The 117,665-nt window shown below is 35.6% G+C and overlaps 18 protein-coding genes, 3 long non-coding RNA genes and 2 other non-coding genes across 25 annotated transcripts; 17 read left to right on the top strand and 6 right to left on the bottom strand.

The window, feature by feature from the left end:
* Positions 1 to 1,449: 1,449 nt before the first annotated feature.
* On the bottom strand, positions 1,450 to 2,853 carry LOC108808469 (uncharacterized). Its single transcript, XR_008935907.1, has 4 exons — positions 2,534 to 2,853; positions 2,290 to 2,416; positions 1,982 to 2,065; positions 1,450 to 1,731 (listed from the first exon to the last, which is right to left on the bottom strand). It is a non-coding gene; the product is annotated as an uncharacterized LOC108808469 (long non-coding RNA).
* A 726-nt stretch (positions 2,854 to 3,579) lies between these two features.
* Positions 3,580 to 6,224, bottom strand: LOC108810299 (BTB/POZ domain-containing protein At3g50840). Its single transcript, XM_018582416.2, has 4 exons — positions 5,751 to 6,224; positions 5,597 to 5,666; positions 4,385 to 5,518; positions 3,580 to 4,230 (listed from the first exon to the last, which is right to left on the bottom strand). The coding sequence occupies exons 1-4, from the start codon at positions 5,786 to 5,788 to the stop codon at positions 3,745 to 3,747; spliced, it is 1,728 nt and encodes a 575-aa protein (XP_018437918.1). The 5' UTR covers positions 5,789 to 6,224; the 3' UTR covers positions 3,580 to 3,744.
* TRNAV-UAC (transfer RNA valine (anticodon UAC)) lies at positions 4,264 to 4,336 on the top strand. Its single transcript has one exon. It is a non-coding gene; the product is annotated as a tRNA-Val (tRNA).
* Positions 6,225 to 6,979: 755 nt separating the features above from the next.
* On the bottom strand, positions 6,980 to 8,298 carry LOC108809110 (protein AE7-like 1). The gene is made up of 5 exons (XM_018581241.2): positions 8,069 to 8,298; positions 7,880 to 7,985; positions 7,645 to 7,744; positions 7,504 to 7,549; positions 6,980 to 7,261 (listed from the first exon to the last, which is right to left on the bottom strand). The coding sequence occupies exons 1-5, from the start codon at positions 8,181 to 8,183 to the stop codon at positions 7,161 to 7,163; spliced, it is 468 nt and encodes a 155-aa protein (XP_018436743.1). The 5' UTR covers positions 8,184 to 8,298; the 3' UTR covers positions 6,980 to 7,160.
* Positions 8,299 to 11,811: 3,513 nt separating this feature from the next.
* Positions 11,812 to 13,615, top strand: LOC108809073 (AP-3 complex subunit sigma). The gene is made up of 7 exons (XM_018581195.2): positions 11,812 to 11,981; positions 12,062 to 12,104; positions 12,168 to 12,229; positions 12,336 to 12,432; positions 13,019 to 13,089; positions 13,184 to 13,275; positions 13,366 to 13,615. The coding sequence occupies exons 1-7, from the start codon at positions 11,913 to 11,915 to the stop codon at positions 13,430 to 13,432; spliced, it is 501 nt and encodes a 166-aa protein (XP_018436697.1). The 5' UTR covers positions 11,812 to 11,912; the 3' UTR covers positions 13,433 to 13,615.
* Positions 13,616 to 29,956: 16,341 nt separating this feature from the next.
* Positions 29,957 to 31,499, top strand: LOC108809899 (GATA transcription factor 18). The gene is made up of 2 exons (XM_018582035.2): positions 29,957 to 30,542; positions 30,964 to 31,499. The coding sequence occupies exons 1-2, from the start codon at positions 30,048 to 30,050 to the stop codon at positions 31,324 to 31,326; spliced, it is 858 nt and encodes a 285-aa protein (XP_018437537.1). The 5' UTR covers positions 29,957 to 30,047; the 3' UTR covers positions 31,327 to 31,499.
* An 8,292-nt stretch (positions 31,500 to 39,791) lies between these two features.
* On the top strand, positions 39,792 to 41,269 carry LOC108806172 (DNA-3-methyladenine glycosylase 1). Its single transcript, XM_018578215.2, has 2 exons — positions 39,792 to 40,711; positions 40,937 to 41,269. Exon 1 carries the CDS (start codon positions 39,872 to 39,874, stop codon positions 40,697 to 40,699), a length of 828 nt encoding a protein of 275 aa, XP_018433717.1. The 5' UTR covers positions 39,792 to 39,871; the 3' UTR covers positions 40,700 to 40,711; positions 40,937 to 41,269.
* A 1,312-nt stretch (positions 41,270 to 42,581) lies between these two features.
* Positions 42,582 to 43,823, top strand: LOC108806173 (zinc-finger homeodomain protein 7). The gene is made up of 2 exons (XM_018578216.2): positions 42,582 to 42,881; positions 42,991 to 43,823. Exon 2 carries the CDS (start codon positions 43,028 to 43,030, stop codon positions 43,697 to 43,699), a length of 672 nt encoding a protein of 223 aa, XP_018433718.1. The 5' UTR covers positions 42,582 to 42,881; positions 42,991 to 43,027; the 3' UTR covers positions 43,700 to 43,823.
* A 114-nt stretch (positions 43,824 to 43,937) lies between these two features.
* TRNAN-GUU (transfer RNA asparagine (anticodon GUU)) lies at positions 43,938 to 44,011 on the top strand. The gene has a single exon. It is a non-coding gene; the product is annotated as a tRNA-Asn (tRNA).
* A 1,098-nt stretch (positions 44,012 to 45,109) lies between these two features.
* LOC108809472 (uncharacterized) lies at positions 45,110 to 45,771 on the top strand. Its single transcript, XM_018581610.2, has one exon. It carries the CDS (start codon positions 45,229 to 45,231, stop codon positions 45,565 to 45,567), a length of 339 nt encoding a protein of 112 aa, XP_018437112.1. The 5' UTR covers positions 45,110 to 45,228; the 3' UTR covers positions 45,568 to 45,771.
* Positions 45,772 to 46,711: 940 nt separating this feature from the next.
* LOC108806069 (uncharacterized) lies at positions 46,712 to 48,756 on the top strand. Its single transcript, XM_018578095.2, has 4 exons — positions 46,712 to 46,949; positions 47,111 to 47,717; positions 47,801 to 48,235; positions 48,302 to 48,756. The coding sequence occupies exons 2-4, from the start codon at positions 47,117 to 47,119 to the stop codon at positions 48,460 to 48,462; spliced, it is 1,197 nt and encodes a 398-aa protein (XP_018433597.1). The 5' UTR covers positions 46,712 to 46,949; positions 47,111 to 47,116; the 3' UTR covers positions 48,463 to 48,756.
* Positions 48,757 to 63,175: 14,419 nt separating this feature from the next.
* Positions 63,176 to 64,385, top strand: LOC108809392 (uncharacterized). Its single transcript, XM_018581537.2, has one exon. The coding sequence runs from the start codon at positions 63,200 to 63,202 to the stop codon at positions 64,067 to 64,069; it is 870 nt and encodes a 289-aa protein (XP_018437039.1). The 5' UTR covers positions 63,176 to 63,199; the 3' UTR covers positions 64,070 to 64,385.
* Positions 64,386 to 68,760: 4,375 nt separating this feature from the next.
* Positions 68,761 to 70,312, top strand: LOC130496276 (uncharacterized). Its single transcript, XR_008935388.1, has 3 exons — positions 68,761 to 69,125; positions 69,333 to 69,448; positions 69,531 to 70,312. It is a non-coding gene; the product is annotated as an uncharacterized LOC130496276 (long non-coding RNA).
* Positions 70,313 to 84,390: 14,078 nt separating this feature from the next.
* On the top strand, positions 84,391 to 86,199 carry LOC108805821 (protein HYPER-SENSITIVITY-RELATED 4). The gene has a single exon (XM_018577778.2). The coding sequence runs from the start codon at positions 84,428 to 84,430 to the stop codon at positions 86,051 to 86,053; it is 1,626 nt and encodes a 541-aa protein (XP_018433280.1). The 5' UTR covers positions 84,391 to 84,427; the 3' UTR covers positions 86,054 to 86,199.
* A 3,818-nt stretch (positions 86,200 to 90,017) lies between these two features.
* LOC108809047 (salicylate/benzoate carboxyl methyltransferase) lies at positions 90,018 to 92,281 on the top strand. The gene is made up of 4 exons (XM_018581171.2): positions 90,018 to 90,171; positions 90,310 to 90,385; positions 90,477 to 91,133; positions 91,892 to 92,281. The coding sequence occupies exons 1-4, from the start codon at positions 90,158 to 90,160 to the stop codon at positions 92,261 to 92,263; spliced, it is 1,119 nt and encodes a 372-aa protein (XP_018436673.1). The 5' UTR covers positions 90,018 to 90,157; the 3' UTR covers positions 92,264 to 92,281.
* An 859-nt stretch (positions 92,282 to 93,140) lies between these two features.
* Positions 93,141 to 101,100, top strand: LOC108812162 (AAA-ATPase At3g50940). Of its 2 annotated transcripts, none has more exons than XM_018584342.2 (3): positions 93,141 to 93,353; positions 99,445 to 100,435; positions 100,573 to 101,100. In XM_018584342.2, exons 2-3 carry the CDS (start codon positions 99,455 to 99,457, stop codon positions 100,954 to 100,956), a joined length of 1,365 nt encoding a protein of 454 aa, XP_018439844.1. In that variant the 5' UTR covers positions 93,141 to 93,353; positions 99,445 to 99,454; the 3' UTR covers positions 100,957 to 101,100. The 2 variants fall into 2 exon arrangements, with proteins under 2 accessions (XP_018439844.1, XP_056845908.1); XM_056989928.1 differs by lacking the exon at positions 93,141 to 93,353 and adding an exon at positions 94,709 to 94,846 and having other exon boundaries at positions 99,339 to 100,435.
* Positions 101,101 to 102,208: 1,108 nt separating this feature from the next.
* Positions 102,209 to 105,254, top strand: LOC108812161 (disease resistance RPP13-like protein 4). 2 transcript variants are annotated; one of them, XM_018584340.2, is made up of 2 exons: positions 102,209 to 102,367; positions 102,514 to 105,254. In XM_018584340.2, the coding sequence occupies exon 2, from the start codon at positions 102,522 to 102,524 to the stop codon at positions 105,108 to 105,110; it is 2,589 nt and encodes an 862-aa protein (XP_018439842.1). In that variant the 5' UTR covers positions 102,209 to 102,367; positions 102,514 to 102,521; the 3' UTR covers positions 105,111 to 105,254. The 2 variants fall into 2 exon arrangements, with proteins under 2 accessions (XP_018439842.1, XP_018439843.1); XM_018584341.2 differs by having other exon boundaries at positions 102,218 to 102,367; positions 102,520 to 105,254.
* Positions 105,157 to 106,742, bottom strand: LOC108812163 (thioredoxin domain-containing protein PLP3A). Its single transcript, XM_018584343.2, has 8 exons — positions 106,566 to 106,742; positions 106,395 to 106,469; positions 106,263 to 106,310; positions 106,042 to 106,184; positions 105,885 to 105,957; positions 105,722 to 105,783; positions 105,533 to 105,630; positions 105,157 to 105,441 (listed from the first exon to the last, which is right to left on the bottom strand). Exons 1-8 carry the CDS (start codon positions 106,647 to 106,649, stop codon positions 105,332 to 105,334), a joined length of 693 nt encoding a protein of 230 aa, XP_018439845.1. The 5' UTR covers positions 106,650 to 106,742; the 3' UTR covers positions 105,157 to 105,331.
* A 260-nt stretch (positions 106,743 to 107,002) lies between these two features.
* On the top strand, positions 107,003 to 108,230 carry LOC108809824 (dehydrin Xero 1). Its single transcript, XM_018581961.2, has 2 exons — positions 107,003 to 107,274; positions 107,841 to 108,230. Exons 1-2 carry the CDS (start codon positions 107,077 to 107,079, stop codon positions 108,045 to 108,047), a joined length of 405 nt encoding a protein of 134 aa, XP_018437463.1. The 5' UTR covers positions 107,003 to 107,076; the 3' UTR covers positions 108,048 to 108,230.
* Positions 108,231 to 110,628: 2,398 nt separating this feature from the next.
* Positions 110,629 to 111,851, top strand: LOC108810760 (peroxidase 36). Its single transcript, XM_018582849.2, has 3 exons — positions 110,629 to 110,922; positions 111,003 to 111,194; positions 111,258 to 111,851. The coding sequence occupies exons 1-3, from the start codon at positions 110,632 to 110,634 to the stop codon at positions 111,303 to 111,305; spliced, it is 531 nt and encodes a 176-aa protein (XP_018438351.2). The 5' UTR covers positions 110,629 to 110,631; the 3' UTR covers positions 111,306 to 111,851.
* On the bottom strand, positions 111,845 to 113,113 carry LOC108809046 (uncharacterized). Its single transcript, XM_018581170.2, has 3 exons — positions 112,775 to 113,113; positions 112,458 to 112,579; positions 111,845 to 112,202 (listed from the first exon to the last, which is right to left on the bottom strand). Exons 1-3 carry the CDS (start codon positions 113,037 to 113,039, stop codon positions 112,035 to 112,037), a joined length of 555 nt encoding a protein of 184 aa, XP_018436672.1. The 5' UTR covers positions 113,040 to 113,113; the 3' UTR covers positions 111,845 to 112,034.
* A 776-nt stretch (positions 113,114 to 113,889) lies between these two features.
* LOC108808466 (uncharacterized) lies at positions 113,890 to 114,744 on the top strand. Its single transcript, XM_018580604.2, has 3 exons — positions 113,890 to 113,931; positions 114,058 to 114,133; positions 114,227 to 114,744. The coding sequence occupies exons 1-3, from the start codon at positions 113,890 to 113,892 to the stop codon at positions 114,565 to 114,567; spliced, it is 459 nt and encodes a 152-aa protein (XP_018436106.1). The 3' UTR covers positions 114,568 to 114,744.
* Positions 114,745 to 116,277: 1,533 nt separating this feature from the next.
* LOC108809223 (uncharacterized) lies at positions 116,278 to 117,411 on the bottom strand. The gene is made up of 3 exons (XR_001942790.2): positions 117,168 to 117,411; positions 116,808 to 116,890; positions 116,278 to 116,615 (listed from the first exon to the last, which is right to left on the bottom strand). It is a non-coding gene; the product is annotated as an uncharacterized LOC108809223 (long non-coding RNA).
* Positions 117,412 to 117,665: the final 254 nt, after the last annotated feature.

Raw genomic sequence — 117,665 nt, 5'->3', positions numbered from 1 at the left:
TCTAGACCCGTTATTTTAGAGGTCAGCGGAAACAAACATGAAAAAAGAAAGTTTGAAACAAAATAAATTAAAAACAATAAGCTGAATTTCAAAAATCTTTAGAAGGAACCAAAATAAACCATTTAGTATATGTTTTTTTTGAGATTTGGTTTCCCTTTCTTTATTTTGTTAATTGGTAAAGAAAATAGATTTACTAATCTAGTTAATGTATGTGGATTCGACTGTTTTGTTTTACTCCATTGACAATAATACGATGCGGACCAATTTTTTTGCCTTTCAGCAACACAATTTTTTTATTATTATATTATCCTGCCTTCACCATTGAAATCAATATTATATATATAAAATGGTGAATAAAAGTGGTATCTTCCACGAGTGGTTTATGCCCTGTTCGTTTGGTTGCCGCCGGTTTCAGCGTCGGCGTCGGCGTCGGTGTCGGCGTCAGCGGCTGCGTCAAACTCGTTTATCTGATGTTCGTTTGGTTGCCGCCGACGCCGATACCAATTGTTGTTCATTTCGAAGACGCAGGAAATTGACGCAGCCGCATGACGCAGACGCATGACGCTGTTTTGGGTTGTTCGTTTGATTGACGCTGCGACTATTTTCATTTATTCATATTTTATTTTAAAAATTTGTAAAATTGTATTTTAAATAAATAAAATGTAGTTTAAATATATTTACATCCATAAGAATATTATATTTAATTGGTAATAAATTTTTGGTCAAATATTAAAATATAAAAATATTTGACATCATAAATCATAAGCTAAATAAAAATAAAAATAATACATCAAAATATTACATTTAATTTTCAAAATTATCATTTCAAACAAATAAAGCAAATATGTTTTACAGATAAAAGAAACATGAAATTAAGTTGGTTGATAAAAAAAATATTACAACAAGTCTTAAAAAAAAATCAAATCATTAACTAAAATATGATTTAATATGGTAAACGACCTCTACCAAATCTATTTGTGATGTTATCACGCAAAACCTCCATTGCTGTATCACCTCTCGGTTCATCACCATCACTATGAGCTTCTTCTACTCCAACATCAACATTTTTCCATTCTAAAAAATCTTGATCATCCCGATGTGAATCACGTATGAAGTTGTGTAACGCCATCGTCGCTGTCACCAACTTAATCCACTTGACCAGACTATACTTTGGATGCTTACGGTCCAAAATCCTCCATTTTACTGATCATTTATAAATATTTATAAATTATTTATAAAAATTTATAAACTCAACTCTACTTCTACGTACTATAATTTTTAAACAATAATCACCAAATTATAAATTTAAATATTAAAATATTTTTAACTAACTGTATTTTGAAAATTAGTATTTACTTTTTTATTACATCTTTCAAACATTAAATTTATCGCTGATGAATAGATAACTATTTGTTGGCAATTTGGCATGCATGTGGAGGGAGACATGAGAGTGTGAAAATATAATCCATCATATAACGTTACAAACGAATAAACCAAATCTCAGGTCCTGTAATAATATAACTTTCAAGTGAAAAAAAAAAAGCAGAATATTTGTAGCAAATATAACATTCAAGGAAGTCGATTCGAAAGTATGGCTCTAGTAGACGTGTTCTTATACACAAATGAACGAAGAGGCCATGTACTCTTTTCAAATTTCTTTAGAACAAAGTTTAAAACTTGTGAAAACAAACTCTTATTCAACACACTTCTTTGCCGCAAGTACTTGTGAGCCTGCAAAAAAAGACAGAGAGAGGGAGACAGACACTGAGTGAGCTTCGGTTTGGTTTAAAGAAAAAGCCATGAACTGTGGAAGATGATAACAAGAGGAAAGAGAAGAGTCATGAAAAGTCTGATACTTTGTACTCAACACAACCGCAAACACAAACACAAGTAGATGTACACAAATGAAACCCACAAAGCTAGAGAAACCTATGTTACAAGGATAAAAAACACAGCACATGTAACTCAAAGAGGAACTTACGAGAGAGTGAAAGACAGACAAAGCTTAGGAGAGCTTGAGACACACAGACAGAGCCAGAGATGCTATGGAGAAGCCTGAGAGAGCCTGAGATAAAGCAAACACACAACACATCTTATTCTCAGTTTCAGAATAAATCACATAACAAAAAAAAAAAGAACTAATGATGCAGTTGCGTTGAAGTTAAACTGATAAGACATAACATAGTTAGATTGGTTGAACAACAATGGCATCACTAAAATTATCTATAGATTCAGACAAAACAGAACGAAAAAAAAGGAGCAAACTTTGAGAATTTGAAGGAAACTTACGAAGCAATCGTCGTCAATAGTGAAGATGTACTTCTTCTTAGACACCATATAACTGAAGCAGCGACAAGCAGAGTCCTTGAAGGAGATGCACGAAGCTTGATGGAGAGAGGGTCGAGATGTAGAGAGCCTGAGACAAAGCAAGCACACAACACATTCATCAACATGATCTGTAATAAAAATCTAAAACACAGAAAAACCCATATACACAGACACATCAACACGCAGAGATGGAAGAGAGTCTCACCTGGGTTTGAGATCGAGAGAGAGAGCTCTGGAGATGGTGTGAGAGACGAGACGAAGCTTGATGGAGAGAGGGTCGAGAGGTGGAGAGCGAGCTTGAGATGCGTTGGAGATGGAGAGCGAGCTTGAGAGAGGTTGGAGATGGAGAGCTCGAGATCGTGCGAGATGGAGAGAGGGTCGAGAGTTTGAGAGAGATGGAGAGCTAGCTTGAGAGAGGTTGGAGATGGAGAGAGCTCCAGATGCGTCTGTAGAGGAGAAGAGAAAGCTCAAAGGAGAAGAGAAGAGAGCGGCGTCGATGGAGAAGAAGAAGCGTCAATAGATTTATGTGATGACAAATTTTTTGTAAATATTAAATTAGGTTAGGGGTAAAATTGTAATTGCAGTAAATAGACGCGGATTTACGTCGCGGACGCCGGATTTTATAGCGTCAGACGCAGGTTTGCTGCGTTCGGCCGCAGACGCAGACGCCGGTACCCGCATCAATGAAACGAACAAACGTCTAAAGAAAACATTGACGCAGCCGCAGCCGCAGGTACGTGCGGCGACCAAACGAACAGCGCTTTAGTCAATTCAATCCGTTGCGATCACTGATGTTGAATGGGTAAAAATAAAATTTAAAGAATAACGAGGAATAATGATTCTTTATCAAAATTAACAAAGAACAAATATGTTCTATAATTCTCTAAGAATTTAGGAACAAAGAGTAATGAAAAGGAAAAACTATACCTTACTAATGGTAAATTGTTTAAGGAATATTAAGGAATGTTGTATTTTTCTTCGTTCTCTTGGTTACCAGTTACACCCTAAAAATAAATATGATGATGTTTTCATATAATTTGCTGCATCTTGATATATTTAAATAAAGAGACTGATTAGTTGCTCTATGCCTTTGCTGAATTGTTCACACAAGACTCTTGCCTGAACTACAATCTCTAGAAGACAGGAATTTTCAACAAGTTGTTACTGCTAAGTCCCAAGTCATCTATATATCTTTGTCTCAAAATAATAGAAAAGGTTATAACCAAAAAAAAAAACAAAGTAAAACCTATAGTCATAATATAGTGATATACCCATTTATACCGAACAAAAATGGTAGTACAATAAGAAAATTTGATATTAGTTAAATACCATAATATAAAGTTTTCAACCTTTTACATAATAAAAACCCCGAAAAAATACAATTCAATAAGTACAAGATATATAGTACTAGTACTACTATGAACGTCGTTGACATCTTCGATCGACCATCTTTGCCTCATGCGAATCACAGACCTGTGTCTTGAATTTGCATCCGAACTTCTTGCTGATGGACCACTTTCTTGGCAGCCTACCATACAAATGTTCCTTATCAATCTTTGCGATCACTTCCTTCAAGTTCACATATTCGCTTTCTAAATGGTATAAACGCGTCCTCATCGCCTCCATATCCAAGCGAAGCACCTGATTCTCCCTCACCACTTTCTCCCATACCCCAAAGTCCACTTTTTCTCCTCCCGCCGTCGTCTCACCACCGTCTTCTTCCGTCACTGCCTTTACTAACGTCCTTAGCTGAAGTTGCTCCAAGAACAAGACTTTTACCACGGCTCGCAGTGGCAGGCGCTCGTTGTGAGCTGCGTGTGTGCAACCTTCTATAGTCAGCTTTTGAAAGTCCATCACACTACATATCTTCTCTCTTTCTGCCTCCAGTATCCTCGGATGCGACTATCAACAATAAAAACAAGAATGTTAGCATCAGGTGCTGTGGTGTAGTGGTTATCACGTTTGCCTTACACGCAAAAGGTCTCCAGTTCGATCCTGGGCAGCACCATTTCTTTTTAAAATTTAAACGGTTTTAGACATGTAATGTAAGCATCACCTTGAGATATATATCGATGGCTCTGTAGAGTCCGTCATCGTATAACCTCGCTTCATCTGGTAGCGAGACCGCGAGATTGTAGAATCTTCCCGGTTCGAGATTAGCGTCCGATGCGATTTCACAAAGAACTCCGTCGATCAGTTTCCCAACCACCGTCAACGACGGAGACGATACGTCGACGTTTTCTAGAAAGTGGCGTATGAGTCTCTCCACAAGGTCAACATCGTACAACGTTTCGTTGAGGTAGGAGTAACTTGGGATGAGCAGATCGTCAAGCGTCGCTTTCTCCAAATGGGAACCGATCTTTATCTCCAGGACCGTGCGGCATTTCTCGGAGGTGTTGAGTATGATGGCCGATCGTAAAAGGCCGAAGAGAGCCCTCGTCGTCGTTGAAGTTACCGAGACAGGAAGATACGCGATGATCGTCTCCAGCAACTCTCTCTGTTTGTTCTCCAACGCTATGGTTGATGATGACCTTGACGTGATTCCCGGGATGTGTTTCTTGGCATAGCCAATCAGAGAGGTCTCTATTATGCTGTCACTCAGTTCTTTGGCTTTCATTGCTTGTACTACACGTTTGAAGATCGGAAAGCTCAGTTCCGACAGATCTTCCGACAAAACCTCCAGTTTAGAACCCTTGTTCTGTTTCTTCGTTGAGTCTCCGTTGTTCATTGGCCAGCTGAACAGCGAAGGATCGGCTGATGAAGAAGAAGAAGCTCTGGAGACGATGGAGTATATGCACGCTTTCGTTATACCGATTGATTCGGCTAAAGAAGAGACTGATTCGCACGCTTTTAGGGCTGTAACTGTTTCTTGTGCGTTACGGAAGACAGAGTGTGAAAGAAAGTTGTCCGTCTTCAAAACAAGATTGTCCGGTGAGTACTCTTCGGTCATTTCTAGTTCCTTGGCGGCGCAGCGAAGTAGAACAGCTGTGGAAGTAGAGAGGTTGACTTTGACGCCGTACCATATCTTTACAACCATCTCGAAAATCTCTGGACCTCCGGGAAAATTCTCAAGTCTTATCGGAGGAGTATAGCCGTTTTCTTCTTCTTCATGGCGTTCGTTCTTCTCGTCACTCTGTTCTTGCTCTATAATGAGCTGGTGAAGTTTTCTGCTTTTGGACATTAGAAGGACCTGAAGGGGGACACAAAAATTCCAGCTTAGTTTGTAATAATACTATGCAATTCAGACAAGAAGTTCTTTTTTTCAGACCTTATTGAGATGATATGTCATATCATGCACTTTTACTTCTATGTTGCTAGATAAGCCTGTGGCACAAAGCCTGCACCCAAAAAAACAAAAGAAGATCAGCATTTTTAAGCTCATAATCTGATTTTTCTAAATCAGTGTCTTGTCTTCTTCTCACCATGCTTGTCCCTTTGAGCTCTGCTTCTCTGTCCCCATTGGAGAAGTTGTTCCTTGCTTTGAAGCAAATCTCTCCTTGGAAGTGGAAGCAACTCAAATTCTATTAAATCTAATAATCTATGGACAGGTTATATTCGGGTTTGGGAAAAGTGGATCAATTTGCGTCTTTCTTAATAAATATAGATATGTCTTTTTAATTTTATACTATAAAGCATTTAATTGTTTAATATTTGGGTGCAGAACAGCCAGAATCTCAAGAAATTGGGCACTGAAAAGAGGCAAAGTCATATTCATTTGTTAATCATAACACACTAATCACTCCCCTGATCCCCTCTCATGGTTGCTTTCAGTAGTTTTCCTTTTCAACTCCTGTTTGTGAATGCAAATGATTCTAAATTTCTAACAAAATATTAGTTAGGATATAATAAATAAATAAAATCTTCAGAAAATCATGATGTAAATGTGGAAGCAAAGATATAGCTGGTCAATATTTATTGTTTTTGTTTGTATATATAATGATGATGATTTCAACTCCTCAATCATGCTTTTGAAAGTTTGTTGGTACACAAAACATTACTACTCAGTATCAAATCAATTCATGCTTAAAAGACAACTCATTTATTCTTACATCTATCAACCCTGTTCTCAGATCTCTCTATGTATGACTTGTTAAGTGAAAACTGAAAACTCATATTTTTATGGATTAAACACTAGCAATTAGGAAATGTTGTGCTCATACGCTATATATAATTAGTTTAGTTCAACTAATTAGTTGATTAAACTAACAAAACATTGTCAGAGAAACAAACGGTCAACTGAATGTTTTACCGCAACCACCAAAGTAGCCTCCATATAAAAGGACAATACAAAAATCTACACGACCAGGACATGATATGTGTGATTAATGCAGACAGGACAAGTACTGACTGATTACGAAGAGTCTCTGTCTTCTCCTTCATTGGCTGTCTTAACCAACTTAACCAAACAGTTCGCTGGCACAATATCAAGATTGGTCCATTCACCACCTCTGGAACTATGGTTTAGATTCATAACTTAGATACAGAATACAAGTAAGCCTAGTGATAGTAGTCATGGAAACTTATCTTAGAGAGGAGATGTTTCATATCTTATAAACACATGTCAATTCTCAAAACTATAGAAAGCCAAGCATAAGGAAAATACATTGGTTTATTGACAGCTTCTCTGATAAAAAAAATTCTACGGTTAGCATGAAGAAAAGGTTTGTAAATTGTAACATTATCAAAGCAGTATACAACATTCAAGCATCGCAAAATGTGTATACTGACATTAGCAATACAAAAATAGAAAAAAAAAGAGCGGTCTCTTAGGCATACAATACAATCCCAAATGTGAAATTTTGTACAAAAGAGTAAAAGTAAAATGCTCTGATTCACATCTCAGTGGAGCAGATACACTCATCCACAAGCTGGCGAAGATTAGGATTCTCCAATGCAGCAACCACTCTTTCTTTATCATTCAGCTGTTTATTCACTGCAACAACAACAGCAAAATGTTCCCAGTGCATTAAAGTTCAGAGCAGAAGACATCAATTCTCACCGAATACAAATGATAAAAGCTGAATATAGTCTTCACCAAGGACAAGAGCCTAGTTTATGACATGGACATATCATATACATACTCTTGCAAGCTATACAGTTGTCAAGGTTTAAAAAGAGAGCACACATGACTTAAAAGTGGCTTAAACCATCTCATATACCTAATAACTTCCTTACCTGAATCTTCATCGGCGTGAGAACCGGGAGACACTCTGATATCAACCTGAACATTAGTAAAAGGAAACAAAAACAATCACACATATATAACAAATGACACCATTGAAAGAACTTGTCTTTTTAGTTAAAAGCATAGTTGACCTTATAATGGAGGGGCAAGCATTCTTTAAGCTTAGCTCTCAAACACAGACCAATTATAGTTGCCATACTACAATGCTGGATCGTCGGTGTAAACGTTATCCTGATTTGATCACATCACCAAAACCCTCAAAATCACACAGAAGAAAGAAAAAAGCCTCACACTTTTGGATCCAAAATTAAAAAAGTTTGAAACTTTCTTTCTCATCAAACAGAGGAATAATAATAATAAACTCACAGGATGCGATTAAGCTTGTCATCGAGAGTGATGGAGTCTTCAGACAGAACACTTAGTTGCTCCAAGGAATAAGGGTGTTCCGGATCTCTTATGTCTCTTACATACTTTGTCTATTTTCGTCAAAGAATCCAAAATAAAGCAAAAATCCAAAAAAAAAAAAACTGATCTAACCAAAGTTAAAAAGGATATCATAGATGTCGAGAGGATCAAGGCCGTCATCATCTCTGTACTGATCTTGTGTACGAGCGAGACGTTCCTTCCTAGCTTGCACTACTGGATTCGCGTTTATCATTCCCAGCGTCATTTCTTCTTTCTTACCTCAACCTTCGTTTACGGAACAAGGCTTTAATTAATTTTGTTTAATTGGTGATCTGTTTTCAATGGTCACGGGATGTAATAAATTTTGTAGTGATTATTAGACTCTTTAACAAATTTTGCAGTGATTAGTACTCTCTCTGTTTCATAATAAGTGTCATTTTGACTTTATTTTTTTTATTCCCTCTGTTTCATAATAAGTGTCATTTTGACCTTATTTTTTTGTTAAACAAAGAGTGTCACTTTATAATTTCAATGTAAATTATTCTAACTTTCAGCTGAAAATTAATTGCAAACTGCATTGATTTTATAAATAAGTTTATTTATCTAAAATACTATTGGTCAAAGAGATATAATTAACTACAATTTATATTTATTTCAACAATTTTCTTAATCTATGTGAAAAATGTCACAACGACACTCTTTAAAAAACGGAGGGAGTAGTACTTTTTTATTGAATGAACTAGATTTATTTAATATTATTTTATATGATCAATATAAATTACATTAAATTTTGTATTTTCTTACTTCCATCTCTTGAGATGAGAGCCATAAGAAACACTCTCTTGTCAGACTCTTCACCTAAAAGCATCAAAACGCAGCGTTTGAGTAGAGGATCATAAAGATGCTCGTGGCAAACGACGTCAGACGCGAGAATTAAGTCAACGTCTCGACGCAAGTCCTCCACGTCACCCAGCTTCTCCCAACCTGAGAGGCGCCACGTAGACTTCCCCGCCGAATCTGATTGCATTTAGAAGTTTCATTAGTAATGACGTCATCAAATGTTATCAAGAAGACCCTCTAAGTAAGAGAGAAGGTTTAGAGGATCGAATGTACATTAGTCTCTTTTTTTTTTTTTGTGCACGTATATTAGTCTATCATCTATACTATTAAAAGGGAAGCAGTGGTGAAAAATCGACTTATGCAAGTTGTTTTGAACCTTTTCATTTTTAAATTCTTTTGGTTTTACCCTGTTTAATATAACAAAACTTGACAAACATATTCCACTACATTATATCATATTATTTTTTAACTAACCTGATCATTTTAATCAAATGTTAACAAAATTAATAACATAAATCACAACTTATTTGTAAACAATACACCATTACAAAACTTGCAACCCTAATATCAATAGTGATATCATCTTATATAAGTATAGATATCAGAAATCTCAGAAACATCCATATCTACTCTTTCTCAGTGTAAGTAATGGGCTTCATATAAGTTTGACAACTGGGCTGAGTTGTGCACAAACCCAAATCAAGATGGCTAGATGACTTTGGTTCACGTACAAGAAAAGGAAAATTGCGTACGTGTACAAGTCGGTGTTACTTGTCAAAGAGGAAAAGGAAATACGAAGACAAGAATCGGCTAAAACCTGAGTATAAAAGAAAGACGTCTACTTTCCTAAGAGATCATCCGAGAGAAACCCTAAACATAAGAACAAAGAGAAGTTAAGAGAGAGATCAAGAGTAGAAGAAACTAAGAGATATTGTTCGAGTCATGTCTCTAAGGGATAAAGTTTCTTTGATCTTCTTATTCTTTGTTAATGTCATGTTTATACGAGAAGAGCGCTTAGAGCGTTTGTGTAAACCCCTTTGATTGATAGTGGAAGTTGTGGGAGACGGTTCCCACCCCAGAGGTACCGCAAGGGAACTGGGTTAAAAATCTTGTGTCGTTAATTATTTAAGCAATCAAACGATCGATAATTCCTAACACTCAGGATAATATCAACGATTGATTAACAGAGACAAACTATTACAATTCACCAAGTCGTTCATGCATCTTGATTGATTATGTCAGGGCAAAACACATGCTCTTTTCCTGAAAAAGGTAACCCCCGTGTATTTTGACGATGTGTCCGGAACGATTTTAATGGTGATTGCGAAGAGATGATATGTCTGAGGTTTTGATGAAGACGAAGATCAAAGTTAGACGTTTTGCACGACGAGTTGATTAAGAAAGTGATTTTTCTAAGAGTGCCTCTCAGTTGACGACCGAGGTTTTGTTTGAGGTTCAATTAGTGTTTCAGGGGGTTTTGTGTTTGTCTTCTTGCAAGTCAAAGGACGTTGAGAGATCAATATTTTCTAGAATCTCTATTTCATTATTAATTAAGGTCATGTGAATTGATACGAGAATCACTTCCATTAAAAGTGATCTCAAAGGTACTTTCAGGTTTACAAGGAGACTAAAGTTTCGTAAAGTTTAGCGTGTGGTAAAACTTTGGACCAGCGATTACGTCGGCAGGTGAATGAACTCTCATCTAAATCTCAGAGTGAAGGACCGTACTTGGAAAACTCTGCAGACTGCAGCTTTTTTCAACAGATCTCTGGTATTTTCGGTTGCAACTTGATTGGCTCCAAGCAAACATTTGGATATACAGGTTTCATACAGGCTGGGATCAAAGGTGTTTGGATATAGAGATATGAGGTTGTCATTCTTGGACCTTCGGTTTATGGCAGTATGTTTTGTCTTAGTTCCTTTTGTTAATCTCTTGTGTAAGATTGTTGAACCAATTTGTTAGTACCTTTGGTGATGAACGAATGTCAATATGTTATAAATTTTCATTAAGACTGTGGTTTTATCAATTTTAGGATGATGAACGTGGAGCTTAAATACTTGTGTGTGGCTAGGAGATGTCTGTATTCAGAACATGGTTAACATAGATGGACCTTTTCATTTTCCCTCTCTCTTATCGATGATCAGTTTCTTTATATATGAGAAGGTTATGGTTGGCTGTACTCTTTTCAAAGATTTGTGTTTTGCCTAATATTTGCAATTTGGGTTCATTTTATTGGTTTTGATTTTCTCAAAACTAGACTATGATACTTTAGTTTTGATTTCAAAAGATTATTCATGTTTTTATGTGAAGCAAAGAATTTATATCAAATAATAGTGATGTAATAATTTAAAAGAAAATCTAAAAGAATATATTATTAGCTCCACTATTTTTGGTATTGATTACAATTTACAAAAAAATATTAATTTAAAAAGCTTATACTATATATTAATATCAATAACATTAAAACAGAAACATGTCATGTTGATTATAGTTGGGTCCAATTTTAAAAAAATTATGATTATTATTTTCTATGCCATTGGACTTAGTTTAAAAAGAAACTGAGTATTTCATAACTGATTCTAACTATATATACGAAGTCTAACCGTGATCCCTTATTATTCATCTAAACATTATGTAAGTTTTATGTTTCGGGATAAATCAGTTACTAAAGTGGATTTTGTATCAAGATTTTTACTTAGCCCAAAAGTATTATTAGGAATTTGTTTTGTGTTAGATTTTGTTATCCGTTTTTTTTTAACATCAAACTTTTTTTCTAAAGAAATATATAGCCCACGAATAACCACAAAATTAAATAGGAAGAATAGGGGGGTATACAATTATTTATTTGCGAATTGTGCGGATAAAATTTTTGACCAAAACAAAATTGGAAATCTAACGGGTTGGCGGATCAACAGAGCGGGTTCGACCCGCAATACATCCTTAACCATGCATATACTGGATCAATTTTAAAATTGCTATTATTTAGTAAAATATAATTTGACTAAGATTTATATAAAATATATAGTTACAAAGAAAATACAAATAATAGACCTAACAGATACAGCAGGTTTAGAGATTAGTTGAATTTATTTATGAGATCGGAATTCCTGGAGAGAGTTCGAGAGTCCGAGGGAGAAAGAGAGATTTGAGAAAATGATAAAGGCAGTGATGATGATAAACACACAGGGCAAGCCACGCCTATCCAAGTTCTACGATTTCATGGTACGATATTATATGCCGCTTTTTGAAAATTTTGATCAATATTGGGATCGATTCTCAGCTTTTGATTTTGGTTTTATCAGACTGTAGAGAAGCAACAAGAGCTTATCCGCGGCGTATTTTCAGGTTTGAAATCGGGTATTGATTCTGATTGTTTTTATATTTTTAATCAACACAATGTTTTGACAGAATTGTGCAGTAGACCTGAGAATGTAAGCAATTTCCTGGAGATTGATTCATTGTTTGGCCCGGTAATAAATAATACCCTCTCTCGACTCTCATTCATGTTATTTCAAATCGTTTTTTTTTTTTTTTTGGCTTAGTGCATTAAAGGCGGCTTAATTGTTGGTTTTGAAGGATTCTCGGCTTGTTTACAAACACTATGCTACTCTCTATTTCGTGCTTGTTTTTGATGCATCAGAGAATGAGCTTGCTATGCTTGATCTCATCCAAGGTGCGTCTTCTTCTTTTTTTTTTTGCTCTGTTTTTGTCAATCACTATTGTTCTTGGATATCTGAAAGAATCATATTGTGTGGTTTTTAATATAACAAAAGTATAGTTTTGAACATCTTGACACATTCTTTGCATTTTGGAAATCATATATTCAGTGTAAGAAAGTACAAGAAAAACGAGACTGCAATCAGCTTTGAGGAAGTAAAATATAGAAAGAGATACAATAAGTAATCAGAGATCTTGTGCAGTGTTCTTAGGTTGTTACACTTAGTGGATATGAATGGTGTGCTCGCTCGCTCGCTCGGTTGGTATGCATATTGCATAGCATGTGGTTAATAGAGATGTGGGTGTTTGGGTCGAGAGTTGTGTCTCTCTTTTAACTAAGTCTCCGTGTAGTCTTTTTCCATTTCGTTTGTACAGAGAATATAAGTCCTATAGAATGACTCTGCGCTTCTCATGAACTGATGTTAAATATATGAATGGTTGCCTGTTCTCCTGCATTTTTTTTTCCTTTTTAAAGCTAGTGAAAAATGTCTTTCAAAGGTGAGAGATGACTTCAGTTTGATTTTTTTTTTTTTCATTTGTAGTTCTTGTTGAAACACTAGACAAATGCTTCAGCAATGTCTGTGAACTCGACATTGTGTTCAACTACAGCAAGGTACTGACATATCACGCAGTAGTGATTTGTGTCATAATATACCTGCAGTTGTGTTATTTGTGTCACCCTCTTTCTTTCCTTCACAATGTTGCAGATGCACACAGTGTTAGATGAAATTGTGTTTGGAGGACAAGTTCTTGAAACTAATTCCACGGAAGTCATGAAGGCTGTTGAAGAAATATCAAAGTAATAGTTCCGTCTTCCTTCTCTTTATCTCTACTAAAATTTTCATTTGTGGTGTGGAGATAAACAGATTCACCTTCGGAGATTATGCAGGTTAGAAGCTGCTTCAAACGCTATTTCACTTGTCCCCAAGTCTGTTTCCGGGTGGCGAGGCCGATAAGCTTCAAAACTTGCCGTGACCGTGACAAAGAACAAGTCATATTCCAAAACATGTTTTTTCATGTCTTGAAATTACTCTCATCACACTTTGTAATTCAGTTTCTCTTTGAAGTGTGTTGCGTTGCTTACACGAAATTGTGTTTCTAGCCCTTTGAGCGTGTAGTGCTTGCTTAATGGACTCAAACATGGGCCTGATAATCGCAATTAGGGGAATTAAACTGCATGCTGGTTTTGAATATGATCTATAAATAAAACGGTTAGAAACGTGTCGACTGGGTAAGAAAAGTAGAAGAGATAGTATAGGGGGCTATGTATAGGAAGTACGACTACGCCGAACGGCGTGCATTGTTAAAAGAGTCAAAACGGAATTCGATGGGAAGTCTGAAGATTCGAAAAATGGTTTGAAGTGCCAATTCATATCAAAATTATCATTCTGCCTTTTGAAAATTTCTTATGATCCATCTCTGCAGTTTTACCAGTGAAAGACTGGTTTTTGACCTTTTTTATATGAACTCATTGGATATATGTATTTGTATCTTATCTATACTATTTAATATTCCTAATGCTTCATAATACAAATTGTTTCTTACGGTTTACAAATAAATTACTTTTACATTTATATGCCACTTTTATACAGTTTTTATAATTAATTGAGTTATAGTAATTAATTTGTATACTAGACAATTTTTTAATATTTGCATTTTTGATTAAAATAATATTATGTAACAGGCATAAGAATTTCGCAAATAAATACAATAGTTTTTATGTAATTCCAAGGTTTACCAAATAATAGGCATGTTCAATTTTGATTTTAGTCTGGTTTCGATTTGTTTTTTCAGTTTTTTTTTTATTTTATAAAAATTAGTTAACATACTAGAATCATATCTAGTTTGGTTTATTTCTATTTGTATACTATCAGTTTTCGATTTAATCGTTTTTCAACCAAACACCATGTCTATAACTATATTTATCTTTTATATAAATTTTAGTTTATATGATTAGAAATCGGATTTGTTAAAACATATATATACAACCTTTCTTAATTTTAAAATATAATATTTTCTGTTTTAACTATTATAATAAAAGTAAGAAAATTTGTAATATCATAATATTATTATATAACTATATTTTAACAAACATATTTACAATTAAAATTTATGTTTTATTTAATTCTATGAAATGATTAAAATAAAATTTTGAACTTAAGATAAAATAAGAATTATAAATCATTTTTAGTTATGAATATCATATTAGTAAATATAATTTATGTATATATTATTAATTTTATCAAAATTTTATATATAAGTATATTAATATTATTTTAATTAATTGGTTTCTTAGGTTTATTCGACTGAATCGATTAATATACCATATGTTTAAAATGTATTTTTCCACCAAAACGCAAAAGTACATTTTCTCACCAGAATCGCCAAAACGATCTTTTCACCAAAAAAAGTTATCTAGTTAAAACCGCAAAACTTATTTTTCCGCCAAAGCCTAAAACACATTATCCCGCAAATACAGAAAACCATATTGTCCGCAAAAACCCCAAAAAGTATATTTTCCTGCCAAACCAAAAATGCATTTTACCGCTAAAAACGTATATCTTATTTTCCCGCCAAAAATGTAAAAATGCATTCTCCCCAAAACCACAAAACATATTTTCTCGTTAAAATCGGAAAAGAAAATATCTTGCCAAAACCGTGAATATGTATTTTTCGCTAAAACTAAAAAACTATATTTTCGTCAAAACCATATTTTAAAATAATTATTTTTAAAATAATTAATAAAAATATTATAGTTAAATAAAAAGGTATGATTAAATCAAAACAAGAGTTATTAGTAATTTGTTTACTAGACTCATCTAAATGAGAATGAAAAAAATATAAATTCATTTACATGATTTATTTAAATAATCTATCTGGATGGATAAATGAATAGTTTCAGTAATATTTGAATGAATCATTTGGATGAATCATGTAAACAAATCGTCTGGATAAAGATCAAAAATGATGAAAAGAACAATCTCAAAATAAAAAAATATATAATAGAAGTGATATATGCTCTAATATATTATGCTAAAATAGTAATCTCAAAATATAGTGTAAAAATAGAGAAAATATATTTATAAGTAGAGGAAAAAATAAATCTTTATTACAGATATAAAATAGAAGAGGATTAAAGCAATTTCACCCATAAATATTAGAGCCCTAAATGTTATTATAGAGATGAAAATATCAATGAGTTGGAGATGCTCGAAGTAGAACTCAGTTTGTTGAATCGAATTCTCGACTTTTTAGCTCTTGTTTTCATCTTGCTTTCACAGGTTACTTTGGATATCCGAAAAAGTTCCACGATTATGTTTTCGACGAATGTCCCAACTAAGATGGAATGACTCTCTTTTTGCTATAGTGTGTCTCCCTCTTTATGCTCTAAAATCTATTTAGGTACAAGCAAGAAAAAAGTTTAAATTCTGTTGTGTTAAAGACGAAAGAATAATAAGTGGAAGATTCAAAGTTGATTTATTTAATTGGGAAACGTTAGGACCAAAAAAATCGTATATATATTTTTAAAAGACGAACTTGTTGGGTAAAGACGATACAACAAATCCAACATACGTTTGTGTCCTAGAAGAATTGGTCAAGCTAGCAAAGATGTACCATGGACCAAAGTGACTACCTTTGATCATATTTATATATACATATCTTATGTTTGTATCATGATTGATACCTCTCCCAATCTTGGGGCATTCCTCTTGTTGGTCCAACAATTTTCTTTTCCCACTTTTGCAATCTTCACTTACATTGGACCATTCCCACATTTGTTTCTCTTACTTTTCTTTTTACCTCTGCCACTTTTATCTCATTTTGATATATGCGGTTGATTCATCCATTACCTATAAACGAATAAATGGTTAAAGAATTATATCCACCATCATCCAATACCCCTATGATTTTTAGATATACTAATAATTTATCAAAGCTTATATATAATATCTGCATAAGATAATATGTGGTATTTCTAACTTGTAAATAAAAGGAAATATATACTACGCCTGTGTTCCAGTCAACCATGCCCCTTGACCAAATAAAAAAGTATAGATGAATTTAGTGCTGTATATACGAAGAATTTTAAACATGAGACCCTTAATATGAAGAACGTAAAACGATACCGACCCAGAGAGAGAGAAGAGAGAGAGAAACTAGATTTCCGGTGTTCGGCCGGCGCGTGAGCGACCGTGCCGACGCCGAAGTCCTTTTTCATTCTTTTGTTTTGTTCCTCGTGGCTCCCTCTTCATATGACTGTCAGCGGAGGCCTTGTTCGAGTTCTGGTTGTGTCTCCATCTCTGTCGGTGGCTCGGGATTGGAGTTACGACGCGTCCGCATGAAGGGGTCCGTGGAGAGGGAGTGGTCAGCTTTGTCGAGTGGTGATTTCTCCGGGTGGTGGAGGCTCCCTAAGATCCACAAACGCCGGCTCAAGCTTCCGGGAAAAAGGTCTCCCTCAGATCTGTCTTTGTCGGCTTCTGTTTGCGGAGTCAGAGGTTTCTATAGATCCGCGCTGCCTCTTAGTAACACGTGTATTTTGGGTGTTTTCTTCGAGTTCTGATTTGTTCTTAGTCCGGTGAATTTTGCGGTGAAGACGAGAATGGTCACTCCGGTAGACGAGAGGTCTCCGACTAGATGACGACTCCGTGGGAAAAGCGTAGGCTTCCTTGGTGATAGACCCAAAATCGGGATCACTCATCCGGTAAGGTTGATATGGACTCAGATCCGGAAGGATTGAGAACTGGTGGGATGAACGGTGACACAACGGGTTGCGGAAGGCCCGATAATACTACCAGACTTCAATTGTTGCCGGATATGACGCACCGGTCAAACAAATGAAGGATCGAAACTTGGAGATAACCTCACCAAGAAACTAGAAATGTTCTAAGCAAAGAACAAAGAGTAAAAACTCAAAAAAAGAACGGAAATTCGTTGATGACATTGCAATGACAAAGGGTTACATTTTATAGTGTTTATAGTCAAAAGAAATAAAGAAAATGATGAAAACAATACATAGGAAATATAAAATTGACCAAGACTAGTCAAAGTTCGGAAAATGAGGGAGACTTGGCGAGATTCATTGACTGTCCAGGTTCATGGATTGTCCAGGTTCTTGCAGTGATGATCAGGTCGTGCACACCATGCTGGGAAGGATATGGACACACGCGGGACGATCCACACATGTCTGAATTCGCGAGAACTGAACATCACCTGATTTGTACATGGCATAACTCCCTCATCTGAACTCTGTTTGATCTGATTCTTCTTCGAGGAGTTCCATAATTGAGTTGGACACATTCTCCAAGTGGTTTCACACGAAGAAACATCATGGTTTAGAAGATATGCTTCAAACAATGAACGTATGTCTGTGTTGCTTCCCGGGTGGTTTGATGGTCGAACCAGCTCGGGAGATCGAACAACTCGCTCAGCTCGTCCGGGTGAGTGTTAGTCCAGCTCAGCTCGTCCATGATAGTGTCAGTCCAGCTCACTTGAGTATTCAGCTCATCCAAGATTGCATAATCTGATGAGAAAACCTCGGCTAGGTCTAACTGGTTGACAAGGTCGCCACCTTGGACCGTGTCCATGAACCAAGTAGGACAGTGCTCGATCTTGGTTCTATCATACTCTCTCTCTTCAAAAGGATTTGTCCTCAAATCCATTTTACCTGTATCAAAAGGAAATGAATCAGACACAAAAGATTTAAAATTCATGAAAAATTATGTGAAGAAAAAGTATGGACAGAAACTTCCTTGGAGGTTTGAGCTCGTTTTTATCAAGTAGTTCCAGTCCCATGTTCCAAGAACACAAGTGTTGTGTCGTCCTCCTCTGCTTGCTTCTGTCTTTGGTTCATGGAGGATCGGTTTTGGCTCAGGTCGTTCCCTTTTTGGGCATGAATCTCCTTTGGAAATCTTGTACTCGCGGATAGATGGGCTGGAGAACCTCCGATTTGAAAAATTCATATCTCCTTCATCCGCAAAGCTTTTCAAGTGATTCCAAGCCTCAGTGATTCCTTCTTGAGGTGGCTTTCCAGGAAAATTGGACGTATGACAAAAGACCTTCTGAAAGTCGAGATACGCTCCTTGTACTAAACCTCTATCGCTAGCATCTTCAAGGTAGCCGGTTTGAACAATGCAGTTCCAATTCTCAGGCTGTTGGATACGATCAATGTTTTCACTCCTCAGAGGTTGAACCTGTCTTTCCTGGATACTCAAAACAAATACTAAAAGACCAGGATCATATGTGCAAGAGAGATACTTGTTCAAATCAAAAAACAAGATGTCTTTTTCAAGAACAAGTAGCACATATCTAAGCCTTTCAAGGTGCTCATCAAAGTAGATATTACAAACCAAAAATTTCTCAAGACATGCAACAATATTAGACATTTTCAGAACGTGCATATCATGCTCAACATCTGAACACACAAGCTTAAGTTCAGATTGAGAAACATTTATCAAAGAATTAAGAGACTTATCAAAGAATGTGTTGTAAACCAAAATATCATCAAGGCTCAAAACAACACATTGATCACGAGATGATCTCAAAAGATGCCAAGTTTTATCAGTTTCAAAACACACAAGATCAGGCTGCAAAACATAATCACAAGAATCAAGATCACAAAAATCATTTTCAGTTCTAAGTGATTCATGTTCCAGCAACTTCTTAACCAAAATTCCGTCCAAGGCACTAGAGGATGCAAATAAATTATTAGTGATCAGTGCATGAATATAAGAACTCAGATCAAAGCCAATGCCTTTGAAAACAAATGAGAAACGGTTTTCTAGCATAGAAATCAGGCAGCTGCAAATCAAGCTCAAGAGTTTCTTCAAAATGATCAAAACATTTGCTATGTGTCAAGAACTGATCAAAGGTCAAGATAATTTCAGAGTTGATGCCTTTATCATTTTGAAAACAGTTATGATCAAGAAGTTCATCAGGTTTAACGATTTTAAAAGAATTAATCATGTTTTCAAAAACAGACTTTGAAACACAAAATTCTTTCATCTTGTCAAGACCAAAACGAGTCACATCATGAAAAATGATCTTGACAAACATTTCAGGCAGAGAATTAAACAAATCAGAGTTCTCACTGTGCTTTTGAAGATCAGGAGACAAAGGGAGAGGAGATGTGCCGGGATCAAAGCATAGATGACTCTCCATAGCTATGGATGTGATGCTTGTTGCTTCCTCATCAAAGACTGGACCAAGTTCGTCTTCCTCATCAAAGATAGGACCTAGATCATCATCCAAAGGTGTCCTAGTGCCAGGAAGTCGTCCATGATGTGGATGGTTGAATGGTTCTTCCTCAAAAACCTGTGGAGACAAAACAAGACTACTCGGAAGCTCCGGTTGCAAAACAGTTAGTTCTACATTGCTTGCTCATTCTCAAACACAAACTCAGGTTCAAGAGAAGGAAGATCATCACATTTATCCTCACAAGTGATCAAGCTTTCAATTAGCTCTTCATCAGATTCATCATAAATGGGTAAAGAATCTGAAAAATCTTTAAGTTTTTCAAAATGGTTTTCAGATTCACCTTAAGTTTTCTCACTGATGAACAAGGATGGCTCAGCTACAGGTGCACGTGTGGATGTGCTCTTCTTGTGGCTCTTGCTGACGTCCTTGAGGGCTTGCATCATTCCCTTCTCAAAGTTGTCACAGATCTCTTGGACATCAAACTGAAAGGATCGCCTCTTTGGATCAGCCACATCTTTGACCTTTTTTTTGCACCATTGGTTTGGCTTTTCCTGCACACTAACAAACTCATCAAAATTGTTCAAAGAATATTTAAATGGAGTTTGAGAGACAGATGGTCGTGGGGAGTTCTTCTTGCTAGTTTGCCTTAGAAGAGCAAACATCTTAACCTGAAAATCTCAACACAAAAGTTAGATAAAAAAATCTCACACTCTCAAGTGTTTGATCCTCACCCACACAAGTGTTTTCTCTCAGATTTATGGTGATCACACAGTTTCTTCTCAAGGTTCTAAGAGAACAGATCAAAGAATCCCAATGGGCAAATCCAAGCAAGATCAAAGGTTTAAGATAGAAAGATAAGAGATTGTGATTTGGGAACCCGCTTTAACCAACTCAAAGGCCGGATTTCTCCTCAGCCAGCAGGCTTTCTCTTCCACCACCAATCCACAAATCAAACTTTGAAACTCCTTTTTTTATACTCTTTTTCCTCTCTTTTTTTAAATCGTAGATCTATTTTTTTTTTTAAATGGTAGATGGTAATGAGTGGCCCGGGTTCAAGAAAGGTAGAAGAAGAAGTGCTTAAAGAAAATGGAAGATGAGAAAAATGGATAGAAATAGAGTTACCGGAAGAGTGGCTTTGATACCACTTGATAGACCCAAAATCGGGATCACTCGTCCGGTAAGGTTGATATGGACTCAGATCCGGAAGAATTGAGAACTGGTGGAATGAACGGTGACACAACGGGTTGCGGAAGGCCCGATGATACTACCAGACTTCAATTGTTGCCGGATGTGACGCACCGGTCCAACAAAGGAAGGATCGAAACTTGGAGATAACCTCACCAAGAAACTAGAAATGTTCTAAGCAAAGAACAAAGAGTAAAAACTCAAAAAAAAAAAGGAAATTCGTTGATGGCATTGCAATGACAAAGGGTTACATTTTATAGTGTTTCTAGTCAAAAGAAATAAAGGAAAATGATGAAAACAATACATAGGAAATATAAAATTGACCAAGACTAGTCAAAGTTCGGAAAATGAGGGAGACTTGGCGAGATTCATTAACTGTCCAGGTTCATGGAGTGTCCAGGTTCTTGCAGTGATGATCAGGTCGTGCACACCATGCTGGGAAGGATAAGGACACACGCGGGACGATCCACACATGTCTAAATTCGCGAGAACTGAACATCACCTGATTTGTACATGGCATAACTCCCTCATCTGAACTCCGTTTGATCTGATTCTTCTTCGAAGAGTTCCATAATTGAGTTAAGCACATTCTCCAAGTGGTTTCACACGAAGAAACATGATGGTTTAGAAGATATGCTTCGAACACTGAACATATGTCTGTGTTGCTTCCCGGGTGGTTTGATGGTCGAACCAGCTCGAAAGATCGAACCAACTCGCTCAGCTCGTCCGGGTGAGTGTTAGTCCAGCTCAGCTCGTCCAAGATAGTGTCAGTCCAGCTCACTTGAGTATTCAGCTCATCCAAGATTGCATAATCTGATGAGAAAACCTCGGCTAGGTCTAACTGGTTGACAAGGTCGCCACCTTGGACCGTGTCCATGAACCAAGTAGGACGGTGCTCGATCTTGGTTCTATCACTTGGACCGCGTGTTGAGGATTTCGAGTGTGAAGGTGTTGATTTCGGGTGGAGGCGTCGGTGAGTTCTGAGCTCCGACGAATGGGTAGTGTGAAAGTATTTGCTCCGGCGGCGGCGAGACGGAAGCGGTCGAGTGGAGGAGATGAAGACGCGTGTCGCGTTTGGTCCAGACCTCACCACGTGGTGAGCCACCTCTTCGACGGGCTTTCTGTGTTGGGCCGTTCGGGTTTCGAGTTGGGTCGCGGGCCTGGTCTAGTTTACCTTTGAGTATGTAGGTCTGTGGGTTTGTAGGCCGGTTCTTGTTGTAATCGGGCTTCAGCCATATTATTGGGTTTGGCCCATCTTATATTTAAATCCACTTTGACGGAAAAAAAAGAGACCCTTAATACGAAATGTGAAGAGACGTTTTGGAGGCGACAGCATGAAGTTACAGGAGACGTAGACAAAAAAATATGGTTTAAACATAGGACAGCTTGAGTTTCAAAAAAATAACATAGGACAGCTGGAATTGCGCTGTTATACTTTTATATAGCTAGCCGTTTAACAGAAAAAAAAATCACGGGGTATTTGGCAAGCGACATCCTCTTTTTTATTGGGTAGAAAAAACGACATGCTAAATTACAATTTTTTTTTTGTAAAAACATAAAGATATTATTATCAGATTTCAACATTTTTGACAGAATACCAAAGATTATGAAAAGCAGATTGAACAAAAACATAAATCCTAAAACAGAAATTTTATTCTAGACTACATAAAGACTCGACACTAAAAACCAAATCACTAACCGAAGGTTTAGCCAAAAAAAAACACGAACCGTTTGCTTCAAAAAAAGGAACCACATTTAATACTAGAAATAAATTTTAATAATTTTGATTTTCCGATGACCTACTGTTTAAGATTGATTCCGCCAAGAACAATTCACGGTGGGTCTCCTAAGCACCCACACACAACCAAACAGCAACGATAGAGCAAAGCACATCCACTTCGACTATACCGAGTATTATTCGGAGAGAAAAACCTCAAAAAAATACCATACACCAAAGACAAACACCAAAAAGTTAGAAAAAACAAACACCACTTCGAAAAGAGGACAAGAGACATCCCTAAATCATGCCCATGTAGCTAAACATCACAGCACGCAACACCACCACAAAAGAGAGTCGTAGTTGACAAGAACGGCAACAAACTTCCTCTCATGCGCCCACCACGGAAAACTCGCAGCAGACTTTCTTAGATCTAAACCTCACTAATCGAAGAGGCCAGTCGAAAACTAGACAGACTTATCTTAAGACACGCGCTACCAAGACCAATGAACAAGCACATGAACTTCGAATCTCCACCGTTTAGTGAATCCCGATGACGATGCTGATCGAGAAAGCTATCTCACCCACACCGAGGAGGGGCAGAGGAGACATATGAAAATAAAACCGCTTTTAAAGGCCAGATCTGACACAAGATCGAAAGCAACATCCATTTTGCCTGACCAAAAACCCCCTCAAGACGTCGATTTCAAAGATTGCTCGGAATTCTGAGCCGAAATTCAAAGGATGTGTACCGTATAAGTGAAAAGTCTAGAGATCCGAGAAAGAAAATACAAAGAAAGGGATCGAAGTGAGGCGAAAAAAAAAAGAAAAACAAAGCAAATAGGAGGGGTGGAAGAAGCGCACCAACCATCCAAACAGCGAATTAGGATTTTCTCCTTTTATCTCTAGTGATGGAAGATAAAATTAAAAGAGAAATTGTAAAAATTATTGTGATTAAACTTTTTACAATTACACTAACCACCCAAACAGCGAATTGCTAAACTACAGTTCTTTGAAAACAACATTTAAATGAGAAATATAACAAAGTACACTAGTTTTGCCATAATATAATAATACCGTCTACAGTTTTCATCCTCCAAAAACTCAAGCATGTTATCAAGCCTTTATATTTTGTACACAACTATATTAATATTTTGTATACAACTATATTGATCTACATGTAGACCATATATCGACCTATAGACAATAGTATTCACATTGCTTTAATGTATATTATGAAAGCAGAAATCATTCTTAGTAAGCAACCCCTATAATGTTTTTCATTTTTTAAAGAACACACACCATACAAACAGAATTTTCAAAGAACAATAAAAGAGAAAGCAGAATCCATCAAAAGGGCAGAGTGTAGAAACATTCCGGTCGTGTTTTGTAACTTTTGAGAACGACTCCTAAACCAACACATACTATATTTGAAAAACTAAGCATTCGTTTTTTTTTTCGTGCTAACTAACTAAGCACTAGTTTTTTCAAAAAAAAAAAAAACTAACTAAGCATTAGTTTTTTATTGCTAACTAACTAAATATTAGTTTTTTTTTTTTTGCTAACTAACTAAGCATTAGTTTAATTTCGAAGCCTAAGTTATCATTTGATTTCTTTACATGCATGCATGCGGAGAACTAAATCTAGCCACTTGTGTCCACGTGGCACTATGATTAACGACAAAGCGGATTTAATTCAACTAATTCACTCATCGTTCACCAAAAATAAGATCTCTCGACTCTCTCCCTCGCTTTATGTTTTTTTGGAACTACCGAAAACGTTTTTGGAACTTTGTGAGTCCTGCCGAATCCACCGAAGCCAACATCATCATCATTTGCATCTGCATTATCATCAAACACCGTGAAGTTTTACTGCTCTCGTAGCGGACTACGAACAGTCTTTCCTTTGTTCTTTGTTTTGCGAAAAGCGGATTAGGGCTTTCGTTTTACTATTTAAAACTGTCTTTTGAAAAAAAATCCTGAATAGGTATATACTGGAGTGTAATTTCAAGTTAAGTCTGAGTAAGGCAATTTTTTAGTTCAAGCATCTTGATATACTTAAAATGGCATTTTAAGATTGTAATTTTGTCTTATTTTCATTGTGGATTAGAGTTAAATAAGTTTATGATTCTCTGAGCTTTCGTTTTTAGTTTTCTTAAAAGCTTGATTGAATTTTAATTTATTAATTAAGACTAACAAGAACAACGATACTTTATAAATATTTAAAATTCTGAAAGTTTTGAAATTATTGCTGAAAATGAATATTGGGAAAAATAAGAATGTAAACAGTTAGTAAATTTTATTTCCTTACCAAGCAAATCCCGGTGTATAGTATATATGGAAATCTGATATCGTGTGCCTTCAGTTTAATTATACGTTGTTTATTTGTGGGCATTAGCGAAATGCTTGGTTTATTCATATCACACTACATAACAAGGCGCCTGTCAAAGCCCGTGAGTTCAAAAACTGGTGGTTGGATGGGAGCGTATTGGTCACGGCTTGTTAAGTCGTGTGAGATATACGTAGCTTTGCATGTAGTGGCGAAACGTAACGCTTTGTGTCTCGGGGTTATCACGGTTTTACGTTTCGAGTTTAACAAAATTACTATAAATATAGATTATGTACAATAATTAGAGTTTTAAAATTGTATATATATTAACGTTCGACAGAGCATCTTTTGGAAAGTGGTGGTCGTAGTCGAACTAAGTTTCAGCAATCTCAAGACGATCTGATTTTTACCTTTTTATTTTAAAACTATTGTTTTCAAATGTTTCTTCTAAATGTTCGAATATGATACTCCCTCTGTTTTTTTAAGATAGATGTTTTAGAAAAATAAATTGTTTCACAAAGATGTATTTTTTATGTTTCCTATACAAAAATTACAAATTTCAATAAAATTGATTGAATTTATTGAAAGACTATTGGTTAAAATGCATTGGAATTTGATAATTTCTAAAAATGATGTATAGTTAATGTGTTTTCTTAATATGTGTGAAAACACCAAAACATACATCTTTAAAAAACAGAGGGAGTAGTAAGTAACTGCGCAACAACAAGATATCTTAGTAATAAATAAGTTCGTCTTTTGATCACAACTGTTAAGCCTTTTTTGTATATTAGGTACTGCGGATCAAAATTCAAATTAATATAGAGAATATATAATATGGAGCGCCTGGTCTGATATATTTCCATTTAAAGTATTCATACATAAACGCTCATCGGATTTGAAATTGTAATGGATAAGTCGAAGCATAGCCTCCTAAATTGGTCAGAATTTGTATGTTTAATCAGACATAGTAATATAGTGTGTGTAATTTGTTCACCTATAAGACTTTCACCATTTCAAGCTGTACGTGTTTTACATCTGATTCTTAAAAAAATATTTATAACATGTTCATTTATTTTTTCGGCACTATACATATTATTCTTTCATATATTCGAGATCAAAGTTTTAAAATTCAAGTACTCCGTACCATATCAGTATATCACTATAGTTTAGCTATAGAGGAAAAATAATTTATCATGTTGTAATACTATTAGGTGTAATGATTTAAGAGGTTGTGGGTCCAATAGCTTTTTCTTTGTTTCTTTTCAATAGTTCAAGATCAAATTTATGGGGAGTATTATTAGTTCTTTGACCTTTCCTTTTTAGAGAATCCTTCTTTGACCCATCAAAGGTTCAAGAACCGAATCTCTCTCTCTCTCGCCAAGAAAAAGTATAAAATATAGAATAAAAAGGAGATATATAGTTCATACAAGTGTATGGATAGGCTAATTGGGCTGTTGCTTTGATGATGCTGGGAAGGTACTTCACTTGAATAGAGGGGATTCTTCCCTTTATCTTTTGGGTTATTCACAATCTAATCTATTAGCTTTTCTTTGCATGCAATATTTTTCTTGTTACTCTAAAAATTCATGATATCTTCCTGGATATTCTCGTGTCATTATGATTCTAGTTTCGTATTCTCTTTGTTAAAATTCCCACGAGGAATTGGATTCTCATAGGGTTTCGATATGTTACCCAACCATATTATGACCATGATTGTTGTTCTAACTTCTAACGAGACCACTAAATATTTTCGCCAGACGTTATATTTTTTTTTTTTTGATAACTTTGGTATCTGGGCAGCCACATTCCCAACTATCCTCCGAAAGGGGTCCAGTGCCCCAACGGAAGGGATGTTAAATTCGTTGTGGCCAAGGCTCGAATCCGGGTGGCGGGCAGTACAGCTGTACCTCCTTTAAGCACTTGGTTATATTTCACTAAGATTATTGAGAATGTTTTATACAGTATGTCATTTTCTTAGTTTATGTCTATGATATAATTTCATAGCATGCTCTATATGCATCTCGCTTTATTTAACAACTCCCGTGTACTTTTTTCTAATTTACTTCAGAATAAAGTAGTAATAAATAAAAAAATAAAATAATTATATAGATTTAGATTAATTTAAAATTTATTCTATTGTAAATTTAAAATTATAATAAGAAACGAAATATTTTATCCTGAATATTTTATCCTAAAATATATAGTAGAAATAGAATGAGTTTAATTAGAATGCAAGTTGGACATTATACCTTCCAATATGGTTTTTTCGGGCAAAAGGACGCTTTGGTTCGAATGGTAAAAAGATTCTGAATGCAAATCCGACATTATACCCTTAAATATGGTGTCGGTTCTAACCATCTACCTTATCCAAAAATCAAATAAAAATAATGTGATTCTCATTATATAGCTAATCCACCCAAATTATATACCTCTCTGATATCTCACAAATGTCAAAACTTAATTTTTTATTTCTTTCAGAATTTAGTTTCTTTTCTTCTTCTTAATTAATGTTAAGCAATTTGCAAGGTTTTTATTTCATTTTGTTTGATTGTTTTTTATCAGGTAAAAATTTAGTTGTTATAATTTTCTCAAGACTAAAAACAATATTTGAAAACATAAAAATATAATTAAATTATATATTTATCTTAACGTACTTTTTTGGGAACACATCTTAACGTACATGTAGGTATATAAAAAAAAAAAAAAATACATCATTCCATCACCACTGCTGCCTGCGTAACCGAAGCGCTTCTCCTACCATATCTAAATGCAAGTGTAACAATTCCATGTATTGAAGAAATGGAAAGTTTTATTCTCAAAAACAAAAAGGGAAGGTTTTAACTAAATTTTTTTACAAAAAAAAAGGTTTTAACTAATTAAAGCATAAACATAAACATACGCATGTTGGCATTGCTGTACCCGATGGTTCTTATGAATCTATGATTGAGCTCTTTGTGGCTTGTTCTTGCTGGTCTCTGAAGCATAGGCTCTATCATCTATGGTCTTACTTGTTATGCTTATCCGTAATGGGAGGATTTTGTTACCTATCAAGTTTTGGTAACGTATGTCAAAAGGACGTAAGGAGATTGTTTGGAGTTTGGTTTAATGGTAGACATATCCGTACTCTATATATGAAGTAATGTCTTTTTTATCTGTTTATAATTGCATTTTTTATTTTATTTTACAGTAAATTATGCCGTCAGGTCGGAATTCGAAATATTAACCACATGAGGTTATTAAGATTTAGTCTTAAGATTTAAAATTTAGTCGAAATATTCTTAAGATTTAGTCTTCGAGGAATTCTATTTCCCTCAGCTTTGGTCTTGGGTTAACCTTCTCCCCACTAATGTTGTGTTCTGAATGTTTCAATATAAATATTTTAAAGGGAAAGAAAAAACATACTTATGTTGAAAAAGACAAAACAAATCCATTAAATAGGGGACGAAGACTAGTTTGATTTAAAAAAAAAAACAAAGGGGGACGAAGACTAGTATTCGTTGACGACAAGAGTAGAGTAGACTCTAGCTATATCTACAAGTTTTGAAGAAATCTAATAACCAAATCTCAGTCATTTTACTTACATCATCATGGATCATCATTAACCACATGAGGCTGAGCAGATATCGAACGTGTGATTGCGATGTGGAAATAAAAGGACGAGGCCACGCGCGAGTTGGGCAGGTGCGCGTGAGATTTAGGGTTTAGGGCAGAAATACGGAAAGAGACAGATTTCTTATACCATTATATGCTGCTAAGAGAACAAATAAAAAATCGAAATTTGATCCTCGTGATCGGAGATTTTTTTGCAGTGATGACTGTACTCTACTTCGTCTCCTCTCTCCCACCTTGTCACGTGGGCTAAATTTGACCATCAACATCACATCACTCTCTCCTTCTTCTACTTCTTCGAGTATTTTGCATGGTTTGGTTTTACTCAACAGATCGATAATTTCAAATCCTTGTTACAATAATGTAGATATAGGAAACATTCGTGTGCGAGTGACATAATCATTACTTTAAAAAGTAATAACCAATTAACAATAGTTTGTATGTATGATGTATGATTGTCCAAAACTTGCATGTTTTTCATCCGATCCCACCATCTCATTTATTAACACTAACTAAAGTTCTACTTACAGTCTTTAACCAAAGTTTAGTCTGAAGATTTTGGAAGCTTGTAAATGAATGATTTCGAATTTTTCTACATAGTTTCGATTTTTCTTTCTTACAAATTTATATATATTTCCCCTGTAATTTTCCCCCATAATTCGAGAACATCGAATACTATAAGTTTACACTGTAATTCTCGTAGTTTGTGAAAGAGAAGTATTAACGTTACTAAGTTAGTTATTTTCAGGGTAAATCATCCAAACCTCATAATACTATAATACCATTAAATACATTTGTTTGTCTACATATTTTTATAATGTGAGTCGTCATGTCATCTCTATACCTTGTGATCCTATTTTGTAACGGCTGATCTATTATAGTCTGTATAGTGATTGTTTATTGGTGGTACATATAAATTGGATATTGATTGATTTATGTTAGTTCGATTAGCTGGTCAAGTCCTGTATAAAAACAGAATTTTATACACTCAGATTAATTAATGATAATAGAGATACTTTATTCATATAATCACCTCCTTAAGGAATATCTTTGTTTGTTATAAGTTATACACTTAAACTGAATATAGAAAAACATGAGCTGATGGTTAACTGGAAATAGGTCTTTTGATTTAATTAAACATAGCCATTAGCCAGATATCCTAAGCATGTGTTGTATAAAAAGAAAAAATATAGACAGTGATTAAATTTCTTTTCCTACTTTGATGTAAACACTTGATGTACTGGTATCATCGTGTTTTGTAATAAAACATTTAAAAGCAAGCGAGCCCCATTTGATTAAATGATAATTTAATATGTACTTCGTAAAAAGCTGCGTCCCCACATATTCTATTGATTTTAAATATTCGTTTTACCAAAAACCTGCATATACACTTCTGATTCTATATATAGGTGTGAGACCCCCTTCTCCATTCTTCACTTCACTCCAACGTGAAAACCTGCTACTACAATCTATCACCACATAATTTCTTTATCTTCTCTTAATCTACATTTAGGGTTTTCAAAGTTAGAGAGAGAGAGATGATGCAGACTCCCTACAATACTTCAATTCAGGGGCAGTATTGTCATTCTTGCGGAATGTTACACCACCACAACCAAAGCTGCTGCTACAACAACTCCAACGCCGCCGGCTCTTACTCAGCGGTCTTTTCCATGCAAAACGGCGGCGTTTTCGAGCCTAACGGCGAGGATTATCACTCCTCCTCCGTCGTTGACTGCACTCTCTCTCTTGGAACTCCTTCCACACGTCTTTGCGAGGAGGATGAGAAACGCAGACGCTCTACTCCCTCTGGTGCGTCTTCCCGCATCTCCAACTTCTGGGACTTGCTTCAAACCAGAAACAACAACTCCAAAGTGACGCCGTCTGTTAACGTCCCTTCTTTCTCCACTGCTAATCCCATCAAACCAACACGCGGTTGCTCTAATGGCGGCGGCTACTCTCTGCTTGCTAGACGCTGTGCCAACTGTGATACCACTTCAACTCCTCTATGGAGAAATGGTCCTAGAGGCCCAAAGGTAACTAACTTCTATTAATATCATTAGAAAATGTGATTTCTTGTGGATAATCAACAAATAAAACAATGATTGCAAAAAACAAAGAATACATTTCATCCTTTTAAAAAAATATTATTTACCTTTTTTTTTCTTCTCTTTTACGGATTTTTACTGTCTCTACTGGTTGAATATTTCACTAATACTGATTTTTATGGTTATATTTGAGGTGATTAAAATTCATTGAATATGTTTTTGAAATATTTAAATGCGACCTTATCATATAAATAAACAACTACCAAAAAAACAAAAAAAAAATTCAAACGAAGTCATTTCATCCTTTTTTAAACGATTCCTTTTTTATCTTTATAGCTTTATTTATTGAAAACAGCATTAAATTGTGATATTGATGGCTAAATGATATGGATGGTTTTGGAATTTACAGTCCCTATGCAACGCATGCGGCATTCGTTTCAAGAAAGAAGAGAGAAGAACCACGGCGGCTTCAGGGAACGCTGTCGCCGGATCTATACCCGTAGCAGTTGATCATTACAGTCATCACAACGCCGGCTACAGCAACTACAGTATTTCCACTGGTAACAACAATAATGGTACTTCGTGGGGTCCTCACACGACGCAGAGGGCCCCTTGCAACTATCCGGCAAACGAGATTAGGTTCATGGATGATTATGGCAGCGCTGGAGCTAACAACTGTGATTCTGATGGTGGTCTCAGCGGCGTTCCGTTTCTTTCGTGGAGGCTAAATGTGGCGGATAGGGCAAGTCTTGTCCATGACTTCACCAGATAGAAAAGGAAAGAGAAATTGACGTTAGATTTAAAAAATTTCCATGTGGTTTTATTATATTATGTCTAATTTAAAAAAATGGAAGAAAGTGTTTGGAAAAAATGGTAGAACCGACGATGTTGATGGTATTGAAAGCGACGGTCTAACTTAAGGTTTATGTTTATCTATAAAGTAAAATTCTAATCAATTTAAAAATCATTTTCTATTTTCATTTTCCAAATTTAAACATCTTCCTTACACTACAAGAAAACACGCTGATTCTGAGAGAAATACCGAGGAAAAATGTGTTCCTCGGAAATTTCTGACCAAAAATCGAAGAAATACCGAGGAAACCAAGAAATGTGGTTTCCTCGAAATTTCCTCACTATTTTTTAGGAAATTTCGAGGAGGACCAACTTCCTCGGTATTTTTACAGGGAATACCGAGGAATCCTCGTTCGTCGGAAAAAATCGACGGATATTTCTAATATTTCGACAACATCTAATAGCCGTTGGGAGAACCGTTAGGAGATTTTAAAAATTCCGAGAAAATTTCGAAGAAATGTCGGTTTCCCTCGGAATTTCCTCGGAATTTCCTCAGGATGCCGGGAGGATTTCATCTATAAATACAGCCACCCCTCTTCCTCTTCATTCACTCTATTTCTTCTTCTTCTCTCCTACTATTACGAATTTGATTCCAAAAAAACATGTCTTCTTCAAATTATTTTCGTTCTTAGATCGATCGACCTCATTTGGATCCGGACACGAGATTGCTTACGGAAGAATACAATCAAGGTATAATCGAGTTCATGAGGGTAGCTCGCCGACAACCGGAAGCAGAAACAGGTAAGTTAAGATGTCCTTGCTCTAATTGTAAAAATAGAAAAGTTATTAAAGAGTGGAATGTTTGGACTCATCTATATTTGAGTGGGTTTACACGAAGTTACAAAATTTGGTATCATCATGGGGAAACTGATTATGAACTTAGTAGTACTAGCGAACCTCAGCCGGCGGTTAGATTAGAAGAACCAATTAGAGCGGATGTAGATTATGGTGTAGGTACTGAGCAGATGATAAATGATCATTTTAGAGGGGAAGATTTACCCAATGCAGAAGCTAGGAGATTTTATGAAATGTTGGATGCTGGAAAGCAACCATTGTACGAAGGTTGCAGAGATGGTCATTCAGCTTTATCATCTGCTATGAGACTGATGGGCATTAAAACAGATTATAACTTGGCTGAAGACTGTGTGGATGCAATAGCTAATTTTGTTAAAGGTATTCTACCTGAGGATAATGTAGCTCCAGGTTCATACTACGAGGTTTAAAAACTCGTAGCTGGGGTTGGTTTATCTTATCAGGTAATAGATATATGCAGCGATAACTGCATGATTTATTGGAGGGCGGATGACCAGCAGACTACATGCAAATTTTGTGGGAAGCCTCGTTATAAAGATACGAGTGGAAGAGTTCTAGTGCCATATAAAAGGATGTGGTATTTGCCTTTGACGAAAAGGTTGCAGAGGTTGTATCTTTCGAAACGCACAGCGCAACAAATGAGATGGCATGCGGAGCACTCAACAGATGGTGAGATTAGACATCCTTCAGATGCAAAAGCGTGGAAACATTTCCAATCAAAGTATCCCGACTTTGTGTATGAGAGAAGAAATGTCTACCTTGGATTATGTACTAATGGTTTCAGCATGTATGGGAAGAGTGGAAGACAATATTCTCTATGGCCAGTCATTGTTACATCATACAACTTACCCCCAAACTTGTGCTTGCGACGAGAGTTTTTGTTTCTCTCCATTCTCGTTCCCGGACCAGAGCATCCTAAGAGATCACTTGATGTGTTTCTTCAGCCACTAATATATGAGTTGCAACAACTATGGGCTGAAGGTGCTGAAACATACGATATTTCGTGTAAAAAAAACTTTCAAATGCGGGCAGTACTAATGTGGACAATAAGTGATTTTCCAGCATATGGTATGTTATCTGGATGGACAACGCATGGAAGGCTATCATGTCCGTATTGTCAAGATAACACTGATGTTTTCCAACTAAAACACGGAAGGAAAACGTGTTGGTTTGACTGTCACAGGAGATTCCTACTACCTGATCATCCATATCGTAGGAGTAGGAATTTGTTTACGAAGAACAAGAGAGTGTTTGACAGTCCACCTGCGGAAATTAGTGGGAAATGTTTGAAGACACAACTAAGAGATTTTGGTGCAGAAAGGACGCCAGACATCGGTGGACATTCGCGTTTTCCGGTAGATGCTGTTGGAAACCTACATAACTGGCACAAAAAGTACATTCTGGGATCTGCCATACTGGGAGGATCATTTGCTAAGGCATAATTTAGATGTCATGCATATTGAGAAGAACTTTTTTGACAATCTCATGAACACGATCCTTAACGTTCAAGGTAAAACAAAGGATAACTTGAAGTCAAGACTGAATTTAGTCGATATATGTGCTCGTTCAGAACTTCATGTTGATGAGAAGGGTAGGGCTCCTTTTCCCATATACCGACTTGATGCAGAAGGAAAAGATGCGTTCTTTGATTGGATTTCAAACGATGTGGAGTTTCCAGACGGTTACGCATCTAATTTGCGTAACTGTATCGACAGAAAGGAAGGAAAGTTTATTGGCTTAAAAAGTCACGATTGTCATGTGTTGATGCAGCGCTTACTTCCGTTTGCTTTCAAGGAACTATTACCATGAAATGTTCATGAAGCAATTGCAGGGATAAGTGCTTTCTTCCGCGATTTATGCGCCAGATCAGTGACTCTTGAAGGTATTGAAAATCTGAAGACTAACATGGCCGTGATTCAGTGCAACCTTGAGAATATATTTTCTCCCTCATTTTTTGATGTTATGGAGAATCTTGTTATTCACCTGGCAAGAGAATTGGAACTTGGTGGTCCTGTGCAGTATAGATGGATGTATCTGTATGAGCTGTATATGTTCCATTTGAAGAAGATGGTGAAAAATCTAAGTAGGGTGAAAGGTTCTATAGTCGCACAGATGATCAATGAAGAAATTTCAAACTTTGCTGAGTACTACTTTCCATCAGAAGTTCAGACCAAAAACAGAAGACCTGCTCGGCATGATGATAGAGGCGAACGGGCAACATACCATGTTACGGTTCCTGACATTTTCACAGATGTTGGACGACTTAGCGGAAAATCAAAGGACCGTCGACTTACTGAGCAGGAGCGCAGTCATTTGCAAACATATTTGCTCACCAACTGCGAAGATGTTCTTCAATATGAGAATTCAACTGGAATGCCGATGATACGTTATTTATCTATTACCACTTCGTCCATAAAGTTATGGACAACTATGGGAAGCAGATCCACACGTGGAAGAAGAAGTGGGATTAAACAAGGTTGGTTTTTATTTATGAAAGAATTTTTTTAATTTATTAAAATATTTTTTTATTTATTTAACAAATTTTTTTTAAAGATTCCAAAGGGGATGAACCCCGACGTCTGGCGGGAGTTGGGTGTGCATTGGAGTAAGAAAGAAGTGAGAGCAACTTCTTCCACCAACTCCACCAACCGCAAGAGCGACCGTAAGAGGAAGGGCATGTACATCCATAACTTGGGTGCTCAATCTTTAGCCAGTCTAGAGGATCGCTTGGTAAGCTTGTCGGTTTTTATTATATTATTTAAGATTCTAATATATTTTTTTGTGCATTTCTTTTAATTACTAATGTTTGTTTAATTTATGTTTTTTTCAAGGCGGAAGAAAATGAGGGGGAGCCGGTTGATCATCTCACCCTAATAAAGACGGCGTATACCAACAAGAAGACCGGCGAGATTGATGATGGTGTTGTGAGGGATGTGGTCACCCTCATCGACAGTCAGATGGAAGATGAAGTGTCTCAGCTTCAAACCGAGGATGACTATTCGACGGGATCGACCGGCTTGCCTCGGGTTCGGATCAACCAAATCGTTGAAGCGGTAAGTTCTTTTTTTAAAGTTCAATTCATTTTTTATATTATTTAAATTTGACACTTTCTTTTTCAATCGGTTCCAAAGAAGAAGGGCCGTTTGTTCGGTTTGGCTCGTCGGTCCAACTCGGTTTCGTCTTCTTCTGCACCACCGTCCTTTGTTGATCAAGAAGTCCTTCTGAGTCAGATGAGGGACAAGGATGCTCGCATATCTGCGTTGGAGTCCATGGTGGCGAGTCAAGAGGCGGGCTGGGAGGCACAGAGGAAGCTTAACGAGCAAATGATGGCGATGATGAGGGGCATGAACCCGAACGCCAACGTGGAGCTCCCGACCATGCCAGACCCGAACGTCCAAAACCCGTAGTTTAATTTCTTTCAAAAACTCGAAATGATTTATTTTGATTTGTATTTGAAATTTAGATAATATGTTTTCAATTTAAATTTTAATTTTATATTTTCAAATTTAAATTTTAAAAATATTTTTTTTTTCAAAAATAATTTTTTGAAAAAAATATAATATTTTCAATATATTCTGTGGAACAGCTGTCCTCGGTATATACCGAGGAAACTGTCTTTCGGAATATTCCGAGGAACTGAGTTCCTCGAAAATTTTCGGAGGGCTCTTTCCTCGGTATAATCCTCGGTATATACCGAGGGAATGGTTCCTCAATATATATCGACGACCACTTCGACGAACGCCTGTCCTCTAAATCTCCTCGGAATTATTGTTCCTCGAAACTCCGTCACAAAATTTCGAGGAAATTTTGAGGGAAAATGAAATTTCGAGGAGTTTTTTTCGAGGGAATACGGTTATTCCGACGATATACCGAGGAAAAAGTCCCTCAATATCAGCGTGTTTTCTTGTAGTGTTATGGGAATTTTCTCTGCCTGTGTGAAGTCTTTGAAATGAATAATATGGTGAATGTGAATATCACACATTTTGGCACTTCGAAATGAATAATATGGTGAATGTGAATATACATTTTGCATGGGTTGATGTAATCATGACTAGTAAGAAAAAAGAGTTTATAGTTCAGAGAAAAACACAGGCCAAAAATAAAGACATAGGATACAACTATTTTAATGTATACTAGATTTTGACCCGCACGCCCGTGCGGGTGTATTTTTTTATAAGATATTTTGTTATTTTTTTTCCATGTCAATATATTAGTTGGACAAAAAATTTGAATCCAAAAAATCAAACCGATCCCGATCCAAAAAGAAGTACCAAACCCGAATCAAAATTGATTAATTATGCAAATTATTCAAAATTTTGGTATTTAAAGAACTGAAACTGATCCGATCCGAATTGAAGTATTTCGGATACACAAATGTATTCGAAATAGATTTATTTACTTATATATATATATTTAGATTTAATGTATTTAAAAACATCCAAAATATATATGGTACTTTTAAGTTGGTTTAAATAATTGATAATATATATAAATAGTCATATGTAAATATCTAAAATCATTTAAGTATACTCAAAATACTAAAAATATTTAAAAATTATGGATTCTCTATTCAAGTATTTAAATCAAACCAATTTATATGTTAAGTTTAGGTATTTTGATATATGTTATTCAAATTTATATGTAATATATTATTTTGTTTATATTTAAAGAATATAATGAATTTTAAAAACAATTTATCCGACCACGGACGAACCACAAAGATCCAAATCGAATCCAAACCAAAATTTAGAAATATCCGAATAAGACTGAAATCTTTGACCCCGGGAACCAGAAATCCAAACAGACCCGAACTGAAAATATTTTCCAATAATGTACGTACTATCATATAAATAATCACAAATATTATATTTTAAAAATTTAGTGTCAAATAAAAAAACATAATTTAAGTTGGTATATGAAATTTGACTTTTATTGTATTTTCTTATACATATTGAAAACATTTTTCAATAATGGTTATTGGAAAATATTTTAGTAAAAGTAAAATTTTGAATATATGTATATGTTGAATCAGTTTTTGATATAAATCAACTTTAAATTATTCTTTTGATTTGAAATATATATATAAAGTTTAATTTTTTTTTATGATTATTCTAGACCAATGATTTTTTAGATAATTAGATTAGCTAATTTTCATATATTTTAAAGTTTACCCAAGTACATTGTTTCTCTTTCTTATAATATAATAAATTTTCAGTTTTTCTTAATAACATAAATTTTTTTTTTCTTAATATATTGCTATATTTGTTTCCAAACAACATTATATTCCTTTTTATACTGCTATCCAAATTTCAAAACAAATGTTTTTTAAAACTGTTATTCATGTTTTCAAACAAACTCAATTTGTACTTTAGTTTTAATAATATAGATAATAAATGTATTTTGTGAATTAATTTGTGTAGTGTCAATTTTAAATCTAGTGACACATTCTGTAAATAACAAATTTGGTTAAGGTTTGTGAATAATATAAATAAAGATTGTAATATGGGCCATATACGTAAAATAAAGGCCAAACAATATAAACTATTACTAACTAAACCTGTGAATTTTTGGGCTGACAAAGTGACAGACGATGAGAATCGGTAGGGAATGCACTAAACGACTGTGTTTTCATTCCAATGGCATAATGATGTAATTTTTGTGGAAAACTTAAGGCTAATTACTATTTGTACTTCAGTTTTAATAGATTAGATAGTTTTGTGGTTGAAATGAGAAGTTTCAGTTCCAGCTGAGTCTCTGAATTTCACAACTGAGACTTAATTATTGTTGTGTGTGTTTTAATTGATTAAAAGTTAAAATAAATAAAAATTTGGAGATTGAAATCTGATCGTCGAATAAGGAGATTAGATTCTGATCGTACCAATGTGGGTTTACTCATGTCTGTGGTACTGTTGTGGGTTCAGTTTGGATCAGAGCATTGTAGTGATTTAATGAACTTATTTTTGTCGTATTATGCTCTATTTTTCTCTCTCCTCCTTTATATTTTGACCGTCGTTTTGTCTTTAATCTATTTACCTCATCTTGACCTTTTGTTCGTGTCAATATGCGCTCAGCAGAATATTATCATTTGTTTTATTATTAGTTTTTACTGAACCGATTCTGCAGCATTGTTTGTACTAATCTACCAGCTTTTTAGTCTACTGTGCACGATCACGCAAAAATCTCATTGTTACAATAATATTTTGATATTTTTATCCAGTAGTTGTCACATAATATACAGCTTTCTTCAATATCTACAATAGAAGTTTGATTTCTTAACCATGTAGTGATATCATACTAGTAAAGACCAATGTGAAATAAGACATACCTTTATCGATGGATTGATTCAACAACTAAGTTAGTATGTTTAGGCAATACCGGTCCTTAGCACATACACAAGAAACATTTGATTGGAGCCCACTTTTATGAGTTCATCATTTTTTTCTTGTCATCCATAAATTTGTTTTCTAAAATAGAATAAATACTATTATAGATACTTAACCAAAACTATAATGACAAACACACGCACGTAATATACTGTTATGCAATAAATAATTAAACAAATATAATATGTACAAATAAACCTTACATTTTAAAACTAATTAGCTTTTTAAAATTGGGTTATATCAAATGCAATATGTTGATAATTTTTAGTTTAGTATTAGACCTCTGATATGTCAGGATGTTGAGTACCTAATTACAAAACCCAAAATCATAACTATAGTGGATGTTCATAGTAACATCAAAATTAGATGATTAATAAGTTATGTGACGATTTATATACTCCCTCTGTTTCATAATAAGTGTCACTTTAAGCTCATTTTCTTGTTACACAAAGAGTGTCACTTTACAATTCCAATGTAAATTATACTAACTTTCAGCTGAAAATTAATTACAAACTGCATTGATTTTATAAATAATTTTATTTATCTAAAATACTATTGGTCAAAAAGGTATAATTAATTACAATTTACATATATTTCAACAACTTTCTTAATCTGTGTGAAAAATGTCACAACGACACTCTTTAAAAAACGGAGGGAGTATGATTTTACCAAAAAAATAAACATCAAATATTATTTAAAATTTTGAAAGTTTAGGTACATCCGCATAAATTGGATATGAACATGTATCGTGAACCGGAGTTTCTAGCTCAGTTAGTAAAATGTTTACAGCTGTGAGTTCTGCTACCTGAGTTTGAAGTCCAGCCACTGGAGAATTAATATTTCGGTATCGCCAGAGATAGAAAACCGACATGTGGCAATATGTGACTAGTCTGAACCACTTCTGTAGGGCCAGGATACCTCTGTATAATTAAAAAAAAAATGTATCGTGATATGTCCGTATTCTAAGTACTTCGTTGATAAAAAATGACGTTTACTATTTTTTTTACCAAAAGAATGATATTTTATTGGTAACCCAGTTTCAACAAAACCGGGCTAAAATGGCCCCACTTAAGATTTATATTGGGCTTAGCGAAAGGATATAAAACTCACAATCACTAGCCTTCACAGACCAAGAAGATCAAATTCATTGTTGGGCCGATTTATATATCTTCAGGCCCAACAATGAATTTGATCTTCTTACTCCTTACAGTCAACTACTAATGTGTTCAACGATCATCACCGCGCCAGTTGATTAATCCTATCGTCGCCATGTCTCTCCGTAAAACCCTAACCGCATTAAACCGACCTTCTTCGCCGCCGGATTCCTCAATCTCCGCCGTCAAAACCGAATCTTTAGAGACCTCTGGTCCTTCCTCTTCAAAGATCACATTTCGACCCCGTAAAATCCGGAAAGTTTCGCCGGCGACGGTCACCGCGTCTCCTCTGTCTTCGAAATCAACGGTCGATGCGGCGCTCCGCCACCTACGAATCTCCGACGAGCTTCTGGGAGCCGTAATCTCCGCTCACAGCACCACTCCCCCGGTGTTCGAATCAACCAGCACGCCGTTCCTCTCCCTGGCGAGATCCATCCTCTACCAGCAGCTCGCCACCAAAGCAGCCAAGTGCATCTACGACCGCTTCGTCTCCCTCTTCCGCGGCGGCGAACCGGCCGTTCTCCCCGAGTCCGTAACCTCGATCTCCGCCGTCGACCTCCGCGAGATCGGCGTCTCCGGGAGAAAAGCGAGCTACCTCCACGACCTAGCCGGAAAATACGAAGCCGGCGTGCTCTCAGACGAGATGATCCTCGGGATGAGCGACGAGGAGTTGGTGGAGCGGTTAACTTCGGTTAAGGGGATTGGAGTGTGGACGGTTCACATGTTCATGATGTTCTCGCTTCACAGGCCTGATGTGTTGCCTGTGGGTGATCTCGGTGTGAGGAAAGGCGTGAGAGATCTTTACGGTTTGAAAAACCTTCCCGGTCCGTTGCAGATGGAGCAGCTTTGTGAGAAGTGGAGGCCTTATAGGTCCGTTGGTTCGTGGTACATGTGGAGGCTCATCGAGTCTAACAAGACTTCTAAGACCAAGTTGTCTAAATAGCAACAAGAACTGGTAATAATACCCCTCTCTGCCATTGATGTGTATGTGTTACATAATCTGAGTATACTATAATTAGAAAGGATAAGAGAAATTAACATTTATTTGAGGTAGGTTTCCTGAATTTGTATTTACCTTATGATTAGTAGCTTTCTTATATTTGAAATAGATTCTCACAGTCTCTTTTTATTTCTACCATGACTGATTGTAATTGATCTTTTGGATCATATCATACTCAAGACCCACTTGTTCTTGATCGGCCCGGACATCTAATCTGATCCTGTGACGTAGAAGTTATTCCACCCCCACCACTTTGTTGTTGTTATCTCTTCCCTTCTCTTCCAAGCTTCATTTGCTGGTAAATCTCGAGTTTGCAAATTAGAGCACGTGAGAAAAGTTTACATTTGTACTTTTAGCCTTTATTCCATTATGTGATGGTTGGTGGGATCACAGTATGTATCAAATCTAGTTTCAATTTGCTTGGGTTCAATGCTGTGGTTCAATGTAACATTGCTGGGCTTGGGCTAATCTACCAGCTGGCCCAATTAAAGTAATCAGAGAGCTTAGATCTGATTGTACAGTGTCATATATGTTCAACAAACTAAAGTTTAAGGATGTCACGCAGAACACTGATCAATTTCTTGAAAGTTTGTATATGGCAGATCTGTTTTCATTGATTTCAGTATATTTGGCATATAAGAAGATCATCATAAAGTGCAACACAGCTGTGGGAAAACAAAGAATCTGAACACAAGACATGAGACATGTGGAGATAAATAAAAGTGCAGGCCTTTGTTTGTGCTTATGTGGAACAGCTTTTCATTCTTTTTCAAACTTCACTCATCACCTCCTCACCATAAAAATAATTTAACAGGTCTTCTCTTTGAATACTGGATTAACTCTGATTAGTTATTGCTAAAGGCTAAAGCTTACCAAATAGATACCTCTACTAAAAACTCTAATTTCATTTGTATGGGGAAGTTGTCAAGTTGAAGCTGTATTAACTACAGCTTCTTTTTAACCAAAAAAAGAAGAAGCTGTATTAAATACAGTTAATCATGCAGACCCCAAGCCAGCGCAGTTGTTGGTCTTACTTTTCTCATATTTATTGGAACAGCTATTTATTGTAACACTAGTTAATTGATGGATTCGAATAGAGATGCTTTGACGCGTGGTAAATAGAGATATTGGATTATACATTATAAAAGTAGTGGACATACAATTAGTGTTATGTTTTTTCACACATTTTATATATGATATGTAAAATTTCTTTTTATATACTTCACCCATTTTATTTTTAAAAAGTGTTGTTTTAGATTTGTGCACACAAGTTAAAAAAATTATTTAATTTTACATATTTTTATATAAAAACATTATTACCGATACATCTATTTATATTTCAACCAATAGAAAAATAAATTAGAGAATAAGATTAATAAATTCTACATTAAAATACTAAAACAATATTTATTTTGCGGTGAATTTTTTTTTCTACAACGACATTTAATATAAAACAAAAGAAGTATAATAATGTAAATTTAAACTAATTAACAAACGCGTTCAATTTGATTTCTAGACTAACATATGGTTCAACTCAATTACAATTATTGAACTTGCTGTTTAGCAAAAAAAAAATTATTGAACTTTCTATATATATATATATTAATTTAAATGAATGGGTAAAAACTAGTTCAACAAGGTTGTAAAAGAAAAACTAGTTCAACAAGCTTATTATCCATCTCTCGTTCTACACCCTAAAGTCTTTACTAGTAGTTGGTCACTAGTTTGACTAACATAGGGTTTTTGCATACACACATTAATTAGTAGCACCAATAAAATCATCACAGAAGAAAATCGAAAAAAAGATAAATGCAATAATGGGAGATGGGCCAAAATTGCAGGTGGTGGGAGATAACAAACACATGACAATGTCTCGAAATTAAGAGGCATCACCACTCACACACTCTCCTCTCTCTAGTAGGTTTTGAGTGTTTTTAAATAAAAATCAATACTTTGTTGGATTTTCATGTGAAATTAAACTTGATGGGTGATAGGAAACAGAAGCTCACACGTCATCACCAGTCACCACCACCATCTATCCCTCGTCTTCAATATCAAACTCAGTTTGCATACTAGACACTACTATCTCTTTGCTGAAGCAATAAGTTCTTTAATCCAAATCCAGGTGAGTCTAAGCTCTAAACTAATCAACTTCTTTTTTTAATTCCTAATTAATAATAACTAAAACACTAACCACATGAGAGATTTTTTGCATGCATGAGTGATGAATATAGGTATTACGAAATTGTGTTCTTTCGAGTCAGATTTACAATGGAGCATGGAAGAAAATGCAATGCAATTACTTCCACAATAAAACCGCTTACCAACCCTGATCCAGAAGCCAAACCCGGTTCAGATCTCTCTTTACCTCCATTCCTGGTCAAGAAAGAAAACCAAAAGCCGAGGACACGTGGTGACCACGAAACCAAGTACAAGGAGTGCCAGAAGAACCACGCGGTCTCAACCGGAGGACACGTGGTGGACGGATGCTGCGAGTTCATGCCTGGAGGAGAGGAGGGCACTCTTAGTGCGCTAAGTTGCGCAGCCTGCAGTTGCCACCGGAGTTTCCACCGGAATGAAGTGTCCAGACACAGAAACAGCACACAAGAAGAGCTGATATCTCCGGCATTTTACCGAAGTGGTAGCTTGTATAAGGCGATGATACAACCACGTGGAGTTTACCAGAAACAGAGAGTTGATGAAAACGGTTTGATGATAATCAGAAAGAAGAAGAGGGTAAGGACGAAGATCAATGAAGAACAAAAGGAGAAGATGAAGGGATTTGCAGAGAGGCTAGGGTGGAGGATCCTGAAGAAAGACGATGAAGAGATCGATAAGTTTTGTAGGTTGGTGAATCTGAGAAGACAGGTTTTCAAAGTGTGGTTGCATAATAACAAGCAAGCAATGAAGAGGAACGGTGACACTTGTGATCTGCAAAAATGAAACTATAAGTCACTTTTGACTATGAATCCGTGACTATTTTAAAGAATTGTAGATGCACAACAGAAGCGTCTATCGTGTTTTGATTTCTTATGTTTTTTTTTTTTTATCAAAGATTTCTTATGTTTATGTGCGTTTTTAATTGTCTGAGTTTGTGACTGCAACGAATTGATACACTTAAATGAAAGGGGATAAATCTTCGCAACTATAAAAGTTTTCAAAGGCATTAAAAATCAAATTAGCTGGAATAGCTCAGTTGGTTAGAGCGTGTGGCTGTTAACCACAAGGTCGGAGGTTCGACCCCTCCTTCTAGCGTTTTATATAAAATTAAAGTAGTTTTACTCTTTTGAAAAACCTGTAGGCTTAATCTTTGTTCATATTGTACTTGTAGAAGTCCAAAATCAGAGACGAAGACCTCCCTCCTCGTACTTCACCAATCTTTTCAAATTCTTGATTTAATAAAGACCTCTTTAGTATTTGGTCAAGAAGTTTATACATGTCTTTTTCTTGATCAGTAATTATTCCTTGTTGGGTTGAAGATGGCGAGGAATAGAGAACCAAAAAGCAACACTTCTTGGCTAAGAGGAACAACAAGAAGAATTGCGTCCATCAAAAATTGTTTGCGTCTAATTTTCAAAATATTTGTTCTGTTGCAACATACTGAACTTGAGTTACATACAGGAACAACAATCTTATTACCGATTCTTCCTAGTTTATGATTATATATTGCTTCTTTCTTCTAGATATTTAGCTTTTGTGTTATATATGTCATCTATTTGTAATGCAACATGCTGTGAGACGCACGACTATCAGTGTTCTGCTCTATCTGAAAGTCAATGGAATTGTGATTTTTTAAAAAGAGCTTGCCCATCCTTTTAAACACGACCATATGACCATGTCTAACTTCAAAAAAGGTTATAAACAAGGAGAATATGATCAGTTCAGTCCACTAGACTTATACTTGACGTGGATTTGGAAACCAATGCTTCGTATATTTCTTTGCACATGGTTTCTGAGAGGTTTCCTTTGATCATGTAAGTTCTGTTAGTTCTTTTTTTTTTTTAGAATTAAAGTTCTGCTAGTTCTTATGATCTTCTTTCCAGTCAAATTTATAAAGTTGCAACGTTTTTTATTCGTTCTAATAATAATAAATTGTTGGAGGAGACAATAAAGCTAGTTTTACACACGAACGTTAGTCTAAACATTAAAGCCATTTTCCATTTCAATTTGTCTAGACGTATAATAGTCAGCATAAAACACATTTGACCGGCGATTATATAGGAGAAAATGTATACACCATGTAATACTAAGTCACTAACACATGCTTTTTATTAAACTATACGCTATTTAATTTTGTTAGTTGGAGATCTACACAAATATAAAAGTCAACAGAACTACTATCTTCCTTTTCATATCACAAAGCAAACCTGACCCACATACTTAAATAAACACAACCATCAAGAGAAAGATTCAAGAACACACCTAACCAAAAAAGAAGAAAAACTCATAACCCTTTTCCCCACCATACAACCATGTTTAGAGCCATGAGCACAAGGAAAGTCCATGGCGGCTACGAAAAGCTCGTGGAAGATGAACCGATGTTGAAGAGGGTCACGAGCGTTCCGGCTAGTGTTTATGGTAATTCAAGAAACCCGATGGAAGAGGTGAAGAAGACACCGACGGTGAAACCAACCGGTGGTTCTGTTCATCCTTTGCTAAGTTTCTTCGACATTCGTTTTCAGAAGAAGAAGAAGAAGAGTAAGAAGAGCTTAGCCACGGCGAAACCGGAGTTTGCGAGGTACATGGAGTATGTGAAGGAAGGGGGTGTTTGGGATCCTAATTCTAACGCACCGGTGATTCATTACAGGTAGAATCACGGAGGGAGAGGAATAAAGACGTGTGTCTTTTTAATATATATATTATATCTATTGAAAAAGAAGAAAAACAGTTATTGATTCTATTCAAAAGATGGATCAAAACTATGAATTTCTCATGTGTTTATGAATTGATATATTAAAAGGGTAAGTGTTTAGTACACTTTCATTGTGTTGCAAGAATAAGATAAATTCAAGATCCATGAGTTTATACAAGTAATTTGGTTTTGAATTTCTTCTTTTTAGAAAAGAAAAAGTAAAGACTTGTTAATGAGAATCGAATCAATTTGTAGTTGCTGATATAGGATAATAGGAGGTCCAGAGTTGTTTGCCTTGAATCAGGTTCTATAGTCTTGATTTCATACCCTTTAGTTTCTGTTATAAAAAATTTAAAATAAAAGGAGGAAAGTTTCAAAAATTATCAGTCAAAAAAAAAGTTTCAAAAATTGAAAATCTCAATGGCAAAAGCATTTGATTTTTTCTTCTGATCAAATAGTAAACTTATAGAAAAGATTATAATAATGATGAGTAAGGGTGGTCAGTCTCATTCGTTCTGAAGACCTTATTAAAAAAAACAATATTTTAAAAACAAAATTGAACACTCTTGTAAACGTGTTCACATGGGTCACGTTTATGAAATTGGATCTAAAATACCAAACTCCAGGTTAGAAGAAAACAAAATCAACTTATATAAAAATTATAAAAAATCGTTTTCAGATCGGGCTTTACAGATTCGTGAAGAGACAAATTGGGCCATAAAGCTAGAACAACCAAAATTTTGGTCTGGGACCTAATGTCGCCACGTCCTCATTCTGACGACGTAATTGATTTTTAATATTTGAGACCCGTTCATATATTACCCACACTTAACAAGATCTCCACACGACATAGGTAGGAACTATTCTGGAAACCCTACAACCGTCGAATTATTTACACAAAATACCCCTTTTTTATCAGGACGACCCTGCTCGTTAGTCATACCCAAGAGGCTAAACACGTCTTTTTAAAATTCTTTCTAGAAGACACGTTTGTCTCAAAAAATTGTTCGACGAGGATTAATTTAGGGATTAGTTTAAAGATTATCACAAAATAACGAATTTGTTCAGAAATTTGGTCGCCAAGCAAAATAAAAAAAAAGAGCGTTTTAAGAAAAAAAAATCAAATATTTGCGGAGAGACAAAGGAAGGCAGAGAGAGAGAGAGAGAGGTATCTGGTTTGCGATAAAAAAGCCTTGGAGAAGAGGTAAAGCTTCTTCCCTCCTTCCTCTGCATCTCTTATATACGATGCCGTATCGTCTCGCTTTCGTCTGACCAGATAGGATCTATCTACCGTTTGAATTAGCTCCTTATTTCCGTGGAGACCTCCTTCGCCTGCGTGAGGTAAATCGTTTGGTTGTTATTACGGTTTGGATAATTCGTTCGTTGTGTAAAGGCTTTGAATCTGAGAGAGGTGTTTGTTCTTCCGAGAGATTCGATTTTGACCTTTTTATTTTTCGAATTGCTTCGTCAGGTTCGTGAATCCTTTTTTGTTTAAATTGCAGAGAGCCATGCCTACTTTCTCAGCAATTGCTTTGGATAGAATGATAGAGCCAGGTGCTGCTTCCACGTCTCATTACTCAAAGCCGCCAGTACCTAACCAACCTCCTCGGATGTCACCTGCTCTCTACGCCACTCCCGACGCAGTTCCACTCCCCAACTCTCCCTCTTCCTCTTCCTCTTCTTTCCCGCCCTCTCCTTACATCATCAACCACAAATCACGCGCCCCCCCTCGTCGCCTTTTGAAATCCTCTTCCGAGGCTAATGTTGCTGATGAAGGTCTTGTTGCTGATGTCACGATCAAGGTTTCACCTCGGAGGAGGAAGTCCACCTCTTTCTCCTTTCCCATCACCGAGGCTACTGAAGAGGATTATTATGGAAGCTTTGATTTTGATTCAAAGCCGGAGTTGGATAATGCTGCCAATGATGATTTAGAATGTGAAAACAATAATACGCCGGAGCCTGTAACTGCCAAGGTAGATAAGGAGAGTGAGTCCGAAGATTTCTACGACCCCGGTGAGTCAGCAAGCTTCACAAGTAACACCGACGCAGGAGAGGACGGTTCAAACAGACTCGCTACTCCTGTTGGAGAGTTTTACGATGCTTGGGACGGTACGTTCATTTCCTTACTTTTAGTATCATGCCTGTGAATAAATACTTTATGATCTTTAACCGTTTTTATTTGGTCTTTTCAGAGCTATCAACCGACAGTGGAATGCAGAGTTCAGTTCACAACAACAACATCGAGACCGAGCTGAGGGAGATAAGGCTTAGTTTAGTGATGGAAATCGAGAAGAGGAAACAAACGGAGGAGGCTCTGGAGGGGATGCAGACTCACTGGGGGAGACTCCGTGAGCAGCTAGCTCAGGTTGGTGTGTTCGTTCCTATTGATCCCACCACCTCCACCAACAACAACGACATGAGCCTATCGGAAGAGCTACGCTGCCAGCTCGAGGTTGCTAGGTTTGTCTCCGACTCTCTAGGCAGAGGTGTGGCCAAGGCTGAGGTAGAGATGGAGATGGAAGCTATGCTCGAAACTAAGAACTTTGAGATCACGCGTTTGTCTGACCGTGTGAACTACTACGAAGCTGTGAACCGAGAGATGTCTCAACGAAACCAAGAAGCCATAGGTAAAAGATCATTTCTGTTTTTCTTTGGTTATATGTATCTGATCACACCAACCTTGTTGATAACAGAGGTGGGACGAAGAGAGAGACAAAAGAGAAAGAAGAGGCAGAGATGGATATGGGGATCAATTGCAGCAACCATTACCCTAGGAAGCGCGGCATTGGCATGGTCTTATATTCCTGCGTCCAGACCATCATCAGAAGCATCACAGCCTCTCAAGGATGATTAAGTAAGCCCTCTCGTCTTCATAAATGGGTGTTTGATATGAGCAAGAGAAATAAGATACAGGACGTTTAGCACACGCTTGTGAATAGAAAATATATACATGTTTGGTTATTTGTTTTAACCGTTCAAGAGGGATGCATAGCTCACGAGTAGCTACAACACATGTTTTTTTTTATTTTTTTTTTTAAATTGCGGTTGCAAACACATTCACTAACATTCAGTGTTAGCTTTCTAGTCTCAAATGCTTGGCTTTGCCTACATTTGAAACTTTCAACAAACGATCTCATGGGTTGATACTTGATAGATATTTTAAGCAATGATATGGAAAGTTAAAAAGGTTATGCTCATCTATCGTCTCTGAACCTGTTAAGTACAACGTAGGCTGCAAAAGCTAGCGTATATGCAGATGCAACCAAAAACACATGTAGTTGGAGTAATAGGACTCGAAGGCTTCAAGAAGCAGCAATTTCCACGTTTTATATAGCAAAAGATACAGAAAACAGGACTCACGAACCAACCAACCACCCCACTTGATTGCTTCTGGGAAGCTTATGAGAAACCCTTAACCGTATCTACACAAAGTGGTACAACATTGTAAAAGCTCACAAAGCATCTGCAGAGGGACTGAGGGAGATAGATCACTGCAATTGGTCATGAAACTGAAACTGATGAAACACTTGCAAAATTTGAACACAATGCGAGAATCATGGCGCTAAGGAACATAGACTTCACTGGTTCCAAGCCATTCCTTACCTGCAGAACAATATTGATCGATTTGTCTAAACAGTTCCACTATAGTGAAAACGACGGATCGCTGGCTTAAGCTTTTTATTTTGGTTTAGGTGCTTACCTGACAAAACAGCGAACATAGATATGAAAGACATGGATTGAGCGTGAGAAGATGGCATCCTGGGGTCAGTTCGCAAGGTTGTAGCAGGCCTTGCTTGGTTAAGTTAAGTAAAAAGTACATGTAAAGAAACACACATACAACACCTAAGGCATATGCGTGCATCAAAAAGACATTTCCGTTTACTAACCAAACGATTAAAGATGGCTTCGCTCCGACCAGGGGAGACCAACTCGTTTCGGAGCTCCGACGAGACGTTGCCAGCAAACTCTTGACTAAAACGGTCATAGATCCTAGCGATAGGAGGACCCACGAGAGATGATCGAACTATGATTCAAACCCCACCGACCACACGGATATGAGCTATTGCTTTCGGCTCATTTGAATGTCCAGGAGAGAGTCTATCTGTTGCCAGCAAACTCTTGACTAAAACGGTCATAGATCCTAGCGACAGGAAGACCCACGAGAGAGATGATCGAACCATGATTCAAACCCCACCGACCACACGGATATGAGTGATAGACCCAAAATCAGGAAGGATGACTTTGGCCGGATGTTGGATATGAACCGAGAAGGCAAGGCACTTCTGGAACTGGGATGGATTGATAGGATCGTCAAGAGGTGCGGAATGACTCTTGATATACCAACGATCTAAGGCTAACCACCAAAGAACGGATGTAGACTGGTCAAGATTCGTCCAAGCGTCCAGGTTCATCCATGATGATCGGGTCCATCGTGTAAGGACAAGGACGCACGCGGGCTGGTCGGGCTGGTTGGTCGGGTGATCTTCATGAACTGATGGTGAAACCTCGGTTTGGTCGAGCTGGTTGACAAGATCGCCATTTTGGTTCGTGTCCATGAACAAAAAGAACGGTGCTCGATTTTGGTTCTATCATACTCTCCCTCTTCAAAAAGATTTGTCCTCAAATCTGGAACATTAAAAGGAAAAGGGGTATAAGCACAAGAATCATAATCAATACATTGCTCACCTTGGGTTTGGTCCGGCTCTTGAATGGACGAAGATTCTTCTTGGTTTGTTTGATGACCATGGTTTTGCTCTCCATCTGACCCTTCATCCGGTTCATGTGGGTACTCATCGAAAATTGGCAATGGATCTGAAAGTCCTTCTTTTTCTTGCTCGGTTTCAACTTCCTTTTCTGGCTCGGTTTCAACGTTCTTCAAGGTCACCAACGGTTTCTGTTTTTGGCACTTGTTAGCATAATGGCCGACCTTATGGCATTTGAAACACCTGGTAGAAAGAGCCTTGCTTGTGGGTTTCACAGCTTTGCTTTTATCAAAAGAATTATCATTAGTTTTCAAATCAGAATTTGAAAGATAAGAAGACTTACATTGCTTTTTTGGTGCTGAAGAAGTGTTGGTGTTTTCCTTCCTTTTGAGTTGTCGGACAGCATGAATCGCCTTATACAACATCTTCTCCAAACTGGCATAAGTCTGAATCTTATTCTGATCAAACACATCAGGGCTGCTTCTCTTGGTTTTGGTGAAGGGACGATCACCACTTCTGACCCACTTCTCATCATCGGACCTGTTTTGTCTCTTCCTTTTCTGTACAAAATCAAACCTATTAGCAGCAAACTGTTTCTTTTCAAAAATCAATTGCTCCTTTTCAAAAACAGTTTTAAAAGGAAAGTAGACATCTTGTTGTGGTTTTGATTTCTTGAGAAGTCCAAACATCCTGAAAACACTTAACAACCAAGTTAGCACATAAAAAATCCTCACACTCTCAAAGTGTTTAGCTCACGATTTTTAGGTGATCACTCAGAGTTCTTTTACTGGTTCAAAGGATGATAGGCAGTCAAAATTTCAGCAATCAAAAACCCAAAACAAACTTTGTGGAAAAAGAAAAGAAATGAAGATGAAGAGATTTTTTTTTTGTGTGGATCCGCCTTAACTGTCCTAAGGCCGGATTTTTCCTCGGCCAGCAGGCTTTCTCTTCCACCACTCCCCCTGGATTTCTCTTCAGAAGTGATTCAAACCAAGACTTTTACTTTTTCGCTTTTTTTATCGATTTTTTTTTCTTTTTTTTTTCTTTTTTTTTTCTTTTTTTTTTATATGGAGATCACAAGGGAGTAAAGGAACAGCCCGGATCCAAAAAGAAATAAGTACAGAAAATGATGAAGAGATGAGAAGGTGAAAAGAAGATAGAAAACAAACCAGCCAAAGTGGCTCTGATACCAAATGATACGCCCAAAATCGGGAGGATGAATGAATGGATCGTCAAGAGGTGCGGAATGACTCTTGATATACCAATGATCTAAGGCTAACCACCAAAGAACGGGTGTAGTGCGTTGGCTAACCACCAAATAACACACAAAGATGATTGGCTGACCACCAAATCAACAAGCCGGTTCAAACCGATGAACTAGCTAAAGAACTCTCTCTCACTCAAAGAAGAAGAACAAAAATAAACAACCAAATTGATCTGATTTTATTCATAGATGAAACTACATATTTATACTACTTGTAGTCAAAGAAAAACATAAAGAAATTGTAGAAAACAATGCATAGAAAAAGACAACATTGACTAGAAAATTATTAATGAGTCAAATTTGTGGAATTTGATGAAGACTGGTCAAGGTTGGTGAAATTGAGGCAGACTGCTCAAAGTGAATCTTCAGACACTGTCCAGGTTCATTCTGGTCGTGCTGGTCCACGGTGGGAATGATCGGGATGCACGCCGGACGATCCACACAGCCCGAATTCGCGAGAACTGAAGATCACCTGATTTGTAAATTGCATAACTTCCACATCTGAACTCCTTTTGATCTGATTCTTCGTCGAGGAGTTCTGTAATTGAGTTGAGCACATTCTCCAAGTGATTTCATGCGTAGAATCCTCGTGGTTTGGAAGATATGAGTCAAACAATGAACATATATCATAACTGCTTCCCATGACCAAACCATGCATGTCTGTTTTGCCCAGTGTGCTATCCAAGGGTGCATCAAAACCAGCTCCTTCTTCAGTGTCACTTAGCTCATCCAGCTCCATAGTAGTGTCACTTATCTCACTCAGCTCATTCAGCTCCAAAGTAGTGTCGCGGTCTGATGGAAAAATCTCGGTTGGATCAAGCTGGTCGACATGATCCCCATGTTGGGCCGTGTCCATGAACCAAAAAGGATGTTGCTTGATTTTGGTTCTATCATACTCTCCCTCTTCAAAAAGATTTGTCCTCAAATCTGAATCATTAAAAGGAAAAGGATTATAAGCAAAAGGATTATAATCAACATAAAGCTCATTATGAATGTGGTCCGACTTTTGAATGGACAAAGATACTTCCTTTTCTGGCTCGGTTTCAACGTTCTTCAAGGTCACCAACGGTTTCTGTTTATGGCACTTGTTAGCATAATGGCCGACCTTATGGCATTTGAAGCACCTGGTAGAAAGAGCCTTGTTTGTGGGTTTCACAGCTTTGCTTTTATCAAAAGAAATATCATTAGTTTTCAAATCAGAATTTGAAAGATAATAAGACTTACATTGCTGTTTTGGTGCTGAAGAAGTGTTGGTGTTTTCCTTCCTTTTGAGTTGTCGGACAGCATGAATCGCCTTATGCAACATCTTCTCCAAACTGGCATAAGTCTGAATCTCATTCTGATCAAACACATCACGGCTGCTTCTCTTGGTTTTGGTGAAGGGACGATCACCACTTCTGACCCACTTCTCAACATCGGACCTGTTATGTCTCTTCCTTTTCTGCACAAAATCAAACCTATTAGCAGCAAACTGTTTCTTATTTCTAAAAATTGATTGCTCTTTTTCCGAAACAGTTTTAAAAGGAAAGAAGATATCATCTTGTAGTGGTTTTGATTTCTTGAGAAGTCCAAACATCCTGAAACACTTAACAAACGTTAGCACAAAAATATCCTCACACTCTCAAAGTGTTTAGCTCACGATTTTTAGGTGATCACTCAGAGTTCTTTCTACTGGTTCAAAGGATGATAGGCAGTCAAAATTCAGCAATCAAAAACCCAAAACAAACTTTGTGGAAAAAGAAAAGAAATGAAGATGAAGAGATTTTTTTTGTTTTGTGTGGATCCGCCTTAACTGTCCTAAGGCTGGGTTTCTCTTCAGCCAGCAGGATTACTCTTCCACCACTCCAAGTGATTCAAGCCAATCTTTTACTTTTTTTCTTTTTTTTTTCTTTTTTTCTTTTTTTTTTTTTTTCTGAATTTTCTTTTTAAATGGCGATCACAAGGGAGTAAAGGAACAGCCCGGATCCGAAAACAAATAAGAAATGATGAAGAGATGAGAAGGTGAAAAGAAGATAGAAAACAAACCAGCCAAAGTGGCTCTGATACCAAATGATAGACCCAAAATCGGGAGGATGGCTTTGGGCGGGTGTTGGATATGAACCGAGAAGGCGAAGGCACTTCTGGAACTGGGATGGAATGAATGGATCGTCAAGAGGTGCGGAATGACTCTTGATATACCAATGATCTAAGGCTAACCACCAAAGAACGGGTGTAGTGCGTTGGCTAACCACCAAATAACACACAAAGATGATTGGCTGACCACCAAATCAACAAGCCGGTTCAAACCGATGAACTAGCTAAAGAACTCTCTCTCACTCAAAGAAGAAGAACAAAAATAAACAACCAAATTGATCTGATTTTATTCATAGATGAAACTACATATTTATACTACTTGTAGTCAAAGAAAAACATAAAGAAATTGTAGAAAACAATGCATAGAAAAAGACAACATTGACTAGAAAATTATTAATGAGTCAAATTTGTGGAATTTGATGAAGACTGGTCAAGGTTGGTGAAATTGAGGCAGACTGCTCAAAGTGAATCTTCAGACACTGTCCAGGTTCATTCTGGTCGTGCTGGTCCACGGTGGGAATGATCGGGATGCACGCCGGACGATCCACACAGCCCGAATTCGCGAGAACTGAAGATCACCTGATTTGTAAATTGCATAACTTCCACATCTGAACTCCTTTTGATCTGATTCTTCGTCGAGGAGTTCTGTAATTGAGTTGAGCACATTCTCCAAGTGATTTCATGCGTAGAATCCTCGTGGTTTGGAAGATATGAGTCAAACAATGAACATATATCATAACTGCTTCCCATGACCAAACCATGCATGTCTGTTTTGCCCAGTGTGCTATCCAAGGGTGCATCAAAACCAGCTCCTTCTTCAGTGTCACTTAGCTCATCCAGCTCCATAGTAGTGTCACTTATCTCACTCAGCTCATTCAGCTCCAAAGTAGTGTCGCGGTCTGATGGAAAAATCTCGGTTGGATCAAGCTGGTCGACATGATCCCCATGTTGGGCCGTGTCCATGAACCAAAAAGGATGTTGCTTGATTTTGGTTCTATCAATGAGCTATTGCTTTCGGCTCATTTGAATGTTCAGGAGAGGGTCTATATGTGGACTGTACCTTCATCCGGGGATTAAGTTTGTGTTATCATTGATCCGGTTTTAATTTTTTTAGTTACCGAAAAAAAGTTAACATTGACGTGACGTTGAACTTGTTTGCTCGAAATAAGGTTAATCCTCTGTCGCTTTTCATTTTTTTTTGTACATCCACTTGGTGGAATAAATGTGTAAACCAATTTTGAAGCAAATAATGGGCTGTTGTTTCCTCACATGAGGCCCATTAGAGACCTAGCATAATCATCTCGGAGAAACGGGAACACATTTTTGCTTTTATTTTTCCGGTGGAAAAGAGAACATGTCATGTTGACATGAAAAGGTGAAAAGGTGAAAAGTTAAAATTCGAATATAAACCTAAATGATGTATCAACGATGATAAAGTCGTTGTACACGTCGTTTTATTCTAAAAAAATATGTAAAAAATTGAGGGTTATATATTACATAACATAACATACTGATAAAACTTTGATATACAAATATGAAAGTAGAATATGCCTAAAGTATTTATATAAGTTATATAACGTATGCACATTTTAGATATACACTATATAATATAGATCGAATATGCCTTGAAGAATTTCCCACGTATGTTTCTTGAAAATGTATTGGATAAAGTAAATATAACGAGTGAGAAAGCGTTGTACACCTCATTTTATTCTGAAGAATATTATAAATGTTTCAGCGTTTTAAGACAATATTGCTTTCTGTGGAATTCTGTACATACATATGCAATATGGTTATCATCAGATGAGCTGAACTTTGGACATATATAATTAGTTATATATCATAACATATTGATAAAAGATTAGATTACAATATGGTGGTAGAATATGCCTTGAGGTATTTACAACATAAGTTATATAACGTATAATACATTTTAGATATACAATATATAAATATACATGGTAGATCGAATATGCCTCCGTTACAAAAAAAAAAAAAAAAAAAAAAGGTAGATCGAATATGCCTCGAAGAATTTTCCACGTATGTTTTTTGAAAATATATAATATAATGACATTAAGGAGACTAGGAGAGTACTCTCTATATTTGACTAATCGTTATCAGATTAAACTAGCTGTTTTACGTATGCTTGATTGCTTTCAGATTAGATTCTTGGCCATTTCTTTTTGGCATTGAAATACTCAGGTTAAATGTGTAAAATGGCTCTTTGTTTTTACTGAAGTAAAATGGTTCTTTGTTTTTACTGAAGTAAAATGGTTCTTCTAGTTAGCTTTAAACTTTGTGACTGTTATGGTGTAAGCGTAAACTATTTAACCTAACTGCTTTTGGACACATATCATTAAGTAGTAGTCATACACATCGATTAATTTATGTTATAAACAAAAACTTGTATTTGATGATAATGTATCTTAAAATGTACGAAATGAAAACTATACCTATATATATTATATGGCGGTAAAGCCTATGACTAGTAGCAAAAATTTGTAGACAGTAGATGATTTGAATGTACCCTTTAGTAATATATATGGCTCATACCACAAGAATGTTTTCTCCTCTTTGTAGTTCCTCTTTGTAGTTCCACTTGCATTTCTTTCTTTTTTGATTTTAGAGTATCATCAGTTGTGTTAATTAATGGTACATATACGACCACAAGTAAATAGTAAATATACCCTGGTCATATCACATTTGAAATCCACAAAATATTTGCATTTATTTCATCCAAGTTTTTCATATAATTCCATAAATTATTGAACCTGTGAAAATGATATATACCTTGAAGTGTGGCTAAAAAGAGTGCAAGTATGGGTGAAAGTGGATACAATGGGCGGAGTGACGATTGCCACACGCCGTGGGATATACAAACTGCGTATCGTTCTTACAAAAGAATTCTTAATTAAGGGAGCAAGATGCGTCCATCAGGCTGTCAAACTCAATCTTCAAAGTACAGTTTTGGCAGAGATTGACCATGACCCGGTTTTTTGAAAATTTATTGAGTTTGGAAATGTGTAGAGATAACATGGTGTCGTTTTATGTCAAATCGTTCTTGAATATCATGTTGATGTTTTCCATCTCTGGGCTATACTCAAATCAATATGGCTATGTCAATATAGCTTGCGTAGTGGTCAAAACAAGTAAACCATGTCAGTGATTCCTGCCCCTTTTTTTTGTTTTAAATAAATATATATGCTTAGTTTTGAAATATGAAGTAATATGCGCATTTACACTTGTTGTGAGTTCTATAGCAACAAAATGGCTCAACTTATTCTCCTACGATTTGTGACATATTAGTAGCAAGTTTTTGCCAGACAGTTCAAACCCATATATAAAATTAGCACACACGCATGCAACCCTAGTCGTGCATGCATGTGTGTGGTTTGTATGAACAAATAAAAACGCATGTAAGTGGAACTTATGGGCAGGAAGTAGGAACTAAAGGAAGATGAACATTAAAGATACAAGTCGATCAGTCTTTATTATCCACTAACTATTTTTCCATGTTTATCAATGTGGCTTCTTCTAACTATAAATTAAAGCGACTCAAAGCATTCTTTGGATCTTTTAGCCGAATAACTTTACATTTGGCCTCACCTAATATATTGGTTCATGCCGACCAACGGAAGTAGTGTGTCTGTTTCTCTTTGTTAATTATTGATACCTGTATGTTTATTTGTAAACATAACATTGTAATTCTAAATGTAAAATGTAACCTAGAGAAGAATTCGGACAATGGCTCTAAGACAAAATCCGTAGATATCTCTACCATACATGAACATGAAGCAATGTACAGTATTTTATACACGTAATTTATGGCAATTTAATTATCTGTAGAAACTTTCTCGGAACCATGTGGCCGTATTAAATGCGATATTAAGTGTAAGCTAATCATAGTCATCTATACAATTAAAACAGAAGGCCCTTTTTTGAAGTAACCTTCTGTTTCAGTAATATTTACAAGATTCTGCCACTAATTTATTTTTAATCTATGATTTTTATTAAATTCTGTATTTTTCTGAATTTCCTTTTATTTAAACATGATGAAGAAGATATGTGAGATTTGGTAGATCTTGACTGAGATTTTTAAGATTTAGTTATGATTTGAAAACAATGGAAAGAGGAGACGCTCTTTTTGCGTTCATATATGAGTTTTTCTCGAACTTTCAAGATTTCATTTTTTTGAGATTTTTAAAGAGTTTCAATTTAGGTTTTTGGATTTGAAGGCCATATGAAAGGAAATTTGGGAGATTTGGCAGCTTTTTTTGGATCCTAATGATAGGGAAATGATCTTTGAAAATAAAGTAGATCCATGGGAGGAGTATACTAGCTAGGGATTCCAGTTTGTTGTGGGGATTATGGTCAGAGCAAGGATCCTAGCATTTTTAGAAGGTACAGGTGTTTCTGCAATTGTAGAGCTTATACTGCACAAATTGCTATCGAGATTATCATGGAATCTGTTTCTCAGTGTTTGGAGAAATTTTGGTTCATAAAGGAAAACACGATATCCAATATAATTTGGTTACATAAATTATCAAAATTTATTTATATGTAACAGGATACGCAGGGAGCGTCTTTCAATCATGGAGATTGCATCGTCAAAGCAAGAGGATTGGGGCTGGGAGCTTCTTTCAATTATAAGAGTCTTATATGAATCGATGAAATTGAGAAACGTTATATGAATCGATATTGAGAAACAATATTGTGGGTCTTTTCGTTTTTGTTCAGTAAGTGAAGGGAATCATCTGATTTTGACATTATTTCATATCTTTTCTGTTTCTTCAAAAACAATTTCAAAATTAGTTCTTCAGTTCTGATTTTGATTATGGGTTCCGGATGCTTTGGTTCCAAGAGTGCATTCTTAGAAGATTTTGAAGTAATGCTTAGCTCTTTCCGATACAGTGTTATTACGTTACAGATTTACAAGATTTACCATCTTCATTCTACAAAGGATATGTCTTGAGTTATTATTTAGTCATCACAAGCAAGACAATAACATAATAACTCTTTAGTAGTTCTTTATGATTCTGGATCCTGTTCCAAAACATTGATGACGTCTTTGTTCTATCTGGCTCACAATGACAAGTCTTTTTTTTTTCTGAAACACTCACATTTTTAGAATTCTGTTCAAAAACCAATGCTTATGCGATGTAGTCTAAACTTATAAACAAAACTTAATTATTTTATGTGATTCGTGAGATATTTTTCAATTAATTGTCAATGTATCAATATGTAAATTATTTAAAATTAATTCCTAATGTATAAAGAATAATGGTATTTAAAAGAATAAAAAACTTAAATAGGTTTATATAACAGTTATGGATATTTTAAATTTAGTGGGCTGAAAAGTAAAATAGCTTCAACATGCATCTATATACAAAAGGATACAAATTTACAGAGACTAAGAGCATTTTTATTGCAGGTCCTAAAGGAGTTTTTAAGGGAAGAAGGACCCACCAAAAGTAAGAAAAGCAGAAAAAAGTTGCCAACAGAGAAACTTGACTATTCTTTGACTATTTTGCGGGTCCTACAACTTGTGGCGGCTCGCAATTGGTGTTTTTTTTATTTTTCTTTCTAAATCCGAAAAATTTTGAAAAAAAAAATTTAAAGAAACCTTATGGATTTCTATGAATAATCATGCTCTAAATGGACAAAATTTTAACGAGTAGAGTCTAAACGGGTCATGACCCGCCCATATTGACATCCCTACTAAATGTCTGCGTAAATGGCAACATATAAAAGAAAGAATTTTACGGGAGTTTTTAGGTGTTCCATCGGTTGTCAAACAGGAGTAACACATTCACCACCAGTTGTTTTCATCGGTTATGTAAATAAAATTGTATATAAAATCATTTACCATTTATGATAAATGTAATAGATATCAATGTTAATATATTATACGAAAAATATTACAAAAGTTCAAATAAAATAATATGCCTAACATTTTAAACCGGTACAAATCTTACACGACTAACAACACTTTTAAAACATTTGCATCATAAAATATTCCGCGCTAACAAACGACAAACAAATATTTGAAACTAGGAAATACATATATAATCTTTGTTGTATTGTGAAACTTAAAAACAACTAAAAGTTTTAAGAATAACAATCAAATTACCAATGTAAAAAAGAAAATCATCCTTATCAATACTATTAAAATAAAATAAGTTTTTATCTACTTGCAAGTAGTCTAGATTGGACCATTTCATTTATTTAACCTCCTATTTATTCTCTTGCAACCAACTTAATTATTATTAGATATATACTATATCTAACCAATTATTTTAATATTTTCAAAACAAGATCTTTAAAATTATATTCTTAAGTATCTTTTACTAAGATTACATCTTAATAATATATTTTAATGTCTTTTATTTAAAATGTAAATACACATTTTTTTAATATTTACTCTTAAATCATAAAAGTCATAATTAATAACTAACTATTGTTAAAAACGATTTTTAATTTATATTTTATTTATATACTAAGAAATAAAATTCTATATTATTTATATATACATAATTAAATTGCTACATCAAGTAATAAATATAAAGTAACTTAATCCATCTATTCACTATTTTCTAAATTATAAAATAAATGCATGAATTTTACAACATATTTCAACTTATTAAAATAAATATTAAAGTATGATATATAAACTAATAAATAATTTCATAAGTTAATATATATATATATATATAAATTTAATTTATTTATCAAGTATAAAGCGGATTGAATAACAATAGTTAATTTGTATAATAATGCTAACCAAAAAATATAATAATAATAATAGAATAATTTTTACCTGTATAAAAGACTACAACAAAATTGCGGGTTTAATAGAACTTTTAAATTGAGTTTAACCAGATTATATATAGAGTCATCGATGTTATCGGTTTAACTGCGGATCCGGACCGGGTTACAGAACACTAAATAAAACACTTCATGTGTAACATTTAAAAGTATGTACGCAATAATAATTGCGGATTTAATAGAATTTTTAAATAGAGTTTAACCAGATTACATATAGAGTCATCGATGTTACCGGTTTAACTGCAGGTCCGGACTGGGTTACAGAACACTGAATATAACACTTCATGTGTAACATTTAAAAGTATGTACGCAATCAAAAAAAAAGTTTTATATCATTAGAAAACAATCCCACCTTTTTAAGGGGTTGATCAAAATTATCAAAATACAAACTTTTAAGATTGATAACAATCTCAGATATTTAATAAAAGCAGAAGATCAATACATAGGATGATGAAAAAAATATTTCCCGTCCTCTGAAAGGACGGGTCAAACTCTAGTATTTGTTTATAATTTGAATAAGCTCTTTCTTATTTTCATGCACACGTGATAATTAGTTTTATCGGATGAGATTATGGCAATTTGCATGTATCAGAGTATACGCCTTAAACAAACAAAAAATACAATTAAACTGCTGTTTATTTAGAATATCCGTTAGAGTCGACTGCTAGACTTGTTTTATTTCTGAGAAAAGGAAAATTGAAACAAGATGCATGCATGTTTCTACTATAATTTGTCACTTCCTTAATATGATCTGGCCTGCTGCACGATAATTAACTGTTCAATGTTCGTAACTTAGATATGAGCTGTGAGCAAACTTTCATCGGTTAGTATATTTTGTTATAGAATGCAAAATAAATTATTACATAAAATTTATTTTAACATAATATATGTACTGAAACGTTGAATTGGTTTAGTGGTTTGACTCTTTAGTTGACGATAAGGTAAGACCCTAGAGATCACATGTTCATTTTACGTTAGGAGAGGTTTATTCTCCGAAATAGAGTTAGATTATATTGTTTGAGATTCGTCCTATAAGGATTACGATACGAGTTTCAGCTCAAGACCTCCTAATCGTTAAAGAAATATTAAAAATAGATGTATCCTAGAAGTGCACTATATATATATATCTAAATACAACAAACAAAAATATAAAAATGTAATCACAGTGCGTTTTTCTGTAGAAAACATACAGTAAATTTTCGAGTCGGAAAAACCCGGATCCGGATGGGTTTGAATATATCCGAAGTAACCAAATTATTTGATTCTACTCGGATATTTTATATTCAAACTACTCAAATTTATCTAAACTAATTTAAAAACCCGAAAATACTCAATTTATATAGTTTGAATTGGTTGTTTTTATCTAAAAATAACCATATATATAATTTTATTTGAGTATTTTTATGCAAAACATCTATTTTATCTATAAATATCTAAAATAACTAATATGTCTGATTTATAATTATTTTAGGTATAAATACTATTAATTAATAGAACTTAAAATAATGTTATACATAGATAGTTAAATATTTGGATATATATGTTCAGATACTCGTTCGGTTTTTGGTACGGGTCGGGTTCGATTTCTCGGATTATTGAAATGGTTTCATTCGGATATTTTGACAGGATCCGACCGAGTCGGATACCCTATTTTTCAGGTCGGTTCGAGTAAATACTTCGGGTATATATATTATGCCCAGCCGTAGTTTTGAGTCAAGCTTGAGAAGAGAAGAAGCGGTTCCGAAACAAGCCTAATGAAATATTAGTGTTAACTCCCCAAAATTTTTAAAAATATTACACAGAAAAAAATCTTCAAATTTTTTTTTTTTTTCAAACTCATCTTTCATTAGGATATTAAGGTGGGCTCAAGGCCCATAAGACCTGTTTTGCCAAAAAATCTGCAGAACTATTTGACGATCTAAGAATAAACTTGAACACAATAGAGTTAAATGAGGTAGATAGAGAGTAAATGTCCCTTAGCGCGTTGAAGATCTCCAGCTTCATCTCTTTCAAAAAATTTGTTAGACCCTCAAATTTACCCGAAAATATTTTTAACTGAAAATTTTAAAATACCGCCTACAACTTGCTAGCTCCGTGTTAGTTATATCTCAACTGTTAGTTAAAATGTTTTGGTATTGATCGAAAATGTAGAAAAAGTAGAACTGGCTTTGAAATCGCAGCGTGTCATTTTAATGAAACGGTGGGATGCACGGGAGATATATAAATAATCAACTTCTTTGTGGTAGTAATATTTACCAAAATGTTGGTGAAGGAAAGAAAAAACAAAGTGTTAATCAGAACGGTAGTTATACGGACTCCATACGGTTCACGTGAAAACCTGATTCCATTCTTACATCACTATTTCATTTTGCCCGGTCCAATTTACTCCTTTTAAAAAAAATTACTCTAACAACAAATGTAACTCGTCCAATTTTTTTTTTTTTATTACTCTGTCAACGTGTTCAAACACACAATATAAAATTTCTTGAATGTAGCATGTGTTTCTTTTTTTTTTCCTGGAGTGATCATACAATTGAATTTATACTAACATTTACTTTATGTTCTTAACAATTAACCAAAAGTTTCAGAATTCCATAGAAACCGTCAACAATGTAGTGTTTAATAATTAAATACCAATTCAAAAGTTTATATCAAAACAATTATTCGAAAGAAAACAAAATAAAAGGGGAAAGAAAGTCTATAAAAAGAGACGCTTGGGGAGATGCATGGGTCCACTTCCTTCCTTCCATTCTTCTTCTTCTTCCAACTACCTTCTCTCAATCTTCAATCTGATCTCGAGAAAAATGGATTCGATCTGTTTCGAGAACGTAAAAGCAGAGAAAGCAAAGGCGCTTCATCGTTTCCACAGCATTGGTCTCCTCTTCCGTGTAACGGAGATCTGCCTCGCTCTTCTCTTCCTCTGTTGGATCTCCTCTTCCCTTCCTTTCGCCGCCGCTCGAATCTCCGGCGACTTCCTCCGCCGTCTCTCTTGCATCGTCTCCTCCCCTCTCTTCATGTTCGTCCTCGGCAACTCCATCATCGTCGCTCTTCTCGCCACCAAATCCACCGTCTTCTCCGGCGCCGGCGGCGTCGACGGCGGCGGCGGCGGAGGAGAGGCCGATATCTACGACCTGTTCATCCGATCTGGAGAGAATCGCGCCACCGTCAGAGATGTCCCGGAAGATACCGCCGCCGTCTACGACGATAAACAGATGATCGACGTTGAAACGGATTCATCAAATTCAACCCCGACGGTGGCGCGTGAAGATCACGTGACGATCGAACCGGAGAAGGAGTCGGTTACTGTTACTGATTTAACTAAGGATCATCCTCCTCCTCCTCCTCCGACGACGACGAAGAATAAGGTCTATCGAAGAAGCAAATCGGAAAAACAGAGAAGACCACAACATACTGTGACGAAACTCCGGCGATCGGAGACAGGGAAGTGCCGTGAAACAGTGGAACCATGCGAAGAAGAAGTGCCGTTTCCGGAGGATACTCTGACAAACGAAGAGTTTCAGAAAACGATCGAAGCATTCATCGCCAAACAGTTGATATTCCGTCGCCGAGAATCTCTCGCCGTCGTTATCCCATAATAACCACATCTAAAACGAGTACATACATAAACTATATATGTATCTATCTTCGAGTTCGAACCGACCATCACAGTTTTGTAAGGAAGAGACATCAAGACAAGGACAAATTTAAACAGCATCGAAGATTGATCGATCTCTGTTTTGTCCTTCCTTTCGTTGTTGGGTCGAATACGTATAGCTTTTAAAAAATGTTCGTTCGAATCAAGTTTGTTTTTAATGATTTTGCGTTTAGAACATGAACAATGTGAACGGGTGCTTCTCTGTTTCCCTTAATTTTCACAATTTTTAAATAATTACAACGAGTATTTTGTCCTTTCTCTATTGGTTCAGCAAGTGTCACTTCCCTGAAGTGGTAATAATACAAACTTGGAGTAGAAACTATGTTTCGTGACATTATGGCCTTACCAAATTGCTTTAGTGCAACCCAAGAAAAGCAAGCGTCGTCTCTTTTTTTTTTTTTGCAATGAAATCTATGAGTGCATATTTTGAAGTTAGTAAGCCTTCGGTTGAGTGCATAATAGTGTTCGTTTCATAGCAGCCACGTAGCGGCCAAAATTTTCAACCTTTTTATCACGGCAATACAAACCACCGGTGAGACAGCACTGACCTATTTTTCAGTCACAACGGCAACTAATAATGAGTAGAAAGGGCGCACTGGAATAATCAGCAACACAAGCGTCTCGTTTTTTGTGACTCCGGCAATCAAATAGCGTCTACTTCAACATTTGATTATGTCATTTTGGTCTCTGTCGTACTATAATTTTTTGCCGCTGCCACTAGGCTCTGTGTTTATGAAGAGAGCTAACAACCACTACTGACTAGTGAAGTACAAGCAATCATTAGCTCTTGATTATCTTCATCTTAAACTTAGTTTTCAATTTTACTCTCAACTATATATATAAAAATCCAGTTTCTAAAAATTCACGAAAATCTATTCACTCGATATATTTTTTTCAATAAAAGAAGTGCTATCGTTCTAAGAACGTCTCAAACTAATTTTTTTATATATTAAAAGAATAATAATATTGCAGAGGTGAATTTTTATCTCTCTATAATCTTTTGATTTTATTTTCAAGATAAAACATAGATAAATATTGTTTCTTCTTCTATATATAAAGAAAAAAAACATTGTCTATATTTCCCCTCAAAAATAGAAGAAACCTTTATATATCCATATTGGACCAAAATATAGAATTGTATTGAAGATGGACTAACCGGTACGCATATATATGTAAGTCATATTTTTCAGCACATATTTATTGAATTTGGATGTACTACAACCTAATGTATAATCTTGTATTAATTAAATAGGAAATGTCGCAGTATGTTTTAGTAAAAAAAAGTGTTGCAGTATGTATATAGGTCTGACACAAACAAATAACCTTGTATCTATTGTTCATATCACGAATCAAAAACAGGGGTGTGGAATCGTAAGATGACATCAAAACAGGAAAGAACTATTCGGTGAAAAAAACACTATAGGATTTGGAGTGGAACTTTTTTTTTTTTGTAACTTAAGTGGAACATATTTCACTCTTATAATTGTTTAATGGGAATGATTGATGGTCTAATAATTCATCACATAGTCTATAAAATTATCCCTAGCTGAAAAATATTTTAATTGCTTAAGCCGCATGCACAGTGTCCGGTGGGTACGGCTTAGCACTGATCATAGTGCAATAATATGAATTGCAAAAGTATATAAAATGCACTTTTATGCAGACACTAACGCAGGATAATTAAAATGAAAAGTGACTCTCTTTTTCACCATGACCCGTAATCTCTGCTGATTAAATTTCAAAAGCATTTTTCCACCTTTTCCCTATATCTTTTGTGTTTTTTTTTTCTTTCAAATTTTACTTATATTTATATAAATACTGATTGCCTTACCAAAGTTTACTGATTGCACTTTAAATTTGTTTTTGTAAGTTTGTAATCTTTATTTGAGATCAGCAACAATGACGATTGTTTCCACCACGAACGGCTATATATAGGCTATTATAGCTATTGTGGTTGTTGGATTCATTCACCATCACTGCACTTTTAAGTTGATTAGCTAATGTTTTGATAAACTTGACAACCTAAAAACTACATACTAGAGTTAGATCTATACTTAGGTTTCTAATTGTAAAAACAGTTCGAATGATTTACATAATACAAATTATAATTAAAACACACATTATATAAATATAATAATTTAAGTATATGTAAAAGGTATATGATGAAAATAAAAGGAAAAATAAGTAGACAATGCTAATATTTATATTGCTAAAGTTGTAAGTAAAATAAATTGAAATGTTGTATTAGTAAAAGCAAGTAATATATTTTAAAATTAAATGTCTTTAACAAAATCATTTATTGGCTAAAAAAAACAGAAGAACAATACCAAATGTATAGCCGGTAAGATTTACATGTAGATTTCTCATTTTTTTTTAAAAAACAAAAGAATATTCAATTGCATGCATATCTTTCGTTAATTGTATATTAAAAACAGAAAATATAAATGGTGATTTTAGTATAGAAAAACTGCATGTCCGCGAGAACTGCACTTTTTCCGCTACACCATTCGAAGCTTATACACACATGGTAATTATAAATAAGGGAGAATTGGAAAAAGAGACACTTTGAACTTTTGTTTGTCTATTTAGGACTTTTCATACTTTTGGCAATTTTTGACATGTTTTGCCCTTCGTTCATGGGAAAATAGTAAATATAACTTTAAAAATGTAAAAAAAATATGAAAAAGATTGGAAACATAGATATGATAATTTATATGTTTAAATTTATTTTTAAAAAATAGGGAATCATATTTTATTTTCTCTTCTAACCAAAATAGAATACACATTCTTTTAGTCTGCTTAATCCAGAAAACAGATACTAAGTTTAATACATAGATATATCTAGGGTATATTATCGTAAGCTAAGGTTTTTTCTACCTTATACCTGAGTTAGAATTAGTTACGTCACAATCTAGCAATATGTCTTCGTTGTACCAGCAGATATATAATGACATAAAGCCAGAACTCTATGATGTACCTTACTTAGATGTTGTGTCATAGACTCTTCTGCATTTTACCTTATGTGACGCCTAAGGAAGAATAGGTGTTGCACGTGTTGTACTGTGTTATGAGTTAGGTATATTGCGTATTCTAGTCAAATCCGAAAAATATGGAAACTTCTATTTTCGGTTATAGATGTTTTCTAAATCTTATACCAAATCTTCCTTAAATCTCGCACAATCTTTGAATTAATTAAAATTCGAACAACAGTAAAAAAAGGGATAATCTGTGGTTTGAACCCACCACCTATGACAATTTTACAAGAGCTTTAACCAATATGACACAAAGACTTTTGTTATCTTTATCCAGAATTTAAATATAGTTATTCACTAAAATATATTTGGGTTATCTTGTGCTCCTTCTCCATCATCCAAATCACCACCTATGATCAGATACGTTTGATGTTAGTGGTTTAGTTTGCTACAGTAAATAATGTAAAGGGAAACATGCCATCAAAGCTCTGAGTCTCTAACATCCATATGGGATTTACTGCGACAAATTCAGAGCAAAAAAACTTAATTGATGATGGTACCAACAATAGATTCCGCACACAGCTGCAATGAAATTGATGATACAGAGTGTAAAGGGGCCCCGTTCGACAAAAATCTTAGAGAATGAAGAAGACTGTGTGACGAAACCAGTAGAAGAAGAACAAAACTCCAATTCAATGAGATCTGTGTCTGAGAACAGAGAGGAGGAAGACAAAAACTATATTAGAGACGAAAATATTGACGATTTCCGATGAAAAACAAGGTTTCTCCATTCACCCTAAATTACCATTGATACGGGTTGAAGGTAAGGCGGAGAAGAAGACGCGAGAAAGAGAGGGGGAGAAGAAAAGTAACGTGAACTATAATTAGAAAAAAGACTTGAGTGTTTTACCTCTTTTGATTTCTTTTTTTTTTACTTTCTGTTTTTTTTATAAAAACTTAAATCAGTTACAAAATATTAAAATTAATTTGATTAATTGAAGGGTATAATTGGTACTAAAGAAAATATAAATCTTATTTACCAAAATAATCTTCTACAAATATTATTCTGACAAATCTAAGATGAGAATATCTTTTTTTTCCAATTTACTTATAAAGCCGCTTGTCATGGATTACATTGATTTATAGTGAAAAAGCTTTTCTGAATAAGCTTTTTTGACTGTTCTAAAAAAATATTTCCTATTTCATGTACTTATTTTTTTGTAAAATGTTAAGATTACTATTTTCTGAATAATACTGTTGCAAGATACAACTTATTGAAAAGAAAATAGAAGTTGGAGAACCCTTAAGAACCCGAAGAAACATAGGGGACAATTTTTTAAAAGGAATGCTAATATAACCAAAATCATATATATAATGCCACTATTTTCTCTCTTCTTAGGGTGTTCACATCAGCATCTTTTTAATGTTTGTGGACCCCACGTTTTTGTCTGTTTGATCTGATAATTAAGTTTTCTCGGGTGGTTTAGAGTTGGTTAACTTGGTTTGATGATTTAGCCGTCTGATTTTGGTACACGCGTTTGTTTGTTTATTTAGCCGGTATAGGAAAGTCTGGTCACTTAACAAAATACTGCGTTTTGTGTTTGAGGGTTTCATTGTTATTTCTTCTACTCCTCAATCTCGCTGTTTCAGCTATAAGCTTTCTCTGCAAATACAATGTTTTTCCCTGTGATCTCTTAATCTTCTATTTAGTTCAACGTATTCCTCTTAGTTTCGCCAATCAATATTTTTCTCATTAAATTCAATAACGACCTTTCTGTTTCTTTCACGTTAAACCTATAAATTGGAGAGGGGAGTCGGATGAACCTTCACCATCACTCTCAGTTAAACTTCTTAATCAAGCGCAGAAATATTACTCGATAATGTCTTCTGATGTTGTTGTTGCCCAATCAGTCGTCGGTCCTTTCCGCCTCCGTAGATCGTTGCTGCTCGGGTTCTCTATTTTTGGGACCCGGAAAACATCAAGAAAAATGGTGAATTCATGGGGATCACTCTACTTCTCATCAGGTATTATATCGGAAAGCATTTATATTTGATCTTAATTTTTTTTCCTATAAGGTCGATGCTCTAATCTTTAAATTTTGAAACAAGCATCATCCTATTACGTGAACACTCTATGACTGAAAATCCTCCAACAAATGTTCACTCATTTTTCTCTGTTAAGACCCATGATGATGATATCCTGTTAAGGCTTGGATCGTCGGTGTTCTCCAGAAAATAGCTGCCCTTACGTTGCTTGCACCGGTTGCAGCAGGCGATTGGACAAATGCGAGACCTCTCTCTGGTACATCAGGAAGGAAAGTTTCACCAAAAGTCACTGAGGTCATCAGGTACGAAATACTCATACTCACTCAGGACTAGAACAACACAAAAGTTTCTGTAAAGATTACAACTTGACGGCACTTTTTCCAGGTTTTCTGTCGAGTTGGCTATTGACGATAGCCGATGACAGTGCTACGTTTGTGGTGTTCTAGACAGAGATGGCCAAACAAACCAACAAAGAAGCAACCAGACTGGCTCTTGGTGAGGTTACCTTCTGCCCAGAACTCCATTCATCTTGCGTTTTTAAAAGGTCAAGGTTGCTCTCATTATAACACGAAAGCTTAAACGTATGGCAGACTAATGGTGGTGACGGGTTCAGAGCTACCAAGATGCCTAGAAGAACTAGCTGTGGAAGCAATGTATGTTCCAAATTCATGTCACACCTCACACCTCACAACCACACACCCAACCATGTCTCTGCAAGCACTGAAGATGTGGTACTCAACACTCATTCAGAGTTTGATTAGACTAAGCCCCTAGTATAATATAAAGAGTGATTGAGAACCAGCTGGTGAAGCGGGAATGGATAGAAGACGATTTCGGAGCTGGCAATCGATTGATCTTTGAGTGGTGAATGGTGGAGATAGATTGCCTTCGAAGAGCCTGGTGTTGCGTTCTTTCCAAATAAGACATATGGTGGGCTGAAGCAACAGCTTAACAAGTATCTTGACTTAGGGTGAGCATCAAAGAGAGGAAGACATAGATAAAAGAGGAAGTGGAGCGAAGAAGAGTCCTCCGGCGCCGAACAATGTCGAAGACAAAAGATTAAATATCTTGAATTCTACAGGTGAAAGATAGTATTTTCGAGAAAAAGACACTTTACTTATAGATTATCAAATTTCATAGTTTTATGCCTTAGGGTTTTATGTGAAATTTAATGGTCAAATAAAAAATTATATTACATATTACATATTACATTTTACATTTTATCTAAAATCATTTAAAAACTCACTAAAAATCAAATTGCCTAAAAACTCTAGATTGAATCACCCCAGATTCCAAATTTCTTTAGTCAGACTGATGCTATAACTACATATCTTTTTTTCGTTTTACTTGTAATACTTTTTATTTCAATCTATGTAATGGGTAGTTTGGGCTTTTTGACTTTTGAGCTACATTAAATATTGACTTGAGTTTCATCACCTTTGTCAATAAGAATCTTTGGGCCATTACATTTCCCTCTCTAACCAAACTGGTAACCTGAGTAGGTGTGAATGAATTGTGCAAGTGCAACCATCTGCACACCCTACTTCATGCACACGTAGTAGTCCATTTTAAAAACATTTATATGTGTGTAGACTATTTCGGAACCATAATATATAGCTTATCCCAGCTAGCTAAAACCCAAAGCTAATCCATTACCAATTTGGTTCCTTCTTTCTTAGATAAGCAGGCCAAAGGAAAGTGCTTTTTTTCAGGAGTTCCAGGTTCCTTCTACTGGAGGCTATTCCCTAGCAAGTCTCTTCATTTTGTTCACTCGTCTTTTAGCGTCCATTGGCTTTCTGGGGTTCTCGATGGCCTTGAGAAGAACACTAAAAGCATTCATATTCCTTGAGAAGATCCATGCCCCCCAAATGTCTTCAAGAGTAATTCGAATCAGTTCAAGAATGATTTTTCGTTGTTCCTTAAAATGCCGTTCAGGAGAGACCGTGCCTAATGGGCACATGGTTTTAACATTCGTGGGAAGAAAGGTTTCTGGTCCTTGATCCAAAGATTATTCACAAGTTTGGTCGTCGTCATCTGATTTAAATTTTAGAAAAAAATTCTTACAACAAAGTTTTGGGGAAATGTGCTAGGAATAAGAGTTGAACTCGTTTAACATGATATTCTACAATCCAAACGAAGAAGAAGTGAGGGAAGTTATCTTAACGGAGGGGTCTTTTGAGATCAATAAAATCAAGACATTTGACCATATTGTTCCTTACAAAATTGACCATTTCCAAGAAGAAGAGGATACATCACTTCATTTGAAAGCTGCTAATAGCAGGCAAGCTGGACAAGAGACATCACTGAGCCTTTACTTGTTGCGCATTTTGGAGATGCCATAGTTGAGCAGATTTTCGACAAGTATGCACGCTATATTGCTAAGTATCTAAGTGTTTCGAACCATCACTCAAACATGCACTTGTCTTAACTAGTTGATATGGCCGAGTTGGTCTAACGCGCATGATTAAGGTTCCTGTCTGAAAGGGAGTGGGGTTCAAAGTCCACTGTCAACAATCTACTACTGTTACAAAAAACATGCACTTGTCTTCGTAGTTTCGTTAACTAGGAAATAAAGGTCCTCGCTGTGATGCTGCCAGTATGTTGGTGCATGTCTTTTGTGTGGGATAACAGTAAAATAGGCGATGAAGGAATTTATTTTCAAGTTTTAAAATCAACTATACAAATTTTCTTGCTTTTTAATCAAAATTCTGCATCAACGTGAAAGGAGAAGAGATACAGCATGTAAAATTACAAATAAAGAATCTCTAACGATGTAAGATTTGCTCACACGCTACAATAGAAAATGATAAAGCATAAATCACAAAAATTAGAAAAATCCTATAAGATATAACTAAAAATGATTTTATCATAAATATAGCACACTAAATTCAAAATAACTCACAGATTAAAAAAGTAAAATGTTTTATTAAAAAAGTAAACACTGTCTAAGATTAACTAAACTATATTTAGGACAAGTGGTTTTCGACACTACGTACCGGTTTTTCTAATATAAATATTACTTTGTTGGTTTTATAATTTAAAACATTTTAAATATTATTTAGGAAAAAATGTATCGATGATATAGAGATCTATTAATTTGATAGTAATCTCTACATAGTTGATTTTTTTTTTTGAATGAATGTTAAATTTATTCGAAACAAAAAAAACTTTTTTACAATGTGTGTCTTTTTTGCATCAAAGAGATGCTATGAGTAGCAAACAAAAAGATCTTATTACATCAAGAATTGGATGGTCGTGAAGCAAACCATATCACCATGGCTCCTTTGAACTTTGTGTTCTTGTCTCTTCCAATGACGGAGAATTTGTTTTGAATCTGTTTTTCAATGAGATTTCCCAGAAGTGTCGTACTCGTGGGGACTTCACCATGCTTCCTTCCATTGCGCTCTCTCTATACTGAATGGATAGTAATCTGAAAGGCGTATCGAATAAGAAACAAAGTAGTTTTGTCTCTTGTTGAGTTTTGCAGGATGTCCAGAATATTCTCCCACCGAGCCGTGTAGTCTGTACCCAAGAGCCTCGCCACTAATCCTCTCCAGATGGTCTCAGAGTAAGAACACTGGAAAAAAGGTGGCTTCTCGATTCGTTAGGTTCCTGACAGAGAAGGCAAGTAGCATCTGTCGCTGTATTCCATCTCTTCATCCTCTCCCCAGTTGTGAGTCTGTCATGGACAGCGAGCCACGTCAGAAAAGAGTACTTTGGTGTTGCTTTCGCAAACCATACACTCTTGTACCAAGCAACAGTCGTGTGAACCGTGCGAGTGATCCTCCAGGTTTGAGACGTGCTGAACTTTGGCAAGTATGTGTTTTCTCTACACTTCCAGAGATTGATGTCCTCTGCACTTGTGAGACCTTTAGTGCGCAATTTGTGAATCTCCTCTTCTATCTTATTCAACACATCAGTTCAATGTCTCCTCCTTCGATGAACTTGTATTGCTCTTTCCACTGTGTCGTACTTGTGGATACCCATAGCCATACATCCTCCATTGCCCACAATATCGATGAGCCTCCCCAAACTCGACCAATCATCATACCAAAACGATGCAGATGCGCCGCTCTGGATTTCAATTTTGTTAAGAGAAGCCGCCATTGGTCTCTGTTTGAGGAGTTTCTTCCACATCCATGAACCAAGAGAGCTACTTTCTTGTGTAGACCAAAAAGATCCCTTCCTTATCAAGTATTTGTGAATCCATTGAACCCACAATGAAGCTTTCGCAGACAAGATTCTCCATATCAACTTCAGACAGCTAACATTGTTTGCTTCTTCAAGAGATTTTAAGCCTAGGCCTCCTTCCTCCTTCCTCCTTCGGCCTACATACATCTTTCCAAGCTATCTTCGCCTTTCTCGGGTTCAATTCAGGACCAGACCAGAGGAAGGCAGAGCACAATTGTTCAATCTCTCGGATACATGCTTTCGGAAGCCGAAAAGCTGATATCCAAAAGTTAGTGAAGCTGTAGATGACCGAACCAGTGAGTTGAAGACGTCCTGCAAACGATAAAGTTCTAGCCGTCCAGCAACTAATGTGCTTTCTGATCTTTTCAATCAATGGAGTATAATCGTTCAAACTCATTCTCTTTGTCATTAGAGGTAACCCCAAATACCTAACCGGTAGCGTCCCTGTAGCAAATGGAAATTGGTCCAGAATGTCCACCCTATCACTGTCTGGCACTCCTGCCATGTATAGAGATGACTTTTCGAGACTGATGTTCAGACCCGAGATCTTGGCGAACTTCTCAAAAACTGCAAGAATTCCTTCAATAGAACACTTTTTCCCATCTGTAAATACTAATATATCATCAGCGAAGCACATATGCGTGATGTTAAGTTTCTCGCAGTAGGGATGATACCCTATCTTTTTCGCCTTTGCCTCTTTATCCAGCATCTTAGTGAGGACTTGCATACAGACTACAAACAAAAATGAAGAGAGGGAGCATCCTTGACGAAGTCCTCTCTCGCTTCGAAAGTAGCCAGCAAGTTCTCCGTTAACTTGAACTGAGAATGAAGCCATCTCAACACATCGTCGGATCCATAAGATGTATTTCTCAGGGAAGTTCAGAGCAGTAAGAGTAGATGACAAGAAAGGCCATTGAACGGAGTCAAATGCCTTGGATATGTCGATCTGCATAGTACATCTCGTTGTTACTGTATCTTTGTGATAGCTCTTTACTAGCTCAGAAGCGAGTAAAACATTCTCCATCAGTAACCGATCTTTTACAAAAGCAGATTGCGTTGGAGCGATGAATTTGGGCAGCAGTTTCTTCAGTTTATTAGCTAGGATCTTCGAGATCACCTTATAGATGACATTACAACAGGAGATAGGCCGATAGTCTTTCATAATCTTAGCTTCATCTTTCTTAGGGATTAATGCCAAGATCGTGGAGTTGATACCAGTAGGAAGAAACCCTTTCTCAAAAAAAGATTGGATTGCTACCACAAAGTCTTTTCCTATGATGCTCCATGTCGCCTTAAAAAACTCACTTGAGTAACCATCTGGACCGGGTGACTTGTTGCTTGCCATTGCAAAAAGCACCTTCTTAATTTCCTCCGCTGTTACCTCTTTCATAAGCATTTCTCGATCATCTTCTGCGCACTGAAACTCCAAAAGTGATTGTAGCTCCTCCAAAGGCATACACTGGTAGTTAGGAACTTTATGGCCAAGAAATCCTGTGAAATAGTGTACTGCTTCCTTTTTAATATCATCCTGTGAGACTGCTATACTCCCATCCTGTCTCTGAATCTCTCGTATAGAGTTTTGACTCTGTCGTACTTTTGCTGCTTGATGAAACTGTTTGTTATTACCATCCCCCACATGCAACCAGTGTAATTTTGCTTTTTGAGCAAAGATTTTCTCCTCAATGCTGGAAAGGTGGCTCCATCTATCATAAGCTCTTTTCTCCTCTTCCATTCCGCCCCTTGTTGGATTAGTAACCGTAGCATTTTGGCACTCACAAAGTTTGTCGAAAGCAGCTTTTGTTTTCTTGCTTATGTCCCCTATTTGATCCCTGCTGAGTTCCTTGAGAAGTGGCTTCAGAGCCTTAAGCTTCTTAGAGAGTCTGAACAGAGATGATATAGAGTTGAACAGAGGTTCCGTGGACTGCCAAAAGGAGTCAACTAATGGCAAGAAACCTGGAAGCTCAGAAACTGCATTCACAAACTTAAATGGTCTTTTTGGCTTGAGAGGATCAGCCATAATCTTTATTCTGCATCTGAGGTGTACATAGTTGATTTTGAAGTTATCTATAATATATGCACAACACATTAAGTTTAAATAAATGCATGTCAATCTAAATTTGAACATATGCACGACAATTTAAAAGTGTAATAGCCAAATTATTTATTATTTGATTCAGAATTGTTAATTTTGATTACGATATAAGATTTTTTTTTTTTTTTGAAACACAACTAATTTCATTCATAATCAAATTTCTCCATTACAATAGCAAGAGGGAATGATCCATCCTCTTTGGCAATAAACATAAACTACAGCATATAGATAAGCTAGATAAGATAGGTTTTCAATCGAAGATGACAGCGAACTCAAGATGATGCTTGAATGCGTCGAGAAAGCCTTCACGATATAATCGTACAGCTGGAGAATAGTCACAAGTGACGTTGGAGTCCAAACCCCATCTACGAGAACTACCAAGGTAATCTCGCTTGTATCTTCTGGTCCCGTAGAAACCGCTCCGCAAGATAACAAAACGATAGGAAAACTGTAACAACCACTCAGAAGCGAGTCCGAGGAAGCAACTCTTACCATAGGCAGAGTGTATGGTGGTAAAGGTTTCTCCTCCGAAGAGGAAGGTGATTGAGGTAGAGCAAGCTCTGGTGAACTCACTGAGCTCTCTAAATGACTAGCCTGAACCCAGGCGCCATAGATTGAAGCTTCACCGCAAAGACTCGGAACTGAACTCGCGGTGGTTATGGATCTGTCGTTGGTTAGATGAGGAGCAGCTGGGCACACTGGCCTGTGGGACTCAAGTCTCCTCGGAAACAGAGAGATAAAGTGTGGCGGTTGAGAACGAAGCTCCGTATGCAGTTGAAATATTTGGACCAAGTCGACAACTTGGCTTGACAGACGACAATCAGATGGAGGTACAACGGGATCTGAACCCAAACCCGAAGACCATAACAGAGCGGCGGTGAGAGAATCCTCTCTACTCATCGCTGGGAGAAGAACCAATCGGAGTGGGAGAAGAACCACAGAGAGAAGCACAACGAAGAGTCGAAGCTCTCATCTCTGTCGTAACATCCGTCTAGATCTACTTCCTCCGACAATCCACATAAAACGAAGACAGGAAGTGTCACCGGAAGCATTCCGCCGGTAATGGACACTGCCTCCATTGAAAAGAGAACACGTAGGGGGGGATGGTATCTCAATAGAAGGCGAGGAAGGTGAAGAACTTCCGAAGAGATTCGGATCTAACCTTGAGATACTTTGTAAACTGGCGCCAGAGATGGAGAAAGGAACAACCTTTGTTGGGTTAGATGTCTCACAACTTCCCTGAGATGGAAAGGGGGAGTTTTTACTTTGAGATCTATGCTCCATGAATGGTTGAAGAGCGCGGACAGAATCGACGTCAAGATATGTCCGTAGGCAGCCAGAGAGAGGGTCACCGGGATTTGAACCCGAGAACCCAAAAGCAGCGATGGTGAGGGAACCCCCTCTACTCGTCGCTGTAGAGAAAATCCACCAAGGAGAGAAGACCACCAGAAGGACTGTAGCGGAGACGAGGAGCCGATGGGCTGGTCTCCGGTGAAAGGTCCATTGGGTACTCCTTCCTCTAGTGAATCGAAAGATGCGAACCCAAATAAAACTGAGAACAAAGCAAAAACCGAGGAAGATGGTAGTTGCGGAGAGCAGTGTCGACGAGAATGACCAGCGCTGGCGAGAACCCGCGTCACCGGCGCCGGAGAACATAGATCTAGGGCGTGTCTCGAGTTTCGTACCTGGGAGAGAACTAGGGCGAACGACTTCCATATAAGATTAATTTTAAAATGTGAATTTCATATATAATTAAAACTTAGCGTTTATACATAGTACATATTTATTATTATGTTGTGAATATATTTATATATATATTTTGTTATTTATTATGTCGTGAAATTATTATCTTTTGCACATAGTATATATGATTTGAATATGAAAATATTATTTGCACATAATTTTATAATCTTCATTAAAATTGTTAATTTAGTTATTAAGATAATAATACACATTTAAATTGGAAAGTTAGGATACTTAGGAACCAAAGCAAGGATGGTAGCGATTTGGGAAGCATGGAGGAAAGTAGTGTCAAAAATTTAGTAACTGCTGCCGAAATTCAGAACCTAAGAGAGACCATGATGATTTGAAAAAAGCCGAAGTAGTTGGAGCAAAAATTTTGTTCCATGCAAAATTGAGAAAGATGAGGAGGAACTTTCACAATTCAATTTTTGGAAGCCGGTAAAAAGAGGGCAACCGGTATAAGATCCATCACTGAACCGTTTGTAGTTGCTCACTTTGGAGAAACTGTTATCGACCAGGTGTTTGACAAATATGCACAGTATATAGCCAAATATCTCAGTGTTTCAAGCCATCGTCCCAATATGACCCTCAATATTGTTTTTTCTTTGACTAGTAAATAAAGATCCTCTATTCTTCTATGTTTGTGTATGTTGTAATTGTATGATTTACGTTTTTGGGGATTGTGGGAGAAGGGGGACGGGGTGAGCAATTGTTTTAAGTCCATTATGAATAAATAGCAACCTGATATCTAAGTTGTGGAACTCATTCATTTTATTTTGACATGTATATACATTTTCAGTAGGCAGACTAAAAACATTTACTGATTTTACATATTGGACATAATTTATTACTTTTTTGGACATAAATTTTCAGAAGTATAAAACAAACAAAGCTACTGTCAACAAGGACTGATTTTGGCGTTATTTTTGGTGAAGTCGGAAGAAAATAGAAGCTGATGTTAGAACCTAAGATCTCAGATTCAAAGAGGGACAAAGAGACCAAACCATTTATGTATACTAGTGGTTTTCCGGCGCGTATGTTTTATTCTTACATGAATTTATAGTTTATTATATGATCTTAGTAAAGAAAATATGTTAAAAATATGAAAATGAAAATATGTTAAAAGAAAATGATATTTTTTCTAATATTTTTGATAGTGGTTAACGAACGTAATATATTACTTTGTTTGAAATTGTTTAGTTCAAAGAGAAATAACACAAGTGGCTGTTACTAATTGATTTAATAAAAATAAAATAAAAAACTGATAGTCATAACAAAGTTAATTTAGTTAGAAATAAAGCAAAGTTGACATTTTATTTAGAGAACATACTTATATTATTAATTATTAGAATACTTATGACCTATTAAACTTGTACTAATATATGTAGTTCAAAGAATAGAAAGATAGAATAAGTTTCATATTTTATAAATTTTATAAAAAAAATAAGGGTGAAGTATCAATTTTTGGTAAACTAATTGATGAGTATTAATATATACTTTTCAGATTACCACGTTTATTTTTTAAATATGGAGGTGCGAGTCGTATGTGTTAGTTTAGTTTGAAGGCCTCTAAAAATATGTATTTTAAAATAAGAAACATAAATTTATTTTCTATATTAATTTTGTTATAATGGAAGATTATGTCCATCTGTTAACGAAATTCTTGTTTGTCTACCTTTATTTGCAAATATCAACGAATCTTGATAAATTTAAATATATTTTTTAGCTAAAAAATATAAATGTTTGGTAAACTCCTCTATTTAATTTACAAATTCTGTTTTAACCGGAGTGGAACATTTCACCAAATCTTCTTACCTTTCCATCAAGCAACAACATATCAACCCCAACAGCTTGCCTCTTTCTTAACATTTTAGGCTTGCCAAAATTGTTGTATCCTAGTCTTAACAACATTTCTATATCGGCTTGTCTTTAACTCTGAACAATGAAACTGGGACTTCGACATGATCTGAAATGGAAAAAGTAAAGGGATTTCCACCCGAGCTCTCACACCGTCTATACATAGGCAATGAAGCTAAGGAAGCATGAATTAAATAAATATTCAATATGAGAGAGTGGGATGAGTGGGATGAGTGGGATTTCTGGATTCATGAACGGTTACGTCGATTGTGTTAAAGAAGAAGAATCGTAGAGGTCCTATTTTCCATCGTCAACATCAAATTCTAAGAAACCCTGTGAAGCAATGTTTTGAAATTTGATTCGGATACTAAACCAGACGATTTACCGGGTCGTTGGGTCAAATGATCAACCGCTGATTAATATGAATTAAATTTATTATATAATAATATATTAGCAATAAAAATAAATATATAAAAACTAAAGTTAATATTTTAAAATGTTTTTAAACATCAAAATAATAGTTTTATAAAATACTACAATTCCATCAAATATTTTTTCTTTAGTTCTTAAATTTTGGATTTTCTACAAAACCTAAATCCGATTAATATGAATTAAATTTTTCTGACAAAAAAAAATCTGATTTACATTGGGTCACCAAATCTACCGGTTCAACCGCGGATCCGGATCGGATTCAAAACACTGTTATAAACTCGTGGATATTTATGAAAGAAAGTTTAAAAATTCAATGCCTTTCACAATTAACACCAATTAAAACCCACTAAATATAAATTGAGAAAATATTTTAATGGTTAAAAGAGAATGCCACATGGCATTTTCCCCCCAAGGAGATAAAAAGCCTACTTTATATATAAAGACTAGGATTGGCCCGCCCTACGGGCGGGATGTTTGGAAAAATAATATTTAGTTTCATCTCAATTTGTGAAAATTATTCTAATATATTTATTATTCATTTTCGTTATTTTTATTAAAAATCATATGTTTATCTAGATAGCGAATAAATTTCATTTTTATTATATAATTATTTTACATTTTCCAATACTTGTATTATTCTTATAATTTTTTACGTCCAGGATTTTTCTTAAGTAATTTTTTCTTAATTTTGATTATTTCATAATTGTACAGTGCAGAAAATGATCCGCAAATGTTAGCTCTAGGATTGTCCCGGGTTACGCACGGGATATTTTTTTATATTTATATTTATTTATATCATTTTACTTTATTTCAATAATATTATGTATATATCTACATTTATTATTAAAATATAAATTACTATCTTTTTTGAAAAAAATGAACTCTTATTTTGTTAATTTTTGGTCAAGCAGAATATGTAGATTGTTTTAATATAATTTTGAAATTTCATTTTTAATGAAAAATATTTTAACCAAATAACTTATTTTAAAATTTTGTGAATTAAAAAAATGAATTAAAACTAAATCGACTCAGATTGTCTCATCATTGATATGAAACACACATGCAAGCATTTGCCTCTGGTATTATAAACAAATCAAGAAGTTCATAAGTTTTATTTGCACCAAGATAATAACCATGAAAGTCATCCAAAGTCCAAACCATTGCAGACATTAGGGTACTTATTTTCGATAACAATATTTGTTCCATCATCTTAAATTCTGTTTTCCAATTAAAAAATTAATGCAATCATTTATCGTAATGCCTATTTTAAAAACATTTTTTAACTTCACAAATAAAACTATTGTACTACTTTAATACATATGGGCTGTGTTTACGTTTGTATTCTGGACCGCAAACGTTAATTTTGGAGTTGCACTAAGCCCAATTATAATTTAATTATGTTAAGTCGGTTAAAAAAAGAACCGAAGACTTTTTAGATTAGGTTTAATAATTTAACTGTCTTCTTCACATCCACGACTCATCCATAGCTCTTCGGCCATTAAACAGACACACAGTCACTGACCAAGAAAACTAAAAAACTTCACACATCTCTCTAGTCTCCGGCGATGGAGAGCTTCACACTTCACTCTCTCTCTCTCTCCACCACCGCTTCATTCTTCCACCACCATCCCTCATGCCTGTCTCTCCTCCGCGGTATCTCATCGAGATCTCCGCCACCAACCATCTCTCTCCAGTCTCTTCCCACTATCCGATCTCACTCTGTTCAACCTCTCACCTTCCCTCTCCTCAAACCAATCTCTCGCTTCTCCACAACACGGATCGCCGCCACGACGACGCTGCTCCTCCTCCACCACCTTCTGAATCACGTCATGTCCCCCCCCCCGATTAATCAGTATGAGATATAAGAAATAGGAAGAGGAAATCGGTTAAAAGGGAGGAATATAACCTCTATTTATACAGATCATGTCACCCGTCTCTAAGATCGAAAGGATGATTTGAAGATATCATGGTGGAGCCAATAAATTGGATTTATGAGTGAGTTATTAATCACGCCGTTTCAGGTCATGAGAAGAAGTGCAGAGGTCATCGGATCGCCGCCGCATGAAGAGGAGACCCGAACTGCTCGTCATTGATCCAGTTGTATTAGGGTTAGAGGCTACTGCAACTGAAGGGCCGTGAGGTGACACAATCTTGGAGGCTCAAACACACCAAATAAACGATTCAAGCCCAAATGTACGTCGAATAAATGAAAGGGTGCGTCAAAGGCACATGACGTGTCGCCTCCATGTTGATCGAATTTCTGACCTGGAATCTGACGTGTCACCAGGAAAGAAACAACCTTTCTTTATAATAATAGATTATTCATACCAAACTTCACTACAAATATACCTAAAGAGGTTTCCTAAACTACATATTGTATACAATTAAAAAAATATTTTTTTTTAATTTTTTTTTAATGGGATGGAACTCAGATCCTTTACAAATAGTCATCGACAATGATTTATGATAGTTCAGTAGAACATAGCTTTTTTATCCTTTGTTTGTCATGATATTATGATAAAGGCCACCTTCCATACAAGCAGGCTTTGGTGGTGTGTGACCTACCGTGACTTGCATTTAAATAGTCTATCGTGCGGGTCAACGGCCAACGTATAGAAAGGACCGAAAGATTTGGGTGTTGGCCATGTTGGAGGTGCGAGAAAGTCCACAATGAGGAACTAGACTCCCCGTCTACGTGCAGCACTCATATTTTTTTTTTTGCCAATTTTTTTTTTTTTTGTGCAGCACTCATATTTGTTCGTTGTTTTTTTTTTCTGAATTAAATATAGCACTCACGAATTATAAAATGTAAAATGAATATTTAAACTGAAGTCTAGATTTTAATATATACATTTTTGTCAACGGTTTAATTATACATTTTGTATCATAATTATTGTGGACTTCGATACAAATATTTTAAGTATATCATTTCAAATTCAATATGTAAATCAATAAGTCAACGTTATTAATTATGTTTAGTTAGAAATATCAAGTATACGTAATGGATCTATAAAAATTCATTATATTTAAAATTCAAATCCTGTTACAAAAAAAGATTTAAAAATTCAAATCCATTGTCTTTTAACTACTTCTGAAAAAAATTACTCATTTTCTTTTATTATAATAAGTGTCACTTTTACTTTTTTCACGAAAATTTAAAAAATTATATAATAGACTAATATAGCTCTATTTAATGTATGATTTATTAAATGAGAATGATTTAAATTAAAATATTGCAAAAAATAAGTTTTAAATAAAAATATATAAAAATAAATTTAATGTACAAAATTATATTAGAAATGTAAAATAATACTTATTTTGAAACAAGATAAAAAAAATCTAAATTGACAGCTATTATGAAACAGAAAGAATAATGAATTGGTTGGATTTAAAAATTTGAAATTCTGTCTCTCAAATGTATATTACCTTTTACAATTTGATGGGTTTAATACACATTTAATGCATTTTAATTTCAAATTCATCAGTGTATATATTCCAGTTCTCTTACAAATAAGCAAAATGTCAACGTCACCCATCTGTAATATTTTTTTTTTGTCCAAAACATCATGATCCAATAGTAAAGATAGACTCTTTTCTATATCTAGATTGCGAATTCGAATTATGTTGGGAGAAACTACTGCATAATATCTCTTGACATCTCACATGGGTATGAGCCTTTATTTTCGGCCTATTTTGCCTATCCATGGATTACAGGCTCCAAAAATTAGTCTGGGTTTGTTTGGGTCTGGATTTACTCCTAAATTATATATATATATATATTAACAGATCTGCAATACAGTAAAATCTCTATAAATTAATAATGTTGGAACTACACCAAAATTATGATTTTTTTTATTAATTTATAAAGATTATTAATTTATCGAGATACTAATTAAATCAAAAACTCAATTTGGAACTATAAAATTATATTAATTTATAGAGATATTAATTTATAGATTATTAATTTAAAGAGGTTATAATGTATTTCTTCTTTTTGTAACTTACTGAACTACTTGATATCGTTTGCTATTTGTTTGTATCTATCCACTGATTTTTTCTTGAACTGTTGAAAAATGTTGTTTCCCTGTAAAAGAAATGCAAGTATATATGGTCTGGAGTTTTTCTTGAACTGTTGAAAAATGTTGTTTCCCTACGGTGTTTTGTGGAAGCACCGTAGCCTAGTGGTTATGGTTTAAAGGCTTCTACATCCAGGTCTGAAGTTCAAACCCCAGACTATGCAGTTTCTTGCAGATAAATCCAGGTTTCAAGTCCCGGAGAAAGCGATTTATTGAACAATTATGCAGATTACGGAAGAAAGGCTTATAAAAGATCTACAACATGGTGCAAGTTAATCTGGTCAGACGTGGATCTTCATAGGACGGCTCGGGGGATGCAGTTAGACATAGATCTCATAAGGCATGTAGTATTGTCGGTTGTCGAATCGTCTATGTAATCTTTCTCATATCATAATTGTAATATCATAATGAATCAGCGTAAAAAAAAAAAAAATGCAAGTATATATAGCTTATTCAAACTAGTACTACCACGCCAGATCTTCGAAGCAAAATAATTATATTTGATTCAAACATTTTGTTGTTTTACATGATGTGGATTTGATTGTGATAATAATATACAAGTCACTATCTTTTCTCTACGACTACCTTTTAATAGAAGATGACCCACACGTTAAGTCAGTCTTTGTTTACTGTTTCTTTTCTAATTTTCATTTGAAGCACGTTCTTTTCTCAAGTCGGTAAATCAGAAAAGCCTCATGGCCAAGTCATGGGACCCCCACTAAAACTCAAATTTTTCTCTCTTTTTTTCATTATTCTATTACAACGAAACTTCGACGTTGTTGCAACGAAATGATCCTCGCTTATTCCTTGCTTCGACTAGTCTCCCGGTCCACTAATAATAAATATGAGTTTTGGGTACTCAGAACAAAGACACCCCAAAGCCAAAGAAAATGAGTTCCTCTGACTCTTCTTCCGCGGAAACTCGTCTAGCCACGGCTAAGACTGTTCTCACAACCGCGGCCTCCGTGGCTGCAACCGCAATGCTAGCTAAATCACTAGTCCAAGACTATTTGCCTGACGAGGTGCACCAGTATATCTCCCATGGCTTCCGCATCATCTTTGGCTACTTCTCATCTCAAATGACTATAGTCATTGAAGAGTTTGAAGGGTTTGTCCACAACGAAGTCTATGAGGCCGCGGAGGCCTATCTAGCCACCAAGATCTCTCCTTCGAACAAAAGAATCAAAGTGAGTAAACACGAGAAAGAAAACAACTACAACGTCACCGTGGAACGTGACGAGGAAGTTGTGGATACCTTCAACGGCGTCAAGTTCCGTTGGGTCCTTCATTGTCGCCATGTTGAGTCCAAGAACTTCCACAACCCACGAGATCTAAACTCCACACTCAAATCTGAAGTCAGATCATTCGAGCTGAGCTTCCACAAGAAGTTCAAGGACATGGCTCTTGAGTCCTACTTGCCATTCATGGTCAAAAGAGCTGCGGCGGTGAAGCAAGAAAAGAAAACACTCAAGATCTTTACTCTTGACCCAGATAGCATGTATGGGAGTTACTCTGAGGCTTGGACCTCTGTGATTCTTGACCATCCTTCTACCTTCAAGACCATAGGAATGGATGCAGATGTCAAGAGAAATGTGATGGAAGATCTAGACCAGTTTGTGAAGCGAAGGGACTTTTACAAAAGGGTAGGTAAAGCTTGGAAGAGAGGTTACTTGTTGTACGGTCCACCAGGTACAGGGAAGTCAAGCTTGATCGCAGCAATGGCTAATCATCTCAACTTTGATGTTTATGACCTAGAGTTGACTGCGGTTAGCAACAACTCCGAGCTACGTAGACTGCTGATTGCTACTGCTAACCGCTCTATTCTTGTTGTGGAAGATATCGACTGTTCTATCGAGTTGAAAGATAGGTCAGCTGATGAACCTCCTCGTGAATCAGAAGAAAGTAACGACCCACGTTACAAAAAGGTGACACTATCTGGACTATTAAATTTTATTGATGGTCTATGGTCAAGTTGTGGCGATGAAAGGATCATAATATTCACGACCAATTACAAAGAGAAACTCGATGCAGCGTTGTTGAGGCCAGGACGCATGGATATGCACATTCACATGTCGTACTGCACGCCGAGTACTTTCAAAGTTCTTGCTTCAAACTATTTAGAGATCAAAGAGCATAAGCTTTTTAGTAAGATCGAGGAAGGTATTGAGGCAACCGAGGTTAGTCCAGCGGAGGTGGCGGAACAACTCATGAAGAATGACACTGCTGATAAAGTTCTTGAAGGTTTAATTGAGTTCTTGAAAGTGAAAAAGATCCAAAACGAAGAAGAGAAAGCTAAGAAGGACGAGAAAGAATTGGAGAACAAGGACAAGACCACTAAGGGTAAAGATTCGGAGGTTGAGAAAACAGAAGTGGTGGATGAACAGGTTACGAGGAATGATCGCGTTGATAAGGTTCTTGAGGGTTTGGTCGAGTTACTAAAAGCTAAGAATATCGACGACGGCCAAGATAAGGTCAAACATGAGGACGCGACTCAAGCGAGTAACATTAGCTTGTGAGATTTGGAAGAGTGTTCGATTAACTGACATGAGTTTATTGTTTTTTTTTTTTTTTTTTTTTTTTTTTGTTGATTGTGTATTTTGGGATGATGTAACATTACAAACTAATAAGCAAGATGTGGATCTAGAAAGACCACTTGAAGGCAGCTACACGTGAAAAGATCCATAGCATATTGTACCTCATTTCATAAAATACATCCATATCACATTATATCGATCAACCATCAAAAGCAAAAGATGATAATAATAGTTATGGATTACGAATTCCCTAATTGGTTTAGTAGAGTTTTAATCGAGTTTGTTTATGCTGATAATAAAAAATAGGCATGAATTATTTCACTAAACAAAATGCTAAAATAAATAGATAATGTTATCCTAGAGATTCACAAAGTAACTTTGCTTAAGAAAGATATCATTTCCAAAGCCATTTGAGAAAAAAAAAAGATATCATTTCCAACGAGAAAAATATCATCATCTATATGCAAGAGTTTTAACCAAGTAAACTAGATTTTGACCCGCCCTTTCAAAGAGTGGATATATTTTTCTGTTTTATTAATCTGATAAATTTAATTTTTATAATTGTGTTTTTTTTGTTATCATACTTTTAGCTAAGATTAGTTAAATTTAATATATTTTTTGATAACTATATTCAATATGTCAAGTTGCTTAACTCTATGCTTGTGTCATATGCATTTAAGAAATCATTTTTAAACTTTATTCTTAAAATTTATAACATAAATATTTTCTTAGTACTTATGTAACATAATTAGTCAAGAATATTTGTAAAAAAACCCGATTTTTGGAATTGACCCGAAAATGGCTTCCTTTAAACTATACTTCTATACCCGGGTCAAAATTTAAAGAACTAATTTTTATTTCTTAGTATTTCTACAATATTCTTATCTATCTATGTATACTATCTTTTTTAAATTATTAGTAAGAAGATTTGATAATTGTATTGAATTTTTGATGTTACATAACTATACACATGTACCTAGTGTTTTAAAACATAATCCAGATCTGCGGTTGAAAATGTAAATCCGGTGATCCGGTATGTAATCAGATTTGAATTTTTAGGTAAAAATCATTTTTAATAATCCAGTAAAACCCAAGAAAACCCGCTAAAACTTAGAACCTGACTACCAGTTGAATCACTGATTGAACCAATATGTAAACTTTAATTATTATTATTTTTTTAATTTTAGTTATATAATTAGAATCTGTTTATATTCAATTAGGAAGTTAGATTTTTAGTATAAACAATACTGTAAGTATTTTGCGGTATATTTTTGATCCGACCTTGAAAGGGCGGATATATTTTTTGTTTTAAATTACTTTCTTAGAAATTTAATTTTCATTTTTGTGTTTTTTGTAATCATACTTGTGTTTTTCTTTTGTAATTTCTTTTTAGTTATTAATAAGAAGCTTTGATAATTATAAGACTAAAACTGATATAATTAAATATTTTAATTTTTTTACTTTAATTAATGCTTATTTTAAAATTTTATACAATGATCAAAAAATTGTTTAATTTTTTGTGTATTTGATAATTATTTTTATGTCCCACAGAATAACCATGATGTCAAAAAAGAAAATAATAAAACCCATAACTTTTAATAGCAATAACATCAATCATATTAATTACATTGATTAAACGAATTGTACTGTGGACATATAGTTAATCAAACGAAAAAACATGTCCACTATCTAAATTATATGTTCACGACAATCAAAAAGAAATGAGTGTAATACTATAATAAGACTGAACGGTTAGATAGGAGCGGTTAGATAGGAGTGGATCATGGTTAGATTAAGTAGTTATATAAATATGTCGTGTATAACCACTTACATTGCTTTTTTGTTCTTTTTTAAATAGACCCAACATATATCAATAAGGCACACTTCAACTTTAATAGTATTGATTTTACTACTGTTTAATGTTTACGATTTTCAAAATTTTTGAGAATAGAATCCTAAATTTAGCTTCACACAGTACTGGCCCTGGGGGAAGCCATAGAAGCATGTGTTTTCAACAGCATTTAGAATAATAAATTTTTGCTCGTTATATTTCAAATTCTCTTGTAGCTCAGTCGGAAAATGACGTATGAGATTATCATGAGAAGTGAAAGATTTGACTGTCGCCATTGTCTTTACCAACACTTCTTACCATTATATTTTTTTGGGCTTCTGGCCCAACATTTGTCAGGACCGGACCTAACTTCAGATAACAAAAATTCATGATTCACATGATGATATAATTGAAAACAAATATTAAACAAATACACAATATAAATACCTAAAGATTCAGTAATTACGCAAAGAGCTAAAAAGTATCTCTTCAATGATTTTTGAGAATTTTTACAATTAGATATTTCTTATCGGAATTTGTTTGGAGAAGATAAAAAGTCAATGACAATTTGAAAGTTGTAAAAATTATTATTATCGAAAATTTTATTGCAATTTTTTTGTTATTTAAGGCTATGACCTCATTTGTATACACTAAAGTTCTCCTAAAAATTTATTTAACTAATTTTCATAAATAAATAATACAACATAATGGGATTTAACTCTAATTTATCGATACAAAAATGAATAAACATATATGCTAGTAATCAAAATTTTGATTTTTGATGTGCTAACTTGTCTATTGCACTTTAGTAAATAATCATGTAGCATCTTGTTTAATTTTACACTTTGTTTTGATATTGTGCTTATATTTTGTTTGAAAAGGGCTGGTTTAATTTTCCATATTTCTGTTTATTTAGTTTTCATCTATGTTTTTATTATTTATGTTCAATTTTGCTATCTTTATAACCATAAGGTATATATAATAATATAGTCCCTCCTAGCTTCTTGTGTGCATGTTATTTAAAATAATTAAGAAAAAAGGCCTCATGAATCATGAACAAGTAAGTCACATGATTAACCCATGTCTCTTAGTCAGAGTTTTTAAACTCATTTTGACATTTTTTTTTACATTTTCCAGTTAAAAAACAGTTCTTATATCTCTTCTTTAAGAAACGGTTCTTAGATTTCTTAGTTAAAATCTAAAAAAGGATTAGAACCGTCTATTAACCGAAGTTAAAAAATCTATCTTATTAAAACAGAAACATTCTATTGGACCTAACATTTATTTTGTAAGTTTTTAAATTAAATACACCTTTATACTTTATAGTTAAACTTAAATTAAATCACTAATGTTCTTTTCTTTATACTACTATCCATGTTTCCAAACAATATACTTATTTATTTATACTACTATCAATGTTTTCAAACAATATATTTTTATACTACTATCAATGTTTCCAAACAATACAATAATTAATATTACTTATTTTATATCTATCATTTTTTCTTTAAAATTTTGTAGAAACGTCATAATTTCATAAATTGCAAAATAATGAACTTTAAAATTTGGATTATAAGTTACAAATTATGAAACTATTACAATTTAAATCAAATTAAATTACATATCGGTCATCCATCAGTTCAATCAATTAGTCTCGGGTTTTAGTAATTTTTTTTAATATGAATATTTTAAAAACCTAAACTGAATTGTCAGATCTCCGGGTTAACCGGTATAATCACAATCAGATTGAATTTAAAATACTGATTTAAATGCAAAACTATTTTAAATACACTCTTTAAAAATTACCAAAATATTTATTAAATTATTAGTGAAATTTTTCATCGTAAAATATTCCGCGCTTCTAAAACGCGGGTCAAGATCTAGTCTTCATTAAAACCGGGGTTAATCATAGTCTTAGACCATGATTAACCCCATCTAAACATTTATTTTAGTCTATCAAATTATTTTATTGCATAAAGGGTACAAAATTGAAACAGACAGGATCTTCACTGATTACATTGAAGCATCTTCTATTATTTTATTTTAATCATGAAATATTTATTTTAGGATACAAAATATTAGAAAACTGTACCATTTTCTTGTTTTTTTGGTATTTCTGTTTTCGAAAATTATAGGATAAATTAAATTGATCATTTTTTTAGGAAAGGAATGCATATACATATATATAGGTATCCCCGCAAAGTCCAAGGCCAGATCTTCAAAGCCATAATAAATCAAACATTTTGAGTATCATCATGTCTTCCTCAAGGTAACCCATGCATTTTCTTCTACACTTCTGTAAATTGATGTACATATTGTAAAATGAGTAGGTGTGTGTAATTTAATCAAGTCTAACGTTGTAATCAACCCATCTAATTGATTTTTTTTCTGTTTATATGTTAATCAGGCACTCTTTGGTGGACGCCCTTAGTATGAAAGAGGGAAATGGAGAGCATAGTTACGATACTAATTCTCATTACCAGGTAACTAAAAGACATTATGACAATTTATGATGAATACTAGAACAAGATTTATATGATATATGTTCTATTTCTGATTTGTTGCGGTTTACAGAGAAGTGTTTTTTCCGAGATAGAACATGTGGTGATAGAGAGCATCAAAGAGATGTTAATGAATTTGGATTATCCCGGGTGCATCAAAGTGGCTGACTTGGGTTGTTCTTCTGGAAGAAACTCGTTGTTTGCCATGTCGGAGATCGTCAACACGATCATCGAATCATACCAACAAAAAGGTCGAAACAACTCACCAGAGATCGAGTGTTGTCTGAACGATCTTCCACATAACGACTTCAACAATACCTTCAAGTTGGTTCCTTCCTTTCTGGAGAAGCTGAAGATGGAGGTCAAAGGAAAGTGCTTCGTGTCAGGAGTACCAAACTCTTTCTACTCAAGGCTATTCCCAAGCATGTCTCTTCATCTTGCTCATTCATCTTTTAGTCTCCATTGGCTTTCTAAGGTCCCTGATGGGCTTGAGAACAACAATACAAGCATCCATATCAATGATACATCCCCTCCAGATGTCTACAAAAGTTATTTGAATCAGTTCAAGAATGATTTCTCGGTGTTCCTAAGAATGCGTTCAGAAGAGATAGTGCCTAATGGGCAGATGGTTCTCACGTTCGTGGGCAGAAAGGTTTCGAATCCTTTATCCAAAGATTGTTTTCAAGTTTGGTCGTTGTTATCCGATTGCATCCTTGATCTAGTGTCCGAGGTACCCAATTTCACTAACTTACTTTCATTCTTTATATTTTTAACTAATGACATCAAATGAACTGCCTTATAAATTACTATTAAACATGTTTAAAAGTATGTGTTTCCAACTAAAATCAGTTGGAAATCATATCTTTTACTATTGGTTATCTTCACATTTTACCTATTAGAAAAACTGTATCAATCAATGATGCGAAGGAGTTCTCAAAAAATGATTAGTTATAAATTAAAGCAAAAGTGATTGATATGGTTCTAATACTCAACTAATAAAATCTCAAAAGAAAATTTACTACATGGATATTAGAATCTCATCAATGACTTTTATTTAGTTAGCAACTAATCATTTTTTAGAACCTCTTCGATTATTGATAAGAGTGCTCTTAAGATTCCTAAGATAGCCTATTAAGATATTGATTTTTTTGACTTGTATATCTTGGATCGGATCTAGTCTCGAGCCATGTTCCCTACAACTAATTGGTGAACTTCTTGTCATTCTATATTATAGTATTGGTTTCTTCTATTTTTGAATGTTATCTTGCAAAAGAAAAAAACTTTTTGCGTTTGTTTTTTTTTCTTTCTTTCAAGTTATTTTTGCCAAAACTACGTATAAGTTCTTCAGAAAATATAATACATACTAGATATATGTACCAATCAAACATTGATTTGTTTGCAACTATTATTTTTTCTCGATCATAAATGTTTTTCAGCTAATACATTTAATATCTAACTACTAAGTATTGGAGCATTGTGATTGTGTAGGGGATTATTAAGGATTCTAGGATGCACTCTTTCAACATGCCATTCTATAATCCAAATGAAGAAGAGGTGAGGGAAGTTGTCATAAACGAGGGATCCTTTAAAATCAACAAGATCGAGACACATGACCATATTGTTCCATACAAAATTGAGAAGGATGAGGAGGAACTTTCACTTCAATTTATGGAAGCGGGTAAAGAGAGGGCAACCGGTATAAGATGCATCACTGAACCGTTGCTAATTGCTCACTTTGGAGAAAGTGTTATCGACCAGGTGTTTGACAAGTATGCACAGTATATGGCCAAATATCTCAGTGTTTCAAGTCATCGTCCCAATATGACCGTCAACATTGTTTTTTCTTTGACTAGGAAATAAAGATCATCTATTCTTCTATGTTTGTGTACGTTGTGATCTTATGTTTTATTTTATTTTTTGGGATTGTGGGAGAAGGGGGAAGGGGTGAGCAATTGTTTTTAAGTCCATTATGAATAAATAGCTACCTTGCGTATATAAGTTGTGGAACTCATTCATTGTTCTTGACCTCTATATGCAATTTCAGTGGGCGGGGTTAAATTTTTTTAATTGAATGAAGGGGTTACATTTTCAGTAGGCATACCAAAAACATTTACATATTGGACAAAGTTCAGAAGTATAAAACAAACAAATCTCCAAAACATTTACATATTGGATCTACTATCTTTACCAACATTTTTGTTACCAGTATACTTCTTGGGCTTCCGGCCTAATATTTGTCAGGACCTGGCCTAGTTTCACATAACAAAAATTCATGATTCACATGATGATATAATTGAAAATTTAAAATTAAACAAAACACAATATAAACACCTACAGATTAAGTAATTATACAAAAAGATAAAAAGTAACTCTTCAATGATTTTTGAGAATTTTTACAATTAGATATTTCTGATCCGAATTTTTTTTGGAGAGGATAAAAAGTCAATGAGAACTTTTATAAGTTATAAAAATTATTATTATCAATAATTTACTTTTTTGTTATTTAAGGCTATGACTCCATTTGTATTATATTAAAGTTTTCCTAAAATATTATTTTATTAATTTTCATAAATAAATAATACAACATTTTGGGATTTAAACTCTAGTTTCTCGTTAGAAAAAAATGAAGGAACATATATGCTAGTAATCAAAATTTGATTTTTGATGTGCTAACTTTTCTATTGCACTTTTGCATGCTACCAAGACTCCAGAATACTCTGGGGCAGGCTATCGAGTAGTTTTTAACATATTAAATGGCCGTAATCGTGGCCCACTTTACACCATCCCTTTGGTAATCCATCTCCTATAAAATAGTCCCAAACTCTCATCCCTGATCATCTCAAAATCTTGCGACCAGAGGTTTCTTGAAAGGGTTTAGTGATCGCAGAAGAAGGGCCTTTCATCTTTCCACGTTCGACCACCAAACAAAGACAAGAAGCTGTTCATCAAAGTATCTCCTTAGAACCCTCACAATCTTTTTTCTTTTTAATCATTAAATCTCAATTTGTATGCTCATCATAGAAAGCTTAGCACCGTTGGATCAACCTAATCAGATTTATCCCTACCGCACGTAACCTAATAATAACAGATACAGTTTAGTTATATATCTGTAGAGAATCGACCTTGGCTTTTCTTGTAACAAACGGAACGATGCACTGATATGTTTGGCGAGTCCAATCTCCAAACCGGAGTTAAACTCTTTGTCTCTATGAATCGAAAGATTACAAGCCTCGCACTAGTTGCGTGTTCTATGAGAGATATCTATTTGTTGTATCTTACAATGAGAGTCTCGACCTATATTTATACTAGATTGCTAATGTGATTCCTTGTTGTAAAAGGAATAACATGTTTATCCTAAGTTTATAAGACTTTATAAACTTCTTGGATAATAATGAAACTAACCCAATCTTCTTATCTCTTCAGGTCTTGTACGAAGCCCAGTAGTCGGCCCAGGAAAACCCAAGAGACATCAAGGCCTCACATTCTCCACCTTGGCTCTTTGGTTATTCCTCGACTTCTCCGCTTCTCCATCTCTCTCTCCTTGCGAAATGAAACCAGAAGCTTCCGACGAGCTCGCCGCACCGTCTTCACCGTCTATTCCTCAACGCTATCTTCACCGGAGATGCATGCCTTCTCCGATCCTTGCTTCTCTCTCTCGCTCCGATTGATTCCTCTCTCCCTCTTCGATTCTCCGTGAACCAGACAAGATCCCGACTTACCGTCGCTTGTCTTCACCGGCGTTCGCTCTCACCGCTTTCACCATTGATATCTCAGGTTTATTTTGTTCTTTTATGACTGTTTCTTTAGTCATTTGAACAAGACCCTAACCTTTGATTTCAATTTCTTCCAGCTTGTCCTTTGATGAATCCAGAAAAAAAAACCTTTAACTTCGTGATTCTCCGGTAGCAAAACTCAATTTGTCTACCTCACGACATGTACACTGAACCAAAATTGTCACCACCACAAAAGGTATCTTCTTTTGTTTTGACTTTTGTTTCATATGTACGTGTCTTAAGCTCCTTTTGAAACCTTGTAATGAAACTCCTTAGCTAAATAATTAAACACATCTCATTGTTTAATCTCCAGCTCACGGTGTAGACGTCTCTTCACCTCCGTTGCTTCCGATAGGTACTCAAATAGAATTATTTCTTTTAATTCTGTAACAGCTTAAACCTGTGAACTAATAACCATGTGTTCACATCTTTGTTGCAGACGTTTTCTTTGCTACAACCATATTTCTTCAAGGTAAACTTTTGAACTCATCCTTTATCAAGCTTTATATATCCCTGTCGAACCATCAGTTTACTTTTCCTGAAACTGATACTTTCTTTTGTGGCCTTTCCGCGAGGTGAACAACTCGACAGCACTGTCACCTGCAGCCACACGAGACCTACTATGGCAGGACTTTAAGAAGCTCCAGACATGTCTCGAACTTCTTTCCAGGTACACACTTAGTTAGGAAATCCGCAGGATTGATAGATGTGTGAATCTTATGAACCGTAACGTCACCAGCCTCAATTACGTCCCTCATAAAATGTAGTCTAGTGTCTATATGCTTAGTCCGTTCATGGAATCCCCCATTCTTGGCCAAGTGTATAGCACTTTGAGAATCTGAAAACACTCTCACGTCATCTTGCTCAAATCCCAACTCCCCAACGAAACCTTTAAGCCACAATGCCTCTTTAAAAGCTTCGGCTAATGCCATATATTCTGATTCTGTCGTTGATAGTACAACAATATGTTGGAGACCTGATCTCCAGCTTATAGTGTTGCCTCCGACTTGAAAAACATATCCGGTAACGGATCTTCTTCTGTCCAAATCGGTAGCGTAGTCTGCGTCACAGAATCCTTGTACTTTGAAGTCTTCTCCTTTAGTAAACACTAGGTCTGAATCTAGAGCTCCTTTAAGATACCTTAATACCCACTTAACTGCTTCCCAGTGCTGTCTTCCTGGCTTGCTCATATATCGGCTGATTAATCCCACTGCGAAACATAAGTCCGGTCTAGATCCCACCATTGCATACATTAGACTTCCAACCGCTGATGCATACGGTATCACGTTCATGAATCTCGCTTCCATGTCTTCTTCTTCTTGTGTCAAACTCTTAAGCTTAAATTGTGGTCCGATAGGAGTAACCACAGCTTTGCTCTCGGCCATGTTAAAAGTTTCCAACACTTTCTGTAGATACTTGCCCTGTGATAGCCTTAGAGTTCCCTTCTCCCGATCTCTAATAATATCCATCCCAAGTATTCTTGAAGCCGCTCCTAGGTCCTTCATCTCAAACTCTTTCTTCAGACTGTCTTTGATTCTTTTAATCTCCTTTGAGTCCTTAGACGCTATGAGCATGTCATCGACATAGATTAAGAGATAAACCATATGCGATAGATCTGAACCTTTCATGTAGACACAAGGATCGTAAGCACTTCTGTAATAGCCCTGCCCCTTCATGAAACTGTCAAATCTCCTATTCCATTGTCTTGGTGACTGTTTTAATCCGTAAAGAGATTTTAACAGCAGACAAACTTGATCTTCTTTTCCTTCTTCAACGAAACCCTCTGGTTGTGCCATATAAATCTCCTCGTCTAGTGTTCCGTATAAGAAGGCCGTTTTCACATCTAATTGCTCCAACTCAAGATCATGATTTGCAACAAGTGACAGCATGATTCTGATCGATACGTGCTTCACCACTGGTGCAAACACTTCTGTGTAATCAATCCCCTCAACTTGTGAAAACCCCTTTGCTACTAATCTAGCTTTGTATCTCGGCTTCTCTACTCCAGGAATGCCTTCTTTCAGCTTGAAAACCCACTTGCTGCCAATAATTTTCTTTTTCTCTGGTTTCTCAACCAGTTTCCAAGTCTGATTTTTCTCCAATGAATCCATCTCTTCTTGCATTCCCTCGTACCATAACTTCCAGCTCTTACTTCTTCTTGCTTCTAAATAGGATTTAGGTTCATCCATATTTATCTCCTCTGCTGTAGCTAGAGCATAAGCCACGCAATCTGAATCATCAAACCTAGAAGGCTTCTTTACTTCTCGTCTGATCCTGTCTCTAGCAAGAATGTAATTATCTAGATTTTCCTGTTGAGTTTCCACAACTTCTTTCTCACTCTCCGAGCTTGAGGATTCAGGTTCCGGGTTCTCAGATGCTGGAGAAACTCCACCTTGAACTGTATCCTCTGTTTCAGTGACTGTAGAAGTGTTTGAAGGTCCTTGAATTAGCGCCGGATTGAATGTTACTTTCTTTGTCTTCTTCTTCTTCTCGCTAATTACTTTAATGTCTTTAAACATCTCCTCCTCATTGAAAATCACGTTTCTGCTCACTGTACACCTTAACTCTTCTGGTAACCAAACTCGATAGCCTTTAGTCCCCTCTGGATATCCTACGAAAACTCCTTTCATCGCTCTTGGACTAGTTTTAGCTTGAGTTACGTGAACATAAGCTGTACACCCGAACCTCCTTAGATGTTTTAAGTCTGTTTTGGTTCCAGACCACACCTCTTCTGGTAGCTTGAAGCTAATAGCTGTACTAGGAGATCGATTGATTAAGTAGACAGCCGTGGAAGCCGCTTCCGCCCAGAACTTCTCTTCTAAGCCAGCCTCTGTCAACATACACCTAACCTTCTCCATAATCGTACGGTTCATGCGTTCTGATACTCCGTTTTGTTGCGGAGTATAGATGCATGTTCTGTGTCTTTTAATCCCTGCTTCCTTACACAACGTATCCATCTGTGTATTGCAGAACTCTAATCCGTTATCCGTCCTAAGACACTTCACCTTCTTTCCTGTCTCAGTCTCCACGCTTGTCTTCCATTCCTTGAAGTTCTGAAATACTTCGTCCTTTGATCTTAGGAAATAGATCCAAACTTTCCTAGAAAAATCATCAATGAACGTAACAAAATAGAAGCATCCTCCGAGACTCTCAACTACCGAAGGCGAACCCCATAAGTCTGAGTGTATGTACTCTAGAACTTCTTTAGACGTGTGTTTACCTTTTGGGAAGCTTAACTTGTGTGCTTTACCCAAAACGCAACTCTCGCAGAACTCTAACGTCTTCACATCCTTTTTATTTAGATGTCCTTCCTTGACTAAAACATTCATGCCCTTTAGACTCATATGTCCAAGCCTAGAGTGCCACCTCTTAGTCAAATCGATATCAGGCCTTGCAACTGCAGCTTCACCACTCAACACTGTCCCTTGTAAATAATACAAACCGTCACAGTATTTGCCAGAAATAACCTTCTGATCTCCCTTGTAAAACTGCACCATGAAGTCTTTGCCTTCGTATCTGCATCCCATCTTCTCCAATAAACCGTAGGAAATAAGATTTCTGCCCATTGTGGGCATGTAGCGAACATCAGTGAGTATCACGCTTGATCCATCATCATTCATGATCCTCATCTTTCCTATCCCTTTGATCTCGCTAATAGTATTATTTCCCATCAAAACCTTCCCTCCTTCTATGTCTTCAAGATCAAATAAGACATCTTTATTAGGAGTGATATGAAACGTGCAGCCAGAGTCAAGTACCCACTCGTCCTTAGCAGCTTGCTGGCTAGCCACTAATACCAACGGTTGCTCCTTAGCTATGTTGACCGAGTTTGATGAGCTCTGGTTCTTCCTCTCTGGACACTGTTTCTTAAAGTGTCCCTCCTTCCCGCACGTCCAACATTCTTTAGAGAATTTGGGTCTAGACTGTGATCTGTTCTTACTCTTTGATCTAGCTCTCCAAGTCTTGTTGCTCTTCTTGTCACCCCTGCCTCTCTCGTTTCCAGCAAACAACCCTTCTGAGTTACTCTTAGACTTGTTAAGAAGTCCCTTCTCCCTTAATTCAACTTCCTTAGAATAAGCAGAGCTCGTAACATCACGAACCGTTAAGGTTTCTTTTCCGCTGCCGTACTTTAATGCATCAACAAGAGACTCGTATTGCTTAGGTAGACTTGTTAAGATCTGTATAGCTTGATCTTCTTCACTGATCTTAATATCAAGACTTGCTAAATCAGCCACAAGTTTTAGAAACACATCCAAGTTCTCCTCAATGGTCTTGTGTTCTTCCATTCTAAAACCTGCATATCTCTGCTTCATATATATTCGATTAGGTAATGTCTTGGTCTGATATTCCGCCTCTAGAGCCTTCCACATATCCAGTGCTGTAGGCTCATTCATAACCTTGCGTAGGATAAGATCAGATAGACACATACTGATCAGATTCTTTGTACGCAACTCCTTGTCTTGCTCCTTAGGATCTGGTTTAACATCCTTCTGTCCTTCTTCACCTTCATCATCCGAAGAAGGAGTTTTCTCCTTAAGAACAGAACCCAAACCAAAGATCTCTAGCTGACATAGCATCTTATACTTCCATAGACCAAAATCACCTTTTCCATCAAATTTCTCCACTTCAAATTTCTTTGAAATTGCTTCCATCTCCTTATTAACCTGTAAACTGTTGTTTCTTTTGTTTTGCAGGTTGCTGTAACACGCCGGAACCGTCAAGCTTCAATATAAACGAGCTGAGTCTTCTTCACCACACCAGATAAGAATTCTCCTTGCTTGTATATTGAATCTTGCCTTCGAATCTCTGTAACTAGGATCTCGGTTAGCCTAAGCTCTGATACCACTTGTAGAGAATCGACCTTGGCTTTTCTTGTAACAAACGGAACGATGCACTGATATGTTTGGCGAGTCCAATCTCCAAACCGGAGTTAAACTCTTTGTCTCTATGAATCGAAAGATTACAAGCCTCGCACTAGTTGCGTGTTCTATGAGAGATATCTATTTGTTGTATCTTACAATGAGAGTCTCGACCTATATTTATACTAGATTGCTAATGTGATTCCTTGTTGTAAAAGGAATAACATGTTTATCCTAAGTTTATAAGACTTTATAAACTTCTTGGATAATAATGAAACTAACCCAATCTTCTTATCTCTTCAGGTCTTGTACGAAGCCCAGTAGTCGGCCCAGGAAAACCCAAGAGACATCAAGGCCTCACAATATCTATTACACAATAATTTTTTTGTCTGTGTTATTTTTTTGTTAGTTTCTTGGAGATGAGTTCCTCTGATTCATCTCACCTAGCCACCGCCAAAACAGCTCTCACGACGGTTGCATCGGTGGCTGCAGCCGCAATGCTAGCTCGAACAGTGATCCAAGACTACATGCCAGCCGAGGTTTATGACTTCATCTCTTGTGGTATCCGCAAATGCTTCAGCTACTACGGTTTTCAAATGACAGTGGTACTCGAAGAGTTTGGAGGCTTTGAAATCAACGAAGTGTTTGAAGCAGCAGAGACTTACCTAGCCTCCAAGATATCTCCATCCACTAGAAGAATCAAAGTCAACAAACTTGAGAAGCAGAGCAACTTCAGCGTCACCGTTGAACGCGACGAGGAAGTCGTGGACACCTTCGACGGCGTGAAGCTCAGCTGGATCCTCGTGTGTCGGCAGGTGAAGAAGAAGGATTTTCTTAACCCTCGTGATCGGAACTCTACTCTGAAGTCAGAGGTGCGTTCTTACGAGCTCAGGTTCAACAAGAAGTTCAAGAAGACGGTTCTTGAAACTTACTTACCGTTTGTGGTTCAACAAGCTGCTCTGATGAAGCAAAAGATTAAAACGCTTAAAATCTTTACTCTGAATTCGTATTCTGAGTGGACCTCTGTGACACTCGACCATCCTTCCACGTTTCAAACTCTTGCCATGGATCCGGAGGTGAAAAAGAACTTGGTGGAGGATCTTGATTGTTTTGTGCAGCGTAAAAGCTTTTACGCGAGAGTAGGGAAAGCTTGGAAGAGAGGGTACTTGTTGTATGGTCCACCTGGTACAGGAAAGTCAAGTTTGATCGCAGCCATAGCCAATCATCTTAACTTTGATATCTATGACTTGGACTTGGCATCAGTTAAAAGCAACGCTGAGCTCCGTATGTTACTCGTGTCTACTGCAAACCGTTCGGTTTTGGTTGTAGAAGATATTGATTGTTCCATCGAGTTTAAGGATCGGACTACTGATGAGCCTAGCGATCTTCTCGATAAACCGGTAATGCATATTTATCAATATTCAATAAATCGTTAGACGGTGATTATGTGCTTTGTAGAGAACTAGTGCCTAGGCCGACATACATTTGTCATATTTAATATTGTTATAGCTTAAGCTCATACATGATTTTTTTTCAGGTCACACTGTCAGGGCTATTGAATTTTGTGGATGGACTGTGGTCAAGTTGTGGTAACGAGCGGATCATAGTGTTCACTACTAACTACAAAGAAAGATTGGATCCCGCATTGTTGAGGCCAGGACGTATGGACGTGCACATTCACATGTCTTATTGCACACCAGCTGGTTTTAAGGTTTTGGCTTCAAACTATCTTGAGATTGAAGATCATATTCTTTTCAAGGAGATTGAGGAACTTATCCAGGAAATAAAAGTTACACCAGCAGAGATAGCTGAACAGCTGATGAGAAATGACTATGTGGATCAATTACTCCAAGGATTGATTTCGTTCTTAAGAGCCAAGAAAACTGAAAATGATGACAGCCAACGGCCAACAGATAAATAGCTAAATAGCTTATAAGAAAACTTTCTTCATGTTAGATATTTGAATTTTTTTTTTTTTTTTCACTTAGTTAAAAACTTAAAATGATGAATAGTTGTCCTATTATTTGTTGTTTTGTTGAGTAATATTCCTTATGTTTCTGAATAAGTGCCACTTTTACATTTTACATACATTAGAGAAATGACGAAAAATATATCAGTTGTTATTAGTTATACATTTTTAACCAATAATATTTGAGATAAATAAAATTATTTATAAAATTAATGCAATTTACAATTAATATTTCAGCTGAAAATTAAATATAATTTTCACTGAAATTGTAAAATGACATTTTTTTTGCAACAAAAAAAATATTAGAATGACATTTATTATGAAACAAAAAGACTATTAAACTATCTATTGGTAAAATGTTTCTAAATCCTTTTGTTTTTCAGAATAGTTTTTTCATTGCATCAGTATTTTAGAAGTATTAATTCATCATTAATAAACTATAAGTATTTATTATATCGATGATTTCGTAATTAATATTATTTATGAAGATTTATGTTTAATGGTTATTCTACGCTTGGTCCTTTTATGGCAGATATTGGGGCACAGATTTAAATTATATTGTAAGAAAGATTTATGTAGAATTTTTATGTTTTATCTGAATAATTTATAACAAATTTGAATTATGAACTTCTTGGTATAATAATATTAATAATTTTTTATCTAACACACTATCAAACAATATATTCTATTAAAATAATACTTACTTAATTTTAAGTGGATTCTGACAGATTTTTATTCTTTTTTCGAATAATTCTAACTACTTTATTTATTGTTTTCATTTAAATATTTTATTACATATTTTATATTTTTTTACTCTTCCAAAATACTTCATTAATAATAGGGATCATAATAATTTGATGGTATTTATTTTACATATTAACCATAATAATTTTACAAATTCAAATCGGTTACAAAATTATTTTATTTATTTACATAATTAGTTAAACATGAGTATTTAGCTATACGTTTTTATGAGTATCAGTTTTTTAGATTTTAAAATTAAATTATGTTAGGATACTAAAAAAAATTTGGACAGTTTTTGATTTAAATTCTTCCGGATCTCAATAAATTTAGATGAACATAAAAATATCTAAGTTTAAAAATATCATTAATAATTTATTCCGGTTCAATGATAAGATGCTAAAAGAGCCGACTGGAAATAAGTTCAGTAGTCGGTAGCAAGTAACCAAGAAAACGAGTATAGTTGACTCTTGACTTATAAATGTAAATTCATTGACTTCCATTTCGATAAAGTTTCTTGTACGCTCATTCTTGAAACCAAAGTTGAAAAGGTCGAACCAAAAGCAAAAGATCCAAACATCACGAGCTTCAGATCCTTGTCTGTTCACTAACTCCCTCCTTTGTAAGTGTTCTGGTACCACAAAGATTGGTTAGATTCATCTCGATGTTCTAGGATTTTACATGTTTCTTACCGATTAGTCTCATCTTGAGTTAAGTGATTCTATAGTCATTTTGATTGAGATTATTGCTTAAAAATTCTTTCTCCAGTTGCAGAGATGGTGGACGCTGTGGTAACAGTGTGTCTCGAGAAAGCCGTGAACATCCTCGAAGAAAAAGGCCGAGTTGTGTCGGAATACAACAAACAGCTAAAAGATCTGCAAGACGAGTTGCAGTATATGCAGTCTTTTCTCAAAGACGCAGAGAGGCGTAAGAGGACCAACGACGTCTTGCGCAGACTGGTGTCAGACTTGCGAGAACTGGTTTACGAAGCTGAGGACATACTCGTGGACTGTCAGCTCGCGGATGGTAATGAAGCCGAGGACGACAACAACAACAACAACGAGCAAAGACCATCAAACGCGTGGCTTTCACGGCTCTACCCTGCTCGTGTTTCGCTTCAGTACAAGAAAAGCAAACGACTCAAAGAGATCAACGAGAGGATATCATCCATAAAGACTAAAGTGGAGCCTTACTTCAAGTTCAGGACGCCGAGTAACGTTGGGAGAGACAATGGAACCGATCGTTGGAGCTCTCCCGTGTACGACCACACTCAAGTGGTTGGTCTCGAAGGAGACAAAAGAAAGATCAAAGAGTGGCTCTTCAAGTCGAAAGAGAGCGAGTTGCTGATGATGGCCTTTGTAGGAATGGGAGGGTTAGGTAAAACTACGATAGCTCAAGAAGTGTTCAATGACAAAGAGATAGAGAACTGTTTCGAAAGAAGGATATGGGTCTCTGTGTCCCAAACCTTTACCGAAGAGCAGATCATGAGAAGTATACTGAGGAACTTGGGTGACGCGAGTGTTGGAGATGATCTCGGAACACTGCTGAGGAAAATCCAGCAGTATCTTATGGGGAAACGGTACTTGATTGTGATGGACGATGTTTGGGACACGAACTTGAGTTGGTGGGACAATATCTACAAAGGACTGCCTAAAGGACAAGGTGGCAGCGTTATTGTGACCACAAGATTAGAATCTGTCGCTGTAAAGGTCCAGGCGAGAGACAAGAGTCACAAGACTCACCGTCCGGAGCTCCTGAGTGATGATAACAGCTGGTTGCTGTTTTGTAAAGTGGCGTTTGCAGCAAACAATGGTGTGTGTGAGCGTTCTGAGCTTGAGGATGTTGGCAAGGAGATTGTGGCCAAGTGTAAAGGCTTGCCTTTGACGATCAAAGCTGTCGGTGGGATGCTTCTGTGCAAAGACCATGTCTATCATGAATGGAAGCGAATCTCGGAGTATTTTCAAGATGAACTGAGAGGAAACACTTCTGAAACCGACAATGTGATGTCTTCTCTGCAGTTGAGCTATGATGAACTCCCTTCTCACCTTAAGTCATGCTTTCTCACGCTCTCGCTCTATCCAGAAGACTGTGTTATACCTAAACAGCAGCTAGTCCATGGATGGATCGGAGAAGGGTTTGTCATGTTGAGAAACGGAAGATCTGCAACTGAATCAGGAGAAGACTGCTTCTCAGGACTCACCAACCGTTGTCTAGTTGAAGTTGTTGACAAAACGTATAGTGGAACCATCGTTACTTGCAAGATTCATGACATGGTTCGTGATCTGGTGATAGATATAGCAAAGAATGATTCCTTCTCTAACCCTGAAGGTGTCAACTGTCGTCACCTTGGGATTAGTGGAAACTTTGAGGAGAAGCAGGTCAGAGTCAACCATAGACTGAGAGGCCTAGTGTCAACAACCAAGACAGGTGAAGTGAACAAGCTTAACTCAGACCTAGCTAAGAAGTTCACTGACTGTAAGTATCTGCGAGTTCTCGACATCTCTAAATCCATATTCGATGCTCCTCTGTCTGAAATCTTGGATGAGATTGCGAGCCTTAAGCATTTGGCGTGTCTTAGCATGAGCAACACACATCCATTGATCCAGCTTCCTCGATCCATGGAAGATCTCCAGAATCTTCAGATTCTAGACGCGAGCTACTGTCAGAATCTGAAACAGCTTCAACCTTGCATTGTCTTGTTCAAGAAACTCCTCGTACTCGACATGACAAACTGTGGATCACTTGAGTACTTCCCCAAGGGAATAGGAAGCCTCGGGAGCCTCGAAGTGCTGTTGGGGTTTAAGCCGTCCATGTCAAGCAATGGGTGCAAGCTCAGTGAGGTTAGAAACCTCACAAACCTCAGGAAACTTGGTCTTTCTCTGACTCGTGGCGACCAGATAGGAGAAGATGAGCTAGACTCTTTGGTAAACTTATCCAAGCTCATGCTACTCTCCATCAACTGCTATGATAGCTATGGAGATGATCTCATAACCAAAATAGATGCTCTCGCTCCTCCACACCAGCTTCATGAGCTTTCTCTAGAGTTCTATCCTGGAAAGTTGAGTCCATCGTGGTTGAGTCCTAAAAGGCTTCCGATGTTGAGGTACATGTCAATATGCTCAGGTAATTTGGCAAAAATGCATCAAAAATTCTGGGAAACTGAGACTAACACTCACTGGAGAATCGAAGCTTTGATGTTTCATTCCTTGTCGGAACTGGACATGGACTGGGAAGAGCTTCAGCTGTCGATGCCGTACCTTAGGACAGTGCACGCAAACTGGTGTCCGGAGCTAGAGACTTTTCCTATAGAAGATGTTGGCTTTAGAGGAGGAGTGTGGACGAAAACACCAGCACACAGGACCTGATGATGGCAACGTTTTTAAGCAAACAGTTCAATGTTTATGTATCAGCAACAATAAAATTGGTGTGTATTACATATAGCATCATCATACAATGTCGTGTAGCATTTTACCGTTTGGATATTATATCGAACTTTCACTTTCTAATAACATAGAACAAAAGAGCAAGAGACAAGCAGAAAGGTAATATCTGTGAATCTGTGAATCTGTGAAGTCAGCTTGCTTGATCAGTCAGAGTCGGAGTCCAGATTCTGTGAAGACCTAACGGACCTCCTTATGCTCTCTTGGTACTCGGCATCTTCATCATCTTCCTCTTTCTTCTTCTTGCTGAGCATTCCTGTTTAATAATGATTTGCACATTTAAAAAAAGGATACTCTATCTAAACTGTAGACAATACTGAAGAAGGTGGATGCGAGGTCCTTCATACCTTTCTTAATCAGAACGTTCTCCAGTTTAGTCGTGGTGAAATCGTCCTTTGTGCCCAAATCCTGGAACCCAACTAACCTATCTATAGCGATTCCCTTGCTGAGAATGATTAAAAAGAGACATATCATATCAAGTATAAGACCTAGCAAGAAACCGTGTATGTAAAGAATGAATCAAAAGGAGATGAAACCTGACAAGCAAAACGCAAGGCAAGGTCTTAATTGAAAGCTTGGTGACAAAGAAAGGAGCATTCTGCAATTATATATCAGGCCAAGCATTAGTTTCACAAAACATATGGACTGTTGAGAAGCCATTTCCTTTTTTTCCTCTGTAATCAAGTGGTTTTGACTGACCTCTGCGTCAACTTTAATGAACTTAGTGTCCACATGTCTAGGCGCAAGAGTCTTCAGATGCTTGTCCATAATCCTATATATATATGTTTTGTACGAGCTCAAGATAAAAGGAAAAAAAAAAAAAAAGAGGAAGCTGATGAAGGGAGAAGATCTTTACTTGCAGCGGTAAAACTCCTTGTGGTAGAAATGACAGATCACTTTCTGACTCCTAGTAACTTCTCCCAGGAAATCTCCTTCATTTACCTCTCTATATTCGCCATGTCCTTGTCTTTTGAACGCTTCCCTCTTCTCAACTTCTCTCTGTCCCCAGAAAGAGGTTTAGTTCGTTCATTCATACCAATAATATGCATAACCTAGGCCAAAAAAGTTATCTATCACCTTGAGTGCAGCAATCCTATCAGCGTGCAGTTTTTCTAGCTCTGGATCCTACAACAGAACATGATGAGTCTACCCGTTAGAGATGGAATCTATCTTAAGAATGACTCCAGCAAGAGACATTATTGCACTTACATCCATAAGTTCATCAAGATCAACCTCCTCATTGGCATGCTTCGATGATTGCGCCTTCTCATTTGCAAGAACTTCCTGCACAACAAATCATTCAGAAACATACAAATCCTCTCATTGAGATAAAGGCATCGCCATTTGATGGGATTTAAACCAAATACTAAATTAGAAAACCTTTTTATAATCTCTAGCAGCTGCCGCCAATACGTTTCCGAACGCCAGATTCGAGAGCGTCGACTTGACTGCATCTGGATCCATTTTTCACAACCTTCTATTTCAAATCTGGAGCGGAAACACACAACAACAAAAACACAAAACAATCCCAAAATCAAAAAAAAAGATCGAACACGAACAGTAAAGGTGGAAAAACAGATAAAACGACAGCGTTTTCATAGGGAAATATGCATTTGAGCTTTCGCTTCAAAGCCTTTTTGTTTATAAGCGAAAGGCCCAAATAAAAGTTATTGTTTCGGTGGACATTTAAAACTTGATACGTGGCGCTAACTACTAGACCGATGTTATAGGTGAATGCCACGTGTGATTCTAGTAATCAAACACTGTATGACATTCCTATCCAAAGCCGGTTCTATATAAAAAGCATCCCTGATGAGCCTAATGAATCTGTATCGAGGATAAGATAATATCTACTCAAAAACTAAAACAAGAGTCGAAGAGGAACAATATAATGGAGCCTTACCAAAACCAGTCCGGAGCGCAGCAGACTCACCCACAACTTGACCAGTACGGAAACCCAGTAGTCACAACAGGCACCGGGGCATATGGAGGAGCTCCGGTCATGGCTGGTCATCACAAAGAAGGTGGTGGTGGTTTGAGTGGAATGCTTCACCGCTCTGGAAGTAGCTCTAGCTCTAGCTCCAGCTCGGTATATACTTGCTTCTCTTTCATATCTTGTCATCTTGATCTATATATATTGTATATTTTATATACAACTAAATTTGTTACGCAATGTTTTGATAAACTGATTCACACTATTTCACTATAGACTAGTTACAATTAGTATCATATAATGATATCATCAGATGTTTCATTTATTTTAACTTCAAGTCACAGGATCATGTAAACTATAAACCATGTACCAGTCTTTCTTACAATACATTTGTTGGTTTTATTTTACGGTAATACTTTTGATGTAGTGATCTTTTTCATTCCTTAAAATTTATGGCGACCATTCATTATATTCACACCATTTATTAAACAAAAAAAATTGTTTATATATGATTTATTTCTCATTCTTTTATTTTTACAAAATTATATAACAAAAATAGAATTTATCAAATTTGAAAAGGAACAATAACCATAAATGTTTTTTTCATTCATGTTGTTTTTTCTTTTCTTTTAGTTCCTTTTATTCTTTTAGCGGCCATCAGCTAAATGATTGATTTAATTTATGGTTGGCGTTTTGAAGTATATATAACAAATTGTATGCAGGAGGACGATGGACTAGGTGGAAGGAGGAAGAAGAAGGGAATCACGGCGAAGATTAAAGAGAAGCTGCCAGGTCATCAGGGAACCCACCAGACTTCTTCAGCGACTAGCACTACACCCGTTTATGATGCCACCGGCACTGGCGCCGTTCACCACGAGAAGAAAGGCATCATGGAGAAGATCAAAGAGAAGCTTCCCGGTCATCATTAGATTCGTTTTAATATCAAACTTTCTTGCATGTACTAAAGTGTCGTGTATCGTGTAATAATATAACGACGTAGCTTTTTCAGTCTATATATAGACATATGACGTGGCTTTGTAAGGCGTGTCTGTGTTACGCGTATGGTGGTTGCCTGTGATTTAATGCAACCGACAGGGTTAAGTTTCACGGAATCAACACATTAATAACACAAGCTTCTCCCCATAGCATGACACATCAGATTTTTAGATTCATGTGCGAGTGACATGTCAATAAATGAAAAAACTTCAAAATCCAATGAAAACATTTTATTTATATACATCACATACCATCATGATACACGTAATCCAAGTCTTTCTTAATTTATTCTTCAAGGTTAATCACTTTAATCAAATAAAAATAGCGTATGTTGAAGAGTTTTCTCGAGATTTTATTCACCATTGGTGTATTGATAGATCGAAGAAGGAATAAGAGAGAGTTATACCATTGGAGAGATCGAAGAAGGAAAGGGGATGGGAAAGGCGGCGCAGGTTTTAGAGAAGGAGGTACATACGCCAATATAAATACCTACACGGATTGAGAAGGATTAAACCATTGGCTTGGGTTCTAAATCGGTGTATCGGTTTAATTTCGGGTTCGGTTTGGTTTGGTTTGGTTAATTTAGGTTCTATAAGACTCAACCCAATTAAAACGAAAGTAGCTTTGGTTTGGATTCGATTTAGGTTTATTTTTGTTTGGTTTAGATTCAGTTCGGTTTGGTTTTAATTTAGTTTGTTTTACTTTATTATGGTTTAGTTTGATTCGGTGTAGTTTGGGTATGCGAACTATAAAAGATAGAGTGGGAATATAAACTTTATTAGCTAAAAAAATATTACTAAAAGTACAAAAAAAGAAACAATGTATCCAAAAACTAAATATATCAAACAATATTTTTGTTACATAATTTTACCTTTAGACAATGGATATTGAAAAAAGATGAGATGAAACAGCTACGATTTAGATACTTATAGTTTTTATTTTGGGTTTTGTTTTGAATACAATCTTTAGGTATTAGAATTAAATAATATATAATAGTATTATTTGTATCATATTTTGAATTTTTAAAAATTATATGAAGTTAAAAAAATGGAAACAAAACTTTAATTAAAATTTACAATAAGTTAATATATAATAGATAAAAATATATTAGGTTCTCGGTTTGGTTTGGTTTGGTTCGGTTAAACCCAAACCAAACCAAACCATTCGGGTTGAGTAAAACATGAACTAATTAGATTATATAAAGAGCATAGTTTGGTTTGAATCAGTTTAATTTCGGTTGGATCGGTTCGATTTGGTTTGGATTTTTTGTCCACTCCTGTCTAAAAATTAATTAATAGAACAAACAACGCGGATCTAGAAGATAACAAATAAAGTTTAATACTTTCGAAAAAGTAGAAAAAAAAACAAATAGAGCTTAAGAAGCTCGGGTGAGAAGAGAGACCAGAAAAAACTCATGTATACTCTCTCAACCAAGACTTACATAACCAGGTTTGTCTTTCTTATATTTTATTTTATGTATTTATAATATTACAGAAATGTGGTGATATTATTTTCTGTTTACTTTCGGATCAACATATTTTAGTTTTCTATTTTTGATTCACAATGGCAGTTTAAGATTAAATAACAAATTTTAGTTTTCTCTTTATGATTCACAATGACAATTATTCACTGTAAATCATCTATATATTATAGTGTATATATATATATATATAGACAATGCCCGTACGTAGCACGGAAAATATACTGGTTGATATAAAATCTCTATTTATGGCTTTTTGCTTTCAATTTGTTTTAAGTGAGTAGAAATCATGATTTTTAGTTCACGGGTCGATTCCGGAGTTCACTGGTATTCGATTAACAGAAAGATATTGACGTCTAATCTAATCAACATACTGCTTAACCAATCATTTATGCCAACATTTCTGACCCCCAAGAAACAAGCCATCACTAATGGTATTTACCTTTTCACCCCAATGACCAAAACACCAAGACCATGTGATTAGTCCAATGCATACATTGATACATACTCTCTCTCTTCTACAATATAAGATATCTCTATACATACTCCCTCTTATACATACTCCCTCTGATACTTTTAAATATTTTCAATTTTATTAAAAAATTGGTTAACTAATAGTAATTTACTATATTATTTGAATAATTTATATTTAATTTATACTATTTAATAATATTATATTTTTAAAAATAAGTTTTTTAATTATTGTACATTCAAGCAAAACATCTTATATTATAGAACGGATGGAGTATAATACCTTTTACGCTTTTGGGTTCTACTTACAGTTCTGCAAGACTGTACTTGATTAATAACATGAACTGATGAACATTTTATTGGGATATACATAAACTAAATGTTAATTAGACATCTAGAATATGGACAGTATGCTGTATGAATACCAAATACTCACATTTAATGTGCCCATCCAACTGTCTCTTTTTTTGGCATGAACCCATCTAACTGTCAAGAAAGCTAAGTTTAGGTAAGCATAAGGTAACTAATTAAGTCTTCATCTATAAATTAAATGAAATCATGCATCCATGAACCCCGCAATAGTCACTAGTCCCAAAAAACTCGAAAAATATCAAATGGCAAAGCCAGCAATGTGCATTGTTCTCGTTCAAATCTTCCTCGCTGCCTTATTTCATCTTTGTATGAGTTCTCAAACCAAAGAATGCACGGGCACAGCCTCTCTCCCCCCTCAGTTTTACGACAACTCGTGCCCCAAAGCACAAGCCATTGTCCAATCTTTCGTTGCCAAAGCACACTCCAACGACCCTCGCATGGCAGCCTCATTGCTTAGGCTTCATTTCCATGACTGCTTCGTCAATGTTTGACAAAATTTAGTTTCTTTCCTATAACAGTGTTTATGGATAAAACTTAATAATGTTTTCTTTTTTGGGTGTTACAGGGATGTGATGGTTCTTTATTATTAGACAGTAGTGGAACCATAGAAAGCGAGAAACGAGCAGACACAAACATAGACTCTGCCCGAGGGTATGAAGTCATGGACGATATCAAGTCTGTCTTGGAAGATGAATGTCCTCAAACAGTTTCTTGCGCTGATATTCTGGCTCTTGTTGCTAGAGACACGACTGTTATTGTAAGTCAATTCCCGTAGTAATAAATGTTAGGAATACTCGTTAACTAATTCAGTTATATACAGACTGGTGGCCCGAGTTGGGAAGTATATTTAGGAAGAAGAGACGCATAGGAAGCAGCAAGCTTGGTTGCTTCTAACAACAACATTCCTCTTGTCAGCTCCACGTTTGAGACAATTGTCACCAAGTTCAACGACCAAGGACTCGATCTCACCGATCTTGTGGCTCTCGTAGGTACTATACCAAAGTTTTTTTTTTTTTGGGTGTCATGGTAAGTGTAGACATATGATTCGATCAACTTTTTAAGTGTTTTTTTCTTTTTGAGAATATATATAGAGATCAATGACTTTTCTTGTTGAAGAGTACATGTGGCGGCTCGCTTGTCGTTTTCATGATCCAGAAGAGTCATTTTCTACCATGGACAAAAGAGAACGTGTTTTGTCTTTAATTTTCCCAAGAACACACACTAAGCTTCGTTATTGGGTACACATTACTAGTTTGATTAATACTATCATCAGAGTTTCTCTATAAGGCCATACAAACGGCGTGATGTGCGTAACTTGTTGAAGAAGGAAAGAATAGACTTGCTTAGACTACTTCTCTTGCTGGATAAAATGATGACCATCCTCAACAACCACAATCGACAAGCTCATGAAACAAGAAAAGGCATGATTATAAAGTCCAGAAACGTTAGGTAACTCTCGGTTCCGACAAAACGGCAGACAACAGTGAGTAAATCTTGCAACACACAACAAAGAGTGGGAACAAAAAACCTAAGTCGAAAGAAAAAAAGAAGAGAGATTTATTCTATGTTTTTTTTTTTGGTTGAGTGAAAGCAAAATTCAAGAAGACATAGACTTGTTCTTCTCTTCGTCGAGTCGCTGAAGCTCAGCCAGCCTTTCCTCCCAAGCTCGCTCTCTTGCCACTTTGGCCATCTTACGTTCCACTTCTTTGATTCTCTTCTTTCTCTTCGCCTCTTGCACCAGCGCTTGCCTCTTCTTTTTCTCAGACTGTGAAAAAGTAGTATCCAATTCAGGATCAATCCATCTCATTAGAAAACACCATTTACTCATTTTTATTTAGATAAAACAGAGAAGCAAGAGAGATACAGCCTTCCCATCAGTTACTGTGACCTTTTCCTATTAGTACAATCTGTTGATTCAACATTCCAACATCTCTCTCTCTCTCTCATCTGAATTTTGTTCTAACACTCTCCTAATAATGCAACAGACTTGAAAATTTCTTGAAAGAAAACACAGACATACCAGTATGAAAGCACGGCGCTGCCCAATGCGCTTCTTAGCATTCCGTCTTTTGAGACTACCCTTGTTGGGATTGTTTGAAGCAATTGGCTCTCCAGGTGTATACTGAACATATGCATAAGGCCCTGCAGTTTCCCTTAAAATCTTCTGTTATTATTCATCCCCCAAACAATATATTCTATATCAACTTCTTCAGTAAGAAAGAGAGAAGACTCTCAAGCTTTAACTATAACCACGTTCCACTTAGACTACATGAGATTCATACTAAACAAACCCTAGTTAAAATCTCTATAAAGGGTTTAAGACTCTCAAGGACAAACCTGGAGGTTTAAGTTTGAATCTTTTCTTCTTGGGATGAGACATGGGTCGTCTCTTCGGGAGCCGAGTATCGATTAAGCTCAAGCTGTGAAAATGGTTAGCCATCTGAATCAATGGCAACCTCGATCCACCGAACAAGGAGCATAACTCGGGTTTCGCTGCCGGAACCGCCGCGGGAAACGGCGTGGACGAGCAGCTAGAGGCGACGCGAGAAACTAGGGTTCTCGACAATGGTCGGAAAATCGATCTGATCGCGCCGAAACCCATTTTCACCAAAGCATCAGCAGTAGAGATTGGGTGGGGATCCAGATGTGCGTTTGATTATATCTGATGAAGGTTGAAACTTGAAACCAAGGACCGGAGATAAACCCTGAGTTACCACTGTGAGCTATAATGGGCCAATAAACTGTATATGGGCCCATGAGTCCGGTGTTACTAGGATTGATACTCCAAAACTGGGTCTGAGAAAGCCCATAACACACGCACAAATTTTAGATTTTGCATTTTTTTTTTTAAAAAGCTGAGTAAGAATTTATTTTAAAAAATCAAAATATGAGGAGATTTACAAAAAGTAGAAGAAAAAAATACAACTACATGTAGGTAGTTTTTTTTTTTTTTGACATCAACTACATGTAGGTAGTTTTGCATGTACATGACTAATTTGTAATATGAATTTTTAATAGTTAAATCTTTATAATAATGTTTATAACTATCCAAAACGCTTTAAACTCAACTGATCATGATTTCTTTTGGTGAATTTTGTATTTTGTTAAGGCTAAAATCATGTAGATCAAGTTATTGCGAAAATATGTATTTATTGTTTAAAGATATGGAGCTATGGAGAGACTTGCGTCCTAATTTCTGTACCACTAAAGAATATGGATCAAATATGCCGCATAAGGAAAGCAAAGATTATACCATTAACGTCACTAATTCCAAATATGAATCTCATTATGTAATATATAAATATGGTTACCATATTTTTATAGATTTATTAAATCCAGTATTGATTATCGAAACCAATATAAATATACACCACTCTCGTTCATTTTGCAAAGGAAAACAAAACCTTTAAGTTCATACAACTCCATAGTTTTTCCTCACGGGTTCATCAAAGATGACAAGCATATTTTCGTCAAATCGTCAGACTACAAGACTGGTCCGTTTTCAATCCATCATTACATATCCATAATTATCTTTTTCATTATATACTCTGATTAGTCTTGCGATTTCTACTATATGTTATGTATTAAGATTTTTTAAACGTTTTTATTTTATTTTTCAGACTTGTGGGTTCAAAGTGAACACTAGCTCTCCCGAATGGCACAAGAGCATGACGAAAATTCTTAAGAAAATCAAAGGTTTGTACATTCATATAAACATCATCTATAAATATATATATATATCGTCTCAATATCAATCCACTTTACTGATTATGGTGCGATATGGTATAGGAGGAAACTTTTGGATAGACGTGGACGAAGGAATGGCTTACGTAACTGGTCATGGTAACCCAAACAAGCTATTGAAATTGATGGCTTCAAGTAAAGGCAAAGACGCTGAAATGGCCTTTGTGAAAACCGGAACACATCATCATCATGATCATTCCAATTTTGGCAGCAACTATCAAAACTCTTACTTTGGCCAATCAACGCCTTATTGGCCGGGGGGTGTGAATATGAGCAGCTATCCATCAGCGTCTCACGGTTACTACCCTTCGGCACCACCAGCCATGCAACCTTATCAACAACAATATCCTTATTCGGGTGGATACGGTTACGGTGGTTATTATTAGGGCTTTATGTAGTTCTATTTTATACAACTACTTATGTCGAGATCAAGCAAAACCCTTCTTTTTAATCAAGGGATTTCTGCTTGTATCCATTTTTTTTGCTTTTTTGATGAAAAAATCTCTCTGCGATTTATTAGTATTAGCAGAAGAGGATCGAGGAGAATTAATTTCTCTGTTTTGTTTTTGTTTGTTTTTTTTGGTGGTTTTTTTGTATGAATCGATGATTATTCCTTGGAAGTTTCAATGGATGTTTGAAGTTTGAATTTACAAGTTTGCATAATTTTCCTTAAATATGGATATACATCTATGCTTCTTGCAGATCCTTTGGTTAGATAGAATGCCAAAAATAAATCTATCTTTTCTTTTTGTTTTTGATCAAAATGTATCTTGATTCTTTTCACAGGAAAGCCTCACCCTCAATGGGTTTTTTTGTTCACTTGATTTCAGGATAATTATTATCCTTTTTGAATATGTTTGCATCCATAACCAAACACAATTAACTAATGATTTTCCCCATCTTCATCGCCGAAAGTAAACCCTTTTTTATTTTAAGTCCATAAAAACAGTTTTCTAAATTCCGCAGAGAATCCACCCTAAGAACTCTCCACTAATTATTAATTATACTCTAATGAGAGTAAAGTTTGAGATGTGGTCGTAGAAAGTTGTTTATCCAATAAAATATTTCCAATCTATCAGTAGATATTGAGAAGATATCTATGCATTCAAAAAATCTCAAAAAGGGAAGTGTACTATAATGAATCAAATTAGTTGAGAAATTACTAGAATAATTCTTAAAAGTTTAAAATTACTGACATTATTTTATGGTCGAAAATACCTTTGACTCTAGTTATAATCAAAAAGTAATATTACAAAAGTGCCATTTAACTTAATTTTAAAAAATTTGACGGCAGACTTATTTAGCGAAAAACAAATTTATCGTAAGATAAGTCTACTATAAAAAACTGTTGTAAAATATATATCTGCCAAGTTATTTGGTGACAGATTTTTCTGGTACGACAGATTTTTTAAGCCAGCAGATTTTTGTGGCAGATTTAAGATTGTTGATAGATTTATCTATTTTAGTCTGTCATATGTAGTAACCGATTTGTTGAAGTCACAAGTTTTTTTTTGAAGTAGTCAGAGTTTTGAGACAGATATGTTTATCAGAAATAGACATATATTTTGCTGATAGATATGTTTGCCCGATTTAATTTTACGGCAGACTTTTGTATTCATTTGGTGGCAGATTGTTTAAATTGTAGTCTTTGATGGCAGACTTTTAAATAAATTTTAATTACTAAAGTGGGACACAATTCGAATTTCTGGCTAAATTCATCTAAATTTCGGTTTAATTTAAATTGGATCTCGGTTTGGATTGATTGAATTTGGTTTTAATTAATTTGAAATTTGGTTTAGAGTTATTTTCAATTTAAATTAATTTAAACCAATTTGAAACATTGGTTTAATCTAAAAGATATGTCCACGTTAACTCCAATTAGGTTTTTTTGTCTTTGGTGCTATATTGGGCTGCTCTTTTGGTTTTTCATTACATTTTCACGTTAGTATTTGGGTATTTCATATAGTTTTTTTTTCAAAATCAATAAGACCTATTGTTCTGGTCCCAGTTCACGTTAATGATCCTATTACGTCAATTATACATCCATCAATGCATAAACCGAAACTATTATACATCCATCATTCATAAGCCAAAAAAACCAGCAAATTATAAATCCATTTAAAGCCAAAAACCAGCAAGTTATACATCCATCTAAATCCATAAACCAGCAAGTTATACATTCATCTAAATTCCATTAAAGATGATTTTCCCAAGCTTCTGATGATATAGATTCATCTTTAAGTTCTGGTATATCGAAGGCTTTCTCTTGCTTTACTTTTTTTACTGGTACTTCAGCTTTCTTCTCATTCTTTTTCTCCTCCTTGTTCGTAAGTTCCTCCTTCTATATCATCTTCTTAGCTTTTTTCTCCTTCTTCACAACACATTGTATTGGCAATCCATCTTGTGAATTGATCTTTTTCTGAACCATCCATGACTGAATAATATGTAACGAAAATTAGTAAAAAAAAAATTAAAAAAACAGAGAACAAAGTCATTGCAGAGAACAAAAAAAAAGAATATAAAAGCACTTATTAGTAATTCGAATCAGAGGCGAGATGGTAAAGCTATATCCATGTTATCTTAAAGAATCAAAAATTCTAGTAAGTAACATCAAATTTTTGTATACATCAAATTCTGTTCTGAATTGGTGTTCTCCCAACTTCGTACAAGCGCCGAGGATACATTCTAATGACAGAAGATGAAGCCATCCTGGGATAAACAACAAACACAATCGGTTACAGTCAGTACAAGTGTTGCTGTCTTAAGTAGAAACAAATGTTTAAAAAAAAACCCAATATCAAATAGATAACCTTTGTGCTCAATTATTAAAAAAAAAACAAATTACATGTTTGGATTTAACATCAGAGAAAAATGGGATTTGGGAAATAGGGTTTTCAAAATTAAAAATCCAATCAATCAAATAGTGTTAACAAAAAGTGTTAACAAAAAGAACAACAAACAAGATTAAGATGGATTTATGACTTACAAGTTTATGTTTCTGGGAATTGCATGCGGTGGTGTGGAATTAGGGTTTCTCTCTCGCAATAAACATGAACACGAGATGGGGTTGGGGTTTTCGAAATCGAAGGGGTCTGTGACTTGGAGGTGGTGACGGAGAAGGAGTTGCCTGAGATCGGAGATGAGCGTAGGAGAAGAAGAAGAAGTCGCAAGTTTTTTTTTTTTCTGTCGACAGTTTAAGCGAGAGAGAAAGAAAAGTGAAGATTTCTATTTTTTTACAATTAAAATTTTATTCATATTAATAAAATAAAATGGCAAAACAGTGAATAATGGGGTTTAGACTGGTTTTTTGGTATTTTTGTTTCCCTTGTAAGTCATTCTAGTAAATACATAAATATATGAGTTATTCTAGTCATTATATGTATGATTAGAGTCAATCTGAGTAATTTCTCAAAAAAAAAATAAAAAAAAAAAGAAAAGAGTGAGTAAAATTTTCTAAAAAACTAATTCTTAAGATACTTCTAAT

Source organism: Raphanus sativus, chromosome 6 (genome assembly GCF_000801105.2).
Source record: "Raphanus sativus cultivar WK10039 chromosome 6, ASM80110v3, whole genome shotgun sequence".
Taxonomy (NCBI): domain Eukaryota; kingdom Viridiplantae; phylum Streptophyta; class Magnoliopsida; order Brassicales; family Brassicaceae; genus Raphanus; species Raphanus sativus.
Note: the sequence above shows the minus strand (reverse complement) of the source record. Positions and strands in the feature narration are given on the sequence as shown.

Bases quoted from the DNA above. Each gene is read 5' to 3' on its own strand.
- LOC108810760 (XM_018582849.2), top strand. From the start codon at position 110,632: ATGAACCCCGCAATAGTCACTAGTCCCAAAAAACTCGAAAAATATCAA. The intron at 110,923-111,002 runs GTTTGACAAAAT...TGGGTGTTACAG, and splicing joins TCCATGACTGCTTCGTCAAT to GGATGTGATGGTTCTTTATT. The intron at 111,195-111,257 runs GTAAGTCAATTC...AGTTATATACAG, and splicing joins CTAGAGACACGACTGTTATT to ACTGGTGGCCCGAGTTGGGA.
- LOC108805821 (XM_018577778.2), top strand. From the start codon at position 84,428: ATGAGTTCCTCTGACTCTTCTTCCGCGGAAACTCGTCTAGCCACGGCT.
- LOC108812161 (XM_018584340.2), top strand. From the start codon at position 102,522: ATGGTGGACGCTGTGGTAACAGTGTGTCTCGAGAAAGCCGTGAACATC.
- LOC108812162 (XM_018584342.2), top strand. From the start codon at position 99,455: ATGAGTTCCTCTGATTCATCTCACCTAGCCACCGCCAAAACAGCTCTC. The intron at 100,436-100,572 runs GTAATGCATATT...ATTTTTTTTCAG, and splicing joins GCGATCTTCTCGATAAACCG to GTCACACTGTCAGGGCTATT.
- LOC108809073 (XM_018581195.2), top strand. From the start codon at position 11,913: ATGATAAAGGCAGTGATGATGATAAACACACAGGGCAAGCCACGCCTA. The intron at 11,982-12,061 runs GTACGATATTAT...TGGTTTTATCAG, and splicing joins CCAAGTTCTACGATTTCATG to ACTGTAGAGAAGCAACAAGA. The intron at 12,433-13,018 runs GTGCGTCTTCTT...TTTCATTTGTAG, and splicing joins TATGCTTGATCTCATCCAAG to TTCTTGTTGAAACACTAGAC.
- LOC108809046 (XM_018581170.2), bottom strand. From the start codon at position 113,039: ATGGGTTTCGGCGCGATCAGATCGATTTTCCGACCATTGTCGAGAACC. The intron at 112,580-112,774 runs GTTTGTCCTTGA...GGGAAACTGCAG, and splicing joins ATTCAAACTTAAACCTCCAG to GGCCTTATGCATATGTTCAG. The intron at 112,203-112,457 runs GTATGTCTGTGT...ACTTTTTCACAG, and splicing joins AGCGCCGTGCTTTCATACTG to TCTGAGAAAAAGAAGAGGCA.
- LOC108810299 (XM_018582416.2), bottom strand. From the start codon at position 5,788: ATGGGGACAGAGAAGCAGAGCTCAAAGGGACAAGCATG. The intron at 5,667-5,750 runs GTGAGAAGAAGA...TTTTGGGTGCAG, and splicing joins AGCTCAAAGGGACAAGCATG to GCTTTGTGCCACAGGCTTAT. The intron at 4,231-4,384 runs GTGATGCTTACA...TATTGTTGATAG, and splicing joins CCATCGATATATATCTCAAG to TCGCATCCGAGGATACTGGA.
- LOC108809472 (XM_018581610.2), top strand. From the start codon at position 45,229: ATGTTTAGAGCCATGAGCACAAGGAAAGTCCATGGCGGCTACGAAAAG.
- LOC108809824 (XM_018581961.2), top strand. From the start codon at position 107,077: ATGGAGCCTTACCAAAACCAGTCCGGAGCGCAGCAGACTCACCCACAA. The intron at 107,275-107,840 runs GTATATACTTGC...AATTGTATGCAG, and splicing joins CTAGCTCTAGCTCCAGCTCG to GAGGACGATGGACTAGGTGG.
- LOC108808466 (XM_018580604.2), top strand. From the start codon at position 113,890: ATGACAAGCATATTTTCGTCAAATCGTCAGACTACAAGACTG. The intron at 113,932-114,057 runs GTCCGTTTTCAA...TTTATTTTTCAG, and splicing joins ATCGTCAGACTACAAGACTG to ACTTGTGGGTTCAAAGTGAA. The intron at 114,134-114,226 runs GTTTGTACATTC...GATATGGTATAG, and splicing joins AATTCTTAAGAAAATCAAAG to GAGGAAACTTTTGGATAGAC.
- LOC108809047 (XM_018581171.2), top strand. The intron at 90,386-90,476 runs GTAACTAAAAGA...TGCGGTTTACAG, and splicing joins ATACTAATTCTCATTACCAG to AGAAGTGTTTTTTCCGAGAT. The intron at 91,134-91,891 runs GTACCCAATTTC...GTGATTGTGTAG, and splicing joins TCCTTGATCTAGTGTCCGAG to GGGATTATTAAGGATTCTAG.
- LOC108806173 (XM_018578216.2), top strand. From the start codon at position 43,028: ATGGAGCATGGAAGAAAATGCAATGCAATTACTTCCACAATAAAACCG.
- LOC108806172 (XM_018578215.2), top strand. From the start codon at position 39,872: ATGTCTCTCCGTAAAACCCTAACCGCATTAAACCGACCTTCTTCGCCG.
- LOC108809899 (XM_018582035.2), top strand. From the start codon at position 30,048: ATGATGCAGACTCCCTACAATACTTCAATTCAGGGGCAGTATTGTCAT. The intron at 30,543-30,963 runs GTAACTAACTTC...TGGAATTTACAG, and splicing joins ATGGTCCTAGAGGCCCAAAG to TCCCTATGCAACGCATGCGG.
- LOC108806069 (XM_018578095.2), top strand. From the start codon at position 47,117: ATGCCTACTTTCTCAGCAATTGCTTTGGATAGAATGATAGAGCCAGGT. The intron at 47,718-47,800 runs GTACGTTCATTT...TGGTCTTTTCAG, and splicing joins GTTTTACGATGCTTGGGACG to AGCTATCAACCGACAGTGGA. The intron at 48,236-48,301 runs GTAAAAGATCAT...TGTTGATAACAG, and splicing joins ACGAAACCAAGAAGCCATAG to AGGTGGGACGAAGAGAGAGA.
- LOC108809392 (XM_018581537.2), top strand. From the start codon at position 63,200: ATGGGTCCACTTCCTTCCTTCCATTCTTCTTCTTCTTCCAACTACCTT.
- LOC108809110 (XM_018581241.2), bottom strand. From the start codon at position 8,183: ATGACGCTGGGAATGATAAACGCGAATCCAGTAGTGCAAGCTAGGAAG. The intron at 7,986-8,068 runs ATATCCTTTTTA...GAAAATAGACAA, and splicing joins TGATCCTCTCGACATCTATG to AGTATGTAAGAGACATAAGA. The intron at 7,262-7,503 runs GTAAGGAAGTTA...TTGTTGTTGCAG, and splicing joins TCACGCCGATGAAGATTCAG to TGAATAAACAGCTGAATGAT.
- LOC108812163 (XM_018584343.2), bottom strand. From the start codon at position 106,649: ATGGATCCAGATGCAGTCAAGTCGACGCTCTCGAATCTGGCGTTCGGA. The intron at 106,470-106,565 runs GTTTTCTAATTT...TTTGTTGTGCAG, and splicing joins CTGCTAGAGATTATAAAAAG to GAAGTTCTTGCAAATGAGAA. The intron at 106,311-106,394 runs GTAAGTGCAATA...GTTCTGTTGTAG, and splicing joins ATCTTGATGAACTTATGGAT to GATCCAGAGCTAGAAAAACT.